The 144,179-nt window shown below is 39.0% G+C and overlaps 2 protein-coding genes and 1 pseudogene across 3 annotated transcripts in view; 2 read left to right on the top strand and 1 right to left on the bottom strand.

Moving 5' to 3' along the window:
* The window catches only part of ATP11C (ATPase phospholipid transporting 11C (ATP11C blood group)), a 186,763-nt gene extending 178,803 nt beyond the window's left edge, over positions 1 to 7,960 (top strand). The window contains exons 29-30 of the mRNA XM_080909665.1: positions 4,693 to 4,797; positions 7,877 to 7,960. Of these exons, the coding sequence (XP_080765791.1) occupies positions 4,693 to 4,794 (102 nt within the window). The 3' untranslated portion in view covers positions 4,795 to 4,797; positions 7,877 to 7,960. The remainder of the gene's footprint in view (positions 1 to 4,692; positions 4,798 to 7,876) is intronic.
* Positions 7,961 to 42,660: 34,700 nt separating this feature from the next.
* Positions 42,661 to 138,721, top strand: MCF2 (MCF.2 cell line derived transforming sequence; the record flags this gene model as incomplete). Its single annotated transcript, XM_080910235.1, has 27 exons — positions 42,661 to 42,880; positions 60,149 to 60,217; positions 63,793 to 63,907; positions 66,044 to 66,134; positions 85,495 to 85,614; positions 86,403 to 86,519; positions 87,944 to 88,093; positions 90,723 to 90,856; positions 91,492 to 91,606; positions 93,470 to 93,589; positions 95,896 to 96,087; positions 97,485 to 97,676; positions 99,387 to 99,558; positions 104,660 to 104,703; positions 106,287 to 106,366; positions 109,077 to 109,143; positions 110,026 to 110,141; positions 110,411 to 110,480; positions 111,486 to 111,578; positions 119,275 to 119,367; positions 120,352 to 120,477; positions 128,302 to 128,523; positions 132,738 to 132,830; positions 134,401 to 134,479; positions 135,316 to 135,379; positions 136,245 to 136,405; positions 138,561 to 138,721. The coding sequence occupies exons 1-27, from the start codon at positions 42,796 to 42,798 to the stop codon at positions 138,719 to 138,721; spliced, it is 3,141 nt and encodes a 1,046-aa protein (XP_080766361.1). The 5' UTR covers positions 42,661 to 42,795.
* On the bottom strand, positions 81,161 to 82,683 carry LOC308415915 (dol-P-Man:Man(7)GlcNAc(2)-PP-Dol alpha-1,6-mannosyltransferase-like; annotated as a pseudogene). The gene is made up of 2 exons: positions 82,019 to 82,683; positions 81,161 to 81,472 (listed from the first exon to the last, which is right to left on the bottom strand). The product of its transcript is annotated as a dol-P-Man:Man(7)GlcNAc(2)-PP-Dol alpha-1,6-mannosyltransferase-like (transcript).
* Positions 138,722 to 144,179: the final 5,458 nt, after the last annotated feature.

Here is a 144,179-nt window from a genome sequence, read left to right as displayed (position 1 = left end):
ACTGGCGAATTTTTAGCAGCAGATGAATTAAGTAAATCATATTCCTGCCAACACTCACATTGTTAGAATAAAGTCTTGCTTCTGTCATACCGATGTCCACTGAATCTCATAACACCTGTAAGGCAGTATTTTAGGGAAATAGTCTAGTCATGACTGCCTGGTGTGTTTAATCAAATTTATCAACCAGTTGAACCACAAAACTGGTATATCATGGAGGTCTTCCTTCATATTGAATTACAGAACCCAGTTGGCTGACATTATGTAGAAATAAAGATGTGTAATTATTACATTAGAAAAGTCTTGAACCAAGTTTTAAGGGACTAGAAATACAGCTTTAGTTGTAGAGCTTTAAAAACATTCATGAGACCCTAGGTTTAATCCTCCCTAATGAGAAAAAAAAAATAAACCAACATATAGCTAGGTAAAAAAAAAAATGCCCCCAGCTACCTGTTTCTATATAGCACTTTATAGCAGAGTAGTTATAGGTAGTATGCACAAAGCTCTGGATCCCATCCTCAGCATTACCTAGGGTGGATATCCTGGCCCATGTCAGTAATATCCAACAAAAGGATCCTAGTTCAGGGTCATCCTTGGCTACACTCAGAGACCCTCTGAGAGAGAGAAATGAAAGGAAAGAAATACTTCTTTTTCAATTCAGAGTGTACAAAGGAGGATTTCTTGCATTACTCTTCTATTTTCTTTATCTAAAGGTATGTTTGGGGTGCTTCTAAATGTTTCTCTGTGATAATGGAGCTCGTTTTGAAAAATAGCTCACACTTAAGCTCCATGTGAAGAGGGCAAGAAATCTCAGAAGTCAAAATCTTAATGTGCATCATCACCATCTTATTTAGGCCCTGTATTAAAACAAGACACCAGCTAAAATGTCCAGTGATGTTTGTATAGGCCATTAAGTAGAGGGATGCTGCTCGGAAGCTATGGATTCATAGATTCGGAGCATTTTTGTTCATGTAGACAAGAGATAACAGATTTCACTTGAAAATGTAGAATGTTGCCAGTGGGTCAGCATGAAATTCGTCATGGTTTCTATCCATGACAGGAGCAATTCTAAGGTCTGTGCTATAGCTTGGCATGATAATATGCTAGAGCAAGCAGGAAATTTTCCATAATCATTTTCATCCATCCAATCACTCACTCATTTATTCTTATGCTTTTTGAACCAGTAAACATTTCTTGAACCACCTGCTGATGAACATCTCTCTTTATATCCAGTGTCTGAAAGGCTAAACTGTTTTTCAGACTCTGTAGGATTTTGAGACTTACAAAGGAGTCAGAACAGTTGTGGACAGTGTGAAGTTTTAAAAATCTTTGAAAGTAAGCTTGTACAAGTTACTTAATTTATGGGTTGTAGTTTGACCATTTACCTCTCAGGTTAATTTTCAGCAAGGTTAGTTTTTGTGCTAAGAGTAGTAAAGTTTCTTTGTAGCCTATGAAATGACAGAGCCACATAACTGTGTTGGGTGGAACTATCATTGAGCACTGAACAGTGAAGCAGCAAGGGAATACCTAAAAACAATTTGAGGCTTAAGATTTGAAGTATTTCAAAAAGTTGTATCTCATATAACCTCAATTATATAAATGATTGAAGTGCCCCTATACCTAAGTACCCCTATACCTTCTAAACAAGTAGTAAATACTACTGTACATTTCCAGCAGGAGATTTTCTACCTTTCCTTAGGTAATGCTTTGTCATGCATTCTACCTTGATCAAAAGGGAGGCTTCACTGCCTCCTAAACATAAAAGAGTCTTTAATTAGTAGGAAAAGACCCAGTAATATTCCTCTGTGAGATGTCTACACAAAAATGAAGGAATATTCCAATGTATAGATATGAAGCTGTTTAAGAGGGAAAGAATATAAGCTCTGACTGAAGTTCCCAGACAAAGCATTTTGGAAAATATAACATTTTAATAATAATTGATAATAGTGAGTAATGTTGTAATACTTACAGTGTCATTCATGAATGGCCATGGATTCAGAGGGCAGTACTCCTAAAAAATATTAAATTCTAATGATACTGTAAGAAAAAAATCCTAGCATTGTGGTTATTGGGACGAGACTTTCTCGGATGCCTCTGGCATACTCTACTTGAGCTGCTCTCAAAGCTCTGTAGACTACGGTAAAGGAATGTGGACATTTCACACTGTTTAAACTCATCATCTTCTGTCCTCACCTACCACTAACAGTTGCTAACTCTGCTTTGTATTATTGTTTTGAACATGCTCTTTCATGTCATGCTTTCAACTGCTTTCTCTATGTTCATGTTTCTTTTCTTTTTTCTTTATAAAGTCTCTAAATCCCTAATCTATTAGCCCCTAAAATTTCTACTTCCTGTACTACTTTTATCTCTGGTGGTTGAATACAAGTTTTTGAACACAACAAAATGTGATGATAGTTGCAGTCTCAAAATAGATAGGCTTGCATATTAAACTTAGGAATGGGGACACGGTACCATGTTAATCTTGTTGACAGGTTTTTTGCCCACAAAACAGAAGATGGAAACATTTTTTTTTCTCTCAGAATCTGAAATATTTCTCTAGTTTATCATTTGGTAACTGCATGCTAACAACACGTCCCCAACTTCTTCGTTTAAAGTAAAATATAAATGGAAAGAAGTGTGGCTGTGTCAAAACACAAACAAATGGAAGTATGTGTAGTTAAAGCTTTGGTTATTAAACCCTGTCACAGGATATGTACATCACTTGAGCTGCTTTCTTTTCCTATACCTATTTTCTTTTGTGAAAAAAAATAGATAGGGGCATTCCTCTGTTTGGGTGAGTGGGTGTATATTTTTGTTTTTGTTTTTGAGACAGTCAACTTCATAGGGATCATCTTGCCTTAGCCTCCTAAGTGCTATAACTACAGTGTGCCCCACCATACCTGGCTATTTAACATGGGTAGTCTTTATTAGTGGAGTTGTTGAGTCCACCCTCATCCATAGTTAGCCTCCCATCTTCTGTCTTGCATGGGCAATGCCAAAGCCAACTCTGCAAATTAGGCAATTATTTTCAGACATGGAAAAAGAGTCTCTTATATTTTGTACTTAATTTTTTACAAATTTGCGTTTTTCGGTTTGAAAACTGTGTGCTTTACCTAGGAAAAATTTAGCCTGCCTTTGTAAAGAGATCTCTTATGTAAGAAAATTAGAGAAACCCTTTAAAAAAAATCAAGTACTGACAAAAATATATTTGTATACTTTTATGCAAAAATGCTTAAAAATCTATACATTTATCTTTGTTTTTTTTAAGTAATAAAAAAAGAAAATTAGAGAAACTGAGCAAATTATGTTAGAAAAATAAAGAAAAAGAAATCAACCTTCTAATTGAGAGGCAAATTGTAAGGTGGTGGCAGGCACCACCAAATGTTTTCTCATTATATTGGTTTTGGCTAGATCTTTGATCTGTAGCTGACCAAGAAGAAGTCAGTCCTTTCAGAATGTGTCTGTATAACTGAATAGGAAATTTACTTACTTCAGGTACATTAGTGATTTGTAATGGACTTGGAACAAAGCTCTCTAATCAATGGATTTTGAACAATCAATGGATAGTGAATTAGTGATTAGAGATTGAATTTTTTAAATAAGAGGCATATTTTAGAATTATTTGATTTAAAATAGTACATTCCCATCAACAGAATAATTTTAAGTTGATATACAGGAAAACGGCAGCTGACACATATAATAGACTTTTCCTAACTAACTCTTTTACTTTAGTGACGTCTTTAAAACTAACATGCCATTTCTGCTTCCAGTTCTCAAGGTTTCTTTTTAAATGTTTTACATCTGAGAGAATATTTACTTTTTCTTTTTTTTCTTTCTTTTTTCTTTTTTTATGGTTTCCGCATTTTTCTCTTTTCTACTGCAATTTTCCACCTTTTGTGCAATTGTGAACAAGGTAACGAACCGCCTCCCTTCCTCAGGAACATCTACTATCTTCATGCTTTCTCAAACTTCCAGCAATCACAGTTTCTCTTGGAGTGAATAAGGTGATTTCCTTTCTTAATGTACCAACTTGCTTGCATTCTCATTGCCTGACACCATTTCTGATTCTTCATGGAAAGTTATTTCTCATGACTCATTTTTATAATCTATTGATACTTAAAATATTTTATCATTTTCTTTTAATCATTTATTCACCTTCTAAATTGTCTTACCGGAGAGGAGGTAATGTTCAGAAACGTAAACTGTAACTTTGTAAAGTGAGGTATGCAACATAGTAGCTGTGATATGAGAATGGGCCTGTTCACCAGGGCAAGAGTACTTTGCACAGATTTCTCCCTTTTCACATACCCAGAGAACCAGCACAGCTCTTAGAGGTGTTCACCAAAAGGATGGTAAGGTTCACTAATCAAGCCATATTGACTCATCTTACCATATAACCTACAGTGCCATTCCAGAAATCCAAGTTTGCCACATACTGCTAATGTCTATTTACTTCTACTACCAAAAAAATCAAAAAACAAACAAAAACAGTTTGAGTTGGAGACTTTCTTGGTCCTTTAAATGTATCTATCCATTTGAATGTTTATGCATTTGCTGTATAGTAAAAGTAATTTGTACTTTGGGGCCAGGAAAATAGTCTGTAGGAAATGATATCTTTTTTTCTCCTACATTTTTATCACCAGGTAGGTTAACCTATCTTCAAATGCTTTAAGTATTTTTGCCTCACTATTACAGAGAAATCTGAGCTGTAGAAGGGCATCTGACTCATTATCCGCCAGACCTTCAGTCAGACCTCTTCTTTTACGAACATTCTCAGACGAATCTAATATATTGTAACAGGTACCTAGTGTTAAACAAGTGGGCTGGCTTTTTAAAGAAACAGATTAACAGCATTATAAAGAAAAAATGAAAATCACTCTTTAAATTTTCTCTGCTGTTGGTGTGGTGAACTTTATACTATTCTTTGTTAAATATATATATATATATATACATATAAAGATGCATTGCTTGGAATATGGAAAAAATTATACTTTAAATTTGCTCAAACCCCTAATAACTTTTTGACATTTTCAGAGCTGAAGTTAATACACCATATTTAATTTGTTGAGGGAAATTGTCATGATGATACCATCATGTGGAAATGCTTGATTCTCATCTAGAAATTAGATAATTTTTACTTACAAGGATCATTTGAAAAACTAGAAATAAATATTCCAAAATTGCATCTGTATAATACCAAGTCAGTTTAGCATTGCATGTTTTTCTGGGAACTATGTGAAAATAATCAAACGTGTTTGTACCTTCATGTGATGTGTCTGTGTGTGTTTGTAGGTATATACTTTTAATGTCCTTGTAAATGTCTAATCCTCAAATATATGTTAATGATCCAGTGTTCTCTAATTATAACATTTTTTAATGTCAAGTTTTATTCAAGCTAAATGTTTCAACTCTCAGAGGTAACAATCTTTCCCAGCCATTCAGGGGGATGCATGCTTAATGACAAAATGTTTCCTAGTTCATGATTCTTGAACAAATTTATTTTATAACATCATTTAATTTACCTCAGAAATATTTTAGAGGAATTAACATATTGTAAGAAGGACCATAGAACTCGGAATGACTCCTTTCATGTGCACTCTGTATTTTCTACTGCAGAGGGCTCTGACACTCCAGGTCCTGAAAGGCATTTTATCCGTTCTAGGAAATTCCGAGTAATTCATGAGTAATTCGCTTATAAGCTTGTCTACTTACAAGCAACTCTGTACAGTTTATACAGTGCTGATTTTTATGTACACATAAAAAGCTGTAATCATACTGTAATCATATGGATAAAATTGTGGAACAATTAACTTCAAATTGTTAACCCACCGTAGCCCTGTTTTACTGTAATGAATCTGTCGGTTCTTTCATTGCCTCTCATTCACCTCCTTGTGTATCTGCAGTGTTATTTTGGAATCAGACTTTGTGTGCTGTAGTCAGCATGTGTCACATGACTTAGCTACTTGTGTTTCTCCTTAGTAATGAGTTGACTTCTTAGGACCCTCAAAGTCTTTGACATTTGCTTCAGAATGCTTTGTCCTAAGTAAGCCATGAGATGCATTTCAGCTGTGTTTGCATAAAATTTTGTATCCCCCTGGATTGCTTTCTTTAAGCTTGGTCTGTCTGGGGGACTCTGCTGAGTAGCAGACACTGCTACTGCTTTTGGCCTCTCCAGGGCCTCAACTCCTACATTATCTAGAACTTTCGAAGTTTAAAAAGAAATGTTTGATTTTTAATGTCGTTATTTGTTCCAGGAATTGATTTTCATGTAGCATTATTCATTCTCCAAGGAAAATACTTATCAACTTACCCACTGAATTTTTTCCTTGGTTAGTAAGGGAACAGCCTAATTTCGTTTACATGTTCTCAGTGTAAGTGGCAACCTTATCTTGGTTAAACTCACTATGACCTAAAAACAGAGAAGCATGAATAGAAATTGAGGGTGTTCTAATGGATTTATAGTCCAAATTATGGTAAGAAATGTGTCCCAGAATGGGAATAAAATAGTACTTTTTTTAAAGACCTTCCATTACTGTAGTTCTTTTTTTTTTTTTTTTTTTTTTTTTTTTTGAGTTTTAGACATCAGGATGGTTTATCAGGTAAAGGTGCTTACTGCCAAGCCTGAAAATCTGAGTTCAATCCCTGGGACTCACATGATGGAAGGAGAGAATGACTCCTAATGGCTGATCTCTGATCTCCATACATGCACTGTCATGTACACACACGTACACTTTAAATAAATATTTTTAAAACCTTAAAAATGTAAAGCTTGATTTTAGCACAGAGAATCAAAGGCATATCCTCTTTCTTGATATATAGCTTCAGCGTTTATATTCAAAGATCAGATTGTTTATTATACCCCATCCTAATCACGGCATGCAGATGCTTAGAGGAGAGGGAAAAATCTACAGATTTACTAGGGGAAATTCTCTAGTGCTTCTTTTAAATACATAATAAATAAGAAAAAGGAGAGTCATTTGAATCATAGTAAATCAGTTACCAAAAAGAAAACAAAAATGCTTTGATGTTAAAGGACTATTTTCACGGAAAATTTCATAAACTCAACATCTCAGATTCACAAAATCCAGGGCCTGGGTCAGTATAGTGTTGGCAATACTGGCATAGGGACTTGAACTCAGTCCCCTGCAGCCACATAAGAAGCCAGGTACACTGGTGCACTTGTAATCCAAGGGCTGGGAAGGCAGTGGATTTCTTAGAAGGCAGAAGCAAGAGTATTTTTGGAGCTAGTCAGTCTAGTTCATTGGCTAGCTTCAGATTCCATTGAGAGACTGTCTGAAATAAACAAGATGAGGGTCTAGTGTAATTCCACACACATTTAATGTCAGCACACAGGAGGCAAAGGTAGGTGGCTCTCAGTAGGCTCGAGGCTAGTAGGGGCTACATAATGAATTCCTGTCTCACAATCATATAAAAGGTGAATGGCACCTAAGTGTGACACCAGAGGTTAACCTTTGTTCTTTGCATTTTGTGCACACACTTGCATGTTTACTTACATATATACCCCCAAGTTCATATACCATTTTACTAGATACTAGAGATATCATGTTTCTATATGCAAGTAGCTCCTAGCTTAATAGGTAATCCCAATGGAAAAACCTTCTAGGAAAACCCTGGAGCAATCCAAAAGCAAAGAGCAAGCCTGAACTATTCAGCTGACAGACGAAGAAAAGATTAGAAATCTGGTATTGTCTCTCTTTTCCCCTCTGCATGTGAATAAAACTTGGCACTTTTGTTAAAACAGTTGTGTTACTCTCATAACAAAATTTACTACTTGGTTTATTCTTGAAAATGTTAAGCAGATGGTAATATACTGTCACCAAAATAAATTTTGTAACTCTCTATATTTTAACCTTTTCAGAATTCGAATCTTGAACTGCCTATGTTATTGTCCTACAAGCATATTGACCGTGGTTGCAGCTAAAGAAAGAAAGCATGAAGGAACAACTACAAAATATACTAACTCAGGATACTCAATATAAAACGAAAACCACTCTCATGTGTAGGGTTCAGAATAAATGTTCATTAAAGTACCAAATAACTCTCTTAACCATTTACAGTTATTGTAAGTAGCCATTATGGCCAAAGTTAAGAATTATATGAAAGGTTAAAGTCAGCATATTTAGAATTCTGGATTTAGATAGACTAACGTAACTATGTAACTACGAAATGGGTGCTCTTTTAACCCGTTGACTTTGTGAATGGATTTAAATAGTAGTATAAAGTAGAAGTCATGCAATGGGAATGAGCAGATTTTGCTATAACAGTGTTACTTTTTGCCTGGCAGAAGACATAGACTGTTTGTATCACATTTCTCATTCCTGCTGAATGATTATCTTTCTTTCCCCACACACAAAAGGAATACTTGAAAATATAGGACTAAATTATATTACTGCATCACGCAAAATAGATCATCTTCTTCTTTTTAATCATAGGCTAATTGTCTTGTTCTAATATCCTTTCCAAAAAGTACCTTACATACTTTTGTGATACTGTTAATTTCTGGGTATTGTTGTAGAAACAGGAGTGGAAAGGTTACTTGATGTGTTTTCTTCTGAATTACACATCACTTATGCATTTAAGACTACTAAACTTGAAAATAAAATATTTCAGTCTCTTGGTGATAGCCCCTCAAAAACAGTTACATAATAGAAAGATTTCCAATGTCAGTTTTGCTGGGTAATGCAATAAAGTGTGTTAAATATTTATATAAAAATTAATGCCATTCTTGACATCAGCATTTTATAATTTTATGTGGCAAAGATGGGAAGAATAGCTTATTTTCAACTACTAACGGTTTTCATTTGAAAGATTGTTTTTGTGTATGTACAGCACTTTTTTTTTAAGTTAACAATTTGAAAAGAGGAGATCTATTCCAAAACCCTATTGAGCCACAACTCTTTGGACATGAATGTTGTTTCCTATAGTTAAGTGGGCCAGGGAAATGGTCTAATTCTAAACTATCTGATGGACCTTGGTAAGAAATAGGTTGTAGCTCCTAATAAGTTCTCTTAAAACATGAAAGAAGTGTGAAATGTCTTTACTCAATAGAAGGACCACATTTGACAGATAGGCTAAAATGTTATTTAGGAAATATTTTTCTATCAGTTCCCTTTTTTGTCTTTCTGATATGCCTGTACTATTTAATGTTGATATTGTACCTTGATTTAGGAACATATTAGAATCATTGTCTTCCAGTCTATTTATAATATAGTCCATATGGCACATTTGATTCTTCCATATGTTTGTGTGGATGTTTAGGTGTAATTTTTCCTAAATTCTAAAAAGGCCATAATTTTAGTTATCTGAAACCATTCCATAATTACTTAATTTAACTTGTTCTCATTTATCAGTATTACTTTTGAGTGTTTTGTTAGGTGTCAATCACAGCTTAAGTATGCTGTGTGTGCTCTTGTAGCCTGTATTTGAGGTAATCTGCTGAAAGCAAAGTCTTTCTATTTGCCTATTCCAAAGAGCTAAAACATCTGACACAGGAAAGCTTTGCTGCTTTGTTATTGTTGTCATTGTTGTTGCTGCTGTGTTACATCAGAACTATGAGGACTGTGAATAAATGTGAGAGCCAAATAGGCTTAGTTAATGCAAAATGATTGGGGGGGTTGATAAAATCAGAATATTTAGGGTAGTAGAAATAACTCAGTAGATGTGACTTATTGCAGCAGAAAGAAATCTAGGTAAGCAAGTGAGGGGGAGTTAGTCATGCCTCAGTTAATCTCTGCATTGAATACTGCACTTCAAATCAGAAGAACCTGGGTTTGCTTTTTGAAAGGTTTTTATTAGTGATCTAAAACATGGCTAGCATGGGATGGATTTGCAGATGAAGTAATTTGAAATGAGCCATCCAGTATTCCTGGCAATGTATTTTAACTACTCTTATGTCAGAAGACAGCCAGAAATCTAACAGTAGGACCATATTGACATAATTTGAATAATCTTTGAGCTATCAAAATGTCTATGTAATTTTTCAAATTGTTGTCTATTGTTTGAGGATGTTGCCTATTAAACAAAAAATATCCATTCCATATCTACTACATATACACCAGCAACAGTATAAATAAATGCAAGCCTAAATTTGCAAAAGTCATAATTTAGTGATGGGGTTTTTTAATAACATGCAGTATATAAATGTGCAGATTTTATGCAAATGTTGATAACAATCATTTTTCAGCTTGTAAAATGGAACTGCAATATTACATTTTTCACTTAAGCAGTTTTTTACATCTACTTTGTTGCTTTCTAAAATGAACATGAATGCCATCTTTTATGAATGCAACTTGCCTTTTTCATTACAAAAATTTTTGTTTGATGTAATCAATAAACTTTGGTATGATATAATGGATATTTGAGCCTCCTTTTTCTTGAAAGTATCAGTTTAATATCAAAATGTTATGGATGTAGTTTAGTGATGCAACATTTCTGATTTCCTGTTTGCATTTATATTCATTTCACAAAAGTTTGCTACAACATTTCCACAAGTTCAACTGTTTTATGGCGATACCTAATTTGGGGTGGGTAAGATAATTGTGAGAGTTCTTAATAAAAACATATCTTAAAATTGTATAAAGATCCAGCCAGGATATAGCTATGATACAGTGTGTATTAAGCACACATAAGGTCTCAGGTTTGATCCCTAGCACAAAACGTATGGAGCCCCAGCTTGATAAATTTATATTAAATGTCTACAGTATGCTGCCTACATTCTGGAGTGTGATGTATGTTCCGTATGACCTGCATTTTTCAACCATTGAAACTAATCAATTCTTTTTTATTTGTTTTGTTTTGTTTCAAAAGAGGGTTTCTCTGCATAGCTTTGGCTGCCCTGGAACTCACTCTGTAAACCAGGCTGGCTTCCAACTCAGATCCACCTGCCTCTGCCTCCTGAGCACAGGGATTAAAGGTGTATGCTACCTTCAGCTTGCTGAAACCATTACATTCTTAAGTACCCAGAAATGAAACTGTACTTGCTTGAAGGTTGGTCCAAAGATGATCATATTTGCATCTCCCATCGTGCCTCCTTAAATTGCTTAGGCTATGTCCAGGCCTTGAGAAAGGTCTCTTTCTGGAAAAGTGTTTAGCTATCAGTAAACCAGTTGCTCCTAAATCTGACTGTGTTGCGTTTTACACTAACCTTTCAGTGTAGAAAGCCTGTGATCTTACTTGAATCTTACTACAACTTGAATGACTACAGAATTATAGGTTCTTACAAAATATATAGGTAGCCTCATATAGCCTAGGCTAGCCCTTATGTAGCCCAGACTGAGCTCAAACTCTTAATTTTTGCACATGATTGTGTAAATATGTATGAACCATGGTGCATGTGTGAAAGTGAGAGGACAGCATGTGGGATTCAGCTCTTGTGAATTCTTGAACTCAGATTGTCAGGCTTGGTAGCAAGTACCTTTAACTGCTGATGACTTTGAACTTCTAATCTTTCTGCATTCAACTTCTCACTGTGGAGATGACGGGCATGCACCACTATGCCCAGCTTTACATGGTACTAAAGATAGAACTTGGACCTTTGTGTATGTTTCACAAATCCTCTGCCATCTGAGCTGCACTCACAACCCCACATCAGTGTTACTTTACCAATATTTGAAGTTATCTTGCTTTATTTTGGGGAATCCAGGTGAATAGCATGTGGGACTCTTTGTATTTTTGCAACAAATTGAGATTAAACATATTAAACAACAAAAGATGAATCATAGAATGCTAATGGAAAAAATAGGCTAACCACATAAGACTACATAGCACTTACAAAGTATATATATCTAATTCATTTCAACTTCATAATATCCCTGTGTAGTTTATTAAACTCCAAATTCCTGTATACCTTGTAGTGAAGGGATACTTACATCCTTCCCTGACTGGCAGAGACCCTATGTATTATATTTGCCAGTCCATTACAGGGTGCCCTGTTATAGAATCCATCTGTCAAGGCCACAATACAGAATGGACCTCATATGACTGGACAGCATGTAGGATATTAGAACACTTTACAGGAATGTCAGGGGTTTCAGCCATTTGCCAACTAGTATTGGCTCCAACTTTACATGAACCCAGTGATCAGCCTCCAGATGGTTCATACTTTGGTAAAGGCATCTGATCCCAGGCCACTACATGGGAAACTGCCAGGGGTTCTGATTCCTGTTAGATGTTTGTCTCCATATCTGTTGCCCCTACCGTGACTGACTCAACACCTTCCAGTTTTTCTTCCAGTGGGTCATTCATAAAGTGGGACCTCTAAATGGAGCCCACAGGTCAGTGCAGATTGTCCCAAGCAACAGTTCATTAGCAATATTGCTCTTTACTAGGCCCATTGGCTACATTTTCCTTCTATTCTTTACCAATAACATGGTGTTCATTTGTATTACTACAGCTACCCATTCCCGTTTGTTGCTCCCACTCATACCACCATATGTACCAGGCATACGTAGATTGCTGTTGTCCCTTTTAACACTTAATCTGGGTTATCTGTTGGTTCAATTATTAAAGGGGTCTTGGTGGCTTGGAAGGACACTGGTCCCATGGCAGCCTGTATGGCACTTGAAAAGGGGCTTGAAGACAGTACACTAGGTTCCTGTAAATATGCATGCCACCTTTAAATTTACCTCTGTGCCACAGTAGTAAGATACTTAGCCAGAAGACCTTCAATCCATCCTTAATTGCACAAGGTATGTTTGTGGCTACCAATGTGGGTCTGGTCATGAGTTGTGCCTGCTGTAATGGTTTGTATGCAGCCATCAATTTCTCTTACAGCACAGTGTACCAAACTTCTGCCACTTTCCATGCCTGAGATTTCCACATTGGAGTCATTTGCTCAGGTTGTTTTTGCCTTAGCCTTCTAGCTGTAAATTTCTGAGCTTCTGGTGACTTCTAACAAAAGGATGTTGGGATGATTAAACACACAGTTGTTGAGCTTGTCCTACAAATATCTTAGCCTCAAAAAACTCTTGAACCTTTCTGTCCCAATTCTATATGAATCCATCTTTATCAAGTTGTGTAGAGGATAGGCAGCTTGGGCAAGGCAATGTGTGAAAACCTGCCAGTATACCAGGGGCCTCAAAACTATCTTTGTAGCTCTTACATTTAGAGGCACTGGCTGTTAAAGGATTTTCTCATCATATTCATCTTACTGGACCAGACTACCGGCAGGAATTTTGCCTTTTGCCTGCCCCTTGGACCTTGTGTGGATTGAAATCTCATTCCAATTCTTTTAGGTCCCTTTATATGTCTTTCTGATGATTTTCTAAATCTAAAATACACAAATGTTACCATTATGTTATCTATGTAATTAAACCCTATTACAAAGGATGGGACATGGTAAAGTAAGATTCCAGGCCACCATCTTATGAAAAATAATAGGACTGTGAAGGTATTCTTGGGGAAGTACTTTTAAAGCCCATTGTTGGACAGGCCAGGTGAATAAAAATTGGTCTTGGGCTCCAGCAGCTAAGAAAAGACTAAGAAACATATCACTTGTATCAATTGTCTGACATCCCCATCCTGAGACCTTGCTGCATTTTCCTACCCACTGTGCTCTTCTGGCTCATGCTGTTTGGTTGTATCCATGAGAGTACCATGAGAGCTTGGTTGTACTACCCATTTGTTAGCCTGGCCCTAGCTGTGGTATGGTAGACACTTGCCAGGCTGCCTCTGCCACCCTACCCTGTTGAACCAGAATGTGATAAAGACCCCTGAATTGTGGCTATAGAAACTCCAGTTGTCTCTCTCTGAGCCACATTGAGCCTCTGTGAGAACCCCAACCTAGGCAAGCATTTTCCATCCTAAGCATACTTGTTTTTCAAGCATACTTTATTTTTGCAGAAGAGAAATGTGCAGTTTACGTTAGGGGGATTATTACTCACCCGTAGGATAAACTTAGCCCTTTTAGCTTGTACTCTTTTATCCTCATATCCATCCACCGCTGTTCATCATCCATGGTGGTTCTGTGTGTTGTAATGAATTAAAGTACACTCAGATTCATTATCCACCAAAGCCCAAGTATTTTGTATATTAGTAGAAGGACCACCAAACCCATAATTTGCCATTAGGCCTCTGCTTGCTGTGTATAGCCCTTACTCCCTGACAACTTTGGCCACCCTTTCAAAGAAGAAGCTGAGGTGGTTGTCACCCTATAACATCTTTCTCCATATCAGGAGGTGCAGTAAGTACTACCAGTACATCTCTTTTATTCCTTTAACCCTTTGGTGAACTTGCTGGTCTTTAAAGCCTCCCAAAACATCAGAAACAGTATTTGGCTTTTTAACCATTTTTCCCTAGGAGCTCCAAATCCACACATGAGTAGTAGCAAATCAAACTTACCCATCGTATAAAGATGCTTATCTGCAATCATGCTTGTTAAAATACCTAACACAAGGACTGGAGTAATGGCTCAGTGAGTGAAATGTTCCCCGAGTCTGACAACCTGAGTTTGGATCAGCAGAACCCACGTTGAAGCTGTACACAGTAATGTGTACATCTGTACTCCTAGTGCATCCCTACCAAGAGATAGGGGCTGAAACAGGACATTCTCTGGAAGCTCTCAGGCTGGTAAACCTAGCAGGCATACACAACAGTAAACAAAGGAGACCTTGCTCAAAACCATGGAAGGTGAGCATCAACACCTGAGGTTGGCCTTTGATCACCACTCCCGAATACAGACTTGTAGACAAATCATCTAACACAGCTTGGCATGGTGGCACATGCATATAATCCCAGGATTTGAGAAACTAAGGCAGGAAAATTGTGAGTTTGAGGCCAACAGAGATGCATAGCAGTTTCTAGGACAGATAGTACTGTACAAAGTGACCTTTCTGGAAAACCAAACAGGCTAAAGATGCCACTCCATTACTACTGTGTTTTTTAGCATGCACAAGCTCCTGGATTTGATCCCCAAAACCACATAAACTGGGTGTGGTGTTGCACACTTATAAACACTTGTAATCCCAGCGAGGTATTGGATAGTGGAGGGAAAAATAATCCTCAGATGCTTAGGGATCAATACACTGTCTCAAGAAGAAAAGGGAAGGCAGACAGGCAAACAAAACACAAGAGACCCAAAACTTAGTACATACCATACCAGATATTCATGAACTGTAAATCAACTTAATGTTCTTATAGTTATTAAACTATAGAATTGTAAGCAACCAACAGGAAAAATATATTTAAAGGATGCTCTCTCAGAACATCCAATTCAACTCCTTAATTTTACATAGAAGAAAAAAAAAAAAACTGACAAAAAATTAAATAAATAAAACGTGGAAAGAAATGTTATGTCCTAAAGTACAAATTGGCTCAGTGGGTAAAGAGACTTGCTGCCAGATCTGACAATCTGAGTTCAATCCCTGAGACGCACATAGTGGCAGGAAGAACTGTCTTAGGATTACTATTGTTGCAATGGAACACCATGACACAAAAGCAAGTTAGGAAGGGAAGGGTTTATTTGTCTTACACCTTCAGGTCATAACCCATCATTGGAGGAAGTCAGGCCATGAAGGACTGCTGCTTGTTGGTTTGCTCCCCATGGCTTGCTTTCTTATAGAACCCAGGACCACCAGCTCAGTGATGGTACCACCCACAATGGGCTGGGCCCCTTGATCACTAGGTGAGAAAATGCCTTACAGCTGGATCTCATGGAGGCATTTCCTCAACTGAGGCTCCCTTCACTCTAATGATTCTAGCTTATGTCAAGTCTATACACAAAACCAGTCAGTACAAGGAGCTACTCCTGTAAGTTGTTCTCTAACCAGTGAGCACACGAGCACACATACTAAATAAATAAATAAATAAATGCAATAAAAACGTGTAATGACATGTCTACATCATAACCCACTAAGTGTAAAGGACTAGATGCTAGATCTTAGAGAGCAAACAGGTTTCCTGTCTTATTTCTAATATTTGATTACTATAATTAGGAACTCAGGCTGAGTAGATGGCTATTAGTAAGTTGTTTTCCTTGTAAGTATGTGGGCCTTACTGTCAATCACAGGACCTACCTATAAAAAGTGGTGGCGAAGGCTGCTAATCCCAGTTCTGAGAAGGCAGAGACAGACCCCTGATGCAGCTAGCTAGCACATGTAGTATACTTGGTGGATTTCAGGCCAATGGGAGACCCTGTCTGAAAAGGAAAAGGTGAACAATACATAAGGGTCATCCTCTGCTCTCCAAATGCGTGCATGCATGCAAACATGCACCTGCATGCACATCATGTGTGCACACAATTTGCAATTGTAAGATATTTTCAGTTAGCTTCCTATCCCTTGTATGCAATTTTGTTTCCTATATATAATAATGGTGACTCTCATTATTAACAAGGTATAGTCATGTATTCAAGGTATATTTATTTGGCTTTTCATTTTTGGTGACAAATACCTGAGAAAAATGATTTGAAAAGAAAGGATTTATTTTGGGTTATCAGTATAGGAGTTTCAGGCCGTGGTCGACTTGTTCCATTGTTTCTGGGTCACGGTGAGCATGTGATGGGGCAGAGTTGCTGACCACATAGTATACAAAAAGCAGAGAGACAAAGAGAATGGTCAGGGGAAAAGATAAGCCCTTGAAAAACATGCCTCCAGAGACCTACTCCCTGCTATCAGGCCCTGCATGTTAGTATTTCCAGTCAAAAAAGAACAGACATAATATGCAGTCACTGATAATGAGATACTAACCCCAGAAAGCTCTGAACACCCTAGAAACAACTCACAGACTGTGTGAAGTTTAAGAAAAGAAAAAAAGAAAAGAAAAGAATAAACCATTATGCTCAATCCTTACACACCAAGAAACCTTTGACTAATTCCGGGTTACATCCTGTTTTACATGTACTTTATGCTCATTGTAACTAGTAAGACCTTAATGCACACTATCAAACATTTGAGAAAAAAAAGCCAAGCACTGACAAAAATATATTTGTATACTTTTATGCAAAACTGCTTAAAATTTGTACATTTATTTTTGTGTTTTAAAATAAAGTTGTTCAAAAAAAAAAGAAAAAAAGAAAAAAAGAAAGAAAGAAAGAAAGCAGGCTGAGCAAGCCAGGGAAAGCAAGCCAGTATGTGAGATCCCTCCATGGCCTCTGCATCAGCTCCTGCTTCCTGACCTGCTTGAGTTCCAGTCCTGACTTCCTCTGGTGATGAACAGCAATGTGGAAGTCTAAGCTGAATAAACCCTTTCCTCCCCAACTTGCTTCTTGGTCATGATGTTTGTGCAGAAATAGAAACCCTGACTAATACAAATTGGTACCAGGAGTGGGGTATTTCTGTGACAACCTGACCATGTTTGGGGGAGGACTGTCAGAAGACTTTGGAACTTTGAGCTAGAAGAGCCATTGGCATATTAAGAGCTCTGTGGGATGTTCAGTATGAGTTTGGAAGATAATGTTGAGAACAGTGCAGAAGATGGAGGCCTGGCTTGTGAAATTTCAGAGAGAAGATTTAAGACTCTTTGACCAGGGCTGTTGCTGTTTTGGTTGTGAAGTTTCTTTGATTTTGGTTAGCTGAGGCTGAAGAATCAGCTGTGACTAACAAGATACCAGAACTACTAAAGCAAAACCTTTGCATTACTGGGACTATTGATGCTGGTCAGCTGGAGCTAAGAAATAAATTAGTGGTGATTAAGAAGAGACCAGCATCATTGAGGTGAAGCCTTCTGCGAATTGTTTTCTGAGAGCACAAAGAGGATGGGTTCCAGAGATAGCCAAGGTTGTACCTTGTGCTGTGGCTGGACTTGGTAATGTGTAAGAGTCACCCAGGTGGCACTGGTTTTGAAGAAATGAAGATGTCATGGAGAACAGCTGACGCTCAGCACTGTGAGAGGCCATGGAAGGCCATTGGTGAAGGTGCAGCCTCAGTGGCAATTAGTGCTCCAGGACTGACAGTAGTGTTTTGGAGATGCCAGTACCATGAGATGACCACCAAGAACAGCAGCGGCAGTGGAGAACAGGCAGCTGGAGCATAGAAGACAAACTGAGTGTGCCACAAAGGGCAGAGCTGGAGAAGGGACCCAAGCCCTTGGAGGAGCCCAGAAGTTTGTCAGTGAATTCCCAGACACTGGATGGCTAGAGATTGATTTTGCTTTGACTGTGACTGTGCCCTGATAGCTTTCCCTCTTGAAAGAAGTGGAGCCCACAGTTTAGAGACTTTAAATTGTAAAAAGACTTTGTTTTTTTAAGAGACTGAATATTTTAAAGATATTGCAATTTTAAAATGTAAGAATTGGTAAAGACTGTGGGACTCTTAAGGTTATCTAGATCTTGGGGTTGAACAAGAAAGTAAGGGTTGAAGCTTAATATTGATTTGTTTGTATGTCAAGTTGACAAGGGGTCACTTGTACTGGCTGGTTTGACACAAGCTGGGGTTAATCACAGAGAAAGAAGCCTCAGTTGGAGAAATGCCTCCATGAGATCCAGCTGTAAGGCATTTTCTCAACTAGTGATCAAGGGGGGAGGGCCTAGCCCATTGTGGGTGGAGCCATCCCTGGGCTGGTAGACCTGGGTTCTATAAGAAAGCAAGCTGAGCAAGCCAGGGGAAGCAAGTCAGTAAGTGACATCCCTCCGTGGCCTCTGCATCAGCTCCTGCTTCCTGACCTGCTTGAACTCCAATCCTGACTTTCTCTGGTGATGAACAGCAATATGGAACTCATAAACTGAATAAATCTTTTTCTCCCCAACTTGCTTCTTGGTCATGATGTTTGTGCAGGAATAGAAACCCTGACTAAGACGCTTTGATACACCTGATTTCCTCAGTGGTCTCCCTCTGTCTTTGAAATAAAGTTTCCTGTAGCCCAGGTTTGCTTCCAACTGATTATATAGAAAAGGAAAACCTTGAACTTCTTGCACTCCTCCCTCTTTGATTACAGTCATGCATGACCACATTCAGTTCATGTGTTGCTGAAGAACATGAAGGCTTCATGCATACTAAGCAAGCACCCTACCATCTAAGCTACATCCCTAGCCCCCTATTTCTACTTCTTTATACCTATTGAAAAATATTACAGCCTTTTCAGACATGGTACCACGCTGAAGAGTCCTGGAGAAAAGCACAGTTTTATGTCTGAGCTAGTTGTGGCTATACTGGTTTTTAACCCAACACTACAGTACTCCAAGAGTTTTTAAATCTTGATTCTATAATCATTAATAATACTACCTCCAAAAACTCTGTGACACTTGTAAATTTTGGATACATTCCCCTTTTAAAGTTTTTATAGTAATTATCCTTTCTTTAATTTTTGGTGTTGTTTGTTAACTACAAGTCATATTATTTTTAAAGAACTTGCAGATAGAAAACATCACACAGATTGATTAACATAGGCACTTGTACAAGCACTTGCCTAAACCCAAGGTCATAATCTCAGTGAATTTCTACATGCTTAAAATAGCTATTATGAAGCTGTGGAACTTTGCTTTCCATTTGATAGCACCAATATCAAACCATCAATACATTTTTATATAAATACATTTATTTTCTTCCTTCCTTTCGTTCCCTTTGTTTTTCTTTCTTTTTACATCCAGACCACAGATTCCCCTACCTCCTCTCTTCCCAGTTCCTCCTTGCCACCTGCTCTCTGCCCACCCCCTCCACTCTCCATCATTTCCATTTGGAAAAGAGGAATCCTCCCATGTATATCAAACAAACATGGCATATCAAGTTTGACTAAGACTAGGCACCTTCCCTCATATTGTGTCTGTATGAAGCAACCTAGTAGAAGGAAGGGGTCTCAAAAGCATACAAATGAGTCAGAGATAACCCCTGCTCTCACTGTTAGGAGTCCCTCCCACAAAATATCAAGCTATACAAGTGTAATATATATGTAGAGGTGCCTAGGTTAGTCTATCCCATGCAGGCTACCTGATTTTTAGTTCAATCTATATGAGCCCCTATAAACCCAGATTTGTTGGTTCTGTGAGTTTTCTTTTTTTTTCTTTTTTAAAGATTTATTTAATGTATACGACTACACTGCCCTTATCTTCAAACACACGAGAAGAGGGCATCAGGTTCCATTACAGATGGTTGTGAGCCACTATATGGTTGCTGGGAATTGAACTCAGGATCTTCTTGAAGAGCAGTCAGTACTCCTAATCACTGAGGCATCTCTCTAGCCCCTCGGTGAGTTTTCTTGTGGTGTCCTTGACCCTCTGACTCCTACAATCAATCTTTCTTCCACAGGATTCCCTGAGTTATGCCTAATGTTTGGCTGTCTGTCTCTGCACCTATTTCAATCAATTGCTCAGTGAAGCCTGGTCGCAGTAACCTCTCCAAAGCAAATAAGTCCATGCAAAGAAAACACAACTTAATTAATATGAATACAAGCTATGCATCTAGATTGGGCAGATCTACCACTACACTCCACTATTTCTCAGATATGAGATCCCTTATAACTTGCAGTTTCTCCAAGCTGAGTGCTTCAGCTCCATCTTCCTTCCATCCCCTCTTCCTCTGTCTTTTCCTTTTTCCCCTCCTCTCTCTCTCCCCCCAAGTCTTCAGCTCCATGTCCCTTTCCCCTTCCCAATCAGCGGCTCTAGCCTTTATTTTACAAGTTAAAATGGAGAGAAGTTGCAATTAAGTCGCCTGAGTATTGATTTGCTCCTCATCCCAAGCAGCCCAATGTAGGTGATTGTTTTTATGTAGGTAAAGGCAGGCACGAGATAACACGAGGCCTGTCATTGGACAAGAAAAAGGTGTAGGTGGGAACAGAGTTTTAGAAAGAGGAAAGGAAGCAGGAGAACAGAGAGGCAAGATGGAGGAAGACAAGTATGCACCAACTCTGCATGGCTCTGAATAGCTATAGGTAGATATGAATATTTTATATAGATTTGTATAGGATGGATTTGTATAGGATAATTTGTCTTGTCTAGGTGGGCAAATTTTATCAATTGGATCGCAGTTAGTTGTGTGGTGGTTTCCTTCATGCAGTGACTCAACTGAGTTCAAGAAAAGGTACAGTGGTAGGATGCACCAAGCCTACCATGGAATTGGAATGTGTGGGGCTGGTGTGGCAGCAACCCACAAGAGGGTAGCCACTGCTGGGACCCAGGTGTGTTTGTAGCTGCAGGGAATGTGAGCAGAGTTTCCGGCTAGTTGAGAGGCAGCTGGGAAAGGAAGAGACTAACCCAGACAGCGGTGACGGCTGGAACCAGCCACCACTGAGATGAATAAACCCCAATAATGCCATATAGCTCTACAATGCCGGCTAATAGCGAGGGTTTATTCATCTTTTTAATATTTTCCACAACAAAACCTCTCTGGTGACAAATGGGCTAGGCACCAATCCATGAATATAGCAGAATATCATTAGGAATCATTTTCTATCCTAAGTATCTGAGCTGTCCAGCCACTGGGTCCTGGCAATCCAGGCAGTATCATAATATGAGTCTCAAGTTGGATTAGTCATTGTTTGGCCACTCCCACAACAGCTGCACCACATTTTACCTCAGCATGTTTTTTAGGCAGGACAAATTGTAAGTCCAAGGTTTTGTGGCTGAGTTGGTGTCCCAATCCCTCCACTAGAAGTCTTGCCTGGTCACAGGAGATGGCCAGTTTATACTCCCTATGCCTCCTAGAAGTCTTAGCTAGGGTTACCCTCATAAATTCCTAGGAATGTTCATTACCCTAGGTTTATAGCTTGTCCCAGAGAAGCATCCTCATCCAGATTCAAGTTCCATACTCTCTCCTTCCATCCTACCCCCACATGATTCCTCCTGCTTCCACTCCCTGATGACCTCCACCTTGACCTCCTGTCTTCCCATGATGTCTATTCTATTTCCTCTTCACTGGGAGATTCACGTGTCCACTATTGAGCTCTCTTTGTTCCTTAGCTTCTCTGGGTTGGTGAATTGTTGCATGGTTATCCTTACTTTACAGCCAATACCCATCCACTTATAAGTGAATACACTCCATGTTTATCTTTCTGGGACTGGGTTACATCACTCAGGATATTTCCAAGTTCCATCCATTAGCTGGCAAATTTCATGATGTCAGTTTTTTAATAGCTGAATAATACTCCATTGTATATATTACCATATTTTTGTCTTTGTTTGTTTTTTTTCACTTTATGTCTCGCCCACTGAGCCCTCCCAGTCACCCTGTCCTACAATTCTCCCCATTTCCCTTCCCCTTTTCTTCTGAGAGGATGGTGGCCCTGCTGGGTATTCCCACACCCTGGTACACCAACTCTCTGTAAGACTAGACACATATTCTCTCACTGAAGCCAGTCAAGGCATCCTAGCTAGAAGAACATATTGCACAGACAGGCAACAGCTTTAGGGATAGTTCCCACTTCAATTGTTTAGGATCCCCGTGAAACTCAAGCTGCACATCTGCTACATATGTGTAGGGAGGCCTAGGCCCTGCACATGTATGTTCTTTGGTTGGTGATTCAGAGTCTGAGAGCCCCAAGGGTCCAGGTTAGTTGACTCTGTTGGTCCTTGTATGGAGTTACTATCTTCTTTGGAGCACTCAACCCTTCTCCCAACTCTTCCATAAGAGTCTTCCAGCTCCATCCAGTGTTTTGCTGACATTCCAGCTTATACTCATCAGAAAGGCTAAGATCAAAATTTAAGTGATAGCACATGCTGAAAAGAATGTGGAACAAGGGGGATATTCCTCCATTGCTGGTGGTTTCTCAGAAAACCGGGAATATTTCTACCTCAAGACCCACCAATACCACTCCTGGACATATACCCAAAAGATACCCACTATACCACAGGAGTCTGGAGAGATTGCTACGTGATTAGGACTTGTAAAGGACACAAAATGAATTATCACCACCACACACCAATTCACACCAGTTTATATGAAACTTCATTTCCAGAGCATCTGAAATTATATTTGGGCTTCCACAGACAGCACTTGCATGTGGTGTGCACACATACAGGCAGGCACATGTTACATAACAGTTTCCTTGAGATTGATACCATCCTTCCTGCAGGGAAGCACCTTGAGCAGGTAAATAAGTCAAAATATTGTCAGGAAGTCCCTGAAATTGACCAGATTCACTAGGACCCTCCTTGAAGCTCAGAGTCCTGCAGAATGAATAAAGATAAGTAAAGCTTCAAGGAAGAGTCTCAAGGGCTGGAGAGATGGCTCAGTGGTTAGGAGCACTGGCTGCTCTTCCAGAGTTCTGAGTTCAATTCCCAGCAACCACGTGGTGGCTCACAACCATCTGTGATGGGATCTGATGCCCTCTTCTGGTCTGTCTGAAGATAGCTACAGTGTACTTACATACATAAAATAATAAATAATTCTTTTTAAAAAGGAAGAGTCTCAGATAAGACATGCTGAAAAGAAGAGTCCCTGACTAAACCAGCTATGCCCATACCCACATTCAGGGTCAGCTTGACTACAAGGCTTGAAAGTAAGATACCTCCCAAGTCCCCTCACCACAACACCTAGCTTACTGGGACCCCCCCCACAGGGCCCAGTGGAGGTGGGACCTATCTGCCCTGCCAGAGACACATCTTCCTTCCAGCCCAAAACTCTGCCTAGGGAAGAGTGGGGGCCCTCTAAACACCCTCTCACACCCAGTGACAGCTTGACTCCCGGGAGGTTCACCATAACGAAGCTCATAGGAGAGATAACTTCTCCCAAATCCCACCCCAATGCCTAGCCTAACTGGGACACATATGTAGCCCAGATGATACAGGACCTCTCTGCTCTGTAGGAGGCACTTCTGGTTCACAATTGTGCCTGAGGACAGACAAATCAGGCACTCCAGCATCGCCTCCTCCCCCATGCCCACACCCAGAGACAGTTTGACTCATAGAAGGTCTGTCATAACCAGGCACACAGGCTCAAAGGAGGGGACAGACTCCATTCAGAGACAACAAGGCTAGTTAACACTAGAGATAACCAGATAATGAGACCCAAGCACAAAAATATAAGCAACAAAAACCAATACCACTTGGAATCATCAGAACCCAGTTCTCCCACCAAACTAAGCCCTGAATACTCTAACACACCATATAAAGAAAGATTTCAACCTAAAATACCATCTCATAAAGATGATGGAAGATCTTAACGAGGATATAAGTAACTCTCTTAAAGAAATAGAGGAGAACACGGGTAAACAGGCAGAAGCCCGTAAAAAGGAAACATATAAATCCCTTGACAAAATACAGGAAAACTTGTCAAGGAACTGAACAAAAGCATCCAGGATCTAAAAATAGAATTAGAAGCAATAAAGAAACCACAAAGAGAGGCAATCCCAGAGATGGAAATCCTAGGAAAGAGATTAGGAGTTACAGATGCAAGCATCACCAACAGAATACAAGAGATAGAAGAGAGAATTTCAGATGGAGAAGATACCAGAAAATTTAGGACACGATGAAAAGGCCAAACCTAAAAGTAAAAGGAATTGAAGAGAGCAAAGATTTTCAATTCAGAGGGCCAGAAACCAATAAAATCATAAAAAAAAAAAAACCTTTCCTAACCTAAAGAAAAAGATGACCATGAATGTATAAGAAGCCTACAGAACACCAAATAAATTGGACCAGAAAAGAAATTTTTCCCATCACATAATATTCAACACACTAAATACACGGAACAAAGAAAGGATACTAAAAGCAGCAAGGGGAAAAGACCAAGAAGAATAGAAAGACAGACCTATCACAATTACACTAGACTTCTCAACAGAAACTCTAAAGGCCAGAAGATCTTGGACAAATGTCATGCAGATCCTAAGATAAGACAAATGCCAACCAAGGCTACTATATGCAGTAAAACTCTCAATTAACATAGATGGAGAAACCAAGATATTCCATGACAAAACTAAATTTAAGTAATATCAATTGGGTTTTACAGAGGATAATAGAAGGAAAACTCCAACATAAAGTAACTACATCCAATAAAGAACAAGAAATTAATCATCTCACAACAAAACCAAAATAAGAGAACCACACAGGCATAATACCACCTCGAACAACAAAAATAACACATAAACAGAAACCAACATTTTGCTGCATGCAGGAAACACATTTCAGTGACAAAGATAGACACTGCCTCAGAGTAAAAGACTGGAAAACAATTTTTCAAGCAAATGGCCACAAGACGCAAGCTGGATTAGCCATTCTAATATCAAATAAAATAAGACTATCAACCAAAAGTTAGTTAAAAAGATGAAGAAGGACACTTCATACTCATTAAAGAAAAAAAATCAACCAAGATGAACTCTCAATCTGAACATCTACATCCCAAAGGCAAGGGTACTCAAATTTGTAAAAGAAACATTACTACAGCACAAAACACACATTGAACCTCATACAATAATAGTGGGAGACTTAAATACTCCATTTTACCAATGGACGGATCATAGAAACAGAAACTGAACAGAGACACAGTGAAACTAACAGAAGTTATGAACAAAATGAATTTAACAGACATCTATAGAACATTTCATCTTAAAATAATATTGTTCTTCTCAGCCCCTCATGGTACCTTCTCTAAAACTGACTATTTAATCGGACACAAGACAAGCCTCAACAGATACAAGAAGATTGAAATAATGCAATGTATCCTATCAGATCACCATGGACTAAGGATAGCCTTTAGTAACAACAAAAACAATAGAAAGTCCATATACGCATGGAAACTGAATAATCTCTAGTCAATGATGACTCAGTCAGGGATGAAATACAAAAATTAAAGAGTTTCTAGAATTTAATGAAAATGAAGGCGCAGCAGACCCAAAATTATGGGACACAATGAAAGCAATGCAAAGGATACTGTCAATAGAACAAATTACCAACCTACAGACTGGGAAAAGATCTTCACCAACCCTACATCTGATAGAAGGCTGACCCACAATATACCAAGAACTCAAGAAGTTAGGTGCCAAAAAATCAACTAACCCTATTAAAATGGGGTACAGAGCTAAGCAAAGAGTTCTCAACTGAGGAATGACCATGAAGCACTTAAAGAAAAGTTTAACATCCCTAGTCATCAGTAAAATGCAAATCAAAACAACACTGAGATTCCACCTCACACCAGTCAGAATGGCTAAGATCAAAATTTCAGATTTTTTGAGGGAGGGAAAGAAAGGGTGGAGAGAGAGAGGGAGAGAGGGAGAGAGAGACAGAGTGAGGGAGAGAGAGAAAGGGAGATAGAGAGAGAGAAGAAGAAAGAGAGAGTGAGAGAGAAAGGGAGGGAGAGAGAGAGGGAGGGGAGGGAGAGAGGAAGGGAGAGAGAGGGAGGGAGAAAGAGAGAGAGAGAGGGAAAGAAGTGTATTTTCTTTGTAATCTGATGGTAGGGCTAAAGAGATGCTTCAGTGGATAAAAGTTCTTGTTGCTTTTGCAAAGAACCAAGCTTAGTTGCCAGCATTTAAATGGTGGATCATAACCCTTTGTAACTCTAGTTCCAGGGAATCCAATGTCCCCTTCTAGCCTTTGTGTGCAGCAAGCTTGTCTGTGGGCAAGCATATATACACATACACACATACATACACATACATATATACATACATATATGTGAAACATTCATTTACATAAAATAACTAATATTTTAAAAATTGATACCTATTGACAACTAGTCTGTCTGAAAAATTTTTAGTAATCTGTTCTACAACAAATGACAGCAACAGTTGTTCCCAAAAGACAAGTCAGCAAGACTATGAGTCAAAGGTCAAATCTAATTAGCACCTTTGTTTTGAAAATAATAATAATTATTATTATTATTATTATCAGAAGCAATAGTATAGGGTAGAAGAGGGCATGTGTGTGCCACACGTATGTATGTATCTGTGGTTCAGGGGACCATTTGGTAGAGCTGGTTCATTCCTTCCAGCTACTGTGCTGCACAACAAGAGCCTTTAACTGCTAAGCCATCCCACATTTTTGGCCTCGGTGTTTGTTTGTAAAGGACTGTCCAGAAGAAAGAGCACTGAAGACTAGATGACGGAAGGTAAATAGCCAGCAAAGCTGGGCATTTGTCCTGGCTGATTACAGGGAAAGCACTTCAGTCAGCGTTACTCTTGTTTCCTATATTAATTACTATTGTGTTACTGTGACAACAATACTTTTGAGAACTTCAAGGATAGAAAACACAGACAGTGGGCAGGAACAATGTATCTATTCCCTGGAACTGAATATATTATGTAGCTCAGTTCCTGGGAATCTAATGCCCTCTTCTGACTTCCACAGGTACCAGGCAGGCATGCATTGCATATGCATACATGTAAACAAGACACCCACACAGAGAAAATAAGTTACTTTGTTAAAGAAATAAAAATATACCTACCCCCAAGAGACCCTCTTCGGTGACCTGTTTATTTAACTTAAACTCCAACCCCTAATTCCAGAAGACTCCACAACCTCTCCTAATAGCACCGTCATTGTGGACTTCTACTTTAACCACAAGGGTTTCTATGGGAAGCATGTCAGAGTCAAACCACAGAAGCACTATCTGCTTTTCTTTTTATCTAAATGTTCATAAGTAAATAATAAACAAATCATTATGTTTCCTTTGCTTATTGTCCTTAGCTAATATGCCTTTTGCTTTACAACATTGTAGGAAAATGTCCATTCTGTCATGTGTCTTGCAGTGTTTTGCAGCTGTTTTTCTCTTTGTGTATTAACCATTAAGTAAGTTTCAAAACATTTTACTGTTCCTACAGTCAATAAGAGTCTTCAAAGAAAGACAGTGGGGTGCTATTTTAAGTTAGGTTGTGAAAGTTCTGTGAGCTGAGTGAATGCAAAAGCGGAGACATCTGTGAGTTTGGAGGCAGCCTGACCTACATAGTGAGACCTTGTCCCAAAAATAAATAAGTAGACGAAGAAATCAATACATTTTTAGAGGGAGGAGGAAAAGAATTAAGGTTATCATGGGCTGAAAGTGAAAGAAAGGTAAGAAAATGTTGGTCAAAGGATAGAAACTTCCAGTTTGTCTGCAGGAACAATGTTAATAGATCAAGTGACCACGGTGATGACATCACACAAGACAAACTGCTGACGGTAGACTTTACCCATTTCCTTCATCCAAAAACTGACATTCAAAAAGGTAAGGAATATATTAACTGTAGGCTGGAGGTGTGTAACTCGGGTGGTAGCGCTTGCTTGCCGAACATGCATGAAGACTTGGGTTCAATCCGTAGCATAGTTTAAGCCAAACATGCTGCTTCAAATTAGTAATTTTAGGAATCAGGAGGTGAAGTCAGAAGGAAGACCAAGGTCATATTCAGCTACCCAGGAAGTTTGAGGTACTTACAAGAGACTGTCAGAGATAAAAAAAGGCATGCCTTTAATACCAGTATTTTGGAGACAGAGGCAGGAGGATGTCTGTAAGTCTCAGGCCAGCTTAGTTTAACAAGTTCCAGGCCATTAAGGACAAAATAGAGAGACGTGTCTAAACATTTTTTTAAGGAAAGGAAAGGAAGGAAGAAAGGAAGAAAAAGGATGCAAGCAAACACAGTGGAGTATAGTGCCAGCATGACAGCCTGAATTTAATTCCTAGCATTGTCAAATTATACACACACAAACATATATATTGAAATATGTGTCTGTATATACATAGGCAGTAGTTTGAATTAGCCGTTCCATTAGGCATACATACACAAAACTATCACATCTCTTGAATTATGAGTATATATAACTTTCTTGAGTTTGTTTGTTTTGATTTACTTTTGTTGTGTTTTGAAACAAGGTCTCTATAACCTTGGCTGGCCTAGAACTCTCATACCAGGTTTGCCTTCAACTCACAAAAATCCACCTACCTCTGCCTCAGTAGTGCTTAGATTAAAGGCGTCCACCGTGACACACCAGAAGAGGGCATCAGATCCCATTACAGATGGTCATGAGCTACTATGTGGTTACTGGGATTTAAACTCTCTGGAAGAGCAGTGCGTGTTCTTAACAGCTGAGCCATCTCTCCAGCCCCCACCCCATTTTGAAAAAAAGATTTACTATGTATGCAGTGTTCTGTTTACTTATACATCTACACACCAGAAGAGGGCACCAGATCTCATTATAGATGGTTGTGAGTCACCCCGTAGTTGCTAGAAATTGAACTCGGGACCTCTGGAAGAACAGCCAGTGTGTTTAACCTCTACACCAACTCTCCAGCCCCTAAACAAAACATACTTAGTAGTCTGCCGAATGAGGTTCTGTTTGGATCACCTTATCTCTTTCTGAGTCCTAACAGTACTATTACTATTCCTTCTCAAAGGTCTCAGGTTTCCTTTTCCTTGTCTCCTGTATCTTTCTTTCAGATGCTGGCCGGCACCTAAGAAGTTGTTTTCTGGTAGTTTGGGCATTTCCATTCTTTCTCTCAAACTCCCCTCTCCTTGCCACCATGGGGTTGCTTATCTGTCAAGTGCCTGGTGGTCAGGCAAACATGGCTTCTTCTCTGTCTTCCCTAGCTTCCAGGCAGGTCCCAAGGTTTCAGTTTGCCTGGCCTAGTGTTGTTCTTTTAAACTCTAAAACTCTTTTATGTATTCAGTGCATACTTTCAGTTTGGCAGGCTAAATCGTTTCAGAGCTAGTTGTTTTCCTCCTGATTTGGCCTTATAAATAAAATGTCTGCCTCCTCTACTGCTATACAGTGTATCAGGTATGTCAAACTTGTTTCTGAGTTGTACCTCAACTCAAGATTTGGATGTGTGGTTTTGAAACTTTTTGCATAATAATTGGAAGGAATTAGCAAGAAATTGTCTCAATTGAAGCTTACTGGGACAGGATGGAGTGGACTGTGGTTTCTTCTAGCTGAGGACACAAAATGAGGCACAGGTGTTTTATAGACAGACATTTGTGGTAAGAATATCTTTACTATAGATTAAGGAAAAGACTAAGGCATGAAAAGAACATTATTATATTGGAATAGTCCTATTTAAAACAGCATCGTCAGGCTGGAGAGACTGCTCAGTGGTTAAGAGCACTGACTGCTCTTCCAGAGGTCCTGAGTTCAAATCCCAGCAACCACATGGTGGCTCACAACCATCTGTATTGGAATCTGATGTCTTCTCCAGGTGTGTCTGAATGTCTGAAGACAGCTACATTGTAATTGTATATAATAAATAATTCTTTAATAATAAATAAATAAATAAATAAATAAATAAATAAATAAATAAATAAAACCAGCATCTTCCATCTTGGTTAGCTCCACCTCCATGAGTGACTCATTTTCCAGACTGGTGACACAGCTCACATGGGTAAAAGCACTTGTTGCTCTTGCACAGAGTTATCTCTGAACCCACATGGTAGAAAGAGACAACCGATTCCTGAAAGTTGTCCATTGACCTCCAACAAGCATCCCATAGCATACACACATTCCCACCTATACACAGGGGGGGGGGGAGGGAGAGAGAGACGGATGCCTGCACCTCTAGGAGACCATCATGGAATCCAAGCGTTTGTTTCTGAGCTTTGCCATGATTGTGGCATGAGAATGTGCTCCGTGTCACCTGGATTTGCATGAGTTGAATTTGTACTTTTAAAGGCCAGAGTATACAATCTTAATGAAGAAATGTCCTTCTACTAATGGTCTGCTCTTTGAGAGAGCATTCCATTCTCTTTGCTTTCCAGAAGGCGACTGGGAAGCAGGTCCAAAGAGCCAATGAAAGGAGGTCTTGGGGACAATCTTCTAAAAGAATATGGCAACACCTCTCACCTTTTGTTTCCATTACCTTTTACATCAGGCTAGTCTCAAATGTGTCATTTCCCAACCTTAGCCTCTCAGGTACTTGGCATAACAGGCCTGAGCCACCACACCCAGCTCATCTTTCATATATTTGGATACGGTATCTCTTGAGGCAAACTTCCATAGTATGAATTTGTGGAGGTAGTTTCTGAGGGAAATAATGTGAACATTTTGTATAGAAAGTTCTAAAGACGAGGAAGGTATACATTCCCACTCTTTCTTCTCTTATTTGCAAAGTTCTAGAAGAGTATATGCAAGGACCTAAATGGCTCATTGTTTTGAAAGTTATAGACAGGAATGGGAGTAGGCCCACTCAAAGACAGCTTCCTGTCTTATTTAGACATGAGCTGGCTTTTCTCCAGGAACATCCCATTCTAGAATTGCTTTTGTCTGTGTTCTCATTGTTCTTTGCCTATCTTCCTCTTAGTTAATTTAAGGCTTCATTTTAGGGGGACTACATTCTTGAGTAACTTCCAAAGCTTTCTGAGTGATCCTTTCTTACTATTCACATCTCTGTGCTGCTTAGTTTTGTCACTGAGCTTTCGAGTGAGGGAAAAAATAAGAAAATGCCTCCATCAGATTGGCAAAGTCTAAAGGACATTTTCTTGATTGAGGACTGACAGGGAGATCCTTGGTCACTGTGGATAGTGGCACTCGGCAGGCGGTCCTGAATTGTATAAGAAAGCAAGCAAGCTGTGGAGAACAATCTATTAATCAACTTTCTTACATGCATGCTCTCTGCTTCTGTACCTGCCTCCAGGTTCCTGTCATGAGCTCCTATTCTAGTGCCTCTTGATGGTAGACTGAGACACAGAAATGTTAGCCAAATAACCCTTTCCTCTCCAAGTTTCTTTTGGTCATAATGTTTATCACAGCAACAAAAGGCCAACTAGGACAATCTCTCACAGAAATTATTTCTGTGTCTTTTTAAACATATCTCCTTTAAAAATATTTATTTATTTATTTATTTATTTATTTATTTATTTATTTATTTATTATAAGTACACTGTAGCTGTCTTCAAACACACCAGAAGAGGGCATCAGATCTCATAACAGATAGTTGTGAACCATTGTGTGGTTGCTGGGATTTGAATTCAGAACCTCTGGAAGAGCAGTCAGTGAGCCATCTCTCCAGCCCCCTTAAACGATCTCTTGACTAGTGTTATTTTTGTGTAACAGTTTGGCTCAATATAAAATTCTAAACTGAGCCAGAAGAAGTTTAGTGAGATAGGTGTGAGGTGAATGCCTTTGATCATAGCACTCAAGAGGCAGAGGCTGTTGAACATCTGAGTCTAGGCCAGCCTGGTCTTCAAAGTAAAGGACAGCCAGGGCTATACAGAGAAACCCAGGTTTTGGTTTTGTTTGTTTGTTTGGTCTTATTTTTTTGTTTGTTTTGCTTTTATTTTTAAGAAAGAAAAGAAAGGAAAAAAAAAAAAAACTATTCCCCATGATTCATAATTTTGAATATACTGTTTTGGTTTCTTTTCTTTGTTTTGCACAGGGGTGGGATATCTTTGTTTGCTTGAGATAGGGTGTTGCCATATAATCCTGACTGGTCTGGAACTCTGTAGACAGTGCTGGCCTTGAACTCACAGAGATCTGCCAACCTCTGCACCTGGAGTGCTGGGATTAAAGGCATGTGCCACTATGTCTGGCAAATGTACTTTTTCATTAGGCTATTTATTAGTTAAGGTTTGTTTTTGAGATAGGACTCACAGAGCCCATGCTGACTGTGAATCCACTATGTAACCAAGGATGACCTTGAACCTCTCTTCTGTATTTGTTCCTCAAGTGGGCAGGATTACAGATGTGTGCTGCCTCCATTAGGAATTAAGTGCAAGGGCTCTTGCTTATGAAAGAAATACTCTGTTCACTGAGCTACATTCCAACCTTCCATTAGTTTCTAAAAGCCAACGTTCCTGACCAGGAGTTCACATTTGTACTCCTTTTCTTTTCTAATGCATTTACCTCTTTCCCTCTATAAATACTTAGATTCTTTTATACCACTGGAATCCTTTAAAAGGGTATGTATCCAAAAAGGGGGGAGGGCATTATCTTATTACTTCTCCGCAGATGCAACCTAGGGCCTTGTCTTGTTGGACAAGTGCTCCACCACTGAGGCACAACTGAGGCCAAGTCTTTTTAACACAAATATTTATCTTTTTCCTTTCTAGAATTCTTTTTCTTTTATTTCTTTGAAATTCCTTCCTTCGTTGTTTTCTTTCTTTTGTGGACTCCTGCTGGATATTGGACCCCTAGATTCAACATGGCTATCATTTCTTTCACAACACAGACAGTCCTACTACGCTTTCCAAAATCATTCCGTTTCTTATTGTGAAGTAATGAATTTACCCCCTTCTTTCCACAAACATCACACAGCTACCCATCCTCTTCCTCCTCACAGCTTCCTCTTCTTCCTCCTCACCACCCTTTAATCACGCCAAGTCACGAAAATAGAAACAGAAAGTTTCCTAGGAGATGAAATCTTTCAGATAGGTGATGAAGAGAGGGAAGAAGGTTGAGTAAAGATCACTTTCTAAGGTGATACTAACAGAAGTCCCATTAACCATCCCAAGAAGTTGTACAGCTTGGATAATAATTTCAGAGTGGTCCTGAGTAGAGATAAGGATTTTGAGCCCTGAAACCTATTATGTAATTTCAAAGAATGGTTGTTGTAGAAATATTTAATTCCTATCTAGGATCTATACCCTGCCTTTGACCATTTAGTTTTTGCATAAAAGACACACACACAACCTTTATATTTACAAGAAGCCTTAAACAGCACAAGAGCTAGGCAGACACCTACCCTCTATGTTATTATAATCTACTTTCCTAGAGTTATTACTTGCTGTGTTTTATCTGGGCTGCTCTTAACTCCAATTGGCCAGCCCTCAGGACCACGTTGGCTTTTTGTTGTTGTTGTTTGTTTGTTTGTTTGTTTCTTTTTTATGGCTCACCTAACCGATGGCAGCTTCTCTCTCTCTCTCCCTCACCCTCTTCCCTTTGTGTTTTTTCTGTGATCCCTGTCCCAGGCCTAGGAACCCTAAAACCCACCTAGGTCTCTTCTGACCATCTATTGGCTGTCAGCATCTTTATTCACCAATCAGAAATAACCTGGGAGCCAGGTCACATAAGTCACTTGGGTCTATGCAGATTCTAGGACAACCGGATCTTGAGGAACCAATTAGCATTAGAATACAAGCTGCAACAGGCCAACCCACAACAGGTGATGACTTTAAACTAGGCGGCTCCTTTCAGCTGACAAAATCTTTGATGGGAACCAAGAACCTCAGGCTCTCAAAGGATGAGGCAGTAAACCTTTGTTTTTTTTTTTTTTTAAGGAGGATCTGACTGAAAGACACTTGCTTAACTTCAACCCCTTTAAGCTCTGTGTCTGTCAATGATGTGCTAGGACTATCTCAGATGAACTGGAAAGCACATTCTTCACCATTCTTCCCAATATAGTATGTGTTGACACTGATTTGCTAGTTTAAACTTGACACTGATGTGGAATTTTATGCATGTATAAATCTATTTATCTATGCATCATGTATGTATGTGTATATATATATGTATATATATATATATGTTATACGTGTGTGTGTGTGTGTGTGTGTGTGTGTGTGTGTGTTTTGAGACAGGTTCTTCTCTAAGTAAGGCTGGTGTCAAACTCTCTACGTTGCTGAATGACCTGCTGGGATTATTATTCAGTTATGAGGATTTAAAGCCCGGCCAACTTGCATTCGAGGCAAGCACTCTTCCAACTGAACTACATTATCACAACCATGGAATTTATTTTAATGTTCCCCTTTATATCTTTAGGTATAGGAACTTTCTTTCTTGTTTTCCAATTAGTTGTTGGTTATAGTAACCCATTATTGTATATAGTGTATGATGAAGTCCTGGAGCTCTTAGTATATAGCCATTCGTTTTTTGTTTTGTTTTTCAAACGCTCCTGTTTCTGAATTACTTTTATTTCTTCCAAGGCTTTTTTATCCTACTACTTACCCATCCATCCATATATCAAACTCTAAAAGACCAGACACTGGTAGACAGTGATTTGCATGATGGTACTCCAACAGTGAACAAGACTCATAATTGAAGAGAAAGAGACCTGCAGAATTCAGTTCAAGGCCAGCCTAGTTTACACAGTGAAACCCTGCCTTGAAAAACCAAAACAATCACTCAAAAAAAATACTCAGAAAAATGAAAACTCTCAGATAATAAATTAGTAAATGTACTAAAACATAATAAAATATAAGAAAATTGTGTTTGATTTTAGTGACTACAATTTCATGTGATGGGAGGGAGGAGGTAGTGGTGCCTTTTCTTTTCTACATTTTTTTATTTATTATTTAGAATTCTTTACAACCGGATAGAAGTTTCTGTTGGGATTCCTTAAATCCCACCCCTCAGTTACCTGGCTACACCCTCAATTACCCAGCAGTAGCCAGGTATGCTCCGCCCCAGTGACCTGACACTATAAAAGGGGCTGCTTGCCCCCTCCTCTCTATCTTGCTCTTGCTCTCTTGTTCTCTCTTGCTCTCCTCCTTGTCCCTCCCCTCACCCTTTTCTTCCTTCCCCCTCTCTCTGCACATGTTCATGGCCAGCCTCTACTCCTCTATTCTTCTCTTCTCTCTCTGCCTCTACCACCCTCTTAACTCTCCCATGACCTGAATAAACTCTATTCTGTACTATACAGTCCTGTTGCTGGTCCCTCAGGGGGAAGGCATTCCCAACATGGGTCCCCCAGAGGCATCTCCCTTGCCCCCAGGCCTCGCTGCACCTGCATGGGCCATATCCCCCCCCCCCCACTCTCTTCATCCTTTTCCTCACATCGGTGCCAAAACCTGGGACATCATCTTTTAACAACAGCTTGCCCTCCCACTTCTCTTATATTTTTGGTTGTGAACCTAGCCTTTAACAACTGAGCCATCTCTCCAGCCCACCCCTCCCTCTTTCCTTCCCCTCCCCCTTTCTTTCAAGGAGGAGAGGTCATCAATGAATACGCCCCCCCCCCACATCAAGTTGCAGTAGGAGTAGGCACATCTTCTGTTGAGGCTAGACAAGACAGCCACATTAGGGGAAGGGAATTCAAAGGCAGCCAACAGAGTCAGAAAGCCCTTGCTCCTGCTGTTAGGACTTCTTTATGAAGACCAAGCCACACAGCTGTTACATATGTGCTAAGGGCCTAGGTCAGTCTCACATAAGTTCTTTGGTTGTTGGTTCAGGCTCTGTGAACCCCAATGGGTCCAGATTAGTGGATTCTATAGGTTTTCTTCTGTTGTCCTTGACCCCTCTGACTCCAATCCCTCTTCTTCTTCTGCAGTATTCCCTCATCTCTGCCTAATGTTTGGTTGTGGGTTGCTGCCTTTGTTTCCATCAGCTGTTCTGTGAAGCCTCTCAAAGGACAGTTATGCTAGGCTCCTGTCTGCAAGTATAGGAGAATATCATTAGTAGTGACAGGGCGGGCTTTCTGCCACGGGTGGGTCTCAAGTTGAGCCAGCCATTGGTTGGCTATTCCCTCAATCTCTGCTCCATCTTTATCCTGCTCAAGTTCTAGGAAGGGTAAATTTTGTGTGGGAGGTTCTATGGCTGGGTCTATGGTGTCCCCCTCCATCCACTGGAAATCTTGCCAGGTACAGGATGTGGCTGTTTTAGGTTCTATGTCCTCTGTTACTAGTAGTCTTGGCGAGGGGTGACCCTCATAGATTCCTGGGAGTGTACATTGTCCTAGGTTTCTAGCTTGTCCAGAAATGCCCCTGACTGATTTCAGTTTTCTCTCCCTCCATCCTTCTCAGACTTGATCCACCCCCCATTCCCTCCCAACCCTGTTTCCCCACCCTAACCCTAACCCTTCCTCCACCCACCCCCTCATGTCTATTTTATTTCCCCTTCTGAGTGAAATTCAAGTATCCTGTCTTAGACCATTATTATTTAGCTTCTTTGGGTCTGTGGAGTGTAGCAGGGTATCCTGTACCTTATGGCTAATATCCACTTATAAGTGAGCACATACCATATATTTCTGGGTGTGGGTTACTCTATTCAGGATGATCTTTTCTAGTTCCATCCACTTCTATCCACTTGCCTGAAAATTTCATGGTGTCTTTGTTTCTAATAGCAGAGTAATATTCCATTGTGTAAATGAACCACATTTTCTTCATTCATGCTTCAGTTAGAGGTTGTTTCCAGATTCTGACTATTACAAATAAAACTTCTATGAACATAGTGGACCCTTGTAGTATGGTGGGACATCTTTTGGGTATATTCTTAGGAACATTATAGCTGGGTTTTGAGGTAGAACTATTCCCAATTCTCTGAAAAACTGCCAGATTGATTTCCCAAAAGGTTGTACAATAGATTTGTTCCTGATTAATAGAATGCCCAGGGAAGGTACCTGACGAAATCACCTTTAAAGGAAAACTTGAGCACAGAGAGAAGCTTGGCAAGTACAATCCAAGTGCTTGTAACCATCACTAAGGGCTATGCTTTCAAGAAGACAGGAGGATAGGCTGTGGGACCATCATGTGGCTGGAGTAAGCTGCACAAAGAGGCTGCAGGGCAGAGAGGTGTGGACTAGTAGGAAGCGAACCCATCAGTTTTGCCTTAGGTCTCTTGTGTCAACTGTAGTTCTATCAGACAAAACAAACCAAAAAAAAAAAAAAAAAAAAAAAAAACTCCCACAAGACTGGTGTATACCTGTTTACTTAAACAGCTACACACCTATAATATATTGATAATAGATGTGGGGGAGAGAAGTACAGAGGGAGAGAGGGAGAAATGGAGGCAGGAAGGAAGGGAGGGAGGAAGGGAGGAGAAGAGTACTCTTCAAATTAGAGTTGGCAGGAGTAAGGAGGCAGGAAGAATTTTCTTGAGGATGTGCCTCAGCGGGCTGGCTGGTGAGCAGCAAATTTAAGCAGAAAGGTTCTTAGAGATGTACCTCAAAACTTCCTCAGAAAGACTTCAGTTTTGCTGGAAGGCCTTACAGCTGGTTGATTGTGGCCACCCAGGCTTTCAAGGATTATCTCCTTTGCTTAAAGTCAACTGATTTGCAGATGTTAACCACAGTTCAGAATACCCCTCCGCTGCAGCCAGATTAAGTGTTTGAATAACTATGGCCTAGCCTAGGGGGAGGCGGGGAGACTGAAAAGCGATTTGCTTGTCTGTTCATATTTAAAAATGAGGCCGAACTGGCGATTAGAGAACCTGCCCGAAGAGAGTTCTTGACTGTAGGCCTTTATTTTCCTGCTAGCAAGCTGATGGGGGTGGGGTGGGGGAATCCCATGATTGTAAGAGATAGCAACAAATAGTAGAATTGCAGTTGCCTCTCTGGGAGCTCTTCAATCACCCCACCCCCACCCCCTGCCAAAGTCTCTGCTCTCTTGCTAGGGGAATGTACTAGTGGCCATCTGTAAAAAGTGTGGGTGCAGAGGCAAAGACATAGGCAGTGATCATCATTGTTGTTAGTGTTGTTAGTGTTGCCTTTCAACACTACCTAGCATCTCCCTGTCTTCTGGGTGTCCAGGGTTGCATAAGGTCACACCAGGTCCCTTCCGCCTTTTCCACCAAAGCTGGATCCTCCCATAAAGACCTTTATTCACTGGTGACTTTCCAACAATTGTCCTTGTGGTTTTGTGAATGTATGTATTTTTGACATTATATGTGTGGGTGACCTGAAGTGCAGGTGTGCATGAAGGCTGGAGCTAGAGTCATCGCTCCAGCCCCGAGGTTCTAAATTTAAAAAGAAGACAATGGAAATGATATGTGTTCCTTTTGCTACGTTGCACCATCTAGGCTAAGTTTGATACAGAAAAACTTAAGACACTGGGGGGAAAAGAGAGGAAGAGGATGTCTTTTCTTGCACTCTAGAGAACCACAATGAGATTATTGTGTTTATTGAGGTAGATAGACATCAAGCTCCAAGCTGCAGAAATCAGGTGAGCTTACAAGACCTCTGGCTCCAGGCTTGCCCTCAATGCTGGTAGCTGTGCTGACATTCTCATTCAGCTACAAGGTTATTTCAAGTCCAGCCAAATCGGCGTTCTATTAAGACTAAGATATGGTTATCATTTGTCCTGATATGACAGTGTACAGCTCCGGCTGGAGGAGGCTTGGGAGAAGCTGTTCTGTCCGGACTGGATAGTCTTTTAGATAGGCAGGATGAATGAAAAACAAACTTCTGGATTGAAGACATTATCTCAGGCTAAGAGTCGGACATTCCCAAGTAAAGAACTCTGAGCCAGGCAGAGTGGCCCACCCTTGTCAACCCAGAATTCAGAGCACCGAGGCAGAAAACTTACTGGGAGTTTGAGGATAGACTGGTCTATAGAGTGTGTTTTAGAATATCTTGGGCTACAGCTACGAGATGGGAATATATCACACTATTCCTGGGTATGTTCAAAGGGCTGTACATTTTATTAGATGCACATCAATGTTTACTGCTGTTATTTTCACCTCACAGTAATAAAGGGAACTCCCTATGTTGGCCAGGATGTCCTTGAACTTACACGCATCCGCTAGCCTCTGCTTCCCTGGTGCTGGAATTAAAAGCATGCACCATGATGCCTAGCTGTGTGTGTGTGTTTGTGTGTGTGTGTGTGTGTGTGTGTGTGCCATGACAAATATCCTTTGTAATATGCACAATGATAGCACTTTCTTTTATTGTCAAGTAACCTATATAGGTAGTATGGGGACAGTTTCTCTTTGATCACACTGTTTAACATATGCTAGTCTTGAGTTCTCATTCATCTTAATAAGTAATTAGTTGAACAGCATAGAAATTATAGAAATTCAGCAATCAACCTCGGATTTTCCCTTCACTGTTTACACTGATATGCTTCATGACGAGTTGTAGTTAAAAATTGAAGGAGTTCGGAGTTATGATTTCAAATGGTAGTCTAGAGCCAACTCTTCCTCATGCAGTAAACACTTCCATTTCAGATACATCCTCACTGTGTGAACAACACTCGAATTCACGAAGGGACTGCTGACATTTATAGAAGACATTTGTTCCCTAAAAGTATGGTCTTAAAGCACGTGACCATCAGAACAGCAAGTTTTCAAGGGGTCATTTTTTTTAAAGGAACATTAAGGAAAAAACCCACTCATTTATGTATGAAACAGTACTTTCTACAGAAATAAAAGTTTTGACTTTTAAAGTGACAAAGATGGAACTAAAAAGGAAAGCAGATGAGAATATCTTTTCTGAGGTACTTTCTGAGAAGGAGAAAACGTGTCTGTTGTGTCTAATCACCTGGCTCATTAATTTCTTTGGGTGTGTTCAGCACTTGGTGTCAAAGTAACTTCCCTGCACTCAACAAGTGCACCACCCCTTCCACCAAACAAGGCTCTACTAATTTGGAATTAAATGAAGTTACATATTGTATTAGTCAGAGTATATTAGTTGGAAATATTTTGGTTGCAAATGATAGAACTCCAAAATGTCAATGGGTTTAAACACAAAAGAAAATGTAGCAGTTTATATAACTGAGAAATCTAGGAAAGGAATGATTAATTTCTTTAGGCTGGACATAAATGATTTCATGAGGAATCAATTTCTCTCTCCATCTCAGCTCAGCTCTGATCTTTAGGTTTTATTTTCAGGTAGGATGTCTTTGCAACCTCAGGCTTGCTTTATAACCATCCAAGGAAGAAAAGGTCTACAGTTGGTTCCAGAAAGTTTTGGGATTATGTCTCTTTGGTTTTAAACTATCCCATTAACAAGGAGACAGACTGCAATGATTTACTAAGCCACGGGCACAGTCTCACCCTGAATCTAGAATTTGCTAGTAGGCATGGCTGTATCACTGGGACCTAAAGAGGGACAAATGGGTTCTCTATAAGAACACTGGAGTATGTAGATCCTACATAGACAATGTCTCCTACATCTATAGCAGAAAAGCTAGCCCCAAAATTTAATATGGCTTTTAAAATTAATCTATCTTAATTACAAAAAAATGAAATTGTTATTATCCATATTCTAAAATGAGTTTTCATTGGGCAACCCTCTCATATGTTATGAGACTTCCTGAATTTTGCAGAACCTCTCCGAAGTTAAGGTAGTACAGCTATTTTTTTTTCTATTATTGCCTGCCCACAAGTTCAGCATGTAAAAGTTCTGATTTTGTAAAACCTGCATCTAATTTGCTATAATATTGTAAAATTATATTATTCTAATTTCATCTGTCCTATCTAAGAGAAGTGTCATTTGTAGACTGAGATGACTGATGTAAACACTTACGTAGAAATGTAGCAATCAATACTGTACTTCCACTTTGCTGTTTAAACCCAAAATCTCCACGGCTACTTCTAGGCTAGCATGAAGAAGAGGTTAGGAATCTAAATTTTATACTTGCCTGCATTGGCTATTAGGTACGAATCAGTGGTTCCACTCATAAAGGGCTTTTACAAGAAAGCCCACTTGCACACATTGATCTATGTGCACTCTCTTGTCAGACATTTTTGCAAAGGACAATGGCTAAAGAGTGATGCTTGCAATTCCTATAAAGGCTTCCAGCATCACAGTAAAATGGGGGCAAATCCTAGGGCGGGGCACTGGATCACACTGGATCACACTGGATCACACTGGATCACACTTCCATAGTCTCTACCTTGACACCCCTGACCTCTCCTCATTTGCTGCAGCTTGTACTTTAGTTTCCAGATTATACTTTATTTACCAGATTTCTCTTTTCCCTTCCCCCCTTCAATCCACCCCCTCCAGGCCTTCAAACCCATGGTGCCTAGCTTTTTGTTAGGAGCAGCTAGCTTCTCCTCACTTTCCTAAGCTTTCTTTTGGGGAACTTGGGGTTCAGGAGAAGGAAAGAGCTGGAACCTTCCATCCTTTCTCACTTGGTTCTTCAAGAGGATACCTTGTTTTGCTGCCTCCCCCCTTTCAGATTTTTTTTAAAATTGTGTATGTGATGTTTTTGAGAGTCTTTTGTATGTAGCCCAGACTGGCCTAGAAAGGACTATACAGCTGGAGATAAACTTGATCCTCCAGAGTCCATCTCCTTACCCAGGAGCCTTGTGCATGCCGGGAAAGCACTCTACCAACTGACCTGTATCTTCAGACCGTACTTTGGTTATTACTTATCTTTGTGCATAAGCACTACAGTGCATGTAGAGGTCAGGAGACAGTTTGTGGAATCAGTCCTCTTCTTTTACCTTAACGTACATGGGTTCCTTTAACCCAAGCTGGCCCAGTACATGCCTTTACCTCAGGGTCATCTTACTAGTCGTCTATTTCTGTTTCCTTGTGTCCTTTCTAAAGCAAGTCAGGAAGTCAGAGTGTGCTTGAGCCCTTGCAGGCCTGTGGGGGCAGGGAGGGAGAAGGCACATTCAGTCTATAGCTCCAGCCCTTTCCGACTAACTATGGTTGCTTTTCTGCCACCAGCAAAGCGCTCCTACAGAGTTATCTGCAGGTGCCCGTACTGTGTATCCTTTTACTCCACTCCCGCCCTGCCCCGGGAAGCAGGATGCGAAGGACGGAACCTCTGGCTCCAGCTCCCACTGCCTAGAGTGCGAGGTCCCGAGGTCTCCTCCCTACACGTGAGCCAGCCTTCCCTACTCCTCCGTGGGCGTCTCTGTGGGGGCTGTCCCCTCTGGTTCCTGGTGTACCGCCCCCGTTCATCCCGTTGGAAACTAGGCGGGGACGTGGGTGTACATCCACTCGGAGAGGAGCTGCTCTCAACTCTAGGTGGCTGAGGTCTGAGCGCTCTGCAGCCAGAGTCCAGAAATCTATGCAAGTTTTTGGGCTCCAGGCCCTGGGACTTGTTGGTCCCAGCTAGGGGGCTCTAGTCTTCTGAGCCACGGAGCTGTGGAGACTGTGAGCCTTCTGGCCGCGTCTGTGCTTGCATAGGCGGGCTGCTAGCGAGCCAGAGTGCGGCAGTGGCCAGTTGAGGTTGGGGTCACCAACCGGCGAATCTGGCTTGAGGATGGCGGAAGCAAGGCCCCCTCCAGCAAGGCCCTCTCCAACAGGGCCCCCTCCAGCTGGGTTCTCTCCCTCTCCTGCCTTCGCCTCCCAGTGGCTGCCGTTCAAGCACTTGCCTAGGGCTGCTGCCCGGACGCCCAAGACTAAGAATCTCCAGCTTAATCCGGACAACTGTACTTTCCTGCCTTTCACGCAGGCGGTCCCGGTGCAGGTGGACATGGCCATGGCCTTACATCGTGTTAGGATCGCGGAGAAGTATGGGAAGAACTACCTCTGCTTGCTGCAGGCAGTCTTCCTCGCAGGTGAGTACCATTTTCCTGCGCACTCCCACCCAGTAGCCTGGGACATCGGGCTCTCTCCCCTCTTCCCAGATCCCTCCTCAACCTGTTGGAGTGGGGGTGTTTGGTGCACTTTCTCTCCCTCTCTCTCTCCCTCCCTCCCTCCCTTTCTCTCTCTCTCTCTCTCTCTCTCTCTCTCTCTCTCTCTCTCTCTCTCTCTCTCTCTCTCTCTCTCTCCCTCCCTCCCTCCCTCCCTCCCTCCGTCTCTCTCTCTCTGTCTCTCTCTCTCTCTCTCTCTCTCTCTCTCTCTCTCTCTCTCTCTCTCTCTCTCTCTCTCTCTCCTCCCCCCCATTTCCCTGCCCCCATTCACTCCTTAATCCACCCCAACCCCCTGCGGTGGCGCTCCTAGTTTAGAGCCACCCAGACTGTGGTCCTCAGCTTCTCAGGCCAGCTGCCACTCTGAGGATGTGTGTGGCTCCTTACTCAGCTCAAGCCCCACAGGCGGACCTCCAGAAGCCTAGCAGGCAAGGTGAGACTATTCCGCGTCTCCTTCTCACTTCCCACCCCCACCCACCTAGGTGCCCCTTGGTGGAGTTGGGAACATAAGGAATATTCCTATGTACTCTAGAGCCGAACCTCCCTGAGGATGAGGATGCAGATGCACTTTCCTATAATACTCCCTGTAGTTTTGAAAGCGATGATTATTTACTTGTATGGGTAGTTGTTATTTGTTTCATTTGCACGTGCTAGGGCCAAGTCAAAAAGGCGCTTGGATTCTGATTCTGAAAGCCGCGGGCCTGCAGTTGGAGGAGGAGTTTATAGGCAAACCGCGGCCAAGGATTCGGGCTTTCTCACTAGAGCCGCCACTTCTTTCCAGCCTGGTCCTGTGAGCTTCCTGTCTCCTTTCGGCTCTTACTACAAAAGCGAAAAGCTCTTTCTTACTTGTCTTAGAGGGACAGAAACAAAGCTAACAAATCTTACTGCTGCTACTGTGTTTTGGTAAAAAGGCTTAAGAATGGTGCGAGGCAGCGTTTGATGTATACATTTGTTGAGCTAGTCCGAGTTGCTAGGCTTTGGGCTCCGTGTATCATCAAGTATGCAGAGGCTCCGAGAATTTAAAGTTTCTCTAGTACCATTGGGAGTCCAGGAATATTTGCCAGGTGCTGCAGCTGGGCGAATCAGGTAGCCACAGTGTGTGTTCCAAATTCCACTTCTCGTTCGAAAGTGTCCACAAATTGGAAGGAGGTCACGTCGATGACTTGGGTTAAACCACAGGAAACACAGGCTCCGTCTGAAGCTGAGTAACAAAGAACCCTTTGGTCTTGAGTATTTTGTTTGGAAGTGGTCGATGGTATTTTCTGTATGTAATAATAAATCATTAAGGGAAGTGTGGGAGTGGGGCACACACTCAGGGTTTAGGGGCAGTTTAAATGGATTTGGGGAGGCTACAAAAAACTTTTAAAAAGAAGAAGAAGAAGAAAGAAACCGGTGCATAAGTCGTGTGCAGTGAGGTCTAAAGATCAGTTTTGTAGGAAAACACACACACACACACACACACACACACACACACACACACACACACACACACACTGACATGGATGTGATAGAATGAGGTTATAATAGTAATTGAACCCCAGGGCCTGTAGATGGATGCTAGGCAAATGCTCTATCTCTAAGCTACAATCTTAATGGGAAAGTGTCATAAAAACGAAATGCAAAGAAGTATTTCTATTCCCAGGCATTTCTCTTAGTTCTAGGTTCATTTTCTCGATCCTTGGAAGTTTCTAACGTGCTGCCACTATGGCATGGCAACACATCCTAGCACTTAAATGATACCAGTCACTGTGCTGTGCTTTAGTGGGGGTGGGGAATAGGGACGCAGTAGGGGGTGGAGGGACTGGCAGCTAAGTTTGTCTTCAGGTATTTTTCAGCAGTTATGAGCACATCCCCACAAAGACACGTCCTCCTGTGGCTGGGACACACCCTACAGGATATTCTAATTTGTTGTTGGTGGTGGTGGTGTTGAGATGGGTATTTTAAAAACTGGGCCCAGGTTGCTTTTGAGCTCCTGGCTTAGATAATCTGCTTCAACCTCTAGAGTAACTAAAACTATTGGTTTGTCACACCACCTGCAGCTTGTGCTTTTAGCTTTGTTCTCTTTTCTGTGTGTATGTGTGTGGGAGCATGTGCCCTAAGCACATAAGTGAAGGTCATAAGGGCAACTTGCAAGCATCTGTTCTTGTGTTCCACCATGTTGCCACTCAGGTTGACCAGTTACCTGCTGAGCCATCTCACCAGGTCTTTTTTTGACTTTTTGACATAGAATCTCAAGACTCATCTCAAATTCTGGATCTTTCTGCCTCAATTTCTCGGGTATTGGGGATGCAGGTGTGTGCTACATGCATAGTTTGTAACTGTAATTGAAAAAAAAAGATTTCATACTTAAAAATATTCATGTATCTACCTATTTCTTCAGAAAGCCTTTTGTTGTTATGAAGAACCCTTTGAAAGATCACTTATTACATAGTTATTTGTGTATATATGGTTTCTCTTAAGAGGCAGCCCATAAATGGCACACACTTTTGCTTCTGGGGTGGGAGGGTCTCAAGATGAGAGGGAAGTACAATGTATGAGGAATTAATTTTTTTCCAGGTGGACAAGGGATGGGAATGGAGTGTGTTAGAGGCAGAGAAGGTATTCCAGACTTAGGAAATAAATGAGCAGAGAAACAGCAGGAAGGAAGAATATAGTTGGTTTATAGAATTACAGATGATGTTACAAATGATTAGAGCAGGTGGGCATGGCGGTGCTCACCTTCAATCTCAGCATTAGGAAGGCAGAAGCAGGTGGATCTCTAAGTTTGAGGCCAGCCTGGTCCATAGAGCCAGTTCCAGGACAGCCATAGTTACATAGAGAAATTCTGTCCAAAAACCCAGGGAACCAGGCAGTGGTGGTGTAAATTCCAGCAGTCAGAGGCAGAGACAGGCAGATCTTTGAGTCTGAGGCCATTTTGATCTACAGAGTGAGTTTCAGGCCAGTCAGGGCTATGCCAAAATACCCCTGTTTCAAACAAACAAACAAACAAACAAACAAAAAGAAGAACTGGGTGGGGTCTGGGGTTTGGGGAGAAAGACTGGAAATGGAGGCCTGGTGTGGTGCTTGGATTTAATCCCAGTACTGGGAAGGGAGAAGCTGGGAGATCTTGGGTTTGAGACCAGTCAGGGCCACATAGTGAGGGCCTGTCTTAAGAAAAAAAATTAAACCAACTAAACAAAAGGCTGGGAATGGAAGAGGAAAGAGGAAGGACAAGTTTGGGTTCAATTTATTTTATCATTTTATTTTAGTGTTCAGAATGGAGCCCAGAGCCTCACACATGCTAAGCAAATGCTCAGCCACTGAGATATTATTCCCAACCCTGGGATTCAATGCTTTTTGTGGACTGAGTATGTGCTTTTTGTGGAATATTCAGGTTGAACTGACCAAGAGGTCCAGATCCAGGAAGTAGGGAGACATAAACCTTATTCTTTCCCATGTTCTTTTAACTGAAGTTTTTTTTTTTTTCCTCTCCTTAAATCCACTTCCCTATGGGCTATCTTAGTAGTTCAGCCTGAATAATGAATAGATGAATAGCCACATGTTCATTAACTTGCTTTTCTATAGTTTTCCCTTCTCGAATGCTACCTTACTTAATAATGAATAGGGAAAAATGTTTTGCACTCCATGAAGAATATGAACTCTATTAATCTACTCGAGCCTCACCCAACTAAGGATTTAAGGAGCTGTTGAAACCTATCCATGTACAAATTTGTTTTCATCTGCAGTGTGGCATCATTACATTTTAGCTCAAATAGAGTATAAATGACAACACTGATTTTCATACATTGCACAATGTTGTAAAATATATTCCAACGATAATGGTTCTTTAATGGGGCTCAACTTTTTCTATTTTGAAACAAAGTATCGTGTAGCCCAGGCTGCCCTGAAAAACTCTATGTAGTTGGAGATGACCCTGAATTCATGATCCTCTTACCTCCACCTCCTCAGTGCTGCGATTACATGCATAAGCCACCTTTCCAGATGTTTTTAATGTAGTTCTATGGACCACATCCAGGGTTTCATTCATGCTAGGCAAGCACCTTACCAACTGAACTACATCCTGACCTACAAACCACATTATATTGATTAATTTCCGTTTCAAACTTCTCTGGGAAACTGAGCATCAACACTTTTAGTGTCTGGTTCATTTTTCTTCTCAAACTTCTAACCATTTTGGACAGAAAGGTTTTCAAAAAGTTACTTACCTTCTGGACTCCTGAACCTGGAAATAATTGCATCCTTTCTCGATGACTCAAGACTGTCCTTAAGACAGCATCAATTATGTTAATCCGATATATACAGTGCTCAGGGGTTCGAGTGGAGGCTCTTTGTCTCTATGGCAAACGGGCACAGATCGCTCTGCCTTTTAATTTGTAATGTCTGCTTTGTCTAATCTCTTCATATATCCCTTCTCTGTTAGCTGTCACTTCTTGCGGCTGTCAGGGTTTTTTTTTCTGCTGTCTTTTACTGCCTCTGGTTCCCAGCTGCACCCTCCGCTGCTTATGTTGATGTGCTGTAAGCTAAGGAACATTGTAGCCCAAATCTTCAGAGCTATCTGAAAAATAGAAATAAATAAATTAGTCTGGGAAGTCTTCCTTTATTAATACTCATGAACTTCGTGTGTTTGCATGTTTGCATATGTACATGTGTATACAGAGGCCAGATGTTGCTTCCGGATAGCTTCTGCAGTAATTCTCCATGTTGTTTTTGAGACAGTGTCTCTTACTGAACCACTGAACCTGGAGCCATAGGCTACCCTGTAAATTCCTGAGATTTGCCTGCCTCTGTCCCTGCTAGGATTAAAGGTGCCACCATGTCTGGCCACTGTTAAGCCACCCCTTCAGCTCCACTCAAAGTAGATAAAAATAGTAGTAATAAAAGGATTATTTTGGCTCTTCTAGGTCTTTGCTACTCTTCAGAATTTTGTATTTTATCACTAGCTTGCCATCTTGAGAATAAAAATCTAGTTCGAATCTACTAGAGATTGCTTAGATTCCCTAGGTCAATTTAGGAAGTTTGTTTGTTTACTTATTTGGAACATGATCTTACGTTACCTATTGTGGAGGTTGGCCTGAAGCTTATTTTGTGGCCCAAACTGTGAATATTTTTCTTTAATTTTCTTTATGGACATCAATTTCTTTTATTTATTGTGTGCTGGGTGGTGGACTCAGAGCCCAGGGCATGTCACACATATGGTCTACCATTAAGCTTATATGTAAGCTAACATGGACTTTATATACTATTTTCCTTCTTTTTGTTGTTTTTGGAGGAAGGGTCTCAAACTCATGATTTGTTGTCGGCCTCTCTGAATGCTGGGACCCTAAGTTTGTGTCGCTTTTCTGACTCAGAGTTCCCTTTTAAGAAGTTGATGGTTTCTTGTAAGTTTCTAGGTGAATGAGAAAGTTGATATCTTTGTGGCTGGGGAGTCTGATAGCCATTGAGCTGCCCCTTCAAAATGCATTTCAGCTGGGTCAGCATCAGTTCCCGTGTTTACCTTCAGGAGTATTGTAAGTTTTCTGCTCTTTAGGGTCTTCATTTGCAGTCTTGCGCCAGTTAGTTAATTAGCTGCCACCTTAGCTATTGAGTATCCAGTGTGTTGACAAGGAAAGTCTTATAGTTATTTAAAACATATTTTCCCTATTAAAAAGGAAGCCGGTGTGATGAGGTATAGTTATTCTTAGCTTCCTTGGTTCCACTTAGAAGGACTGTGCATCTGCTGGGGCATTCTTGAATTTGCATTTGCAAGCCCCATCATTTGATGTGTCATTTTGCACTGTTAGTTTACAAAAGAGGGTCAGTTTTTGCTTCCTTTGCTGTGACCTTGGAAGGACAACTAACAGATATTGTGTGTTCTCCCACACGCATTATAAACTAAAGGAAACCATTTTAATTGGATTTACTGTTGCAGATGCCGTGCATTTCAAAATTAGATTTTCTAAACCCAAGAAGCAATGAATAGCCACGGAGTACAAGAGCTGGCATTTAGTTATGGCTACATGAATACTCTGGGTTCTGACTTTAGTGGGCCACCTTGTATACTTTTATAGCTTGTGTTTTAAATAGCTGTCCTCAAAAGGTCAGATTTTACAATACAAATTTTAAAAGCGGTGACTGCAAATACTTAGTATGTTTAGATCATTCAGCTGGTGGCTGTGACCATTATGTTTGTGATTATCATCATATCTTTAAATTCATGTCCAATCATGGCTGGACTCATTTGCACTGTGAGTACTGATGATGATGATTCAGAGAAGTAAAAACAAAACAAAACAGAAAACAGTGACTGAGCTGATGAGATTGGTCAGTGTGGTGAAGAGCACTTGCTTTTCCAGAGGAACTAGGTTCGATTCCCAGTACCCACATGACTGCTCACAGTGGGCTATAACTTCACTTCCGGGGATCTGATGACCTCTTTTGGCTTCCACTAACACTAGACATACCATGCACATGGTTCACAGGCATACATGCAGGTAAAACATTAATATACATAAATAAAATCATTAGCAAGGTTATTGTGTGTGTGTATGTCTGGTTGTGAGGGCACATGCTGATGGAGATCAGAGGACAGCTTTATGATGTCAGATTTCTCCTCCTAGCACACAATTTCAAAGGTCATGTTGCGGACTATTCTTTAGGAATATAAATCAAGAATGAAAAGAAAAACCATTTAGATCCAGCAAGATGTTCAGCGGGTTGCTTTCAACCCTGCAAACTAGGCACATATGTTTAATCCTAACACCGAAGAGTCAAAAGTGCAGCACACCACCCAGAAGAGCTTTTGGGTTTATTTCTCTCTGTGGAGTCCCAACAAATGCAGCTCAACTACACAGTGTAAGGTGGACAAATACATGTGTGCTGTTAACAAAAAAATCCTTCGTCACGTGTCCTTTCACGTGCTTGCTTTAGCAGAGCATCCTCTCACCTGTGGCTGCTTCAGTGAAACGTTCCTTCGGGAGTCGGCCTTAGCCTTTCACACATGTGTCCACTTTAAAGAACTGTTCGTTCACTTGTTTGCCCCAGCAAAACACCATTCAACTGGTTTTCCAAAGAATCCTAAAGCTTCCATGTCACAAATGTGGGTGGAACTCTATGAATCTGAGGTCAGCACGGTGAGTTCCAGGACAGCCAGGGCTATGTAGAGATAAAAACTAACAATAAGTAAATACATAAAATTGTGTTTTCTTGGTTTAACTTCTTCTCCTTCCTTCCTCCTCTCCTTAGTTCCTTCCTTAGTACTTTTGTTTTGCTTTGCTTCTGGGGAGGGGGGCAGGGCCTCAGTCTAGCCCAGGCTGATCTAGAAATGACTTTATAGTGCAGACTATCCTTGATCTTATGGAAATCCTCCTACCTCAGCCTTCAGGGGTTCTGGAATAGCAGTCACTGTGTCCGACTTGTTTTTTAAGGCATGCCTTCAGAATTATCCAAAGGAAAAAAAATTAAAAAGTAGCTTTCCCTTGACAATCATTTTGAAGATGATGCAGAGACATTTCTGAAAAGAAGATGCTTCTTTGACATAGATTTTTGCATTTAGCTAAGAGTTTTTATTATCTGTAAAATTTCAGCCTTTAATCAAGTTGTGAAGGAGCTTTAGAACTGGAGGGATAGAAAAGGCTGGGTGGCAGCTCAGGTTTTGCCCCCTCTTAGGCTTTAAGGACCTTTCATTTGAATGACAATGCTTCAGTTTTGCATGCGGTTGCACTGGGGCACACACATATACATGAGAATATCAGTGTCTGCCAAGACTACCTTTTCCCGTGCAGCCCATGCAAATGTGTCTGGCCCAGGAGTGCTCTGAAAGCTGGCTGGACCACCTTCAAATCTTTTAGCACTCTGAGCTGCTAGATGGGTCTCTCCCTCCAGGACTAGGCTAGAAAGCCCACTTCTTTTTCATTCTTCTGTGTGATTGTCTTATCCATTTAGCTCTGGATGTCTTCTTACTCCATGCTCATTACATCTACAATCAGTACAACGGTAACATTCATCACTCTGGACAGGAATTGCCTCTTGCTTCTAGATAAAGAAGGGCCCGCAGTCTCCAATCTGGGCTTATGCTTAACTGACTTTTGCAGTTGGATCTGGCTTTCAGCTTTGAACACATGATGTATTAGAGTAGCTGATGGATTTGTGAAATAACAACAAAATGTGTTGAAAGATGGATTAATGCATTGCAGCTCACTCTTCTAAATCGTCTCATTTGCTCCTTCTTCTCCCCAACTTTCTCTAGGATTATAATGTCCTATTACAGGGTCCATGATTCGCTGAAGAATGATCCCCAGACTCAAATAGTTTGTAAACACAGTGTTTTATTCTGCAGAAGTACAGCATGCTGGGGTCTCCCATTACCAAGTTAGAGAGACAACCAAGTGAGCTTGCACATTAGGGGATTCCAGGGTAGGTGACCTTTATCTTGCTCCAACTCTAGGGACTTTCCATTACTGGGGGCTTGGGACTGGAAACTGTTGCTGAGGAAGTCTGTAAACTGCTTGTGATGGTTTGCATATGCTCATCCCAGGGAGTAGCACTATTAGAAGGTGTGGCCTTGTTGGAGGAAGTGTGTCACTGTGGGGGTGGGCTTGGAGATCTTCTTCCTGACTGCCTGAGGATGCCCAGTCTGTTCCTGGCTTCCTTTGGATGAAGATGTAGAACTCTCAGCTTCTCCTGCCTGGATGCTGCCATACTCCCACCTTGATGATAATGGACTGAACCTCTGAACCTGTAAGCCAGCCCCAATTAAAAGTTATCCTTATAACACTTGCCTTGGCCATGGTGTCTGTTCACAGCAGTAAAACCCTAACTAAGACACTGCTGTTGACCCACTGTCCTTGTCTCAGGCCTGGTGGCAGAGCAGCTTCTGAGGTCTGGACTTGCCTGGAGTCACCCAGTTCTTGGAAACAGATTTAGGCCTCACTTCCTAAACTTGCCTGTCAGGAAGTCAGCCTAGCCTTCTTACTGCTTAATCTCTGATTCATTTCTTCAAAGCACAAATAAAGGCCAAGCACCTGAAGGTCTTGTAGTCCTCCTTCCTGAATTTGGAAGTATTTCCTAATTGTATGTTGTATATATCTTGGAGAGCTGGTACAATGATGGCAGTCACATAGAAGGCACATTTGTTTTGATATGATGAGAGAATCTTTCTTTCTTTTTTCTTAAAGACAAGCTCTAAGGATCTCAGGCTGGCCTGGAATAAACTGTAACCCAGAGTGGCCCCAGATGTGTGACAGTCTTCCTTTAGCCTGCTGAAATTAAAGGGATGCACTACTATATCTAGTTAGAAGATGCTTACCTTGAAGGCCATCTCAGAATTTCTTTGATCTTTTAGTTGTCACATTTAATGATTTCCTTCATATTATATTGTTTATATTATGCAACCCATATTGATACTTAATTTGGATTAGTTTAGCTCTATTTCATTCTTTCTTGTAGTGATTCCTGAAATTATTCTGTCTTTCAAAATTCATACTTTGTGATAATTGCAAAGTAATTCTGTGGTAAGAGCCAAATCCAACCCCGATACACATCTGTAATGATAGTATTTTATATATAGACACTGGTTAATGTCAGATTAAAAAAATATATACCGTTTAGTGCTAGAGAGAGATGGCTCAGTAGTTGAGAGTCCTTCCTCCTTTTCTAGAGGACCTGAGTTCAATCCGCTCCCCCACCCCCATGCAGCTCCTAATTACCTGTGACTCTAGCTCCAGAGAATCTAGCAACCTTTTCTGGCTTCTAGGGGCACCCACATATATCCCCCAAACCCATACGTAAATGCACCAATCTGAGTATAGCAGCGTATCTTGAAATTCTTTCATTGACTTTTCTTTTTTTTTTCCTTTCTTTTTTTCTCTTTTAAAAATAATAGTCATATTTGGTCCTATGTGGGCATCAGGGTTGTTCAGCCCCTGGTTCCTGACCATCCATGCAGTGTCAGGTATAGACTCCCTCTCGTGGCCACAAATTAGATCAATTATAGGTTGGCTGATGCCACAAGTTATAGGTTGATGCCACAAGTTCTGCACCATCATTGCATCCAGTCTTACAGGCAGAACAGACTGTAGGTGGAAGGTTTTAGGGTTGGGTTGATATCTCAGTTCCACCTTTCCTGCTTATAGAAGATGGGTGGTTTACGCTCTGTAATCCTTCATTACTAGGAAACTTTGCTCTACATTTTAGGCAGTTTCCATTGCTCTAGGTTCCTACCCCACAGATGCCCACCAATTCCAAAATTTCTCCCAGTATTTTCTCCCTCCTCCCTACCCACCTGGTCCTTCCTGTGCCTATTCCCACCTGCTTTGAGTTCACATGAAAAATCTATCCTATTTCCCCTTCCCAGGGAAATCCATGTGTTCCCCCTTGGGCCTTCCTTGTTACTTAGTCTCTCTGTGTCTATAGATTGTAGCTTGGTTATCCATTAATTTACAGTGCAAGTAAGTGAGTACATACCATGTTTGTCTTTCTGGGGCTAGGTCACCTGACTCAGGATAGTTTCATGCTGTATCTTTATTGAATAATAATATACTAGAAAATATCCATTTGCTTGCAACTTTTATGATATTTTGTTTTTAATATCTGAGTAATGTGTACAAATGTACCAGATTTTCTTTATCCATTCTTCAGTTGAGGGACATCTAGGTTAGTTTCAGTTTCTGGCTATTATGAATCAAGCTGCTAGGTACATGGTTGAGCAAGTGTCCTTGTGGTAGGATGGAGAATCCTTTGAGTATATGCCCAAGAGTGTTATAGCCGGGTCTTGGAATAGATCGAGTCCCAGTTTTCTGAGGAACTGCCATATTGATTTCCATAGTGGCTGTTCTAGTTTACATTCTGACCAACAATGGAGAAGTACATACTTTATTTTTAAAGGCAAAGTCTCTCTTTGTAGCTAAGACTGGCTTTGGACTTAGGATTCTCTGGCCTCAGCCTTCTATTTGCTGTGATTATAAGAACATACTTCTCTGTAACTCTTTTTTTTTTTTTTAAAGATAAGCAAGGACCTATATGTTCACATACAGAGTAGAGTCAAAGAGAAATTCATTAGCTGTTTGGTGAATTGCAATAGGTTAGAAAGTGGCTCCAATATATGTTACCAAAAGAAGGATTTAGCATGAATCTTGGTAGAAAAATATGTGAAGTTTTCATACTGTACCTTTAAGGAAGAACAATACACTACATTTTTCTACTCCAGTCTAATAAGAATTTGTTTTCTGATAATTTCAGAATTGCTCTTTTATTTTTCCCTTTTGAATCATAACATTTGCAAGGGAGCATATCCATCATTTGAGTGTCCTCCATCCTTGCTGTATACAGGTGCTATGGCATACCTCTCTTTCATACTGTCTAGAAACTCTTCCATCTTGAACAAAGACCTGGAATTCACAACATCAACCATAGGAAACTTTCAAAAAGATGATTGGTAAAGGGAAGCTGTGCTGTTTAGGTTCAGACTTCAGTGGCTAGGCAGATTGCTTAGTGTTTAAGAGCCCTGGCTACTCTTAGAAAGGACCACATCACAGGGCTCACAGCCAATTTTAGCTCCAGGTCCAGGAAATCTGATGCCACTTCTGACCTCTTCGGGCTCCTGCATACATGTGGTACACATACGTACACTCAGACACACAGATATGCATGAAATAAAAATAAATATCAAACAAAAAAATTTCAGACTGCAAAAAAATATTTATAAATGTCCTTGCTGTGGTTTGGGAGGAAAGGAGGCTATCAAGTTGTATCTAGTTAATAATTTCATGAGAGCCATTTGAGTGTGTTTTTCTTAGTACAAGGGTAGAAGACCAGATAGATAATATCCTGCAACTTTTTTTCTGAATCCATGATAGATTTTGCTTCAGGTTGAGGCAGTGACTGGCATCTGGTGGCTCTTTAATAGGAGATTTTTGAATGAATTGTGTATGTTTGATCATTTTCTTCAGTCTGTTTCTTTATCTTAAAACCAGGCTTTAGGGACTGGAGAGACACCTTAGTAGTTAAGAGGATTGGCTGCTCTTCCAGAGGACCTGGGTTAAATTCCCAGCCCTCAAATGGCACCTCACATCCCTCTGTAATTGTAGTCTCAGGTGATCTGATGCCTACTTCTGCCCTTCATGTGCACCAGGCACACTTGCAGTATATAGATATACACACAGACAAAATAGAAAACAAATAAATAAAACTATTGAAAAGAGGAGGCTTTTAATAGCAACATTGGAGGTTTGTTTTGAAGACCAGAAAAGTGAATTTAAATACTTTGCATGGTGCCTGGAAAATGGTAAGAGCGTCAAGATGATAGTGTCATTAACCGTTTATCCCATTTATTCCTTTTGGTTCCTAGGTGGCAGTGAGTCGGTTACTGTCTTTATATGTGCTTTGCTTTTGCCTTCAGTTTAATTTTTAGGAAAGCATGAGACTGGAAGTATTTGCTCTATAAAAGTTTATTTCCCATGACCTGTCGGCATGTGCAGTAGATTCAGAACCAGTTTTCTTCCATCACATATAAACAGGAATCCCAGATGGAGCACAAATGGATGCAAAAGAGTGTGAATATAAAGTCAAAGCCCCAGGGCTGCAAACGATTGCTATTAAATCTTGGGATCTGAAATAAAAATGTCTTTTTTATAAAATGAGAAAGCTTGTAAATACCAATTTTTAAAAATGACCATTTTCTCTATAGGAGCCATTACAGAACTCTGCAGAACTGAAATCTCTGGAGTGGTCATCCATACTCTTATTATCGAGACACACATTCAAAAATAAGACCCCTAAGAGTATTGATTCTGATTCAGCTTGAGTGTCCTCTGCAGCAACTCAACACAGGTGTTTTGTCTTTGAAAGCTGCAAATAACAAGATGATGTGACTGGTTTTCTCTACTTTGCAAGGCAGCCATTTTGCCTGCAGATAGTTCTCATATTTTGAACCTCTGCATAATACTCCTTCTGTTGGCCTTTTTCCCCAAGGGGAAAAACTCAACCAGACAACCAAACAACCAAAAGCCTTCTTGATCAGACAGCTATGGGAGCATTGAACACATAGCCAATACCGAAGCACGTATGTGTATTTGTTAGGAAATATGGCAATACATTTAATCTTCAGAGTTTCATAAATTTATTTGATTTCTTTACTTTTTCCTAGAACATCTGTTCAAACCAGGATGGTATTTTGGCCTATAGTAATTCTCAATCAGTGTTTCCTTTAAAAGACAGAAAAAAAGGGGAAGGGGAGGTGATATGCACCTCTAATTCTAGCAGTTGGGAGGCAGAGGAAGGCAGATCATCTGAGTTCAAGGCCAACCTCATCTACAAAGTGAGCCCCAGGATAGCCATGGCTACACAGAGGAACCCTGTCTTGAAAAATAGGAATAAGAACAACAACAATAACACCCCCTACAAAACAAAAACACACACAAAAAAAGAATGCCCATTGTGGGGACACACACATATCATTCCAACATTTGGGATGTAGAGGCAGGGAGATAATGTATTTAAGGCCAGCCTGGGCTACATAATGAGTTGGGAACTAGCTTAGGGTACAGAAAAGCCCATCTTAAATTAGAATGAGTATAAACTGCATCTTTATGAGATGTAACACCTACAGTGTAGTAAGGTGACGTGCAGGCAAGTGACACAATGAAACCGGGCATCTAACTAGGTGGATGAACCCTTCTTTTTCTGTCATTCCACATATATGAATTTGTGTACCTTGTAGCATTTAAAAAAAGTTGAAGTCTGGCCTCATTTCCTCATTTGAGATAAAAGAATTTGTGATTGCTTCTAACTTTATGATCAGGATAATAGCGGCTGGAGAAATGGCCCAGTGGTTAAGACCTCTGTCAGCTCTTGCAGAGGACTGGGTTCAGTTCCTAGTATCTATATGGTGGTTCAAAAGCACCTATAACTCCAGTTATAGGGGATCAGATGCCCTCTCCTCGCTTCTGCAGGTACTGTGTACACATGGTGTATGTACGTGAAGGTAAAACACTCACGCATGTTTTAAAAAAGACTGATACTTATGATGTGAGTGAACAGTAAGAGATTTTCTCATCTTTTGTTTTCAGTTTGTGCCTGATTGTGTGTACAAAGCTTTTCTGCAGAGAAGATTTACTATTTTTATCATGTGTATCTCTGTGCATGTGTGTACGTGCCAGAGCAATGTACATAAGGTCTCAGAGGCTTTGGGTCCCTTGGAGCTGGAGTTATAGCAGTTGGGAGTTGGGAACCATACGTAAAGTCATTTGCCAGAGCACTACACGCTCTTAGCCACCAGCCCTTTTGGGGTTTGCAATATAGTTCATGTGTCTTTTATTTGTCTGTAATGGAGCAGTGTGGCCAGCTTCCTGTCAAAGTTATCTTTGCTCAGCAAGGAAGATGCTGTAATATGACTTTGGTCTACTGTTGTGATCAAGATTTATTTGTTTTCTTCTTTTTGAACCAAGGTCTCATGCAGCCAAGGGTGGTCTCAAACTTGATGTACTCAAATATGACTTCAAATTTTGTCTGCACTCACTCCTTTGTCTTCATCCTAAGTGAGTCCTGGATGAGATTACAAATATATGCCAAGATTCGTGCTTTATGTGTTGCTGGGCATGAATTCCCTGGGCTTCAAGCATGCAACCAACTGAACCGCATCTCCAAGCTTTTTATTTGTTACACTTTGAAATTATAGAGTTTAAGGAGTCTGCAAGAGAACTACGGATCGTCCTCACTTTCACTTTTGTATCACAGGAGGAAATCTGTGTGGAAATACAGGAGTCTCAGAATCAAAACAGGCTGCCACTCACCATGATTGCTTTCTCTGGATCTAAGAAGCTAGTGTTCTCTGCTTCCTTGTTTTCAGCAACAGTCTCACCTTGTTCTATGTGGATGCTCAGTGGCAGCCATCTGTCTTCTGTTGCCTTTCTTTGTTAGTTTCCCCTCTCTTTACTCAATTGTTACTCAGACTATTTCTGAAAGTGGTAGCATCTCTTTTAACCCTCATTTCACCCCTGGTCATTAGTGTGGCAATGCTATTTTAATGAGATGGTTATGGGAGACATTTTACGTCTCAAAAATCAAAAGTATATTTTCTTTCTGTATGTGATTTTCCATGTCTTTCGCTCTCCTGGAATGTAGGTACCTTAGAAAGTATGTGTTGAATTAATGAGGGGAAAGGTGCCTGAGTGATTACAGAGCACCTCAGTGGCAGAGAGGAAATGAAACCTTGTTCTTCCTATTGTAAGTCTAAGGCTGTTTTGTATTATATGGCTGTCTGAAGCGTGAAGTAATAATTTTTATAGTTCTGCAAGATTCCGAATGGCACAAGAATAATCAGTGTGCAATGTATTATTTATGGTTTGCTATCTGACATAAAATTCATCAATTTGTTTTAATAAATATTCTTGCTATTCAAATAAAGAGAGAAATAGTTTTTTCTTTTTAATACAGAAGTCTCTATGTTGCGATGCTGTTTGTTTAAGACAGAGTGTCCCTATGCAGCACTGATCAGGCTGGCTTTGAACTCAGAGACCCACCTACCTCTACCTCCCAAGTGCTGGGATTATGGGCATTTATTGTCACGCCTGCTTCTAGTACACTTTTATTTAAACCTTAGGCCATTACTATTTTTGGAAGCATATGAGGACAGAGAAAAATCTAGTCTTTTGTTTTGTGATCTTTCTACCATATCTCTGCATCTAAAAATGTCAATGTGTGACACATTTTTGAATGTTGTAAACATTATTTTATAGTTGAGGCACCATAGTGTTGAAGAGATTATTTCATACACTAATGTGTTTGCTTTGTTTCAGATATACCAGGAATCTAAATTTACATAAATCTACATATGTACATACATACATATAATAATTACAAGACAATTTTAAAAATTAATTTTTATGTCTGACCACATGTTTCTGTGTTTACTTTGTGCATGGTTTATATGTCAGAAAAAAACTTGCAACTTAGGGGGCCACAGGGACCAAAATCAGGTTGGTAAGGACATCTTGTAAGCTTCCAATTATGTTTTTAATGACCTGTATTTATGAAAATAAATAAACCAGTTAACTACTCTGAGCAGGTCATTCTGTAAGCTATGATATTCTTCAGCTTTGTCTTAATACTTTTGAGAAGGCATGTTCCTGTATAAAGCACATCTATAGTAGATAATTTCAGGAGCCCTAGGAAGGGTGTGTCATCAGCCCGACACCACAAATCAGGGGGACTTTGAAGGTACTTTGTATTAAAGAACAAGTGCAAAATATGTCTTCAATAAGAGATGTAAAACCACAGGCATTAAAACAGCCGTCCTAAATATCCTAGTTCGATGACCTATTTTCTCTTAAAAAGTTATCCTTGTTCATGGACTGGACACAGATAATGGGCTTTTAGTTTTGATCCCTGGCGCGCTTGGTAGATTTGAACATTGCAAGCTATCATCTAAGATCTAGGGCAACTAAAACATGAAATAATGCAGGGACAGTGACTTAAAATACCACTGTTCATTAGGTATTTACTGTATGTGAACTGTTACAATAGCATTAGGTAGATCTTATGATGTCCAGGTTACAGATGAGGAAACTGAACCTCAATGATTCTATGTGACTGGCAGGTCCACGTTTCTACAGCTACTAAGTATAGTAAGCTGGACTTGAATCCAGGTTTTTCTAATTCAGAAACATGTGACAAGCCATTGTACCACAAATCTTAGTAATTTAGGGATAATAATATCTACCACGAGATGTAAGAACCCAAAAGATTTATATATATATATATATATATATATATATATATATATATATATATATATATATATATATATATATATATATATATATATAAAATCCTAAATGCGCTTTGTAATTGCTGATAATGTTCTGTGAAATGAACGTCACCATGAGAAGTGGAAGACTGGGCATTACAGTGTGTGTATGACTACTCTGCAAAGAAACTGGGTTTATTTGTACCTTGTTCTTAGTTTTCTGATGAGTGACAGTAGTTTTTTTGTTCTAGACATATGTTTTGAAAAGTGGGTCATTCGTTCTGTATACCCAGTGACGTCATAGAAAGCATAACTATTCTCCCTCTAGGTGAGGGCTGAAAGAGAAGACTACCTTTGAGGTGTCTACACACGCAGATCTGTTAAGGGACCCAGAATTCTTTCAGGCAGAATGAGGATTTCTGTATGGTTCTAGCTTACCTTACTTAAAATTTATCTTTCTTCTCTGTTTATCATAGAAACTGGGCTGCTCCTCCAGTTAAAGGACATTAATCATTTCCTAATGCAAGACATTGCCTTCCTGTCTGGTAAGCAAACTTTATCATGTACTTACGGGCAGATAAAGGTATAAACTGCTAAGCAGAGTTCATTTGAGACTTATATAAATAGCTCGCTATCCATATCCATATATACACATATATAAACACACATACATTAGATTCTAAAATGTTTTAATAATCATTTATATATTGTGGATCCAGTTATTAAACAAGGGAACATTAAGAATAATTAAGGTCATTTTTATCAGTTTTAATATGGAATTAAGAGCAATCTTAATATTCTTATGCATTTGTCTTTAGACACCCACAGTGGAGCATATTTGCCTTAGAAGGGTGTGGGCTAGATTTATTTATTTGTTTGTTTATTCATAAACAAGGGTTTCATTATGTCATCATGGTGGGTCTGTAACTTTATCTGTAAACAAGGTTGGCCTCAGTCTCATAAAGAACTGTCTGCCTTTGCCTCCAAAGTGCCTGGGATTAACGTTTTATTCCACCACACCCACCCCTTTCTCTGTTTATACGTACTAATTTTATGTGTGTGTGTGTTTTGGTCTACATGTGTCTGTATGCCATATGCCATCAGGTACTGAAACAGAGCCTATTTCTGTGAACAGTGAATAAAATATATGCATAAGAGTTGTTGAGATGGTTTAGTGGTTAAGAGTACTAGCTCAAGATCAAAAACTCAGGTGACAGCAGATGCTGGCGAGGATGTGGTGAAAGAGGAACACTCCTCCACTGTTGGTGGGTTGTAAGCTGGTACAACCACTCTGGAAATCAGTCTGGTGGTTCCTCAGAAAATTGGACATAGTACTACCTGAGGACCCAGCTATACCACTCCGGGGCATATACTCAAAAAAACATTGACCAAGGACACATGCTCCACCATGTTCATAGCAGCCTTATTTATAATAGCCAGAAGCTGGAAAGAACCCAGATGTTCTTCAACATAGGAATGGATACAGAAATTTTGGTACATATATACAATGGAGTACTACTCAGTTATTAAAAACAACGAGTTCATGAAATTCCTATGCAAATGGAGAACTTGAAGCTATCATCCTGAGTGTTGTAACCCAGTCACAAAAGAACATTCATGGTATGTATTCACTTATAATCGGATACTAGCTTCCCTCGCCCCCAAAGAAGCTCAAAATACCCAAGAAATCATCCACAGAACTTATGAAGCTCAAAAAGAATGAAGGCCAGAATATGGATGCCTCAGTCCTTCTTAGAAAGAAGAACAAAACAGGGGAGAAAAATATGAGGTCAAATAGAGGACTAGGGATTGAAGAAAAGATCTACAGAGACTGCCTCACCTGGAGAACCACCCCATATGCAGCCACCAAACCCAAGCACTATTTTTGATGCCAAGAAGTGTTTACTGACAGGAATCAGATATGGATGTCTCCTCAGAGGCTCTCCCAGAGTCTTACAGATACAGAGGAGGATGCTTGCAGCTAAACATCAGACTGAACATGGGGATCCCAGTGAAAGAGCTAGAGAAAGGTCTGAAAGAACTGAAAAGTTTGCACCACAATGGCAATAACAACATCATCAACAGCCAAGGCACTGAGGTGGAGAGGGTGATTGAGAGAGGGAGCACCTTCATGGAAGCAAGTTGAGGGTAAGGAAGAAGGGGAGTGGGGGGGTATAACATTTGCAATGTAAACACAGAGCATATCCAATGAATTTGAAAAAATATGTATAGGGTGATCTTGGAGCTGAGACTGGGTCAGCCCTTATCCAGTACTGGAAAAAAAAAAAAAGAAGAAAAGAAAACAAAAGAAAGAAAGGGAAAGAAAAGGAAAGAGTGATTCAAGTGAGACCCCTAAGGCATAAAGCAGGGGAAGACAGATTAACTCGGAATACTGTGTGGAATCTCAAAATGCCCTGGGACAGACAGACAGATGGAGAGAGAGAGAGAGAGAGAGAGAGAGAGAGAGAGAGAGAGAGAGAGAGAGAGAAAGAGAGAGAAAGAGAGAAAGAGAGAGGCTGTTCTGCTGAAGGCTGGGTGGGGCAAATTCTCTCCACCGTCACTGCCATCATATGTTTGTAGCTCTAGTATTAGGCAACATAAGCATTTAGGGTTATGGGCCTTGATAGGTTGGCAACTTCAACATTATTATCTAATGAACTTGAAAAGCACTTATTTTACTATTAAGAAATTATGTTTGTTTGTGCACATAAATGTAGATACCTGCAGAGGCCAGAAGAGGGTGTGGACACCCTTGGAACCGAAGTTATAGGTGCTTGTGAGCCATGCGAAACTATTGCTGGGAACTGAACTTTGTCAGTCCCTCTGCCAGAGCACTGTCAACTGTGAAACCATCTCCCCAGGCCCTCAAAATGTACTTTGCTAAACACATATATTAGACCTACTTTTCTGTGTGAATGCTTTGTGTGTGTGTATTTTCACCATGTGCATATTCAGTGCCTATGGAGGGAAGAGGATGTCAAATGCCCTGTAATTGGAGGTATAGATGACTGTGAGCCACCATGTGGGTGCTGGGATTTGATTCTGGGTTCTCTGCAAGAACATTTCCTCCTGCCACTCCCCCTCACATCAAGTGCTTCTAACTGCTGAGCCATTTGTCTAGCCCCTAAATTTTTTCATTCTCACCACCCCCACCTCCAATTTTTGGTTGTTTTTGAAATAGGTTCTCACTGTGTATCTCTGTCCTTCCTGGAACTCGCTATGAAGACCAGGCTGGCCTCGAACTCATAAGAGATCCGCCAGCTTCTGCCTCCTGAATATTGGGATTAAAGGTGTGCACCACCACACTCAGCTCTCCTGAAATTTTTATTCAAGTAATTTTAAAGATTTATTTATTTTATTTATATGAGTACACTGTAGCTGACTTTAGACACACCAGGACATCAGATCCCATGACAGATGGCTGTGAGCCACCATGTGGTTGCAGGGAATTGAACTCAGGATCTCTGGAAGAGCAGTCAGTGCTCTTAACCACTGAGCCATCTCTCCAGCCCTGTCCTGAAATTCCTGGTTCTAGAATCTAGTTTATTTAATATTAGGAAGTATATTGGCAGATTTCTTCCTCTCTCCACATTCCTGGCTCTAGCACATGTTACTCAGGTTCTGGATGCTCTATTGCTCTTGATGCTAGGATGGAAAGCACTTTGCTGGCTAAGCCATTGCTCCAGCCCTGACTTTTGAATTTTAATTCTAACATTTAGGTCATTTAGACTACTGTATTTCCTTTCCTGCTTACCTTGATTCCTTATGCTCAGTTTTATGAACTTTGTCACTGTCAATTTCTCATTTGAAGTTTAGGATCATAACCCTAGACATACAGTGGTTCTGAAATCTTCTTTGTCAGCTTAGCAGGTCATCTATTTCTTCAGCCATATTTATTATGTGTATCACATGAAAATTTTTCCCTATGTTCTTTTTCCTCCTTCCTTCCTTCCTTCGGAACCTCTGTGCTAGATTTAACTTGTTGTTTTGGTTTATGTGGAAATTGTGATTCTCATAAAACTTTTGGTAACCCCAGTCTCCAGTCATTCTCTTTAAATATGAAGATACTCACTATGTTTTGTCACACAAATTGATAATTTGGTTGATTGGTTTATTTTAGGTGGCCGGGGAAGGGACAATGCTTGGATCATTACATTCCCAGAAAACTGTAACTTCAGATGCATACCAGAGGAAGTCATTGCAAAAGTGCTTAATTACTTGACATCTATTGCAAGGTATGTGGTATTCCATTACATTTTGCTTCATATCAAATATCCACTTGAAGGCTAAACAGGGAGCTTGTTTGTTAATACAGTTATTGTTATCATGAATAATAAGTTCACCTAAAGTAAATAAATATAAAAGGAATCTGACAGCTACTTATATTATGAATATATTTAAAAATACTGTCAATATACTAAGGAGAAAATAAATGCATATGCTAAGGATCTGTGTAAATTGATATAGCACTTTAGAAGTGTTTCCCCTTTTCTTGTCAAGAGTGAAAAGACCCTTTTGTCCAAGGATTACATATAATGACGATATCAGCAGCAGTGTTGGGAGCTACAAGACAGGATAATTTGATAATCAAATCTGTTGGCATTACTGGGTGTTAAAATGAAACACTTAGACACTTCCTTTCTAGGAGCTGAAAGGATTTCTCAACAGTAAGAATGCAAGCGTGACTAGTAGGACCATTTAGAAGATTCCAGCATCTGTATAGTAAGCCAGGGATCTCACATACACCTGTAAGCACAGCAATAAGGAGTGGGAGGCAGGAGAATCTTTGGCTTTTTGGTTTTCAGCTTAGCCATGAAAATTTGAGCTCCAAGTTTAGGGACAAGACTTCATCTCAAAAGAATAGGAAGAAATGCCAGAGGAGGACACCCAATGCCCTCTTACACACACACACACACACACACACACACACACACACAGATACATACACACACTTTAAATATCATATATATGTTGAATCTAACCTATCTGTTTATTCATTTAAGGCATAGTTACACATTGTGGCCATAGTTGGCTGGCCTAGACTTTCCTATGCAGACCAGACTGACCTCACACAGAGATCTGCCTATTTCTGCTTTCAGAGTACTGGAATTAAAGGGCTGTGCCACCATGCCCAGCCAAGATAAATTTTTAAAGGAAGCAGTTTCCATCTATTAACCCCCAAAATAGAGAACATAATTTATTTGAAGAGTCTTAAGAAGAAAAATCAAGTTCTAGAAGAGTAAATTTATAGTGTACCTATGGAAGTGTATTTTTAGGTCAAATCCAAGCTGTATTATCCATTAAATTGCCTTCTCTCAAACACAAAGAGCAGCCTGCAGTGTAAAACAATATATTTAACTATATATTTTTCAAGTGAATAAAAAATTGTTGATAAATTGCTCTGCAAGGTTGAGTTTGGTGTTGGAAGACACTGGTTGTTGAGTTTTCTCATCATCCTGATGACAAGATTCCAAATCTGTTATCCTCACCCATCTTTATCCCATGATCAGTTATTTCATTTTATGCACTTTTATTTTGTTTATTTGTATCTGTATGTTTTGGTCTGTGTAAATGCTGTGTTGGTGTGTGTATGTGTGGAAGCCACAAAAGGGCAATGAATCCCATGGGATTGAAATTACAGGAGGTGGTGAGCAACTTGAAGGGGCTGGGAACCAAACTTAGGACCTCTGCAAGAGGAATAAGTACTATTAATAACCACTGAGCCATCTGTCCAGACACCTCATTTTCCAATTTAAAAGAATTGACATTATTACTGAAAAACAGTTTAAATAATACATGGGAAATACACACACATATAAATAAATAAATAAATTTCTAAATAAATAAATAAATAAATAAATAAATAAATAAATAAATAAAACAGTTTTTCTGTGTAGCCCTGGCTATCCTAAAACTCACTCTGTAGATGAGGCTGGCCTCAAATTCAGAGATCCACCTGCCTCTGCCTCCCAAGTGCTGGGATTAAAGGCATGCACCACTATGCCCAGCACTTCTGACATTTTTTATATCTAGTAAGCTCATTCTGAAATCTAGTTTTAAAGTCATTTTTAAACATAGCAGGTTTTTTTCTCTTTTGGTTTATTATGATATGGGTCTCACTATATAGCTCTGTCTGTTCTGGCGCTCACACTGTAGACCAGGCTGACCTCAAACTCACAGAGATTAACCTGACTCAGCCACATTGAATTCTGGGATTAAAGTACAACAGTTACTCTTGGCTAAGGTAGCACTTGTAAATGTAAACTTGTTTTCAGTTAAAGATCATCTGTAAAATACATAATCATAAACAAAGACACATGACAGATAAGGGTTGTTACTAGTTAAAATTATTATTTCTTCGTCTCCTATAGACAAAGTGGATCTGACTCCCGATTTACTATTATTGTGGATCGAAGACTGGATACATGGTCTTCCCTCAAAATTTCCCTCCAGAAAATCTCAGTAAGTACTTTATAGTAGCATGTGTGTGTGTGTGTGTGTGTGTGTGTGTGTGTGTGTGTATGAATACTTTTGAAAGTATGGATTATTTTTATATTTTATTGATATAATGTGAAGGGAAAGTAGAAAGAATATTTTGTGATCTTAAGTAAAGACCTCCTCACCCCAATGTAAATCCTAGTGGGAACAAATGAGTAACTGATGGTTCGGTTTCTAAGTAAGCAAAGATTGTGTAATGTTCTGTACAACTTTCAGAGGACGGCATACATTTTATGGGACCTTTTAGAAAATGGTGATAGCTGATTAAGGCCACTCCCACTAGAGCAAAGACACGACAGAAATGCCAAGGTTATTGAAGTTCTGAGTCAGTACTTTTTGGCTATATTATTTGTTGATAATACTTGGAGCCAGATATAACAACAAAATGAATAAGGCTGTCTGTTTCATATTCTTCAGGAATTATTCCCGTATCTGGGGGCCGTTTAGTAGTGGTTTCCTATTATTATTTATAACAGGTATTTAACATAAACAGTACATCTTCATTTTCTTTTCTGTTGCTATGATCAGACTTTTGGGGAAAGCAGCAGAACGGGGAAAGCTGCTGATTCTAGCTGCTATCTAGTCTATCATGGTACCGAAGTCACAGTGGCAGGGACTCGAAGCCACTGATTCACATTATATCCTCAGCCAGAAGAATGAAGAAATGAATGTGTTCACGGTAGCTCATAGCTTATTTCTCTACTGTCATGAATCCAGGATTCCTGCCTTGGGATTGGTCCCCCCAGTGGCTCTTCCCACCTCAATAAACATAATTAAAATGACTTGCCACAGACACATCCAGAGGCCCATCACCCAAGAATTTGAGGTTTTGTCCGCTTGACATTTATCAGTAACCATCAGAGAGTGAAAAGAAGATGCTACAGAAGTCAAAGAAGTTACTAAAGGAAAATACTAGCACTGACTGTAGCTCTGGGAATTGAGTGCTCGCCTATAAAGCCCTGGGTTTCATTCCCAGCACTACGTAAATTAGGCATGGTGCTGCATACTTGCATTTACTTGCTAGCACATCTGTTGGAACCTACTTCTACAGAAGACCAGCTCAAATAACTAGCCTTGTGGGACTGAGCGACTACTAGATTCTTAGACTTCCAATTCACAGCTGACCATTGTTGGATTAGTTGGACTACAGGCTGTAAGTCATCATAATAAATTCCCTCAATATAGAAAGACATTCCATACATTTTTGTGACTCTAGAGAACCCTGACTGGCTAGACAACCCAGCTGACTAGATGTTTCTTTTTAGTATTTTTATCTTGTTTCTTTTAAAAGATTTATTTCATTTTAAAGTGTATATGTATGTATGTTTACATATGGGTATATGCATATATGAGTGTTGCTGTTCAAGGAATTCAGAAGAAGATGTTGGTTCCCTTGGAAATGGAGTAAGTGATTGTGACCTGCCATGGGTGCTGGTATCATACACATTAATTGCATCTCAACCATCAGTGGCTGGTACTGGACATGTTTGAAGTAAAGATCACTACCGATGAGATGAAGATAAATATTGAACTGTGATCAGAACATTCTGTATGAAGAAAAATCTAAATCTATTTGTTTAAAAAACTGTGATATTGAATCTGATCTCATGAAGTAAATTTCTCATTCAGTAAGAACTCCTGGTAAACGTAACCACTGTGTAACATGGACTGTTTGTGGTCTATTATTACCTTAACACTTGACATTTTTTTTCTACTCCTAGAGACAGAACCTAGAGCTACATTTATGCTCCCACTGCCTTACAACCTCAAGTAGTCTGTTGTTTGCAGTGAGATCATGACATAGTTTGATTGAAGACCTTAGCTCACAGCTTCCCAAATAAATGAGCTTAGGCTTCATAATTAATGAGAGAAGACATTTGTAATTACTGCTGACCAACACATAATAATTGTACGGATCTGGCTGAAGAGATGATTCAGCAATTAAGGACATTGGCTGCTCTTTCAGAGAACCCAGCAGGTTCAGTTCCCAGAACTCATGTAGCAGCTGACAAACATCTCTAACTCCAGTTTCAGTGGATTTGACCTCTCTCCTAACTTCTGTGGTACACAGAGTTATACTCAGGCTCACATAGGTGCATAAAATGAAATAAATAATAAAAAAATAATTATGGCCATGTCTGGTGGTTCACACCTTTAGTTCTAGCACATAGGAGGCAGAGGAAGACAGATCTCGGTTTGTGCTCAGCCTCTTATACAGAGAATTCCAATAGCCAGGGATACATTGAGAAATCTATTCTCAAAAAAAAAAGTTCCCCAAAACTAAAAACTAAAAACCAAAAACCAAAACAAAAACAAAAAATTTATACGTACCAATAGGGCAAAATGTGTTGCTTTCACACACATGTACACTGTGTAATGATGTGACTATCACATTTAAACATTTATCATTTCTTTGTGGTAAGAACATTCAAAATGCTCTCCTTATAGCTATTTTGGGGAAGGTTAGTTTGAGGGACAACCTTCTCCATCTTAAAAAGTTTGCATGCCTAGTCTGTTCATCCTGGATTATTAGCAGGATTCAGCGTCACAAACTGTAACATTTTTCAGTGCTTAAATCCAGAAAAGAACATAGTAAAATAATACAGTACCGAAGTTTAAGTCTGCCAGGTCAGGACAAGAAGACGAGGTATCAGTGAGTACTACCTTCACAAAGAATCTTAGCATTCCACCTTAAAAAAATCTAACTACGCAGAGGCAAGCCAGTCCCATCTAGACAGTTCCTAAGGAGGAGAGTGGGTTTTTTCTCTCTCCCTCCACTCTTAGGACATGCCTGATCTTCTTGAATAGTCCAGCCCAAGCGAATCCACGAGGTTCAATCAGGCTAAGTAGTTAGGGGACTGTGTTACCTCTGAATTACAATGAGCAGCAGGGAAGAATCTGTCAGCTGACTAATCAGGGATAGTGGATTTTTTTTGCAGCTCTGCCGCGGTGGTAATGGAAGCAGCCGTAGCTTTGTTTGATAGAGATTTTTGGCTGCTGGTTTTAAATACCACCCAAGAAGCAGCTCATATTTCATCAATGGTGCGTTGACAATCGGAAAAGAAGAGTGTAATTGTGTATAGGCGAGATGGCAGAAGCAAATCCCCCGAGAGGCAAGATGAGGTTCAGAAGGAATGCGGTAAGGGCTCTGCCTGCAGTCCTGGAAAGCCTATTCCCAAGTTCAAGTGCAGGGATACTGCAGCGTGGTGCTACGGCACAGACTGCTGAGCCGGGCTTTTGAGGACGGGGAGAATGGAGTCTTGGATTTTCGTGAATTGCATTGATGTGATTACTGGGATACTGGCCTAGGGTAATTTAAGGAAGTAGAGGAGGTAGACATTGAAAAATCTCAATGTCATCAAGTTTATCAGAGAATATTGTTGGTCATATTATTTGTTTAAAGAGTGTATTAGCAATTTGGAATTGTTTGCCTGCATAGCTTTAAATCGCCAGTTTAAAGAATATCTAACAAAAGGATTTGTGCTTTTTTTGGACAAGGGTTTAGAGGTGATTTCATCAGGACTTAAAAGACAGCTCTGCTTAGCTGTCACTTTTAAAGTGGAGACATTTAAACATCTGTAATGATAGGAAATTTCAAGGGGCAAAACTCTAGCCTATAGACAGCTGTTTTAAGGAACAGAAAAGTGACTTGTTTGCCAACATAAGCTAAAATTTTTAAGTCCCTCCTTCAGTTACTTTCCAGAAACTTTCCTACCTACATTTTCTTCATTCATTCATTCATTCATTCATTCATTCATTCATTCATTCATTCACATATATATTCATATTCAAAATTACTCATAAAATTTCTAACACGATCTTTCAATTTGTCTTAGAGAAGCACTGAAATAACTCTAGCTAATATACTAACAAACTGGTCACTCACAAGTTATTAAATGTCACCTTAAACAAACAAGCAAAAACAATGTTATTGTTGCAATGGCTTAAGATACACACTTGCCTGCTCATCTATTTAGGCAACATATACAAAAATAAAAAGCCAAAATTAATTATAGAAAATGCTCAATTAAATGAAACTCCAAGTCAGGACAAGGGAAGTAAAGAACTGCATCGTTGCTGAGTGGCAGTGAACGCCAGTAATTGAATAATTTTTCTTTCTAATAAGAATTTTAGCCTAGAATGGTCTTTTAAAATTATACTTGTTTTTTTGTATACATCCCTACACATGATTTTATATTATGATAGTAGCTTCAGATATTTGACAATTTATGATGCATGTAAAATGTCTGTGTATGTATTTTTACAATATTGTATGAAAATGACATTACCAGTTTTATTATCAAAGGTGCCTTACTTCTCCTTTTGGAAAGTTTGTAAAATTCTTTTCTGTACGAACAGTTTTCAATTCTCAGCTTAGTATTATGCACACATGCTCTAACATACACACAGACACAGCACACGGGTGTCAATAGAGTAGGTGGAGCTTCACTATGCTACCTATTACAGCAGTGTCAATGGTAAATATGTAGTGACTACTGGCCAAAGGCACTCTTGCTGAAGGAGAGAGGTAGAGAACTTCAAGCTGGAAGTGGGGAAGGTTTTCCATGGAAGATGTGTTTGTTTGCACCTCAGTCACTACATGTGTTTTTGTGACGTTTCTCTGATTTTCCCATGAATTTTATTTCTGTCAAATGAATTACTTTAGGTGGATCCCTAGGAACAGGTTTCTTAAAATGCAATTGATCGGATTGATTGTGAGGCCTAGAGCTACAGCGGTAAGAAAGTTGGCTTTGCTTGACTAGAGTGAAAAATTTGAACCCCCCCAGTTAGTGACAAGATGGCTTAATTGGGAAGGGTGTTTGCATTTGGCCTGGTTCTGGTTATGGTAGAGCAAACAAGATGTCTAGTAGAATGTGAAATCTCAAGAGAGGATTAAACTGATTGTCTGGTGGAAATTGAATGATTGGCTGAGCTTCGAGGAGGGGATTAGAAGTGATACATGTGATTTAAAAAACAAAGCACAAGGAAAGGATATTGCTTGGGACCGTCCTGTTCCCTAGGGCTCTTCGCAAGTTACTTGGCAACACTTGGAGAAGCTCCTATGTTCTGTACTCTTGAAGAGTGGGTATGAGCGTAGGGTGGGGGATGTAACTGAAGTGGCTCTTACCATAGTAAACCCTTCTCTGTAGCTCTAGGGCATGGGGTTTTTCCCATAACGTCACTTTCAGTCTTGATATTAGATTATGTCAGTTTTCATTCTGTGGGCTACATAATGCTAAATTGTTTTTCATAACTTCAAAAATTGTTGCTGGTCCCATTTTGTAGAGTCACATGATTTCATTTCTCAATTGCAAAGAGATTATCTGTATGTGTATGAAAGGTTAAGTGTCCATCAGAAGCTCTTTCTGATCTCTATGGACCTTAGCACCACTGTGTACCCGCCAGGCTTCCCTTTGTCCATCTGGCATCCAGGAGTGGGAAGGCCAAGTGGAACAGTATGCATAACAAGCCTAGGTTGCAGGTAAAGCTTTTCAGGGTCCTAAATATTATTGTCTTTCTTTTCATGAAAGGTTAAAAAACAAATGTTGTAAGGATAGAAACGGCTTTTTAAAAAATAATAATTAAGCAATACTTTGTTATGTAGCACATTTTGAGCATTTCCAAAGAAACAACTAGAGAGGCTGGAGATATGGCTCAATGGTTAAGACCACTGGCTGCTCTTCCAGAATATACCTGGGTTTGGTTTCCAGCACCTACAGGGCACCTTAAAACTGTTTGTAATGCCAGGTCTGCAGAATCCTATGCCCTCTTCTATCCTCTGCCGACAACAGGCATGAACTTGGCACGCAGACATTCGTGCAGGCAAAATGCCCATATGATTAAAGACAAAGAAGAAGAAATAGTTAACAATTTCATAGGATGAGCGAATTGCCTCCCTAAAAGTGCCACACAGAGGCATATTTAATAACTTTACTTTTAGGGATGTAGTAGTAGATAAGCTTATGCCTCACTGAAGGACCATGTTCCTGGGCACTTCTGAGGTTGGTGTGAGTCAAGACAAGAAAATCTGTTCTCTAGGACGGACAGATAGTAGAGAATATGTTTTCTGTCCATTTTTTTTTTTTTTTTGAAGAACAAGGAAATGTTTTGGCAGAGTGCTGTGTTGGGGCTTTTAACAGTGATTAGACACAGTGGCAGTGGGCAACATGTTCCTCTTACAGATATGTGCATTTAATTAATAAAGTCACAAGTTTTTGTGGTTTTGGAACCACAAAAGATAAAAATGTCTGTAAGAAACTCTAACCAGGTGCAAAGTCTTCTCAAACAGCTTTTTCTTTCTTTTTCTTTTTCTTTCTTTCTTTTTTTTTTTTTTTTAAAGAAGAAACAAAGTAAGGCTGACCTAGGACTACTTCTCTTAGTTGTTTTGGCAAGTTTTTCAAAAGAATGTATGGATTTAGAATGTAGACTTTAATTTTGGAGAAAGTAGAAATTGTGCCTTTTCATGTTTATATAACCATACAGATTACATACTCTTAAAGCGTTTGGAAATGTTGTATTCCTAAACTGAACCATCATAACTCAGTAGTCAATTTTCTCCACCTAGATTTCCATATCAAGCACAAAAGAGATATGATATAATCATATAATAAATAGTATGTGTAATATATAATATTATATATTATGCCATATAATATATAGCATGTATCATATATAATATTATATTATATCATATTATAATACTATTTTTGTTTGTTCTTTGAGACAGGGGCATTCTGGTTGTCCTGGAGCTTCCTGTGTAGATCAGACTGACCTCAAATTCAGAGATTCACCTGCCTGTCTCTTTCTCCCAAGTGCTGGTATTGGGAATATATACACACACACACACATACATATACATACATACATACACACATATATATATATATATATATATACACATATATATATAAAGAACTGTATTACAGTAGTATATATACAGTAACAAAATATATATTATATACTATCATTATATATTATATCTATAGTGACATGTATATCAGTATATTAATTGATTATATCAATTAATACATAATTAACACATCTATATTATATATAGATATAATAATATTACATATGATACATATTATTTATGTTGCTCCATGTTCAGATATATAAAAATTTTCATTCAATAGTCATAACCAACAGATTTACTTTGTGAAAACTATCATTTGTTTCACTTCTTTAAAAATATGGATTTTCCTGGACATGGTATTGTACACCTTTAATCCCAGTACTCAATTGGCAGAGATAAGCAATGACCTCTGTGAATTTGAGGTCTCCTTGGTTTATACTGCAAGTTCTAGGTTAGGTAGGAGTGACACAGGAAAGCCTTGTATAAAAAGAAACCAACCAATCAATTAACCATCAAGGAGAAACCACAGCAAAATCTAGACTCTTAGAGCAACTGGTTGTTTTTTTTTTAACAACTTTATTTAAAAAAAACAGAGATAAATGTGCAGATTTTTAAAGCATTTTTGCATAAAACTATATGAATATATTTTTGTCAGTACTTGATTTTTTTTAAAGGTTTGATAGTATGCATTGAAAACTTACTAGTTACAATGAGCATAAAGTACATGTAAAACAAAACGTAACATGGAAATAGTCAAAGTTTTCTTGGTGTGTAAAGATTAAACATAATGATTTTTAAATACCAAGAATTGTCACAAGACTATATATTCTTAGCTCTTGAATTATTAATGATTTAAGGTCTAGGTGTATTCCACTCTGAGAGGGTGCTGTACATTTATTTATTTTTTCTAAGAACTGAGGCTTCCACTTTTTGGCCTTTCTTCTTTTTTGAGCTTCATATGGTCTATGAGTTGTTTCTTGAGTATTTAGAGCTTTCTGGGTCTAGTATCCAATTACCAGTGAGTGTATACCATGTGTGTGCTTTTGTGACTGGGTTACCTCACTCAGGATGATATTCTCTAGATGCATCCATTTTCTTAAGAATTTCATAAAGCCATTGTCTCTAATAGCTGAGTAGTACTCCATTGTTTTTGATAGAGTATTAGTAAGTAGCTCTAGCTGGCCTAGAATGGTAGCATTACGTGCTGAGCCACTATACCCAGCACGACCTGAGTTCACTTCCCAGCATTCATATGGAGGCTCACAACCATCTGTAACTCCAGTTCCAGGGGTTTCTCTTTCAGTCCCTTTGGTCTCTTACACATAGATTAGCATGCACATGGGTGCACATGTGTGTGTGTGTGCACACACATACACTAAAGTATTAAATATTAAACAAAACATTAAATAAATAAATAAACCTAATTTTAGATGGCTGACTCAATTCCTCTGAGGGGCCATTTTTTTTCAATTACTCCTCCCTTCATTTGAGAAGCATTGTCTCTACTTACTATTCTAAACACTGATTCCAAATGCCTTTCCAGTACAAAATAATTCCTGGGGATTAAGAAAGTGAAGTTCTTCTTAGGATTTTTTTCAATATAGTGTGGAAGGAGAGAAATGTCAAAGACATATATTTAAAAGAAACTGCACCATGAAAACATGAGACATTCCTTTTTTGCCTATAGATTTACACTTGCTGTACTTTTCACTATTGAATGATTCTGAAGTTATCTTTGAAGATATTATGTTAACTCAGTAGTCCCAAACTTAGTAGATGCTTGAGAGCAATATCTATGTAGCTCCTTAACAGCTCATTTTTCAGTTATTTATATTTACTTCATAAAATTGAAGCATGAAGTTCAGGGCAGGCATATTAGTTGTATCTTCTGTGTTTACGCACAAATCAAGTACACTGAATTTTTAATCTTAGTCCTATAGTCTTGATCAGCTCTGAGCAGGTGCTTTTCAAATTGTCTTGTTAAACATGAATCTACAACCTTACACAAATACTTTTCACAGCCCCTTTTGTTCAGACTATGTTTTTGTTGTTTTATGATCCTGGGGAATTAACTCAGGACCTCATGCATGCAAGGAAAGCGCCATAAATTCTTAGCACATAACAAATGAGCAACTAAACAAAATGTACATATAAAGAAGATATATTTTAAGGAATTTTTTTTCAGGACTCAAAGCCTTAAGTGTGCAAGGGTAGGAGTCTTGGTGTTTATCAAATGCTTATTCTGAGATTTGCATTCACAGTGAACATTATTTTTAAAAAGATTGATTTATTTTTATTTATATGAGTATACTGTCATTGTTTTCAAATACACAATGAGAGGGCATCAGATCTCATTATAGATGTTGTGAGCCACCATGTGGTTGCTGGGAATTGAACTCAGGACTTCTGGAAGAGCAGTCAGAGTGTTCTTAACCACTGAGCCATCTCTTTAGGCCTGACAGTGAACATTACTAAAATACTATGCTAACTTCTTAGCATGAGGCTCTATTGCGGTCTCCATTTAGCAACTGGAGAACCTGAGTGTAATCAATCTCTGTGTGTCTATGCATTGACCCCCAAACCTATGAATAGGCTACCCGACATGGTAAAAGGAAGTTTATAATGTGGTGAAGAATCTTGAGGAGGCCAGGGTTGCATTTCAGGTGGTAGACTGCCTGTGTAGCATGCATAACAACCTAGTTACATCCAGGAGTGACTCGAACTTGATGTGGTAGCACATCCCTGTATTATGGAGTTAAAGGCAGAAGGATTAGAAATTTGAGGCACAAAATTCAAAGGGAACCTGGGATACATGAGACCCTAACTTTGATAATAAAAGATTCTTGAGATTGGGACATTATCCAAAATTTCCAAGGCAGGATTTGTATCACAACAAGGATTTTCATGATCAAAGAGACGAATTGGGGTGTAACTCTGTAGTAGAGATCTTATCTGACATGTGAAATGCCTTGGTTTCCATCCTGAGTATCTTCTTTTTTATAGTTGTAAAAGTCTAGAGTGTCTTAAAAACAAAACGAAACCAAAACCAAAGGGAAGTAGAGAAGGCATCGGAAAAGATGCAATGACAAAAGAAGAGGTCAAAGCACTGCAAGGTCATAAACCACAGAGGTGGTGGACTGTCTCTAGACACTGAATGTTCTGGCAATAGGTTCTTAGCCAGAACCCCTAGAAGGAACACAGCCTCGTGATGCCTTTATTTTAGTCCAGTGATGCTCATCTTGAACTTCTGACCTCCAGAAGCACAGTAGGAATTTGTGTTACTTTAAGTCAGTAAACTTTAGTAATTGTTTACAGTAGCAATTAGGAGTCTGTACACAGATTTTATTGAGTACAAAACCAAAAAAATAATCATAAGCTTAGTTCACCTGACTGCAAAACCAGACTCTATCAACAGGGGAAAATTGGACAAGCATAATGGGGATGGTACGAGAACTGGTTTATTTATTGATTTGTTTTAAAGCCAGAAAATTAGTCTTTATTCCACCTCCTCTTCTGTTACATTAAAATGTCACATTTGCTATAATTAGTGAGGTGACATTGCCTTACTGTGGTTAGGGTCCATATTTTAGTCAGTGAAGATTCCTAAGTCTCTGGTCCAACCTAATGTGGATTTCTTTTGTGTATATGCGTGCATATGTGTATTTATGTGCATGTACACATACATATGTATGCATACACATGTAAGTCAAGCTTAGGTGTTGTTCCTCCTTTGTTCTCTTTCTTTCATTTTTTTAAATGGATTTTTTTTTACTTACATTTCAAGTGTTATCTTCTTTCCTGGTTTCCCCTCTGGAATCCCCCTATAAATTTCCCCCTTCCCCTGCCTCTATGAGAGTGCTCCCACCACCCACTCCCTCACATCTCCCTACCCTGGCATTCCCCTACACTGAGCCTTCACAGGGCCAAGGGCCTCTCCTCTCATTGATGTCTGTCTGATAAGGCCATCCTCTGCTATATATGTTGCTGAAACCAAGGGTCCCTCCATGTGAATTTTTTGGTAGGTGGTTTAGTCTCTGGGAGCTCTGGGGGGGGGGGGTCTGGTTGATTGATATTGTTCTTCCTGTGGAGTTGAAAACCCCTTCAGCTCCTTCAGTCCTTTTTCTAACTCCTCCGTTGGGGACCCCATTCTCAGTCCAGTGGTTGTTTGAGAGCATCCGACTCTATTTCTCAGGCTCTGGCAGAGCCTCTCAGAGGACAGCTATATCAGGGACCTGTGAGCATGCACTTCTTGGCATCCATATTATTGTCTGGGTTTGGTGACATTATATAGGATGGATCCCCGCAGTCTCTGGATGGACCTTCCTTCAGTCTCTGCTCCAAATTTTGTCTCTGTATTTCCTCCTGTAGATATTTTGTTCCCCCTTTTAAGAAGGACTGAAACATCCCCTCTTTGGTCTTCCAGCTGAGAATTGGTTTATAGTACACCCCACAAACCTGAGATGTGATGTGAGGGTGACAAATCAAATTGCCCACGCTGCGTGTGAGGGAGACAGTGGAGCTGGGACATAGTCAGGGTTTAGTTAAAGTTCAGCTAAGCAGTAGCAAACACCGCCCAGCACACTTCACTTATGTTGAGGAACAGCAGGAATTGGAAGTGGTGAGCACTGTGGTGGACTAGAAAGCATCCAAAAAACAAAACAAAACAAAAACAACAAACAAACAAAAACGGGACACTGATCAGTGTTGTCACATTGGGAAAATGAACCCAAGCACTATATAGTCTTTGATTTCTCATGAGAAACAAGCCCAGCTCTTGCACAATACCCAGGTTTTCAGTTTATTTCATTTTTAATATTTTTATATACTCTTAATTTGTGTATGTTTGTGGTGTGTGTGTGTGTGTGTGTGTGTGTGTGTGTGTGTGTGTGTGCGTGTGTGCATGAACAAGTGTACTCAGAGGCCATTAGAGGGCTTTGAATTTCTTGGAATTTGGAATTACAGATAGTTGTAAGGTGTGTGATACAGATTGTGAGAACTGAATTTGGGTCCTGTGGGAGAGCAGCCAGTGCTCTTAATCACTGAGCAATTTCTCTAGAATGTGTACCTGCCTGCTGGCATGCTTGCGGGCCCACCTCCCTCCCTCCCTTCTTCCCTCCATCCTCCCTCCCTCTCTCCCTCTTTCCCTCCCTCCCTCCCTCCCTCCCTTCCTTCCTTCCTTCCTCACTATGTAGCCGTGGCTGGCCTGGAACTTGCTATGTAGATCAGCCTCTCCTTAATATCACAAACATCTGGGTATTTAAATTTTTTGAGATTTTTGTTTGCATTTTATGTGTATGGATATTTATCAGAATGTACTTCTGTACACAACTTGCATGTAGTACATGCAGTACTTAAGGTGGCCAAAAGAAGTTAACAGCTCCTCTGGGACTGGGCTTTCTGAGGGTTGTGAGCTGTCTGACTTATGTGCTGGAAAGATGAGCCAGTGCTCCTCACTGCCGAGACATTTCTTCAGCCCTGAGATCTAGGTCTTATATCTCGGTAATGTTACTTTTTAAAAAAGATCTATCTATCTATCTATCTATCTATCTATCTATCTATCTATCTATCTATCTATTAGTGATAAGTACACTGTAGCTATCTTCAGACACACCAGAGGAGGACATCAGATACCATTACAGATGGTTGTGAGCCACCATGTGGTTGCTGGGATTCGAACTCAGGACCTCTGCAAGAGCAGCCAGGGCTCCTAACCACTGAGCCATCTCTCCAGCCCTGTTGTTATTTTTTAAATAGACTTTTTAGAGTACTTTTAACTGCTGAATTAAACTGACCAGGGGGTACAGGGAGTTTTCATGAACTCATGGCTAATTTTGTTTTGTAGCATTATTCGATTGCTTGTGGTTCACATTAAGTATACTTGAGCCGTATTTTTACATTTTGCTTTGCTTTGCTTTAATCTTCCCTTTTGAGGTTGATGGATGCACTCCTAGACTAGACCTTTCCCTCCAGGCAGCTATCGATGTCATGAGAAAATCCTTTGGTCTCTTCCAACATGCAGTATCTACAGAAAGGAACCAGAATCTTGCCTTCCATCATATAACATGCTTCTGATTTGTTCCCATCTGCCTTACTCAAATCTCAAATCTTGGGATAGAGTGCACTGATAAATGTATTTTCTTATCAAGTACATTAAATCCTGTTTTAATGATGTTACTCAGTGGAGTTTTCCCTGACTTCTACTTTTGCTCGGCTTCAGGCTTTGACTTGAATTCCTGTACCGTTCTTCTCAGTCATCTCAGGTCTGCTCCTACTCCTTTCTGAATTCAGTTCTTTTTCAAGGCTCATGATGCCTTTCCAAGAAGCCATGACTCGGGATGTAGTTCCATAATGGAGCACTCAGATAGAGCTCTAAGTTCAATTTCTAGCACAAGAAAAAAGATTAAAATAAAATGCATATCTGACCATGGTGCTCTGATACTCAAATGTCCTAGAGATTTTTTTTTACTTCTAAGGGGAAAGACAAAAACCAAACTCACTCCTGCTGTGGTTCTTGCCTACCTCTCCAACATCTTTTTCCTCCAAAATCCGTTTCCTCTCCAGTTCTTGACAAGGCATTCTCAAAAGGTGGGGTAGTTTAATGACTAAGGCCTCGGAGTTAGCACAAGTCAAGGCTTTATAAGTTATACTTAAACACTATTTGTAAAAAAGGCAACTTAACTCCTTCACTGAACTATGGTAAAGTAGAACCATAGGCCCGAAACATTTTTAGCATAGAGTAGGCATTTAATATATTAATATTGGGGATGCTTTTCCCTTCATTGCAAATCTTGCATAGTATATTTTATTCCTTTACTTTGGAATTCCTTTGTGTAGCAATTATTTTTGTTACTGCTGTGGATGATTGGCTTTAACTGTCAACATGATACAGTCTATAATCCTTCCAGAAGAGTCTCAGTGAGGCCTAGGGAAGATTGCTAATGTAGGGAGAGCATGCTCACTGTAGAAGCCATGATTCCTTAGGCGGCTGGTCCTGTATAAGGGAAGAAATGAGCTGAGAAAACCTGCGTGTTCATTTTTATCTGCTCTTGACTGTGGATGTGACAAGTTCCCTCAAGTTCTTTTGGCTATGAGTCTCTCCCGAACCCCATGGTACACTGTGAACTAAAGTAAACCCTAAACCCCAAGTCAGTTTTGGACAGAATATTTTATCACAGAAATAAAAGCTAGAACAACTGCCTATGTACACCAGCTTTTCCCCTCATAGAAGCTGGGAAAATACTGAAGTTAGGATGACATTTGGATTCAATTAATGCCTCTTTTTCCTTCAAACCAATTTGGCCCTTCCATGTTTCATAGGCTTTGTGATGTCGCTTCCTCATGTATGTTACTCAGTTGTTTTGTTTCAGTTCCTGACTTACTGATTGCTAATAAGCTCAGGTGTGAAAGTGACTGACAATCTTTCATTTCAATGTACAGAGTAAACACATAGTGACAAAAATGACATTTCACTGGATGGAAATTAAAATGTGCTTCTGTGACGTAGTTTTCACCCCTTGTTTCGGGTAGATGGACAGTATTTTAGCTCCAGTTGGCTTTTTGGGCTAGCCCAGACTTGTCTCTGATTTTGTCTTTAAAAATTCTTCCTTGTAAGATAAGAATGCATAATTTTCGTTTTGGTTTTTTTTATGCACATGTGCATGTATTAATCTGAAGTGGAGATAGCATGCCTCAGACTACAACAGCCATAATTGGTGGTTTGTGTGTGTGTGTGTGTCTATCCTGTGAAACCTGGGTTTATATCGTGGTCTCCCGAGGCCTTGGGCAACAAGTGTGGTTCAGGGGCAAGAAACATACACTGAGGGTTACCGAGGATTTAGGGTAGCAGTGTGTTTTAGCCTGACTCATTGTCCTCACTGTTAGGAATATAAACAATCCTGTGGGCTACCTCACCATGGAAGACGGGTTTGAGCAGGCCACTGTCACACTTGGTGGTGGGTCCTTAGCTCCACATTCTCAGTCCTGTGCTTTAGGTGTGGCTATTGTAGGGATTCGCCCAGCCTGTTGCAGGCCAACCCCGGGGGCGTACTGGTGGTCCCTGGTCTTTGCTGGTTTTTGAATTGTCTTTACTGAGTTAGAAGATGACCACACTTGATGCTCTTGGAGATCTCCTGTCCTCTCAGGCTGGCCTAAGCAGCCACTCTAGAAGTACCAGCTTTGTTTGCAGGTTGACATCAATGGGTGGCAGTTTCATTAGATTCAGGCTCACACCTGTAGTGCCCTCGATCCTGGCCAGGACCTGATGCATGTCCTTGTAGAGAGCCAGGTGCCCAGGCACTGCCTCCATGAGGATGTGGGTGTAGTCCAGCATGCCCACAGTTCCCAGCTGTACATCTTCGCTCTTGTCATACCTCAAGTCATTGTTGACCTGTAGCAACCGTGACACACCTGTCTGGGCAGAAGCCATGTCAACGTGTAGAAGGACTTCTGTCTGAGGTGGCACCAGCTCATGTAGCCATTTCATTGCAACCCCACCGGAATGGTTGAAACAGGACACATAGAGGGATATGGCTTTTTATGCCACGTTGATCGTGATATGTCCCATCACCAGCAGAGCTCTCACTTTGTATAGCAAAGACTTTTTATTCAGGACACAGGTCCAGCTTCTGGCAGCCATGATGTTGGGGACAGGGAAGGTATAGATGATGAGAACTATAGTTCCTTTTGTGGGAGTAGTGAGTATAAAGCCAAAAATCCCAAGCTTGGCAGGGTCAATGCATAGGTCTTCCTGTGCACTTTACCCAGGGGTATGAAGAAAAGGCTGCAGCCCAGGCCTCCAGGCAAGGCTGAGTAGAAACACCACAGGACTAGGAAGGTCTTCCTTCAGGTTGGGGTTAAGGAGGCACAGATTTGTCAGAGATTGAGTCACTGTACCCCAGTTGGAACTTTTGTTCAGAACAGTGTTGTGTCAAAGCACCAAGCCTGGCCATACAAGGTATCGCTAGAAATAGGAGTCCACAGCAACCGTTAGCCCTAGACAGAGAATCCCTACTGGGATGGCATGCCGGAGCAATCTGGCCAGAGACATTCTTCTTCGGAACAAGGTCAGCAGCAGCAGAATGCCCAGTGGCATGGCCAGCTCAGCCCTGAAGCCAATAATGACAAAGGCTGAGAGCCAGACAAAGCAGGTCCATGTACGCTGCAGCTAGGCTGTGAGGGCTGGGAGAACCGCAGCCTGGGCCAGCATGTTGGGGCCGTGTCCTCGTACAGTAGAACACAAGATGAAACTGTGTGGCTGATATCCAGCAGAACATGACAGCCACCGTGGCCCCGAACTGCTATCTTACTTCCTTCTATACTATCAAGAGTCTAAAAAACTCACACCAAGCCCAAGGACTCCTGACTATCAGCTGAGAATAAAATCTGGATACTTCCAACAGTGAGAACACATAAACCACAAGGGCTGGAGAACACCGCCATCAACAGTGCCCCAAGGAACGTCCTGGGGACAACTCCAGGAAACTCATGGTGGTCACACTTGTCAATATGCAGCCGGTGGTACAGAAGGTCATGTGTAGCCTGTAGGTTGAAGCTCTCTTCTACCTTGGTGTAGGGACACGCAATAAGGTGAAAGGCAGCTACAGTGACCAACAGCCCCAGAAACAGCAGTGACTGCCTGCGTGATGACTTCTTGCCAGCCATGTAGAACTCTAAACTTCATGTACCTTTTCTGCTCTCAGCCTGACCCCTCAGAACTAGGCATACCTAAAAATTCTTTTAGAATTTACTGTTATTATGGTTTGTGTGTGTGTGTGTGTGTGTGTGTGTGTGTGTGTGTGTGTGTGAATATTATGTGTGGAGGGGACTGCTGACAACATTGTGGAGTCAGTTTTTGTGGGTTTTGGGGATTGACCTTAGGTCACCAGCCTTGCGTAGTAAGTTTCTTTACCTGCTGAGCCATTTGGCTGGCCCACTATCTGTTTTCATTTATACAAGAAATAAAAGCAACTTGGCTTTAAATTCAGCAAATCCACAATATAAAAGCAAATACATAAACCAATGGAATGGAACAGAACTCAGAAATTTATTGTCAACTGATCTTCAACAAAAAAGATACAAGAGAACATAATAAATGGTATTGGAATGTAATATACTAATGAAGCTAATTTCCTATCGTTCACTGTAAAAATTTAACTCATATTGTATCATGAACACAAATACAAAAACCCGAAACTATAAAACTATTAATGTTAGCAGACATTATAGGATAGTTTGTTTTTGATTTATTTATTTTATAAGTTCACTGTAGCTGTCTTCAGACACACCAGAAGAGATCATCAGATCCCATTACAGATGGTTGTGAGCCACTATGTGGTTGCTGGGAATTGAACTCAGGACTCCTGGAAGAGCAGTCAGTGCTCTTAACTGCTGAGCCACCTCTCTAGCCCAGCAAGAGATCTTGAATGAATTAGTATCATTGAAAAATATATACCTAAAAGTACAGACCTAAAAGTATAAATAGGCAGCCAGTATTAAATCAATGAAAAGAACTTTTGTACATTACAGGAAACAATGAACATAATGAATGGATAACCTACAGTGTAGAGGAATTGTAATCCAGCAACATAGCTGCTCTGATCATATCCAAGGTCTGAGTGATCCAGCTGGAATACTAACATGCCCTTAGTATACACCTTTAATCTTTGTGGCTGGAATTCTTTAATATACACCTTAATTGGAAACAATTACCTCTAATGGAGGGGCAGACAAAGTGATGGATCAGAGAAAAAAATGACAAAATGAATCAGAGAAACAATACACCCATCCCTCAGGAGAAAAGGTTATTTAAGAGCAGTTCCAGGGGAATGAAGGTGGTTCAGTCAGTTTGGTTAGTCAGTAGGGAGTCAGTGAAGTAAGTTCAGTGCAGTGGAATTGAGTTCATGCGAGAGTTCATGCAGTTCAACTCATACAGAAGAGGCAGTCCAAGCCAGAGAATAAGAAGGAACCAGAAGATTAGAACACATTGCCAGAGTTTGAGGTCAAGCAAAGCAATTCAGTGAAAGGCAGATAGAGGTCAAATTGAAAAATCAGCTTGAAGAGGAGTTTCAGCAAGAACAACCGAGTTGAAACAGCCAGCCAGAGTTCAGAAAGAACTAGAAAGGGTGAGCCTATTCAAAAGTAAATTTCTTCTATGATACAAATGAGAATAATATTTGTAAACTGTCCACTGAGGGGTTAATCTAGATTATTAAAAAAAAAAAAAAAAACTCAATAGCAAAAGAAAATAAAATTCTCCTCAAAAGCCAAATCTAATTAAAGATGGGCAAATGATCTGAATGGCACTTCTTAAAAGAAGTTATACAAATCTCCAACAGGCCATATAAACATGCTCAGCATCACTAATCAGAGCCATTCACATCAACATCACTAGGCTAGAATGGCTAATATGCAAAAGACCAAAACCAGCATGCTGAGAAAGATAAAGACAGGACGAACCCCCTTTACATAGTAGGAGTGTGAATCAATACAGTCATTATTGGAAAAGTTTCTTCACAAAATTTTGACCATATAATTAGAGTTCAAGCCAACAATCCCTCTTATGGTATATCCAAAGAAATTTACATACATATATCAAAGGAATACCTATATATCCATGTTGATTGCAATGCTATCAACAACAGGCAGTGTGTGAAACCATGCAAGATAATGATTCATTGATGAAAAGATAAAATGTTTAAACACAGTAAAACAGTGACACACCATCCATTGTTTTTTGGTAACATGGATGGAATTGGAGATGGAAACCTTATTGAGTAGAATCAGCCAGACATAGAAAGAGAGACAATTTTATTTTGCAGTCATTTGATAGAAGCTACAAAACTTAATCTTATTGAAGTAGAATGTAGACTAGGAGTCTTTTTGTATAGGAAAGGGAAGGCAGAGGGAGAGGGGAAAGGGACATACAGTGAGGTTGGATAACAGGTACCAAGCAGTGTATAGTTAAAGGAGGAAGTAGTTTTGGGTCCTAAAAGGCAGTGTTAATTTACACTTTGTAATTACAAGATAACTAGAAGAGTTTTAAAGTTCTAAACACAGTAATTCTGATATTTAAGGTAAAGGCAATGCTAATTAACTTGATTTGATTATTACACACTTATATATATGTGTGTGTGTGTGTGTGTGTGTGTAATATATATATTATTAAAAATAAAGAAAACATTAAAAACAAAACTAGCTTGAAGATAAGGCTTTAGAGTTTAATTCCTTGCAGCTTAGGACCTGCTGTGTCCTGTGAGAAAATTCCATACTGGGAACATTATAAGGATCTGGCCTGATAACCCTGTTATTTTTATTTCCGTTTTCATGTTTTTAGACATTATCAGCATCATTTAAACATGTCGACCTCTTCCTGACTTTTATGACTTGAAAGTTTGCCTCCTGCAATGACATGTTTTCTGATTTGTGCTCAGTTGGGAGTTTGTGTACCGCTCACTCTCTTATTTCTTGCTCCAGGCCTCTTTCCCTGGGAACTTGCACTTAGTCCTGGTTTTACGTCCTACCGGTTTTCTTCAGCGGACTTTCACCGACATTGGATTTCGGTTTAGCCAGGAGGATTTTATGCTGAAATTACCAGTAAGATTATTGCTTGAATCTTTTGTCCTTCTAATGCTTATGTTTTCTGTATCTTATACTGTTTTATATGTGTCTATGTAACATTTAAAATTTGTCTCTCAAAAATTTAATTCTGAAATGTCCTTATAGCAATCTGTTTCTACTGTTATACAGAGTTAGTTCAGGTGACTTATGACAAAGTAATTCCTCTTAAAAATATTTGCTATGTGGTATATGTGTGTGCATATATGTATGATTAGGAATTTTTATTTTCAGTTAAATATTTGTGTGGCTTGTGTGTCTGAAATGCCATGATCTGTGTATCTGAAAAGCTAGCTCAGAGCACTGTGGTCTTTATTTTGAAAAGATATCTTTATATGTTTTTATTGTTTAAAATAGAGTGCTCATAACATTTAACTTACTTCATGAATCATAACTTACGGCACAAAGTTCTTTTCACTTTGTTCTGAGCACCGAAATTATGTGTGTTTGTGTGCATGCATATGTGTGTGCGCACGTATATGTGAGTGCAAGATTGTTCATTAGTAATGAAACTTTTGACAAAGAAGAATTAGGCGTTTTGGTTTCTGTAGAAGTTAATTTTGGTTGGCAGAGATGTTTTGTAAATAAAACCTTGTTTTCTGAAGAAGGTTAATGTCTCCAGGTGTGGGGGCGTGCATAGGACAGAACGTTTGAAGTGTTTATACCAGATAATGTTCTGCTAAGTGTTTACTGAAATTCATTTTGCAGTTTGATGGAGGGCTGTCATGAAGGACAGTTAACAGTGTCTTTCTTGCTTATTCACATAGGTTGTTATGCTGAGCTCAGTTAGTGATTTGCTGACATACATTGATGACAAGCAGTTAACCCCTGAGTTAGGCGGCACCTTGCAGTACTGCCACAGTGAATGGATCATCTTCAGAAATGTATGTGCTTCTGCCCTTACTGTAGAGCCTATCCTTCATTCTATCTAGAATTTTTTTCCTACTTGGGAAAAGAGGATTTTGGGTGTCCAACTTTTCAAATGCATATATCATTCAACATTTATTTTCTGCTATAAGAAATATCTAGAAGTGATAAAGACTCACTAAGGATAAGAATTGAAGGAGAAGCCAAGTGAAAAAGAAGGGATTTTCTGCCCATCCCTTCCTTTCATCATGCAGTAACACAGATACAAAGGGTTTGGGTTCAAATTCTGGCACTGCTGAGTTATGTCTTGGATCTTAGACAATATAGACCATCTCGCCAAGTCTGTTTTTAACTACAAAATGTACTGTAGTATATTATATCGTAAAGATCTCATGAAGCTTCAATGAGAAAATGAGTAGAAAAGTTTGCCTGGTACATGGGAGATGCTTAGAAAATATAAGTATATTCATTTCAGCCTAGATGTGTGATGCTCCCACAGCTATTAAATTAGACAGTATCCTGTTTTAGAGATTTCCAAAGAGTTAAGGGCTGTGGCCTCTCAGGTAGAATAAAGCCTATGATGTGTCTTGACTTTCAATTACATGATCTGAGAACTCCTCTGAAGAAGATAATGATGATCACTAAATCAGGGTCACATTTCCTAATCTTTATGTAAACTTTGTATTTGGCAGGCTCATTCAGCAATTTAGGTGTTTGCATGAAGGTTAACTGTTAGATCGAGCAGTGTCTTGACCTAAATAGTCTACAAAGTCTAAACGAATGAGCAAATATTTTTGAGACACACGCCTAACAGATGGTTTATATTGTGTCTGGGTTTCCCCTCCATCTTCCTGTGGTGGATTTATTTTGGAAACAAAATAGTGCAGCCATCCTTGCCATTTTAGGGCAATCGCACCTTTGGGATAACAGTTTCAGATCTTTGGCAGTACCTGCAATGAATTGTTGTGACAACTTGCTCTCCAGTTCCTTAGATCATATGCTTTGTGGAGTGCTGATCACAAACGCTAATAAATATCGAGTTACTTCACTGTTCTCATGTCTCTTTAGAAGTGAGCTTCTTATGAAGCAGTCTGGCTAAGTGCTGAGTTTGAGAAAGTAAGAAAGACACTGATGTTTATGGCCCTTTAGAAAATTACTCAGCACATGGCACCATTTAGATATAGTTTGCATGAGTGTTCAAAGAACAGGCCCAGAAATGTGGAAATGTACATTCCAAGGATTTTTGAAGCTGATTTTTAGTCTCTTAGGAGCTTAGATGTAGAGTTATTATTAATTGTCAGAGGTAGTGCCAACTTTTCTTAGAGGAGTTCATAGTGTACACGTTTGTTATTTATACATATGTAGAGAACAATCCAAATTACTGATCCAAATTTTGATATGTTGTCAGAGTTTCCATCAAAGATCCTCTGGCTTTTTACAGGCAATAGAGAAGTTTGCTGTCACAGTGAAAGAAATGGCTCAGATGTTACAGTCCTTTGGAACAGAACTAGCTGAAACAGAGCTACCAGATGATATCCCTTCAATACAAAAGATTCTGGCAGGTCGTGCTGAAAGGTATCATCTGTTGAAGGTATGTATGCCTTTTCCTTTCTTTTTCTTTTCTTTCCTTTCCTTTTCTTTTTCTTTTCTGTTTTTTTTTTTTTTAGGAAGGGAACCCAGGACCTCCTTCCTGAATATTAGGCAAATACTCTGTCACTAAGCTGTGGTTCTTTGTGAACTAGGTTCTCACCGTGTAGCGTAGGATGACCTGAAAGATACTAGGTAGCCCAGGATGATATCAAACTTTGAATCCTTTACCCTCAACCTCTCACGTTCTTGACTTTCAGGTATATAACATCACACCCTGCCACATGGTCTTGGTTGTTCCAAAAAGACGTTTGAAGTGTACATTTCATGTTGATTTTTTACATAGGAAAAAATGGAAGATACATTGAAAATATTTTTCTTTTATTTTTACCTTATAAATATGGATGTTTTGCCCATATGTATGTCTGTACCACATATGTGTGCCTTGTGCCTGAAGAAACCACAGGGGCATCAGATCCCCTGGAACTGAGGTATAGGTGATCATTAATTGCCGTGTGGGTGCTAAGAACCAAACTTGGGTTTTCTGCAAGAGAAGCAAGTGTGCTTCTGTACAGGCATCTACCTAGTACCCTGTGGAACTGCTTTTGTTCTGTCTGAGTTCTGTATAGGGTGCTATGTTTTAATTAAAATGTAAGAAGCCAAATGTTTGCATCATAATCTATGACGATGGTGGTGGTGGTTGTGGTGGTAGATTATGACTATTGTTGTGGTAGTTGTGTGTGACAGGGTTTCTTGTAACCTAGGCTGATTGTTAACTCACAACTGTAGCTGTCATTGAACTCTTGATTTTCATGACCAGTTGCAAACATGTTCTACCATCAATGATTTAGTTTGCATGACCCATTTGTGTGCAGCTGTAGGAATGATGTAGTGATATATACATATATACATATATATTACATGTAATAGGTTTTTAGCACATATTTGGTGCTTCATTAATATTAGTTTTATTTTAAAAGTATTCTAGTTTTCTTGGTGCTGGGAATTAAACTTAGAGCCTCACACATGCTAATTACATGCCATTGCCACACTGCCTATTTTTGATTACAAATATCTACTCCTAACTTTGTAAGCACTTTGGACCTTCTGACTGAAATCTTGGGTTGTGTAGCTATCTGAAGAAGTGTATGTTTATAGACTACTTCCAAAGCATATGCTTCATGGTGTTAGTTAAACACTGTGCGAGATAAAATGAGACTTAAGGCAGGATGTAATTGGTAATAATTAATGATTACTAAGAAAGGTACATGAGCTGGGTGGTGGTGACACACACCTTTAATCCCAGTACTTGTGAGACAGAGACATTAGGATCCTTTGAGTATATTTCTCACTACATCATCCCTATAGCTACAAACAAACTAGCCATGTAAGCCAAGTTATTGGTGGTGGAACATGCTTGTAAGTGTTAAAAAACATGAAAGTCAAAGGTTCAAGGGCAGCTACAGTTGTGAGTTAACAATCAGCCTAGGCCACAAAAAACTAGAATGAATTCCAGAATAGCCAGGGCTACATAGAAAAACCCTGTCTTAAAATACCAGAAAAAAAAGCAAAAGAAAAGTATGTGATTCTTTCTGACTATGCATTAAGTCTACCTTGTAACTTCATGCTTTCTGATATTGTAGTTATTACTGTGTTAATATGGTTTCATCTGAGTACATAATAATATCAAAATAGAGCAAGATTGGTTAGAACAGTGTCTCTAACATCTATTTCACCATTACATTGCTGTAGGAAACTAAGTTGTAGTATCTGCTTGCAGGTCATGTGTAGAAGTGAGACTGTAAATAGTTTTGGAGATGTTAGAAAAAATGTCTATCAAGAATGATATATAATGGGTGCTCAGATACACAGTGAGTTTTAGGCTAGCCTATTCTACACCGATCCTTGTTTATAAGACAGGAGCTTCTTTGAGCCTCCCATTTATGTCTGTGTTTACATTCTGTGCTTGAGGGGAAGCCAGAAGGTGCTTTTCTTCCCCATCCATCCGCCTTGTTTTTAATTTGTTTATTTTATTTTATTATTTTTAACATATATGAATGTTTTCCTTGCCTATCTAGGCACTATATTCATTCACTGACCGTAGAGACTATAAGAGTGTGTCAGATCCCCTGCGACTGGAATTATAGACAGCTGTGAGCCACCATGTATGTGGTTGTTCGGTGATCTGGAAGAGTAGCCAGTGCTCTTAACCACTGAGCCATCTTTCCAGCTTCCCACCTTGTTTTTTGAGACAGAGTTGTCCTGGAACCAAGCAGGCTCTGCTGGCTGACTAGTGAGCCCCAGGGATCTGCATAGATCTACTTCCGTGGCACAGATATTATAAATGTCCACCATTATACCTGGCTTTTAAAAAATGTGCATTTTGGATGTCAAGCTCAGGTTTCCATGCTTCAAAGGTAAGCACTTTTACCATCACAGCCACCTCCCTGGCTTCAGAGTGTCACACTTGCAGATTCTGTGATCCTGAAATACTGTGAAAGCAAACGCTGGGCTAGAAATTGCTTCTGTCTCCTGGGCCATACATCTTCCATATCTGTATATCTCTTCTCTTCAAGTCGTTCATGTTCAATTACGAACAACTGACTGACACATCCTGTTGTACTTTTGTATAGAATGACTTAACTTCTGTAACCAAAGAAGGAAAAGTTCTGCTTATGAACCTGCAAGTGCCTAACACAGAAGAAACTCTCAGTTCAAGTCTTGAATGTCCCCAGCACATAAATGGTGACTGGCAAACTATTAAAAAGTAAGCACCCCCTTCTTCTCCCTTCCTTTCAAAGTTACTTATATTTTCAAACTGGGAGTTTTACATCGTTTGTTGCTGTTATGTATGAAAGTATTTCTGGACCTCTGGAAGTCTGGGAACTTCTTTTCTGGGTTAGTCTGCAGACAGTAGTTCACTTGCAGAATTAAGTTCCCCAGGCATTGATTTTTCTTTGCCCGAGCCAAGTGTCATAGTGTCATAGACTATTTTTGCTTATGATTCCTTTTTTTTCCTGTTTCTGAGAAAGGATCTTACTATGTAGCTCTAGCTGGCCTGGGACTCGATATAAATTGGGCTAGACTTAAACCTACAGAGATCTGCATTCCTTTGCATCATTACTACTAGATTAAAGGCGTGTGCTACCTTGTCTGTTCTTTGCCTATAATTTATAATTTTTTTTCCTTTCTCGTTCCTATGGAGGGCATGTTTATTTTGGCTTGCCCTTTCAGAGATCTCAGTCTTTGCTCACTTGACCATGTCACTTTGGGCCCATGACAGGACAGTACATCATGTTGGTTGGGCATGTCTTAATTCTTAATTAGCAGCCTAGGCTTAGCTCTATACTTGCATCCATAAGTTGTTATTTCTAAGGAATTCTTTGGCTTCTCTTTATCAAGGTTGCTGGCTCAGGTGCATGATATGGAAACTGCTTTTGATGGATTTTGGGAAAAGCATCAGCTGAAAATGGAGCAATATCTGCAACTGTGGAGGTTTGAGCAAGACTTTCAAGAGGTCAGTTAAAGCAGCCTTTCTTTGTGATGGAGGCCCATCCTCATGAGTGTTAGAAAGGCAGTCTTACAAGACGCCAGTTGTCAGCTCAAGGAGAGTATAGGAGACAAGTTCCTTGAAGTGGAACAAAGAAAATCTCTGCCAGCTTCTAAGCCTTCACTTCTTCCACTGTCAAAACACTGACCTGTCATTTTGTATGACAAGAACAGAGTCTTTATCTTCATGTTCATTCTTTGAACTTATTTTTAATATGAAGTGCTTTCAGGCTATGACATAGTTTTCCAAGTAAGCAATATCCATTGATTTTTTTTCCATACCACACACCATAGGTATGGCTATTTTCTTCTAAACATTTTACTTTCTTCTTATAGTAACAACATTGTTTTACAGAATCATTGTTAAGTTATCAAAATCAGTGCACTCAATGACAGTACACGACCTTTATATTACCTGCCATCATTATTCTATCAATTAACCCAGTAATGTCCTTAAAAAACAACACACACACAAACACACAAACACACACAGATCATAAAAAAACGCTCATCTGTTTTTTTGAGACAGGGTTTCTCATTGGCTGGCTGGGCAGAGTTCCACCTCTTTTTCTACATTGGGATTATACGCACACAGCACCATGCCAGACTTTTAAAAATATCGGTTCAGAGTATTGAATTTAGGTCATCATGCCTGTGTGAGAAGCACATTTAGTGGCTGAGCTATTGCCCCATATTTCATTGCTCTTCTTTTTTTTTTTTTTTAAATTTGTTTTAAAAGGTTATTTACTTATTCATTCATTCATTCATTCATTCATGTATGTGTGTGTATGTATGTGTGTGCCTACAGAAACTTATCTACAGCACATTTGTGTATGTGCCTGTGGAGACCAGAAATTGTTGTATCCCCTGAAGTAGCAGTTGTAGGTGGCATGAGTAGTGACCCGAATGGGTGCTGTGGATCAAAGCCAGGTCCCCTGCGTGAGCAGTGAGCATTCTTACTGTTTAGCCATCTCTATATCTCTATTTGTTCTTTGTTTTGAGACAAGCTCTTACTCAGAGCCTTGGCTGGCCTGGAACTTACAATATAGACCAGGCTACATTAAAACTCATAGAGATCTCCCCACTTTTGCCTCTTGAGTTACTGGCATTAAAGGTATGAGATACCACCCCAGACTAAAAATATTTGTTCTGTTTGTTTTAAAACTGTGCAATTGTATATGTGGGGGCATGTAAGCCGGTGCACGTGCCTGTGTCAATCTCCGAGCCAGCTCTGCAGCCTTTGTCTTCTGATGCTTTTCTGAACTTTTTTGATATTTCAAACTGGCTATTCTATTCTGGTGATATTTGTCAAGATTAAAAAAAATTACCTCCTCCCTTTTTCATGTGAAGAGGTAATTCAAGCTCATCTTGTATGTGTTCTGTCTTAGTCTTGGAAGCAGACATTTTCCTGAGGAACCTTGATTACTTTTTATGGGAAATGGTATCAAAGATGAAGCTATGGGTGTAAGGTGCACTTGTTACTGCTGGAGTTTCTTATTTCTAGTTACTACATACATAGATGGGGGAAACATGCACACCTATACAAATATGTATATGTGCACCGATATACATTTTTGCAAGTATGTGCATATATATGACTACACATGTACACAGTGACCTTATGTAAATCATGTGTGCATGGATATGTGCAAGGCTACATTTTAACAGATTATATTTATTTATGTGAATAGAATAGCTGAACATATTTTATGTGTGTAATTTTCTCATATTGGCATTCTCATTAAATATTATTTCTTATTTCATGCCACCATTACAAAAAGTGAATGGTTAATAATTCAGTGCTCTTTAAACCTTTATTTCTTGCTTCTAGGTTGTGACTCAAGTTGAATTTTTATTAAGTCAACAAAGAGAACTGGGTGATGTAACTGGGAATTTAGCTCAAGTAAAACAAAGACTTAAAAAAATAGAGATCTTGGATGACAAATCTCAGGTAAGAGAACATTTTAGTGTTTGTTTGTGTTTCGCTAGAACCTGGTATAAATGTTTATTATACTTAACCTCCCATAACTATATAATTGACACAAGCATATTAGCCTAAAATCCATTTTAAGTGGGGTCCTATGGAGACACTGCAGATGCATCATGGAGCTGTAGGAAACTATTTAAGTCATAGGATCTGTTTGAAAGGCGTCTGTAAGAAGGAGACTATAAATCATCTTGGAGATGTTAGGAAAAATATGTGTATCAAGACTGATATATACATAGTAAATAGCCTATTTTACATGAGACCTGTCTCAAAAAACGGTATATGGCTTCTAGAAATTATGGAATAATATAAGACTATGTACTGTTTAATGTCTATCATGATACATGAAGTTGAATCAATTATAGGCCCACATAAACAGGTCTACTTAGGCTGACCTGCAGGAAAAATGGCCTACTTTGTACAGTAGTAACTTTGACTATTTCCAGGTTACGTCTTGTTTTACATGTACTTTATGCTCATTGTAACTAGTAAGATTTCAATGCATACTATCAAACCTTTAAAAAAATCAAGTACTGACAAAAATGTATTCATATACTTTTATGCAAAAATGCTTTTAAAATCTGTACATTTATCTTTGTTTTTGAAAATAAAGTTGTTCAATTAAAAAAATGTCTAGGAACTGTTTAACATAGCTCCTGAATATATAGCATATGCTCAAAAGAAAAGCAGTTGTCAGCATTCTTGCTAATTGTAAAGCTTAGATTCATGACCTTCGTACTTAGTAAACTGCCTTTGCTCTTTTGTCTTGTATACCACAGCAAAGCACTGCTTTTATAGATATGTTCTTAGAGAATACACTCATGAGTGAACTACAAATGTGTGCAAATTAAACCTGCAGGCCAGGCGCTGCAGTAACCAGTAAAAGCATTAGACTTGCAGACTTTGATCGCAGTCCACATCTCCCTATGACAGCGTAGAAAAAAAAAGTGCTGATTTGGAAGCCTTGCGCTTTGTTTGTTTTTAATACTGTTTTTCCAATGTGATTTAAGACGTATGGCACACAACTTGTCATTTGAAGCATTCAGTTCGGTAATTGTCCTAGTTTCTTTCCCATTATTGTGACAAAACACTCTGAGCAAAAGTGGGACACTTTGGGGAAGAAAGGTTTATTTGGCTTCAGGTTTCAGATCACAGCCCATCTTTAAGGGAGGGCAGGGCAGGAACCTGAAGAAAACATCATGGATAATGTTGCTTGCTAGCTTCCTTGCTGGCTCGTGCTCAGCTAGAGTTTTATACAGCTCAGGACCAGCTGCCTAGGGATGGTGCTGAGTAGTGGGGTCAAGACATCCTTCACAACCATGCCCAGAGGTCAATCTGATTTAGAAAATCCTCAGTTGAGGCTGTGTCAAGTTGGCAATTCAAGCTAAGTAAAACAATAGTGGTCTTCACCCTGTGGGTCATGACCATTCTGAGAGTCATATGACTGTTTTACAGAGGTCACGTATCAGATATTCTGTATATCAAATATTTACATTATGAGTCATAACAGTAGCAAAATTACAGTTCTAAAGTAGTAATGAAACTAATTTTGTGGTCAGGGTTTGCCATAACATGAGGTACTGTATTAAAGGGACACACACAGCATTAGGAAAGTTGAGAAACGCTGCTCTTGCCCATTTAAAAAACAACTCTATTTTAACTGTGGGTTTTCCAATAGGGAGACAGGCTAGTCACAGGCTCAGATGGGCCTCAATCTGCTTTATTTTGCTTTGGGAAACATCATGCATGTCCCTGCTGTGTTTCACTGTTCTCTGGGAGTCAGTAGTTGAGAGAATGAAGGCAAGGCCTTGGGAGTTTCTTCCGATACTCACTGTAGGTATGTCAGGAGCACTCAGGTAAGGGGGGCTGGGATTGACATAGAAACACATTAGCTTTCATTGGCCTGGTGTTTCCTTTACACTGGGTTCTGTATGTGTTTTTGTTTTATGTCTGTGCACACTAGAAGGCAGTCTTTATATCCTTAGTGGAATGAGGTAGTTTGACTTTCATTTTATACTCAGAAATTTGTGAGCTTCTGATAGTCACCGCTGTAACTCATCAATATCGGTGAAGATTTGTGTGTGTGTTTTCTTTTGTTGACTGCAGAAAAGTGACAATGAAATCTATCATGTTTTGTGAGCATATCCCCTGCCAAATGGGTTCCTTAATGATTCTTAGCCCTTGCTTCTCCCGTTCCCCTTCTTCCTCTCTCATCTGTTATATGAGCAGAGATCATACAGTCATGATTTTTCTCTCCTCTTTCAAATCAGGAACTGCTAGCCAAGGCCCGGATTGTGATACTACATGGCCACAAGCTGGCATCGAACCACCACTATGCACTTGATTTAATCTGCCAGAGGTGCAATGAGCTGCGCTACCTTTCTGATATATTAGTGAATGAGATCAGAACAAAGCGGATCCAGCTGAGTAGAACTTTCAAAATGCACAGACTCCTACAGCAGGTAATATGATTGGAAATGATCCATTTCTGAGAAAGGCCATAATTGGTTTTTTCTCTTCAGTTCTCCAATCTTCACATTCTTGGGTATATGTCTTATACACGTTTTGTCTTTTACCATAGTTGTCCATTCACCTCTTCTTAGAGGTTAAGGGTTTAGGGCTACAGTGTTGAATTTAAATTTGTAAGAGGTCTTAAAGATTGAGCCTGATTATGGATTTTTCAGTCTGTATCCCTATGCACTCTCCATGGTAGATTCAGTTGAGTACCAGTTTTCCCCCATTTTCAATGTGGGAACAGTGGCGGTGATAGCCTCCTGTCTACTTTAAGTCTGTTTTTGAAACTCGCTGATATTCTGCAGTCAGAGCACTTAAAAGCCCAGGGGACATTTCGCAGAAGCCTGAAATTCCTTCCCGATTTCATAGTACAGCACTAAAAATTAACTGGTAAATGAAAAATATTCTGCTATGCCTGTGGGTCAGTGAATGGAAATGCCACCCTACAGGTCTAATCATGGCACGGGAATGTAAACAATAGTGCCACTTGAAAACATCATATTGGAATGTAAGGATGCTAATCTTCTTTCTCTGGTTCAAAAAAAAAAAAAAAAGCCTTTTTCTTGTCCTTGGCATTCATTAAGCATTGATATCACACTTTATATTTTGTTAGGAGTTTCATATTTCAGTTATAGATGTGCAGAAAATAGCACGCAACTAAACTGTTAGTGTTGAGAACATGGCCAAACTCCTGGTGCAGGAGAAATTACTTGTTAGGAAATAAATGCAGTGCTTCCCAACCTTGGCTCTGCATCAGCAATACCTGTGGAGCGCTTTAACAGTATAAATGTCTGGCTGGCAGCCCAGAGCTACTGAATCAGAATTTCTGGGGGCAACACCAGATATCATTTATTAACAGCTCTGAAAGCATTTTTCTTTTTCTTTTCTTTTTTCTAAATATGGACTCAGAATCTCCCTATGTAGCTCTAGCTGGCTAGGAACTTGCAGTGTAGACCCAGGCTGGCTTTAAACTCACAGAGATTCACCTGTACCTGCTTCCTGGGTACTGGGATTAGAATTGTGTGTCACCACATCTGGGCTCTGCAAACAATTCTGATCCACAGAAGTGAGACCGCTCCAGCCCACAAGGTGGTTCAGTGGATGAGGCTGATGAGCTTCATACCAGAGGCTAACCTGAAAGGCCCATGCGTAGAAGGAAAGAAGTGACTCCTGCCAAGTTGTCCTCTGTCCTCCACACGGATGCCATGGCATGTGAATGAGCCCCTTCCCTTCCACTAAGAAGTAATAATCAAAAACCAGGGGACAGTTCTTTTACTTGCAAGCCTATGGTCCCTTTATCCATCCTTATGTTTGCTGCTTTGAGTCTTGTGATCTTCCTTATCAGGCACGTCAGTGCTGTGACCAAGGGGAATGCCTGCTGGCTAGCCAGGGAATGGATAAGTTTCAGACTAAAGAAGATGCTCAGAAAGCCCTTCAGGATGTGGAAAATTTCCTTCAAATGGCCATGCCTTTCATCAATTATGATATCGAAAACCTTCAATATGAATTTGATGTGCTCCTATCTCCTGAACTCAAGGTGAGAGACATTTTACTCAAAGACATACAAGCAAATTAATCACCACGGCGTTAGAGTTTACTATCTCCCAGGCAGCTTTACATTAGTGTGTGCGTACACAGTCCTCTTTGGGACTGTGGGGCAATAGTGCCACTGTCATGTATCAGAGAATACACAGGCATTTGTTTGCTACATAATAAAACTTTCATTATGATCTTTGAGTCTGTTATTAGTATTATTATATTTTATTATTGTTAGGATGTTTGAGATAGGTTTCACTGCATAGCCCTGGTTGGCTTAGAACTCCTTGTGCAAACCAGGTTGGCTTTCTGTTACTAACTCCATTCTAACTATTATTTTTAAGTAATTTAAATATGTTCTGAGCTTTCACATATATTTTGTTCTGCATCCTCAGAGCAGGGCCCCTAATTGGAGTAGACTGGTAGGATTAGTTTTATCTTTGATATGTTTCACCCCTTCAGTCTGTTTACACTGGAGCTTTAGTTTCATATTTACATAAAGAGAATACACTACGATTTTCTGTTTCTTTACCAAATTTGCTCTAGTTATGTTTTGTGTTTAAAAGAAGTTGCTTCTGTGTTTCTGTTACATGTTTGTATTTGTTCTTGTGTGTGTGAGCACAAGATTTACAGAACCAGAGGTTCATATCTGGTATCTTCTTCTATTTCTTTCTACTTTATTTTGAGACAAGATCTCTCATTGGACCTAGTATTTGCTGGGTCAGCTACACTAGCAAGGCAGCAAGACCCAGGGATTATGCAAGCACACTACTATGTCCTACTGTGTATATGGGTTCTTGGGATTCAAAGTGAGGTCCTCATGCTTGTGTAGAAAACACTACCTAATAAATCATCTCCCTAGTTCACAGATATTCTACCAAAATATAATGTAAAGATATTTAACTTTGATAGTTATATATTCATTTATTGGGTATATAATAGCTATACCACATATATTATATTTATACCATCTTTCGGTGGATGTGTATATGTGTGCATGCAGGTGGGAGCCAAAGGTTGATTTTCAATATCTTTCTTAGTTACCTTCCTTACGTTGAGACAGAATCTCCAGTGAACTTGGAATTGACATTGATTCAGTTAGACTTGGCTGGCCGATGAGCTCCAGGGATCCTCCTGTCTTTGTTGCCCCAGCACTGAGGTTTTGGGTATTCCTGCCATGTCTGGATTTTCTATGGATACTGGGGTCTGAACTCAGGTCTTCAAGATTATGCAGCAAGCAAGCACTATACTGACTGAGTCATCTACCAGTCTAAAATTAATTTTAACTGTGTCTGATGAATGTAATAGTAGTTGTTATGACTTATTTTAGAACATAACTCATAAGTTTTTTTTCAAACAAATTTAGCTGTGTAGCACTGGCTGACTTGGTACTAGCTATGTAGAACAGGCTGGCCTTGAACTCAAGAGACCTGTTTGTCTCTGCCTCCTCAGTTCTGGGATTGAAGATGCACAGCAACTCATGATTTTCTATTGCATTTTATTTGCATAAGTGTTTTAATCGAATGTGTGTATATGTGTGCTATGTGCACTATCTGGTGTCTATGGAGGCCAGAAGAAGGTGTAGAATAACCCAAATATTATAATTAAAGATGGTTCTGAGTGGACATGTGGTTGCTGGGAATTGAACCCATGTCCTGCAAGAGCAGCCAGTGTCCAGCCTAATCTCACAGAATTCTTATGCAATTCCTAGGCTCAGATGCAGAATATACAACTAAAGCTTGAAAATATTCGGAGTGTATTTGAGAATCAACAGGCTGGTTTTAAGATCCCAAAAGATGGACATGAGGGGGCAGTCCAGTGTCTGATTCCTGCACCTGAAAATGTGATGAGATCCAAAACAGTATTCTTTTCACCTAAGCACAGTAAGGCACCTTGTGTTTACATTTGTGATGTCTCTTTTGTCTTGCTATTGTTTCCTTTGATGAACATGGTAGTGATAGATCTACTAAATTCCTTTAAAATCCTGATAAATTTTAAACCCTTTTAGCTTCTTGTTTATGCTTAACCACTATTGTACAAGGCAGAAGTCAGTTCATAAGGCACAGTAGCACTGAATTCTATCAGATGATGGACACCTCAATGTGGAGCATTCTAGCATGAGAAATGAATGTGATGACTTTTCTAGTGTTAGACCTTCAGATTTTCTTCAAAACGACGTGGATCTTATATGTATGTACATGTACATGCATTCTAAACCTGCATACTCAACTGTTATTCTAGTAAGCAATTATTTGATTCATAGGCAATGCTAGTTTTTGAATGTCTTCTATAATAATATGGGTCTAAATAGATGCTGGTAAATGGGGTTAGTAAGTTTTTTTTGTTATAGATTCATTTTTTTGTTTGAATCTTTTAAGTCTATTTAATTGTGTACTATCCCATTTCTTTCTAAATTCTATAGGAAAATAGCTACTCTTGTAATGGCATTGTACCAAAACGTTTGAAAACATCATTCCTACAGGTGTTTCCTAGAGCTATTTCTGCAGTTTCTGGAGATAGAGCAGTTTTGTCTTCTGTACAAATTAAATTAGTAGAAGAGTTGAACACATGACTAAGTTCAGTCTCTTTGAGTTAAATTGCATCAGTCAATTTACTAGGGCAGGAAACTACTTTGAAATGCAGAGAAGGCTTGAGCAAGAGTTAATGAATAAATACATCTCCATCAAGTTACAAATGCATTGGAAGTTAAATGGTTAGTAATTCCAAAATGTATACATATATGTAAAATATGATTGTATGAGCAATGGCTTAAATGAATAATGTTGACTATTCTAAAATATCCTAGAGATACTGGAAATATGAAAGATACTGAAAAAGTAAAAAGAATAAAGTAACAAATTGAACCTATTACACCCAACAATTGATATTATGTTTCTAAGCACAAAGTAGACACCAGTTACATATAAGGATACTTTAGCTGTGTGTTCTTAGGCACATTGATGGTCTCATTTTCCTTTTGTATTTGTAAAATAGAAACAAATACCCTCTTACTTAAAAGGTGATCATAAAGAGAAAGTAAAATCAAATTGTAGACAAGACTTACTCAATAAATTGGACTATTCCTTCCCTGTGATTAAATCTCTTTTCTTAATAGACCCTCCAAAAGCTCCCGTCTTTCTGAAGCAGAGCACTTTGGATTGTGACCAGGCTATCTGTCATTCATTCATTCATTCATTCATTCATTCATTCATTCATGTCATTAGTCATTCAAAAATTTTGTTTTGTATTATTTCATTTTTCTTTCTTTCTTGGATTCTTATTTAATGGCATTACACTTTCTTTCTGCAGTGGGAATTGGATATTCTTTCTTTCAAGCATGTAAAATTTTTTCAAAAGGTACCCATCTTTATTATATTACTTATCATCAGTACATTTTGTGAGTCTGTACACATGAAAAACCAGTTTGGCATCTAAAACCAGCAGCAGTTCTTTAATTCTATCTGCAACTAGCTTTACCTACGTTTTCATACCAACCACCATGACTGTAGAAAGTAGAGTGTGCTTCTAAAGTCAGTCTTCTTTCATAAAATAACCACTTCACAAAAAGGAAGACATGGAGGCAGGAGAGGTGGCTAAGTGGCTAAGAGTACTTCCTGCTCTTCCAGAGTACCCCAGTTCCCTTCCAAGCATACACATGGCAGCTCAACATCACCTGGAACTGTAGCACCAGGGAATCTAATGCCCTCTTCTGGCCTCTGTGTATACTCACCTGCCTACCCACACTCACATAGACATTCAAAATAAAATTCAAAATAAATCATAAGATAGATATTTAAAAAAGAGTTCATGAAATTAATGTGAATCAGGGCTTTCTTTAATTTTAAAGACTCTTAAATCACTCATAATCAAAATATTTGTTTGGAGTAGTTTGAATTTGCTTCAGTTTAAGACTAATACCTTGCGTATTTATGCAAATGAAGGTACCTTAATGGATAAATAAATGGCTGGGATTGATGCATGATTTTCTCCATCATTCTTTATGCTTTGTAAATAAAACAAGATCATTATTTAAACCTTCTGTATGCTACCCTATTGGTCTATGGGTAGATAATAACATTTATTATTATCAGATAATGCATATAATAACATTTCAGACAGGATTTCAAAACTTGTAAATCAAGTATTTGACCAAATCAAAATGCGAGCTAATTTTCATCAAAATGAGTCAAACTGGTTTTTTATTCTGTTTTTGCTTGTTTAGTTTTTTTTTCTTCATTAAATTGAATTTTCCATCTAGTATAGTGCCCGGCAACTAGCATGTTATGATAAGATGTTTGATGAATTCACATTGAATGTGAAGGAAAGCTATGGAAGGGCAATGCCAGTGAAAAATAGTATTAGATATTGTTGGGCTCTGAAAGCTCTATTTCTAGTCTAGGTCTGTCTCCAAATTTCAGACTGGTATTTACAATGTCAAATTTCTCATAGGAAATGGTCTCATCATACTCTACATGAACATATCTCTTCTGCAAACCATGTACAACTTTTCTTTCTCATCTTGTTGACTAGTAGTGTAATGTCCCTATTTGTCCAAGCTTAGATGTTCCTGCTAATTCCTGTACCATTAATTGTTTTTATTCATAGATAAGCCTTCTGCGCATCTAGGTATTCCTCTCATCTTCTTTACTGCCGCTTTCTGAGTCCGTGATAACATCTTTGATGGACTTGACCATAGTCTCTTTGGTTCCCATTGCCATACGCACGTTGCCTCCTTTCCTCTTCTGTGTTACCTTGTGGAGTTTGCATAGATTGCTATTTCTCTGGGCTACGTTTCCCTCTTGTTCCATCACCTTCTTGCTAGCTCTGCTTCCGCCATGCAGCCTACTTACCTGTCTGCTGTTGCACTTGCTAGACAGGATGCTTTGCAGGGACAGGATCTGTGTGCAAGCCATCTTTGCATACCCACATACACAGAGCTAGCTTGACATATCACACGTTTGCTCAGTTATTTTGTATGTATGCCTTTACATTGTTGAAGGAATGAATATATTTACCTTGCTTTTCAGAAAAAGATGTGTTACAAAGATACACACATGCCTGTTTGCATCTCTCAATGTATTTGTAACCAATCTATAATTTACTTTAAATAATAAGTTTGGATCTTTATGTTAGGTATCTTTAGGATAAGGCACACTGATACTTATTAAGAGGCTGATTTATATGATAATTCGCACCAAGTCTAATATATAGTTACATATAACTTTCATGTATCAATACTTGGTAATTAATGATGGTGAAGTATCCATATTTTATAATGTGAGAGACCACCCACTGGCTGAGTGTGCCTGACACTAGTTCTTGCCAAAAAAAAGAGGATAGAAGGTGTGTTTCTTCTATGCAGATAGCAGTGCTCCTATACCCAGAAGGGTAGCAGTCTTCATGATTCAGAAAATCTATTCTTCGGTTTGTCTGTGACTTTTACTTTTTTATTTTTTAAAAAACTTTAATAAAAACTATTTTTAATACATCATACCCTGACCATGATTGCTCCTCCCAGATCTCCCCCATCTCCTCACCCACTCTTTCAACTCTCTACATCCCTTCTCTTTAGAAAGCAGACAAAAATTGCAAACAAATTATCACAAGAACATAACCGATAGCATAGGAAACACATACATACGAACACACGCATAGACCACGAAAGCACAAACTCAGAAATCATAATATACATGCGAAGACCAGGGAGATAAGAAAATGGCCAAACAAAGCAATGTGAGACAAAAAGTCTACAAAAATATCATTGAGTTTGTTCTGTGTTAGACATCTACTTCTGGGCAGGGGGACATGCCCTTAAGTGTGGTTAAGTGACTCTTACTTTTTTAAAGGACATCTGACTCTGCTTGCCTCTGTGAAAACCGTTTCTTCCCCGGTGCTGGACACTGAACATATGGAGGACAAGTGTCCTACCATTGAGCTATGTTTTCAGTTCACCCTCCGCCCTGTTTTATTTTTCTCCAGTGCTGGAAGTGGATTGTTTCAGAATAAAGATTAAGGCTTTAAATTTTTGATGAGGGTTTTTTTAAAATGAGCATTTTACCTTGCTTTGGAGATGTTTCCTGTCGTGTCTGGAAACATGTACGGGTTCCAATCCACTTCTCCTTCCTGAACATGTTAACCTCAGTGATATCTGTAAAAGGAGATAGATGTTGTTCTCCATCTCTTTGAGTGGATATGAAAATTAAAAAAGAAAACAAATCTTTGGGCTTAGATCAGGATCTGGTTGGGGGTAAGCGCCAAATAAATTGTGGATGCTATTTTTACTAGAAAGTACTTGTTTTTTTTTGTCAATAATTTTCAAATTAATAAAGTAATGATTTTCATTATGGCAAATTCATATGTAATTTGTTCTTATTTGCATTTGCGCATGCGTGTGAGCATGCACGTTGTACAGTACTGGTGTAAAACCATACATACGTGTAGATCAGAGAACATTTTGTGAGGGGTTCTCTCCTCCCACCATATGGGTCCTGGGAACAAGATCAGCTCATCACAGTTATCAGCAAACAAGTTTACTCGATGAACCCTCTTGCGAGCCCCATAATGTGTTAGTTTTCATCCCTCATCCCCTACTACCCTCTCCTGTCTTCCCTGGTCTCATACATGTAGGGGTAGATTCAGAGAACTCTTTGATCCAGTGAGTATGTGAATTACAATCTGATTGAATGTTTATGTGGCAGAATGCATACTGAATTTGAACGTGATTGTGAACACTTAACTCCCCTTTCTTTTGGCAAGTAAGTGCATGTGTGCCGAAGGTGAGGATGGGTAGTACCTAGCATAAATGCTCCATAAATTCAGTCCGATTTCTATAACCATCTAACCAATTGCTATCTTCTGTAGAGTGCTTTGAAATACTAACAAACATATTGAAACAATTACTTTCTTTCTAATAAACATGCTGTGTTTTCATTAAAAGTGTTGACTTTAATTCCGGTTTAACATTATGTCACATTTCTCTACCAGTGAAGAAGTCTTGGAGACAGATTCAAGCTCAGAGCAGTGTGAAAGTAAGTATAATTGATGGATGAATTCAATGTTGGTTTTCGGGTGTGTTTTTCATTTATTATACTGACCTTGTGAATTTGAAAACCTTACACACAAAAGAAAAATCTGCTGCCTGTGTCTAATTACAGTACTGGCGTAGTCCCAGTGCGTGAGCAGTTTGCTTTTGGTTGTTGTTTTTGTTATTTCTATTTTGTTTGTTTTTAAGTCCTGGCTTCCATTCAGAATAATTTCTGTAGAGCGCCGCATATAAGTTCCAGTCCCTTTTCCTACTGTCCACCTCCACACACCTAAGTGATGCTTCACCTTCCTACAGGCGATGCTTTCTTTCAGGGATGAGTGCGCTACTGCCAAACAAAGCTTTGAGTTCAGTTTATCGTGGACCATGAGCACAGGAAATGCATGTTTCTTTTCTATTTGCCCTCCCTCCATCCCTCCCTTCCTCTCTCCCTCCTTCCCCCCTCCCACTCATCCCTTTTTTGAGTGTCCTGGGGTTCACTGTTTACACTAGACTGGCTTCAAACTCCTAGATAGCTACCTGCTTCTACTTCCAGAGTGCTGGGATTGAAGACACACGCCAGCACACCCAGCTCTTATTTGCTTTTTGATGAGTAAAGTCCCCCATTTCAGTTTTTGTACTATAGCCAATCAATGGTGGTTCAAAACAGTAAATAAAAACTGCTAGAGAAAAAGAAAGAGAATATATATATATATATATATATATATATATATATATATATATATTCATATATATATATTCAATGTTTTATTGTGAGCCAGAAGATTTTATTATGAGTTATTGCTATTCTCTTATGGTGCCTAATTTATGCATGACTTTTTTTTTTTAAAAAGGAATACACACATATGGGACAAAGCATAGTACATGGAAGAGTCAGTACTGTCCACAGTTTCAGACATCCACTATGGGTCTTGAGGTGTATCCTTGGGGAGGAAGCAGGTAGTGCATGTGCTTAAGATGTTGTTCTTTTCAGTTATTGGTGATAGGCTGATATCGGCAGTGTAGCCTCCTCACACCTGCAGGACCATATGTATTACTTGTTTGACTTGGTAGTAAGCAGAACCTAGAGCAAAGCTGTAGAAGGCATCGCAGTATAGCATGGTAGTGCAAACTGTAACTGGACTGCCTGGCTTTGATGGTGGACTTTGGCTTATTGATGCTATAGTCTTTGGTAAGCCCTCTTTACCTCTATCTAATAATGGGATAAGAGGGCATTCGAAGTTAGCATAAAAAAGAAATAAGTTTGTGAAGCTCCTTAGTTTCCTATGTGTGGCATGCAGTGATGCTTGAGGTTGTTTCTATTATCATAACTGTAGACTGCAAAGTGGTTTTGGTTAATGTAAACAGAAGTATACAAAATAAATTCCATTTAGTACCTTAAATCTATGCCCGTAGAGAACTCAAAACATTTATTTTACTAGTATATATACAAGTCATTTTTTGGAAAAATGCAGTGCTGTATATTAATTTATCTTCAAAATTAGGATTGACATTAATCTAATATGCGTGTATTTGAGAAAGTACTGTACCTACAAAGACATGATTGGACTTTTATTTTTATTATTTCAGATTGAAGCCATTCAGGAGAACCAAGAGAAGAATTCTGATCAGTCTCCCAAATTGGACAATAGCTTGGATAGTTTAAAGAAGTATTCTTTCTTTTTTTTAACTTACATTTATATATTTTTCTCACCACAAAATGCTCTGGTTCAGTGTCCAAGGCTCACATGCTTAGAATTTTCAGTTTGTAAAATAGGGTCTTAGTGAGTGTCACAAGTCCTGGATTTAGATCTGAGCACCTGTGATCTGTGTATTGTAAGGCAAGTGCTCTGTCGCTCAGCTACATTCCTGTCCCATTTTAGGATTTCTGTATTTTTCATTTCCAGATCAAAAAGGAAAAGGAGAGTTTTATTTTTTTTGTTTTTGATTTCCCAGTTTAAATCATATCTATCTATCTACATGATTAATATATATGAATATATATGTATATAAATACACATATAGATAGATAGTTATAGGTGTATGTGTAGGTATAGGTAGATTATATATATGAGTGTTTTGCTTTCATGTCTGTGCATCTTGTCCATACTTAGTGCCCTAGGGAAGCAGAAGTAGAGGTCAGAGTTCCAGGACCTGTAGTTCCAATGATTATAAACCTCCATCTGGATCCTGGTAACCACACATGAGTCCTATGTAAGAGAAGCATGTGCTCTTAACTACTTAGCCATCTTTCTAACTCTTTTGTTTCCTAGTTTTACTGAAAAATAATTGGGAAACAAAGATGGACAGTATGAGATATGATAAAGTGATTTCCATAGAAAGTTAGTTAACACTAGCAGTTACCTTTTTGTGGTAAGAACACAGGTGTGTAAATTCTATTTCCTATGTATGAGACATTTCATTAACGATAGTAATGATAGTAATTGGCTTCCCAGAATGATTCAACTAGTAAATGAAAGTCTGTACCCTTGGGCCATACCATCTAATCTAGTTTGGTTTCTATTGCTGTGATAAAGACCATGACCAAAAGCAGTTTGGGGAAAGAACTTGTTTATTTGCTAATAGTTCTAGATCATTATCCAGCATGAGAGGAAGTCCGGGCAGGAACCTGGAGGTAGGAACTAAAGCAGGGGCCATGGAGGAGTGCTGCTTACTGGCTTGCTCCCCGTTGATTATTCAGTCTGCTTTCTTATAGAACCCAGGACCTACTGTGGTGAGAGAATGCCCCACAGACTTGTCTAAACACCAAACAGATTGGACAATTATTCAGTTGACATTCGTTTTTCCCCAGCTATTGTAATTTTATGTCAAATAGACATCTAAAGCCAACTAGGACACCATTTCATTCATTTTAAAAGAAAGGAAAATCAGTGAAGGGGCTTGTCAAAAGCTATACAGCATTATAATACTATTTAACAGATATCAACAATGACCCTTTTATATGACTTTATAATAGTATGTTAATATTCTAAACTTGAAAATACAGACCTATATATAAGTTTCATATCATGAGCTGGGCCCGGAGGCACATTTCTTTAATCCCTGAACTTGGGGAAGCAGAGGCAGGCGAACCTCTGAGTTTGAAGGAAGCCTCATTTCCATAATTACAGAGCAAGAGCACTACATAGTGAGGTCTGTCTCAAAAAACTAACAACAATCAAGTTTCACATTCCGTTGCTAGAAATGGCCAGTAGTTTGCAACATATTGCATGGAGAGATATGTGTCCCAAGTTAGGTAAGATAACTTAAAGAAACTCATATTGGAAAAAGCCAGGGTCTAAATTCTGTAAAGTATGAAAACCAAAAGAAATGTACGAAGGCAGAGGACACATAGGTTGCTTATATTAGAGAGGGGAGTAGAATTTAAATATGGCGTCTGAAAATCAAATGGGCAGGACATGTATTTTATTTTAATGGCACAGATGGCATGCAGTGTTGCCATAGAATCTTAAGTTTTCCTTCTATTCCATGTGGAGGTGTGTGTGTGTGTGTGTGTGTGTGTGTGTGTGTGTGTGTGTGTGTGTGTGTGCTCGCGCGTGCATGCATTTACAACATTTCTGGAAAAAAATTGCCAGAAAGTTACTGGGAACTGGTGAAAATGGCCTTTATAGGTTAGTATATTTTTAAGAAGATGATTCTAGAGCTCAGGAAATTTAGTTGGCCAGAAAGATTAAAACCTGGAATTAATTCAGACTCGGACTTTGTGATATTTTAATAAATTGGTTCTTAACCTAAGTGAATTAGAAATCGTTTTTGTGTTAACGTGCAGCCTTTTAGCATGTATAACCCATCACGCCCCTCCAAGACAAACAGACCCTTGCTTTGTTTTCCTAACTGGCTCAGAATGCAGGTTAGTTTTAAACTCATAGATTCTCCTACCTCTGCCTCTCGAGTGCTGGATTAAATATGTGTGCCCCCACATCTGTCCTTCTTCTTTTTTAAATATATTTAACAGCCTTGTGGGTGGTACGTTTTCCAACAACTATAAAATATAATTCATATTTTGATGTTGGAACAAAACTCCTAGGTAGTTCCAATATACTTGCTTCTTTTACTTTAGCTCAGTGGTTCCCAAACCTTCCTAATAATGCTGTGACCCTTTAATACAAGTATTTATGCTGTGGTGACCCCCCAGTCATACAATTATTTTGTTGCTAACTTGTAACTAATTTTTCTACTGTTAGGAACCATAATGTAGATATCTCATAGGCAGGATATCTGATATGTGACCCACAATGGGGTTGCAACCCATAGGTTGAGAACTACTGCTTTAGATTATTTTTAATGGTAATAATTGATCCATTGGAATGTGATATGAGAGCGGGACATTAACTGATAACTATGGTCTGTCTGTTGTAGCCATGTTCTGAATGAGCTGATACAGACAGAGAGGGCGTATGTTCGAGAGCTGTTTACTGTTTTGTTGGTGAGTGTAGCAAATTGTTTTCTCCCCCATTTCCCTGAACAGGCCCTGGCTAGTTTTTTTTTTTAAACTTTGTATTGATTCTTTTTTTAAATTCTTAAATATATTTTTTAATTAGACCACCTTATTTTTAAAAACAGAGATAAATGTACAGATTTTAAAAGCATTTTGCATAAAACTATATGAATATATTTTTGTCAGTACTTAATTTTTTTTAAAGGTTTGATAGTATGCATTGAAATCTTACTAGTTACAATAAGGATAAAGGACATTTCTTTTGAAAGTGTTCTGAGCAGTTTTCTGTTTCTGTCTCTGTCCTTGGTTGTCGGTGGCTATTCACTGTTACTTGAGACTGCATGTTGTTAAGTGATTGCAGTTACATTCCTCTCAGGAGTGTGGCTACGTGATTCAGAACTACTTACAGAAAAAGAGAAGCTGTTCTCTTAGGGACACGGCACATTGTTGTAATTATTCCCAGGCTGCTACTTAAAGGTTGAAACGGAAAGAGCTGGGGGTTGGATAAAAATACTCATTTGACACAAATGCCATGGTCCTAATTTGGTCTGAACAGAAATCTGAGCACTTACTTTTAATTTAAGGACAACTTTATATTCTTTACTATAATTTTTCATAGTTGGCTTTGGTTTGAAGGCTATAGTACTATGTTTTATTCAGACCATGGAGTAGAAGCCTTGACTTCCTTATCCTGCATTCTACAAGAATGCTACAGATAACGCTGAGAACTAAGGCATCTATCTAAGTGTTAGATTTCAATCAGCTGCACCCACAAGTCTTCTCTATGTTTTGCTGGATGTTTACTGTCAGTAGTCCAACCAAACATTAATATAAACGTGCCAAATACAAAAATTGACTTTTTTTTAATAGGGCTATAGATCCGAGATGGACAATCCACAGATGTTTGATCTGATGCCACCTCTCCTGAGAAATAAAAAGGATGTCCTCTTTGGAAATATGGCAGAAATATATGAATTCCATAACAAGTATGTACTTGCCAAATTTAATGTTTTGGTGACTTTATTTTTACAAAAAGTTATTGCTGGGTGGTGGTGGCGCACACCTTTAATCCCAGCACTTGGGAGGCAGAAAGAAATGGATTTCTTTGTGTTTCAGGCCAGTCTGGTCCATATAGTGAGTTCTAGGACAGCCAGGGCTATATAGAGAGACCCTGTCTCAAAAGGTGTGGGGAGAAGAACTTCTCACTTCTTTACTATTATATGTCATAAATAACTTCTGTCTAAAAATTCTACAGCATTTTCATGAGCAGACTGGAAGATTGCTGTGATGCTCCAGAAAGAGTGGGACCTTGCTTCCTGGAAAGGGTTAGTCTGATTCCTTGCTTTTAAATGATCTAGATGTTGGCGACTCACAAAGTGTCTTTCATATAAAGTAACCTTGGAGACAAGAGAACCCTCTCCCCTCCCCTTTAATATCTATGTTTTTGGAGAAGCCTCATCAATTCAAGCAAGTACTTAATGTAAAACTGTTGGAAAAAGTGATGAAAGGGATATTCAGGGCATATTTATATTCTGTGGTGTTAAGTGCTTCAGTTACTCGGGTTGTAGCAACAGGACTCAGATACCACCCTACCTAGAAGGATGTGAGAGATGGGAACATAGTAATAAAATCACACTGAGCCTGGTTAAAGTAAGAATAAAAGATGCCTTAAAAAAAACTGAAAAGACAGAGTCTTATCATGTAGCCATAGTTTATTTTTTTTAAATTAAATTACAACAAGTTATCGAGTTTCTCCTCCTTTTGAAAGATCAACCTTCTGATTGGAAATCAAGTTGAATCATCCGTAGTAGCTCAAGGGTATAGACAGTGGCTATATGGAAGACACTCGCAATGAAAACTCAAGTGTGAGTAGGACATAGACCAATAGAAGAAGGTTAGGGAAAAATGATTCAAGGGAGAGCAAACTGAGCCCTGTGCTTAGATATGATGATGTTTCAGTGATGAACCAAGGCATACGTCTAACTTGGGAATTAGCTACAAGCTCCTTTATTTAGACAGCCAGCAGATTAATAGCACAGAAAACACACATTGGTACCTATTTGATCATGATACTAAATAGCTTAAAAAGATAAGGGTTTTCTTACTCAACTGTCAAGTTTGGTAAGCAAGAGTTCTAAAATTGCATGTAAAATTGTATCCTGCTGTCTGGCCCAATGGGCATGCTGTCATTGGAACACAAAGCAGGGTATTTTTTATATCACTTTCACTCTCATGATTAGTCACACTCTGTCTGTCTTGATCAGCCTTTTTAAAAACAAAAATTAATATTTACAAATTGGTAATATGTATGCATTTGTGCTTTATTACAGAAGGAGGATTTTCAGATGTATGCCAAATACTGTCAGAATAAACCCAGGTCAGAGTTAATTTGGAGGAAGTACTCTGAATGTGCCTTTTTTCAGGTATTAATTATTTAAGTATTAAACACATTCCGTTTGGAAGCTATTGAAATATTTCTCACTAACAAATTCATTTTCTCAACCAAAGTAAGCACGCACGCACACTTACATATAGGAACACATATTTGTTGTTCCCTGGAGGAAACCACTTTTAGCTACTTCTGGTATTTGCCTGCTTATCTCTAAATACCACACTTGTCCTTCTCCTTCCTGCTTTAGAAAAATGAAGATTTAGGTCTCTTTCACTGTTCCCTGTCCCATGACCATAGCCACATGAAATTCTTTTTCCAAAGCATCCAGTATATTTTTGTTAGATCGATCGGCTATATTTAACTCAATTATTAAGAATGGAATTTCTCTGGACAGATGACTCATATAGTAAAATATGGTTGCTTTTCCTTCTCTTGTGTTTTGATTACAACTTTCTTCCTACTCAGTTTTCTATATGCTTTGCTTTCTTCCTCCCTTAATTTTTTCTAATTTTAAGGATCATAAAAAATAGTTTTTTCATGTTTATATGCATCGATTATCTTTAAATCTCATCCTAAAGAAATAACTTGTATTATTTCTGACCTGTTTACAGCTTTCATCTCAGTATTGAGGTGCATATCATTTGGGGGCATGTCTTACTGCTCTCTTCAGTAGCCTGTCTTCCTACCTACATGCCAACCTTTTAAAAATATTGATTTAATTGTATGTATGTGCCTATTTTGCCTGTATGTATGCATGCACACTATCTGTGTACCTGGTGCTTATGGGGATTGAAATAAGGTGATGGATTCCATGGAACTGGAGTTTGGATGGTTGTGACTCACTATGTGGATTCTCAGAATGGAGTCCGTGTCCTGTGCCAAAGCAACAGATGCTGGAACCTGCTGAGCCATCTTTCTAACCTCATGGCCTTTTTATTTTATCCTCTATTGGGTAGAAGGAATTTAGAAAATGTACATGTTAGGTCATATTTGCAGAAGTTTTTGAGAACTTGTATCAGTAAGAGTCTTTAATGCACCGTAATGCTTTGATTGTAAAGATGGCTAAGTATAGAATTCTAAGGAATAGTTATTCTCAGAAAATTGAGGATACTACGTCACCATTTTCTGATTTCTAGAAGAAATATGATGCCAGTTTGACTCTTGTCTTCAGAAAGACATGAGAACTAATACTTAAAGATGGTTGATTGGCATTATATTCATTCAGTATCTTGGTGTTTTGGGTATTACTTTTTGAGACTTTTGTGGTAAAGGTGTAGAACCTGAGGCCTTTTCTATACTAGGTAAGTATTCTGACATTGAGCTGTACTCTGGCCTTGCTGATCATCCTGAAACTGGAACCTCTAGTCCAAATTTCCTTCTTTTCCTTCTACCTTAGTTTCCTCAGTTTTTTTTTCCTGCTGGAATTTCTGGTGTACAGATGCTGGAGTCGTGGACCATTCCTGTAATTACCTTTCTCTGTCTGCCAAGCCTTTTCTTTGTCTATTCTGCTCTCAGCAACTATCTGTTACTCTTGCTAATTGAGAGTTTTATTAATGTCACCATTTTTTAAATGTAAAATTTTATTGGCATATATTTATTATATAAAGTGATGAATTTTATAACACTGATTTAAGTATATCATGTGTATCAAACACAGTTACCTCTTATTATCCTTTCTTATTCCAAAATCCATCCATCTTCCTAGTCCTCTTTCTCTCCTCAAATAGTCACTCTTTATATATAAATGATATCTCTCTATATGTCACTCTATATGAATATATTCTTGATTTTATATTTCCTTTTGGCTCTGGCATATTTTACTTTCAATATGATGATTCTAGGACTACTATTTTTCCTAAAAATAACACAATTTCCTGCTTTATTATGGCTCAATAAGATACCACTGTATACCATAGTGCCCATTCATCTGTTGAAGAGAATCACATACTGTGAATGCCTGTGCTTCAGACCTAGATATGCATGTATCTCTCTGATTTAAAGTCCTAATGGTGGTATAGTTGGGGCATATGGCATTTCTATTTAAATTTTTAAAAATATGTGTATGCATTTATGTTCAGGTGTTCTCAGATACATGCATGTAGTGTGTGGACATGCATGCACAAGTATAAATGCAACATGTGTAGCTGGGGTGTTGAGGCCAGGGATCAACCTTTAGTGTTATTTCTTGGATGCCTATTGCCTTGTTTTTTGAGATAGGGTCTCTCCTTAGCTTGGAACAAGATAAGTTGAGTAGGCTAATTGGCCACCAGGTGTCAGAGATCTGCCTATCTCCTCTTTCCCAGTGCTGGGATTATAAGTGGATAAGTACCGTAAGCCACCATGCATATCTTTGTTGTTTTGTTTGTTTGCTTTGACTTTTCTAGACAGGGTGTCTTATGGTTTTTACTGCTGTGAAGAGACACCATGACCAAGGCAACTCTTATAAGGACACCATTTAGTGGGGGCTGGGTTACAGGCTCAGAGGTTCAGTCTATTATCATTAAGGTGGGAACATGGCAGCATCCAGGCATGGCTCAAGAGGAACTGAGAGTTCTGGATCTTGATCTGACTACAGCCAGGAGAAAATTGACTCTTCCGCACTGGGTGGAGCTTCTAAGCTCACTCTCACAGTGACACATTTCCTCTCACCAGTACCACTCCCCATGGGACAAGCGTTTAAACCACCACACAGGGTATCTCTATGTAGCCCTGGCTGACCTGGGTTCGATTTGTAGATCAAGCTGGCTTTGAACTCAGACCCACCTTCCTCTACCTCCATAGTGCTGAGATTAAAAAAGGCATGTACCACTATTACCTGATACATCTTTGTTTTTAAATTTCTAAAATGCAGGTTTTGGGATATCTGAGTCAGGTCTTCATGCTTGCAATTATGTTATCAACATGAAGATAATGATACATTTTTATTTTAAAGTAGTTTTCTCTCTGCATAGTACCGACTGGATTCAAACTGATTTTCTATTTTTTCTACTTTAGCACCTGACTCTCACCTTGGACGCTGTTCTGAAATGCCTATCATTTGTCTGTTTGCATGCATTAAGAACAAGCATATGAAATCTGATTGAAAGTCTCTTGTGCATTTCTGGGTTTAGTGAGTACAGTCCTCAGTCTTGGATTGTTTGCAACTTGGAACATCTTACAGTTCTCTATGCAGGTTTCCTCTGCAAACTAGTTCAGCTTCCAGTGCTGTACATATCTTTATTGTCTTGATGAGATTGCCCATGATTCATGAGAATAAACTGTGCAGTACCTGAGGTGGATTATGATTTAATCAATGCTGCAGACACAAGTTCTTTTGGGAAAGACATTGAATGTTTGAGTCATCTCTAGCCCTATTGAAAACAATTGAGCAAATTTTATTTCCTTTTGGCTGTATACCTAGGAATAACTCTATGGCAGCTAAGGAGTTATGTATGGCGACTCTGCCCAATGATGAACAGGATCTTACCATGTAGTCCTGGCTAGTCTGGGATGCAGTGTATAGACCAGCTCAGCCTTGAACTCACAGAGACACATCTGCTCCTGCTCCCTGCTTATTGAGATTAAATGTGTGAGCCACGATGCTCAGTTAAGTTTAATGACTAGTGTTGGACTATTTTCCATAGAGATTCCAGTTTTCCATCACTATCAGTAGTATATGAGTTCTGATTGCTCAACATCTTCACCAACATTTGTTTGTATCTATTTCATAAACACTTTGAATTTTTCTCCTTTAGAAGTATGGGGTATCTCTTTGAGAAGGGGAAAGGAGGTATTCTCTAACATAAAACCTGAGCTGTTTTTGCCTTTTTTCCCCTTTCAACTTGTAATTAGACATCATGTATACATTTGACTTTCAGTTTTTACATCTTGCAAATATTTCCCCCGTCTCAAATATTTTTGTCTTGAGACAAATATATTTCATCATTCTAGTTGGGTTTCATGATGGAGATTAAATGCATATATCAGTCTATCACCTTTAAGTGTTGACTATTCTTATTTGAATTAGATTATATGTTGTATTTTATTTATATTCAGTAGAAGGCTCTATATATTATTCAGGTATAACCTCCTCCTGGCACTCTTGTGTTGTATACACTCCATATGCACATTCATCCTCACCACCCCCATCTTTTCCTAACTATGATCCCTCCACTGTTCCCAGGACCCAATGTCATGACCCCTATATTTATAGTGGCAGCAAGCCAACTGCTGAATGAAATACAGCACCAGTTGATGAAGTCTGTATTTTTCTTGTGATCTTAAAAAATACTCTGTTCTCATACCCAGTCAGATTTATATTTAGCACAACCTTTTTTTCTTGTCTAGGCTTTTGCCTATAGAGCTGATCTTTTATGAATGTTCTTGGACAGACTGAAAATCACTTTAATCATTCTAACCTATTGTAATTTCCTGCATTCCCAAATTTTATCCACTTTATACCAATGTGAATTTATATGTGGACAACTTTTAGACTTTGAAATACTGTAATTTCTACCTTCAAAATCTTTTCTTCTTTCCTTCCTGCCTTCTTTTCCTCTCTCCCTACCTCCTTCCCTTCCTCCCTCCTTTGTTTCCCCCTCTTTTCTTTTCTTTTTGAGATAGATTTTTCTATTAAATAGCTCTAGCTGGCCTGAAATTCACTATGTAGACTAAACTGGCTTTGAACTTATAGAAATCTACCTTCATCTTTCCCCTTGAGTGCTGAGATGGAAGGCATGTGTGCTCAAATTTTTAAAATGGTATTCAGTTTTTAGGTATATTATTTCTCATGATTTTTGTACAATATTCAATAGTGATTTTTCTGATACATATTTCTTAAGATTTATAAAAGATTCATGTCTGGGGTCTAATCAAAGAACTCTTGGCACTTTGCATTCTACAAGTACATACATGTCCACTTATTTTTTAATTAAAATTGTTTAAAATTTTTTGCATGAGTAATATATATATATATATGCATTGTATTCCTTGCAGCTAGAGATATGAATGGTTGGTTGTAAGTCACTATGTGGATGTTGGGAACTTATCCTTGGTCATTTGGAAGACCTCTGACCCATCTCTTCAGCCTTGACATATGTCTTTTTAAAATAAATTACTTCTAAAATTAGAAAGGCATTCAATATGAAATTTTCATTAAGATTTTATTTGATTCTTAGGCCCTCTACATTTCTTAATTTAATATTCATTGATCATTATCTCAGAAAGATCTGCTTGCTTCTGCCTCCAGCGTGCTAGGATTAAAGGCATGTGCCACTGGACCCAGCTGGTTATTATTTTAATTCATTAATTAATTAATACCCTAACTGCTACTCCCACTCCTGGGCCCTCCCTCACTGAGTCCCTTCCACCATCCCCTTCTCCTCTGAGCGGGTAGAACCTTCCCTGAGTATCCCCCAACCCTGGCATATCAAGTCTCTGCAAGATTAGGTGCATCCTCTCCCAGTGAGATCAGACAGGGCAGCCATGAAGACTGAGCTGCCTGTCTGCTGCATATGTGCCAGGGTCCTTGTTCCAGCCCACGTATGTTCTTTGGTTGGTGGTGGTGGTTCAGACTCTGAGGATTCCTAGGAGTCCAGGTTTGTTGACTCTATTGGTCTTCCTGTGGAGTTCTCTTCCCCTTCAGGATCCTCCCTCCTCCCCCCAACTCTACTATAAGTGTCCCAACCTCCCTGTAATGTTTGGCTATAGGTATCTGCTATTGTTTCAGTCAGCTGTTGGGTGGAGCTTCTCAGAGGACAGCAATGCTAGGCTTCTGTCTGCAAGCATAACAGAGTATCATTAATAATGTAAGGAATTGGTACTCACTCATGGGATGGCTTTCAAGTTGGTCTGGTTATTAGTTGCCCTTCCTTCAGTCTCTGCTCCATCCCTGCATTTCTTTTAGACAGGACAAATTTGGGGTCAAGAGTGTTATGGGTGGATTGGTGTTTCTATCCTTTTACTGTGATTCCTACCTGGATACAGAGGTTGTTTCTCTAGGTTCCATGTCTCCACTGTTAGGTGTCTTGGCCAAGGTCTACTACATTGCCTTCTGGGAGCCTTTCCTAACCTAGGTTGCTGGGACTTTCTAGAAATTCTCCCTTAGACCCAACCCTGGCAGCTGCAGATTTCCATTAGTTCTTCTAGCTCTCTGAACCTTTCTCTTCTCCCTCCCCATACCTGATCCTGCCTCCCCATTCACCTCTCCCTACCCCTTTTAACTATTTCTCTTCTTCCCTCTGCTTCCTATGCCTATTTTGTTTACCCTTCTAAGTGTGAGTCAAGCATCGTTGCTTATATCTTCCTTCATATTTAACTTCTTTGGGTCTTTGGGGTGTATCATGTGTATTTTGTACTTTATGGCTAATATCTACCCATCAGTGAGTACATACCACACCTCTACTTGTGGGTATATGTTACCTCACTCAGGATGACATTTTCTAGTTCTACCCATTTGCCTGAAAAATTCATCATGTCTTTGTTTTTAATATATGTATAGTATTCCATTGTACAAATGAACCACATTTTCTGTATCTATTCTTCAACTGAGGTACATCTGGGTTGTTTCCAGTTTCTGGTTACTGGAATGTAGCTGCTATGAACATAGTGGAATGCATGTCCTTGGAGTATGGTGGAACAGATTTTGAGTATATGCCTAGAAATGGTATTACTCTGTCTTCAGGTAGAACTATTTCCAATTTTCTGAGAAACCACTAAACTGATTTCCAGAGTGGTTGTACAAGTCTGCCATCCAATCACCAATGGAGGAGTGTTTCTTTTTCTCCACATCCTTGCCAGCATCTGCTGTCACCTGAGATTTTGATCTTAGCCATTCTTATGGGTATGAGGTGGAATCTCAGGGTCATTTTGATTTGCATTTTCCAAAGACTAAGGATGTTGATTGAGCATTTCTCTTTAAGTGCTTTTCACCCATTTAAAATTCTCCGTTTGAGAATTCCCTATTTAGTTCTGTGCCCCATTTTTTAATTTGGTTATCTTGCTTGTTAGAATTTAACTTCTTGAGTTCTTTATATATTTTGGATATTAGCCCTCTGTCAGATAAAGGGTTAGTGAAGATCTTTCCCCATCTGTAGGCTGCTAATTTGTCCTATTAACAATGCCCTTTGCCTTATAGAATTCTTTCAATAACGTGCGGTTTCATTTATCAGTTGCTGATCTTAGAGCCTGAGCCATTGGTGTTCTGTTTAGGAAATTATCTCCTGTACCAGTGTATTCAAGGCTATTTCCCACTTTCTCTTCTATTAAGTTTGAGCTTTGTGCCGGGTGATAAATATCAATCTATTTGCATTTTTCTACTTGCAGAGATCCAGTTAGACCAGCACCATATGTTGAAGATGCTCTCTTTTTCTCTATTATATAGTTTTGACTTCTTTATAAAAAATCAAGTGTCCATAGGTATGTGGGTTTCCTTCTGGGTCTTCAATTCTATACCATTGGTGACCTGTCTGGTTCTGTACCATGCAGTTATTTTTATTATCATTATTGCTCTGTACTACATTCAATACCATGCAGTTATTTTTATTATCATTATTGCTCTGTACTACAGCTTGAGGTAAGACATGGTGATAGGTTCTTTTGTGTTCAGGATAGTTTGGGCTATCCTTTTTTTTTTTTTAATATGAAGTTGAGAATTGCTCTCTTTCTTTGAAGGTCTGTAAAAATTGTGTTGGAATTTTGATGGGGATTGCATTCAATCTGTATATTTGATCATTATCTTTTAATGACAGGTATGCCAACAGAAATTGAAACATCGCCTTGGTCTGGATTCCTATTTGCTCAAACCAGTTCAACGAATCACCAAGTATCAGTTGCTTTTAAAGGTAATTACATGAAGCATTTTTGTGGTTCTTTACTTTAAAAATATTTTATGTATATGAGTATTTTACGTGCATGTATGTGTGGCTTGTGTGTGCCTCATACCCATGGAGGCCAGAACAGAACATCAGCATTATAGCCTGTTCTGATTTACTATGTGGGTACAGAGAGAGAGAGCCCAGGTCCTCTGCAAAAGCAGCCAGTGCTCTTAATGAACCATCTCTCCAGCCCCTACTTGTTTATTATTTTTTTTTATTTTATATTTTGAATCAGACCTGGTCGTCATTTAAAAGGAAGTGGTTGACTAGGAAGCACTTGCAATACACTGAAGGAGAGCAATGGTCAGATGTAACTGTATGATTTTGCAATGTGCTGTTTCATGTTGTACAAATGACATATACAAGGTGATTAAGCTGTGAGTATATGGAGTATTAGCTCTTGATCCTCCAGATCTTAAGCATAATGTTTTGGGAAAGATTTTCATATTAGGAAGATCTAAATATATACTTACTCATTTTCATATTATATTTCCTATTGGTATTTTCAATGAAAATGTGAATGATACTTCCCCAGTTCAATGGAAAAAAAGATTAGTAGAATCTATATCTTGTATATATACAATATCACTTCTTTTAAAATGTGTTTCGTGATGCTATATACATCATGATTGACAAATCATTGTATTTAGAGGAGGAAAACTTGTGTAATTGCTTTGAGCACTAAGCTCTGATGTCTCTTTGTAGCTCTTGGATTTTAGCTCTAAACACATTGAATGCCCTTTGTTTTATACTCTTTCCTTATTCTACTTCTTCCTCAATTTTGACATTGTTATTAAACATAATGTTAATGTGACAGACAATATGAAAGAAATTACTCTAAAAATGACAGTATGTTTGGATTACTGTTCAAAAGCATATTAGCTTTAACGTATTCATTTTCCAGCAGTTAAAAAGTATGCGACTAACATTAATTCTTGACTGCTAATTAAGGAGCTTTTAAAGTACAGTGAAGAAGGGGAAGGAACTACTAAATTGAAGGAGGCACTTGACTCCATGCTGGAGCTGCTGAAGTCAGTGAATGACTCCATGCATCAGACTGCTATCAATGGCTATATTGTAAGTAAATTTTAGAGATTGTTGGAATTTGGGAGGATAAGCTTTCCAAAATCCCTTCTTTTATCTACTAGATTTAATTAGGAAATACCACATAAAAGGCAAACAAATGGGGATAAAATATATGCATCATTATTATTATTGATAATGCTAAGTGGAGAATTGGCTGCAAATCAGCAGCCAAATGGAATTTTATGACATTTTCCTGGTCTGTAGCAGCCTGCCATCTAATCTGGAACATGGGTAATTTGGCTTGAATAAATGCTTACATCAGCTAAGCAGATACACTGTCCCTGAATTACTGCTTGCCCTAGTCTAGAATAGATATGAATAAAAGAGTCGAGTCTTTAGGGCTTGCCACCTTTCCCCAAATCGGTTTCATCCAATGGGAAACTCATGTACTAATCAGGAATGAGGAAAAGATATGAGCATTGCTCCAGCGGAAATAGCTCCACATAAGAAATGCCATGAACCCAGACAAAGAAGGCTCTTTCATGCCACCACCTCGTAGCAAGTTAAAATATATGTGAGACACAGCATGTTTTAAAGTGAAAAGTTATAGTATACAGGACAAAGATTAAAATCCACTCTTAAGGGCAGACCCACGCCCAGATGTAGATTGTCAACACAAAAAAGAACTCAAATGACATTTGTTGGAAGTTCTTTGTTTCATAATGTCTTGGTAGAAAATTAAAAAGATTTACTGTACAGGCTCTTTGTGTATACATTATGGATTCCAATTTTGTGTTTGTATGGGATTTTTCTGTGTACAAACATGTGTGTTTGTGCATGTGCACATGTGTGCGAGTCTATATGTGATTCTTGTGCTTTTACTTTGATCCCTTTTCTTCTGTTTGTTTTTATCTTATTTCAGTTTGTTTTTGTTTCATATAATTTTTTTTATTATTATTCCTTAGATACTCATTTTTCTTTCTTTTTAAAATTTTAATGTATTCACTTTACATCCTGCGTACTGCCTCTCCTCCTGGTTACGCCATTTAACAGTCCTTACCTCCTCCCCCTGTCCCCTTGTCCTCTGAGAGGTTGTGGACCTCCTAGGTATCCTTTCACCCTTGCCCATCAAGTCTCTGAGGCTAGATGCATCCTCTCTCACTGAGGCCAGACAAGGCAGCCCAGCTAGAACTTAACCCGCAGACAGGCAACAGCTTTGGGATAACCCATCCTCCAGTTGTTTTGTACCCTGCACATTTGCTACATCTCTTCATGGAGTTGGGCTGGGTGGCTAGTTCCAGCCTGTGTATGCTCTTTGGTTGGTGGTTCAGACTCTGAAAGCCTCAAAAGTCCAGGTTAGTTGACCCTGTTGATTTTCCTTTGGAGTTCCTATCCCCTTTGGGCACACAATACTTTCTCCTATTCATTCATAAGAGTCCCCAAACTCCATCCAATGATTGGTTGTGGGTGTCTGAGTCAGCTTGTACGTGAAGCCTCTCAGAGGACTACATGTTCCTGTCTACATGGATAACAGACTATCACTAATAGTGTCAGGGATTGGTGCTTGCCCATGGGATGGGTCTCAAGTTGGGCCAGTTATTGTTTGGCCATTCCCTCACTCTATGCTCCATTCCCCATCCCCTTATTTCTTATGGACAGGATAAATTTAGGGTTGAAAATCTTGTGGGTTGATTGGTGTCTCTATTGTTCCACTGAAATTCCTGCCTGGCCACAGGAGGTAGCTTCTGGTTCCATATCTCCAATATTGTGAGTCACAGTAATGTCACCCCCATTGATTCCTGAATGCCTCCCTTATCCCAGATGTCATCCTAGAGATGCCTCACAGCTCCTCACTTCTGTCAGTTGCAGATTTCCATTCATTTTCATGGCTATCTAGCCATTTTTTCCTGTCCTTCCCCACACCTGATCCTGAATTCCCAATTCACCTTCCGATTCCCTTTCTTTCCCAGTTTCCTCCCTCCGGCTGCCTTTTATAATTATTTTGTTCCCCTGTTTAAGTGAGATTCAGGCACCCTCACCTGGGTCTTTCTTCTTGTTTAGTTTCTTTGTGACTGTGGAGTGTAGCATGGCTATCCTGTATTTTATGGCTAATACCGACTTATAAGTGCATACATACCATACATGTCCCTTTGGGACTGGGTTACCTCCCTCAGGATGATATTCTCAAGTTGTATTCATTTGCCTGCAAAATTCATGATGTCTTTGTTTTTAATAGCTGAATAGTATTCCACCATGTAGATGTACCACATTTTCTTTATCCATTCTTAAGTTGAGGTATATCTGGATAGTTTCCAGTTCCTGACTATTAGAAAAAAAATGCTGCTATTAACATATTTGAGCAAGTATCTTTGTTGGGGCATCCTTGGGAAATATGCCCAGGAGTCCTATAGTTGGTTCTTGAGGTAGAACTAGTTCCAGTTTTTTGAAAACCACCAAATTGATTTTCACAGTGGTTGTACCAGTTTGCACGCCCATCAGCACTGGAGGAGTGTTCATCCTTGCTAACATATGCTGTCACCTGAGTGTATGACCTTAGTCGTTCTGAAGGGTGTAATGTAGAATCTCAGGGTCATTTTGATTTACATTTCACTGTGTCCTTTGCCTTTCAGAAGCTTTATAGTTTTATTAGGTCTCATTTATCAATTGTTGATATTAGAGCTTGAGCCATTGGTATTCTGTTTGGGAAATTATCTCCTGTACCAGTGCGTTGAAGGGTATTTCCCATTTTCTCTTCTATGAGATTTAGTGTGTCTAGTTTTATGTTGAGGTCCTTGATTCACTGGGACTTGACTTTTATGCAGGGTGATAGGTATAGATGTATTTTCATTTTTCTACAAGCAGACATCCAGTTAGATCAGCACTATGTGTTAAAGATGCTTTCTTTTTTCCATTGTATGGTTTTGCCTTTGTCAAAAAACAAGTATCCATAGATGTGTGGGTTTATTTCAGGGTCTTCAACTAGATTACATTGATCAACCTGTCTATTCCTATACAAATAATTCTTTCTCTTTGTAGTGCAGTTTGAGGTCTGGGACAGTGATTCCTTTTGAAGTTATTTTATTGTTCAGTATTGTTTTTGCTATGCTGGGTTTTTCTTTTTCTATATAAAGTTGAGAATTGCTCTGTCCAGGTCTGTAAAGAATTGTGTTGGAATTTTGATATGGATTGCATTGAATCTGTATTTTGCTTTTGCTAAGATGCTATTTTCACTATGTTAACCATACCAATTCATGAGCATGGGAGATCTTTACATTTTCTGATATTTTTCTCAATTTCATTCTTTGACCAATTGAAGTTCTTGTTATATAGGTCTTTCACTTGTTAATTACAGTTACTTTCACTTCTTCTTTTCCAATTTGTATCCCCTTGTTCTCCTCTAGTTGTCTTATTGTTATAGCTAGAACTTCAAGTACTATATTGAATAAATAGGGAGAGAGTGAACAGCTTTATCTTGTCCCTAATTTTAGTGGAAATGATCTCTACCTTGATATTGGCTATTGGCTTGTTGTATATTGATTTGATTATGATTAGGTGTGTGTCCTGTATCTCTGATTTCTCTAATACCTATAACATGAAGGGTTGTTAGATTTTATCAAAGGCTTTTTCAGCTTCTAATGAGAAGATTGTGTGTTTTTTTTTCCTTTCAGATTATGTATATGGTGAATTATGATGATGAACTTTCACATATTGAACCATCTCTGCATCCTTGGGCTGGATCCTCCTTGATCTTGTTTCTGATATGTTCCTGGATTTAACCTGCGAGTTTTTTATTGAGTATTTTTTGACTCAGTGTTCATAAAAGAAATCTGTCTGAAATTCTCTTTTTTGAGTCTTTGTGTGGTTTAGGTATCACAGTGACCAGTACCTTATAGAATGAATTTGTCAGTGTTCCTTCTCTTTCTATTTTGTAAACTAGTTGAAGAGTATTAGTATTAGTAGTTTTTTGAACATCTGGTAGAATTCTGAACCAAAATTATCTTGCCCTGGGATATATTTTGGCTGCGAGATTTTTGATGACTACTTCTATTTTCTTAGACATTATAGGGCTGTTTAAATAGTTTACCTGATCTTGATTTATGTTTGAGAAGTGGTATCTGTGTAGAAAAATCATTCATTTCATTAAGATTTTCCAATTTTGTTGAGTACAGGCTTTTGAAGTAAGATGATTCTTTGAATTTCCTCAATGTCTGTTGTTAGCTTTCCCTTTTTATTTCTTCCTTTGTTTATTTGGATTCTGTGTCTGTCTTTTGGTTAGTTTGGCTAAGGTTTTGTCTATTTTGTTGATTTTCTTAAAGAATCAGCTTTTGTTGATTCTTTGTATTGTTTTCATTGTCTCTAACTGATTCGTTTTAGCCCTGATTTTGATTTATTTCCTGCTTTCTACTCTTTTTTAAAAAGATTTATTTATTTTATTATATATTATATATGAGTACACTGTTGCTGTCTTCTGACATAACAGACAGAAGAGGGCATCAGATCTCATTACAGATGGTTGTGAGCCACCATGTGGTTGCTGGGAATTGAACTCAGGACCTCTGGAAGAGCAGCCAGTGCTCTTAACCGCTGAGCCATCTCTCCAGCCCCCTGCTTTCTACTCTTGTTCAGTGTGTTTGCTTCTTCGCTTCTTCTTCTCTTCTTCTTCTTCTTCTTCTTCTTCTTCTTCTTCTTCTTCTTCTTCTTCTTCTTCTTCTTCTTCTTCTTCTTCTTCTTCTTCTTCTTCTTCTTCTTCTTCTTCTTCTTCTTCCTCCTCCTCCTCCTCCTCCTCCTCCTCCTCCTCCTTCTTCTTCTTCCTCTTCCTCCTCCTCCTCCCTCCTCCTCCTCCTCCTCCTCCTCCTCCTCCTCCTCCTCCTCCTCCTCCTCCTCCTCCTCCCTCTTCTTCCTTTGCTTTTGCTAGAGCTTCCAGGTATACTTCTAAATTGTTGGCATGAGAACTTTCCAACTTCTTTATGGAGCCACTTAGTGCTATGAATTTTTTCTCTTAGTAATGCTGTCATTGTGTCCAATAAATTTTAGTATGTTGTGCCTTCATTTACATTGAATTCTAGGAAGTATTTAATTTCTTTCTTTGTTTCTTACCTGATTGAGAGATAATTTATTAAAGAGTTGTTCAATTTCCACAAGTGTGTAGGCTTTCTGGTGTTTCTTATGTTGTTGAAGTCCAGCTTCAATTCCTGATCTTCCAATAAAATACAAGACATTATTTCAATTCTTTTCTATCTGTTGAGACTTGCTTTGTGACCAATATATAGTCATTTTGAAGAAGGATCTACAAGGTGCTAAGAAGAAGGTATATTCTTTTATGTTTGGGTGAAATATTCTATAGATGTCTGTTAGGTCCATTTGATTCATAATGTCTATTAATTTCATTATTTCTCTGTTTAGTTTCTGTGTGAATGACCTGTCAATTGGTGAGAGTAGAGTGTTGAAGTCTCCCACTATTAATGTGTACGGTTCAATGTGCGATTATATGCTCTATCATTGTTTCTTGTACAAATGTGGGATGCCCTTGTCTTTGGAAAATAGATGTTCAGAATTGAGATATCACATTGGTAGATTTTTTTCTTTGATGAGTATGAAGTGTCCTTTCCTGTCTATTTTTATTAATCTTGGTTGGAAATCTATTTTATTAGATTTTATTCTGGCTACTCCAGCTTGCTTCTTGGGAGCATTTGCTTGGAAAACTTTTTTTTTCCAGCCCTTTACTCTGAGGTAATGATCTATCTTTATGGCTGAGGTGTGTTTCTTGTATGCAGCAGAATGATGGATTCTATTTTCCCATCCATTCTGTTAGCCTCTGTCTTTTTTATTAAGAATTGAGATCATTAATGTTGAGAGATATTAATGACCAGTGATTGTTAATTCCTTTTTAAAAATGTTAGTGTGTGTGTATTTGTGTTTCTGTGTTTGTGATTCCCTTGTTTTAGCTAGTATTGAGTTACTTATTTCTTGTGTTTACTTGGATGTAGTTGTCTTCCTTGGGTTGAGTTTTCCTTCTAGTTCTTTTGGTGGGACTGGATTTGTAGATAGATATTATTTGAATTTGGATATGTCTTGATATATCTTGTTTTTTTCCATCTATGGTGACTGAGAGTTTTGCTGGGTATTGTAGTTTAGGTTGCCATCTCCTGGTTTTTAGAGGTTAGGTGTCTTTCTAGGTCCTTCTAGGTTTTAGTCTCTGCTGAAAAGTCAGGTATAGTTCTGATAGGTCTGACTTTGTATGTTACCTACCCCTTTTCCCTTGCTATTTTACTTTTAATATTCTTTATTTGTTTTGTACAATTTATATTTTAATTATTATCTGGTGGGAGGATTTTCTTTTCTTATCTATTCGAATTGGTATACTTGTATGTTCATGGACGTCTTTCTTCAGTTTGGGAATGTTTTCTTCTATGATTTTTGTTGGAAATATTTGCTGGGTCTTAGAGTTGTGACTCTTGACCTTCTTTTATCCTATTATTCTTAGGTTAGGTCTTTTCATGGTATCCCAGATTTCCTGGATGTGTTGTATCAGGAATTCTTTTAGATTTAACATTTTCTTTGATGTATCAATTTTTTTATTGTATCTTCTATGTCTGAGCCTCTCTCTTCTATCTCCTGCATTTTGTTGGTGTTACTCACATCTGTAATTCCTCTTTTCTTCTAAGTTTTCCATCTCCAGGATGTCCTCTGTGTTTTCTTTATTGCTTCTATTTCCACTTTCAGGTCTTGCAGTTTTATTTTCATCACCTGCTTAATTTTATTTTCCTGTGTTTCTTTAAATGTTTATTTGTTTCTTCTTTAAAGACAGCTCTAATTTTTATAAGATTGGATTTAAGGCCGTTTTCTTGTGCGTTGTTTGTGTCAGGATATCCAGGGCTTGCTGTAGCACAGTAGCTGTGCTAAGAAGGTATCATATTGCCCTGGTTTTTGTTGACTGTGTTCCTTTGATGTCTTTTAACCATCTGAATGGCTTTGTTCCCTGGTTATTCCAATTTTATATTATGTATTGGAATTGGGATAACCTTGATGATCCTGGAGTGGCAGGCCTTTGATGGGTATCCTTTGGCTGTTTGGTTCCAGATCACCAGGTCTGTATGATTCGGGGTCTGGAGGTCATTATGATTACAGAGCTGTGTGTCTGTATGGTTCAGAATCCACAAGTGTAATGAGGTGTGCGGAGAGAGTGAAGGGAGACTGGAGGTTCTCAGGGATTGCAGACTTGGGGTACAAGGGCAGCTAGTGATGCCCCAGAGACTTCAGCAAGTGGGGAATGTGGGTTTGGGAAGGGAAGCTAGCCTGTATGCTTCAGGATATCCAGGTCTGATGAAGATAGATGAAGAGGTGAGAGGGGAATGGAGGTCTCTGGGCATAGCAGAATGCTCAAGGTACCTGGGCATGCCACAGAGGACTCAATGAGTAGGGCACCTGTTTGTTTTTTTAAGGAGAGACAGAAAGGTTGTGGATCCAAATGGAGGGAATGTGGAGAGGATCTAAGAGGAGTTTGGAGAGTGGTACCTATAACCAGAATGTATTATATGAAAAAAAAAGCTTTTAATTAAAAAGGGGGAGGGAGGGTTTATACCCCTAACATTCATGCTACTATTATATCAATTCCCATATCCTGCCATTTTGATAGGTCATATGGTTCACAGCTGGTTAATACCAATTGACTGTCTTCATAGCAGCCTGCATAGTACCTTCTAGTAAGTACTATGGATGTTAGCTTGTAAGGGGTAATATAGTCTTATACAATGATTTAAAAAATAAAGCATACATAATGTGCTTCAGAATATTAATATGCCAAAGTGCTGATGTTTGACAAATGAATATAGCTCTGCCTTCTACAAATTGGCTTTGATTTTTTTTTTTTTTTAGGGAAATATGAACGATCTGGGCAAGATGATTCTTCAAGGTGCCTTCAGTGTTTGGCTAGGACACCGGAAAGGTGCTACCAAAATGAAGGATTTTGCACGGTTTAAACCCATGCAGAGACACCTTTTCTTGTATGAAAAAGCTGTTATGTTTTGTAAGAGGCGTACGGAATCTGGAGAAGGCGCTGACAGATACCCGTCGTACAGTTTTAAGCACTGCCTAAAAGTAAGAAAGCTCATGCTATATAATACAATGTTGTACGTAGTCCATCTTGAACACTTTGAGTAGGTTCTATACTTTACATGCACATCCTTTGTTGCAAAGAATTTAAAAAAAAAAAAAACAGTACTTGTGTCTTTGTGTGTTGGTACAGGCAAATGTGCACTAGCTACAGCGCCACAGTGGAGTTCACAGTACACCTCAGGTCTTGGTTTTCACCTTCCATTTTGTTTGGAGTAAGGCGTTCACTGCTTTGCACACCAGTCTCTCTTGGTCCAAGAGCTTCTAGGGATTCTCCTGTCTCTACCTCCTGTCTTGCCGTGGGAACACTAGAATTATGAGCATGTACTAGCATATCTAGTTTCACAAGGGTTTTGGAAGTCTGATCTCAGGAGAAGGGATTGGACCCAGGTGCTGAGCATTAATTCAAGTCCCCCATCAGTGTGGTCTCAGACCTTCTCCAAGGTACTCTCCAGTGAACTGGCTCACTTCAGAGCTCATCCAATACCAACTGGACAAAATTCTTGGTCTTGTTACCATGAAGCCGTTGTCATAGAGAAACAAAGACTAAACGGTTTCCTCCTTCTCACTGCAGTATACAAATGAAGAATTCTTGTGCTTAGCATGTCCTACCTTCCTTTCTTTGTCCCTCCTGCATTCTTTAGCCCCATGCTTTCTGGGTATCCAAAGCGACCTACAACTGGATCTCTTCCATATATATTCTGGGTTATTCATTGAAATTGTTTTTTTCTCTCTAGAACCCATTGTGTCCTGACATTAATTAGTCTTGTGTTAAAATCAGGAGAGTAGTGTTGTTTGTAAAAGTCATTAGCAGCCCGGTAATACTTCTAATTCAAATAAGGCTGTGTGTTCGTCCATTTGTTTCTAGAATAGTTGAAAGATAGAAAAATTTTATCTTCAATTATTTTATTTTGAGGTTTCTTTTTTATTTTATATCTTTTACTGGATTTTTAAAGTGTACATTTCAAATGTTATCCTCTTTCTCAGTTTCCCCTTTAGAAATCTTCTATTCCATTCCTCTTGCCCTGCTTCTATGAGGGTGCTCCCCCACCTTCCCACCCACTCACTCCCACCTCCCCGCCCTGGCATTCTCCCACACTGGGGCATTGAGCCTTCACAGGACCAAGGAACTCTCCCTAAATTGATGCCAGACAAGGCAATCCTCTGCTACCTATGCTTCTGGAGACATGGGTCCCTCCATGTGTGCTCTTTGGTTGGTGGTTTAGTCCCTGGGAGCTCTGGGTGTTCTGGTTGGTTGATATTGTTGTTCTCCCTATGGGGTTGCAACCCCATTCAGCTCCTTCAGTTCTTTTTCTAACTCCTCCTTTTCGGACCCCATGCTCAGTCCAATGGTTGACTGCAAGTATCAGTCACTACCATTTCATTCTCTTTTCCTTGGAGTCATTTTCTGTGAGTGGTTCCTTTCATAGTTGGCTTTCCCAGTATACTTGCGAGCTGATGACAATTTAGCTGTGCTTTTATTGATGGACCTGTAATGAGCTTAAGGACTTAGTGTAGGGAGGCCACCTTATAAGCAGGCCCTGCTTTCAATTTTCCTTCTATGGGTCAGATGCCTCTAGCAATATCTAGCAAAATTCCTACTCAGGGTTATTCCACTGTCCATGTTCTAAATCTATAGTAGCTTCATGTATTCTTTAAAACTCCAACTATTCCCATCACAAGTACACATTTACTCTTTTAATATAGTCCTAAGTCTACACATCTGTGTTATTTATGACTGTAATAAACATCAACTGAGAACCAAAACAGTCAAATCTGAGAGGTTTTAGATCTTGCCATCTATATATGGCCTTCTTGAAAAGGCATTTTCATCCTTTTAGGCATGTTTGACATAAACCAATTTGATGCATATTTTTTTTGTGGGGTGACCCAGTGACTACCTAATGCAGAATTTCCCGTTTGTATTGATTTTCTGTTTTTCTGTGAGATTTGATACAATGATAGGCATGCCAATGGAGTGTTTCTGAAGTTCATTAAAGTAAAGAAGGAGTAACGAAGCCAGAAGGATTACAATAGTTGCCATGGAAACAGAAGGAGAAATTGATGCAGGAAACATTTTAATGGAAGGCAGACATAAGGGCTTAGTGACTTACCAGATACAGAAAATAAATACTACTTGACATTTGAGAGAAGAAAATCTGTCTGGTTTTCTTGGTTCTGAGATATAATTGTATCTTTAAAAGCAAAGAATTAGTCATTGATGCTTGGACAATTTTAGATGAAGATTCCTGGGGAAATGGTAATGTTGTAGACTAGGAATGATGGAAGTTAGACTGTTTCTTAGGTCTCATGATGCTTACTTCCTCTTGCTTACTTGCCATGAAAATCTATCATTAGTGGTCAGTGTGCTACTAAACAAAGCTGAACAACTCCTCTCCCCTGAAATGTTTTTTTCCCTCACTTTATCACACCAAGCTGAAATTATCCAGCCTTATTGTGTCTTTCTAATGACGATGTACTGTAATATAAGCATTTAACATTCATAGGAAAACCATATGTCACATCACAGTAATCAGATAAAAAGATGTGGCTTCTTCAGATCCATCAGATTGGATGCTTGCTTATCATCCAATGATGTTTTAATTTAACACATATGCATGTAAGTGCTAACTTTGTGTCAGATAAACATGATTTGATTTCTAGGGAATTCTCCAAATGTATTCAACCAATAATCATGTGCTGTATATAATATCAGTGTAAAATAATAAGACAGTTGCAATTCAAACATAGGAAAAAATGGAAAACAAAGCCATAATAAGTTCAAAGCTCATTTTGGACTGGGTAAAAGAGTTTGTCATTCATGTGTAAGGCTTGGAGTTCAGATCACTCGCACCCATGTAAAATGCTATGTGGGTGTGGTTGCCCTTTGTAATCTCAGCTTTGGGGATTCCCAACAGTGTGTTGTCTAGACTAGCTGGATCAAGTGAGCTCTGGATTCAGTAAGAGACCCTGCATCAAGAAATAATGTGGAGAGGTATTGTGAAAGATATCTGACATCATCAACCTCTGACCTCCACACAGATACATATATACATGTACCCATATACATGTGAACACACATACACGAGTGCATATGACTCCCAAAAATGTATATGATCTAAGCATGTTGTTTAATAATTCATATCTCTATATCAACTCTTATGAAATACATGATTTCCCAATTTTATAGCTGAAGAAATGGAATTTGAGAAAAATTCAGGTCTTTACACTGAGACACATGGCTTATGAATGCTAGTGATGGATGGAGGGCCAATCTGGCCTTCTCTGAGTCTGGATATCCGCTACATATTATTTATGATTATATGATTAATTCACTTTTAAAAGATTGAATATAAGTCTTCTCATATCTTCGTATTAAGCAGAGATGGGTAGAGTGGTATAGAAGGGTATACTTGGGAACATTTGAAAGTAACTTTAGACGGCATTCAACGTATTGTCAGAGGCTCTTTAATTAGTGGAGTTGAGGTGCATTCCTCCATATAACTGCTTTCCTTTACCTTAAGGAAGGACTTGCGTAAGGACTACCCTCAAGAAAGGCAGAGAAGAACTTAGAGATGTTACACAAGGGAGTGAGGTTGTCCTGCATAAAGTTAGACACTGTTGTGTAATACAGAAGTTCTGCCAGCAGTGAGAAGGCCATCAGTCTTTAGACTTTGTGCCATTTTGTTCGCTGTAGAGGTTGAGGGATTGTTGGGAATAGAAAAACCTTCGTGAACTTGGCTGCTTCTTCTCTGACCCACAAATTTGCTATTCATACCTCCCAGAGAATCAATTTGTAAGATCAAATTGTTGTGCCAATAATTACTTGAGAAATCAACAAAAATTAATCAATTTCAGGTAGCCTTCCCCATTGACATTTAATTACTTTTACTTCTGACAAAATTTTGTTTTAAAAAATTCATTTCCAGCAGAATTCACCCTTAGCTAGGGTGGCTGAGTGTTCGGGCGAACGGCACTTTTGCCAGTCACCTAGCTTAGCATCTGAGCCCTGAGTGCACATTCCCCAAATCACTGAAGTCCCCATGCATAGGACTCTACTTTTCATCTCCATTGCCTTATTGAAAATAAAATGCATATCTTGCTTCAGTGAGACTGTTTCCTCTACCTTTTGCTAGAATACAGTGATTGGAATCCTGTTTGTGTAATGAAATGCTCAGGAAAAGTATGATTTGTTATAGATGGAAGAAACCGGCATCACAGAACATGTGAAAGGCGATAACCGCAAATTCGAAATATGGTGCGGTGAGAAGGAAGAAATTTACATTGTTCAGGTTGGTTATTCTTCCGGAAATTATAGTTGGCATAAAATTTATTTAGTTATTTAAATTTTATAACCCATCAATTTCAATTTGTAGTGTTCATGTCTTCCTTGGGTGTGGGGGCATCCACTGGAGAACCTACCAGGAGCCCCATTCTCAAAGAAAGCTGGCTCTCTTTACTCCAGAAGTGAATTAAGTAAACATCTATTGGTCCCCAGTTAAGATTTCATAGCCCTTCCCTCTCCATATTAGAGCATTAGCTAGCTTTGGATTGGTCTTGTGAGGTCTTGTTTAGGCAGTCATAGCTGCTAAGAGTTCTTGAGTTCAGGAATCCTGTAATGTCCAGAAGACAGCTTTGCTTTGGTCTTCCCTAACTTCTGGATCTTATGGGTTCTTTTTTTGCTTCCTCTTCTGTGATGGTTTCTGAGTGTGATATAGATGACCACTTATGTCTGATCACTCCACAGTCACAGACCCTTTAAGCCATTGCAAGCGTCTTTGTTAATCTTTAAACACTGAACAAATAAATATCCCTGATGAGATCTGAGAGTTGCACTGGTGTAGCGAGATGTCACTTTAGATGGCAGATTGATATTCTGTCACTTAACAAAATAAAAAAACCTGTAGGTTCACCTCTGGAGCCTATGAGCTCCCCAACCTTGGGTTCTTGACCAGCGTTGCAATACCAGGTCTGTCATTTTTCTAGGGGAGCGGGCCTTAAATCTAATCAGAAAGCATCTGGTCAGTCCCACAGCATTTATGCTAAGGATTTTAGTTGTGTGTATGTGCATGTATGTATGGGTTGTGCATTTGTACAGTGCTTTTGAAGCCAGGAGAGGGCAACGAATGCCCTGGAGCTGGAATTACAGGTCATTTTGAGCTATCAAAGTTTGGTCCTCTGCACAAGCAGTGCATGCTATTAAACCCTGAGCCATCTTTCCAGGTTCAAGATCAAGATTAAAAACTCTGGTTCAATCTATAACAGGTAGATTACAACTACTGATAACTCCAGCTCTAGGGGAATTAATTTGGCTGCTTCTGGCTTTCTTTGAAAGAATGTAGTTATGATCCTGGGCAGTTATATTCCAAGGACATCCTGTTTTAGGGAAGAAAAGACACTGAAAATATTTAATTAAGTCTCTGTGTCATGACGAGTGGCTGATCCACACATTATCTGTTACAAATGTTCAGGTTTTTGTTTTGTTAACTTTGTACTGATAGTGCATAACTTCTTCTTGGTTTGCTTTAAGATATATAGTAAGTACTATATAACAGTCTTACTTTATAAGTAATCAGAAAGTATTTAAGGCATACATACATACATACATACATACATACATACATACATACATATATATATATATATATTTCTGTCCCTCAAGGCAATTTTAGAATATTTTTGACTATAATGTCTCATCTAATCTGATGGCTAATGATCAGCCTCCAAAATGATTTAAGAAGCAAAGGGGTAAAACTTGAATCTGCTGTTTTACAAAATGACTCATGTTTAATTTCATTTCTTTTATTATAAAAGCATTCTTTTAAAAAGAAACATACTTCTCTGTTCTGTTTTAATTTTTAGGCTCCAAGCATTGATGTGAAGATGTTATGGTTAAAAGAAATAAGAAAAATTTTGTTGAAGCAGCAAGAACATTTGACTGGTAGTTTCATTTTTTTATTTTATATATAATAGGTTTGTTTTTCATGTAATACATCCTGATTACAGTTTCCTTTCCCTCTACTCCTCCCAGTTTCTCTCCACCTCCCCTCCCTTCTATACCTACCCTCTTTCTTGTACTGGTAATTTCAAGCATGCATGCTTTATGGAGAAGCACGTTAATGACTTATTAGCTTGGATTTTATGAAAAGTCTTCCTGGGAATGGGACAGATAATTTAATAGTGATGCAAGCATCTGTTAAACTTAAAAAGTAACATTGGGATTCAGAGAGCTTAAAGAAACCAACGAGTTTGAATCTAAGATGAAGCTTGTTTGAGGGAGGACCCCTTTTCATCACTCTGCTGCTGCCTGAAACAGGATCGCTAGTCCTGGGGCTTCCAGGGCTTCTGTCTCTGCCTCTATGTTACTGCTGGCATCACGTATAGGTTTTTATTAGCCCATTTTGGCGGGGATGTGCATGTCAATTTTAGAGATTCAAACACAGGTCCTTGTGCTTGTGCAGATACTACTCTGCCCACTGAGCTGATACCTCAGCTCTCAGATTGTACTTTTTCACTGAAATAGTACATGGTTTGGACTTTCCAGACTATAGCTTCAGACTGGCCTTCCTGTTTGTTGGTTTGTTGGTTAGTTCAAATCCCTGAAAGGTGTGTGTGTGTGTGTGTGTGTGTGTCCATGTTCATCTGGTTCTGGCTCTGTCTTCCCCCAGCCCCCTTTCTCTTTCCCTCTTAACCCTGTGGTGTGTGTAAGTCATTGGCCTTCAGAGGAGTAAGAAGCATGACTTCTGTATGACATATGGGCTTTGTTTGATTCTACAGCTAAAATTCAGCAGGACCACTTCGGTGTGCAGGACCAAGTTTCTCCCCAGCAGCAGAATGCTGAGTAAGTGATCATTTTGTTCCGAAATAAAATTTGTTAAATTGCATCTAGATTTATTTATTTTTTCTATGTGTATGCATATTTTGCCTACATGTACATATGTGTGCCACATGCATGCCTGGTGTTCAGGGAGGCCAGCAGAAGGTGCTGGCCTCCCTGAAGCTTGAGCTACAGACAGGTCATAGCCATCGAGATTGTGCTGGGAAGTAAACCTTGGTCCTCTGCAAGAGCAACAATCACTCCTAACCACTGAGAAATCTCTTTAGTCCGCCCCCCAAGCTTCTGTGTGTTTGTTGTGCACTACACAATGAAATTACAGTATCTTAGACAAACATTAGCATTCTGTAATAGCAGTCGCTTATCAGATAACATAGCACATTATTTTCTTATGTCTAAGCCATATGTTAGACGTAAAATCTGAGACAGGATGCGATTGTTATTGGGATCTTAAGGAGAACCAAAGCACTTAAAGGTCTTTTCCTGCTAAGGATCATGTTGTTCAAACAAAAGTGAAGACTTTATGTTTGTGTATGCAATAGTTGCTAATGCAGAAGCTGGTAGAAACTTAGCAGTGTGGTTAGGTTTAAAATCTTACCTACTTATTTATACACACCTTACCTGACGTATTAAAATGAGAAGTCTTCAGAATAACACAGATTGTACACATTCATGCCGTGTGTGTAGAACAGAGCAGGTGTATCTTTGCATAAAAGGAGCCTGCTGGCTTAAATCCTAAGACTTCTGCTCTTCATATTATCAACTACTAAAGAAACTTAAATAAGAGCGCATCAGCTGTTGGAATAGTTTCTCAGCTTATTCTTAACACATAGTATTAAGAGAGGCTATTTTAATTTCTCACTTTTCTTAGACCACGCAAAAGCTCACCTATTTTTGTATGTGACTTTTTCAGAAAGCAAGAGGAAAGTCTTTCAAATGCTGTGGAGGCAGAAGCAGAGGTGGTACAAGCTGGTGCCCTGATGGAGGTCAGAGAGGCGGCTGTGCTGGTTCAGACAGAAGCCAATTACACAAGTGTGTATCTGTCTTGCTTATCTGAAGACACGGTTCATAATTATGTCAGTTTTAAACTCCCTAAATTGGAAAATAAAAATCTAGCCATGTGTTTTTTTTTGTTTTTGTTTGTTTTTTTTGTTTTTGTTTTTGTTTTTGTTTTTTTTTTTTTTTTGTATAAAGAAAAAAAAGGGCTTGTTCTACAAGGCTTTTATTTCTTGCACATGCAAAACAATCTGATGGACACTACAGAGCTCTGTTTTTCAAAATGTGGGTTCTGGACCTGTATCCTGAGAACTGGAAGACAAATTTGTTGGCTTTCTCTGACTCAGATCTTCGGGTATGGGGCCCAGCTGGGTGATTTGACCAATTCTGTATGTAGTGCTGATCCATGCTTACGCTTGAGAGGACACAAGAATGAATGCAACATGTGCTCCAGCTTCAACACACTGGTCACTTTCTGCTGTTTCTGAGACTAGGATACACTGTTCATTTCCTGATGGTTTTGAGACCAGAGCTGGGATATTTGTTTTCATGTGAGAATTGTACCATTTGAAATGATTTGACACAATTCATTTGATCACCAGATGTTAATATGATTGGGAATTTTTAACAGTTGCATCTACAGTCTAACTAAAATGCATACACTTGCCATCTGTACAGTGCTAGGAAGGTAGATAATTCAGAAAGCAGTTACAGTGGAACGTGCTGAAGTAGCGTATTATGGAGGTACAAAGTGCTATACAAGCATACACGGTCTTCTACATTACTTTGGAAACAATAGCATAGACTCCCAGAGAAATGCAACATAATCAGTACTTCATATAATAGTCCTTCACCCCTCTAGTTGAGGAGAAACAAGTAACGATGACCTTATTCCGTGTTAATTCATTTTTAGGTTAGTTCCCTCAGATCATTATGTTGTGACTCCCAAGCCCAGCAACATTAGAGCCTAGCATTAATGCGTTCATTTGACAGGTAGGGAAACCATATCATAAAAGGCTGATATAGTTATTTCCAAGGTGACACTAATAGTTTATATGGCCAAGATGGAATTCTGAAAGTTTGTGACTTAGATTTTGACCTAGTTTCTTTTCTGTTACTGTGATGAAATACCGGGCAAAAACAATTTAAGGAGGAAAGTTTTTTTTTTCTTTTTATTACAGTTTATAATTCCAGGTTACAGTTTATCACAGCAGGGAAGTCATAGTTGCAGAAGCCAGAAGCAGCTAGTCACATCACATCCACAGTCAGGAAGCAGAGAGAAAGAAGTGCATTCATGCTACTGCACTTTCATGAAGAGCTTGCTTGGATAGCTTTCTTTATGTATAGAAATGCAGGGTTCCAATCCAAGCAATAATGCTGCCCACCTTCAGGCTAGGTCTTACCACATCAATTAAGGTAATCATATAATTCCCCACAGACTTGCTCAAAGACCAACATGACCTCATCAAACCCTCACTGAGACTATCTTCCCAGACTATCTTCCCATCTGATTCTAGGTTGTGTCAAGTTGACTATATATATATATAAAATAAAAGAAAGAAAGAAAAAAGAAATTTTATACCTCCTACCTACAAGCTCATTTTTTGTGGGGGAATACAAAGTCTTACTATGTAGCACTAGCTGGCCTAGAACCTGCTATGTAGACAAGTCTAGACTTGGATTTGTAGAGCCCTACCTGCCTCTATCTTCTGCATGCTGGGACCAAAGGTATGCAGTCCCATGCCTGGCTATATGCAGATTCTTAAAATTCATGAAATGTGTAATTCATGATTTCTGCCTACTAAAAAAAAGAAGATCTAAGCCCAATAATAACAACACCAGGTGGGATCTAGCAAGTAATATTTGAATGGAATGAATAAAATTATTTTAGAAGATTCAGAACCATTGCATTGTTTGTGAGGGTGGATAAGACAGATTATTCTGGAAATGTTTAACATTGTTTCTAATAATGCCCACAAATCCTAACTTCCAACCACTCTGAAATTTAAAGAAGTATACTGCGGTCTAAGTCCTTTTTGAAATGTCAAATTCAAAAATAGGGAAACCTAAGTGCAATTTTATTATATACAGCGAAGCAAAAATGAAGGTCACAGCTTTGACTGTAGCAGGGAATTTGTTTTTCCAGTGGTAGAGAACCAGATCTTTAATTAACTGCCTGCTTTTCTTCTAGCTTGGAGTGGGATGCTACCATCTGCAGAAGGTGATGCTGCAATTGCTGACCATTCATACAACTCTTTCTCCCCTAAAAATGATGATGGAGAAGACAGGCCACAAATGGTTAGTATGACATACTACATCAATATTCCAGAGGCACTTTTACTGATGACATAGATTGGGTACATAATGAATACTATTTTTGTCAGGAGCCATGAGGTTTATTGAGTATATTGCATAGTGAAAAGAATCTAAGTGAATCTTGGAAGCATTCACAAATCACTTCTCAGTTATACACAGAACACTACTGAAGTTATTTAAATGACCAATTTCCAAATGTCTATAAATATATTGTTATGATTGTTAGTTATTATCTTTCCAGCCTGACTTCTGTCTATGGTAACCCAGGGTGGTCCCTTTCCTGCCTTAGGCTGTCAAGTGCTAGGATTATCAATGTGTGATTTCATGATTTTAATTTTATTTTTTTAAGTGTTCATTTCATAGCACCTCCTTGTTTATTTGTAATTTTTCTTTAAGCTTAATTTTTGTAATTATAAGGTTAGGAAGTTAACAAAAATACCACTGAAATGTCCTGTGTTCCTTTCATCTAGTTATCCCAGTGGTAACATCTTCTATGATTGTAGGACATTTAGAATCTTAGAAATTACATCAGTGCTGACCACAGGCTTTTCTCAGATGTCACCCATTTTTAATGTGCTTTTCCTATATGTGTATATGTAGTTCTTATCATTTTGTCCTGAGGTGTGTTTTCTACTCAGCTATAAGTGATAGACCCAGATGCAAAGCTACAAATGTGCTTTAGAAATAACACAATTATTTCTTTAATTTTTTTTTACACAACTAGTTTTTAATTAGTGTGAAAAGGTTACATTTTGGTAGGTATAAATTACAGAGGAAAAAATGAAGGGCTTGCAGCAGATTTGTCTTAATTGTCTGTATTAGTGTTTCTCAGATTTTGAATGAAACTGCTAAGCCACTTACATATATAAATATATATGAGAGTACTTTCTTGTAACCATCTGTGACTCCAGGTTTAGGGGATCCTATACCCTCTTCTGGCCTCCAAGGCCAAAGGTATAGATAATATGCAATAGTTCTTAAAAAGAACTTTTAAGATGTAAGTTACAACTACTGAAAATGCACTTTATTTTTTATTGAAAATTAGAAATAACAAAGGTTTATATTAGGAAATCTACAATAATTTGAAGTAAATATGATCTTTATTAAAAAGTAAGCTTTTATAAAGTTAAAAAAAAAACTAGTGAGAAACAAAGCACCCTTGCAAAAGTTTTTAATCTCTGGCTTATCGTGAACCAGGGCTCAGGGCACATACATTTAATTCCAGAACTTGGGAGCCAGAGGGGCAGGTCGATCTCTGAGTTGTAGCCAGCCTGGTCTACAAAACGATTCTAGAACAGCAAGGACTATATAGAGAAACCCTGTCTTAAAACAACAACAGATATTCTGATTCTCATGTGGTTTTGAATGTAATCTGTTCTACTATTATACCCCATATAGACTCTCTAAAACTGCCGGCATATGTGTGAGAATGAGAGTAAAACTGGCAAATACTATTGTAAAGTAAGCCTGACCCTCCAGAGTGATGGAATGGTTCTCAGAAAGAAATGCTGTACTTCCTATAACTGGCAACCCACTGGTTTAGACAAATTATATTAAGGGATATTTCTTTAATTTAAGTTTTTGGTAGGTGAATTAAATTGGAGTAGTCAGTCAGATGTGAGCAAGAAAGTCTAAGGAAAGCAGTTACTATTTGAACCCTGTCTGTTGGTGGCCTAGAAGAGTGTCAGAACTGGGTTGTTGAGCATTTATCCAACTATGGAGTCAGAAAAGGAAGTGGCTAATGCTTTAATTGCAGGCTTTGGGAATGTAGGAAAACCTATTCCTGGGTCCTGTGACCAAGGAAAACATACAAAAGAGCAATGTTGTATAATCCCCAACCCTCTTACCTAAAGCTTAAAAGAAGTTATGAGAGATCATGTCTCAAGTGTATTGAAAATGTTCCTCATGATGATACCTGATGATCTCTGGCCTGTGCACACAAACACACACACACACACACACACACACATTCACGTACATACACATACGTGCAACCATACATATGGATATATGATCAATATGAACACAAACACAGTCATGTTCACCTACGTACCTGCAACGCATATGTCTTATTTAGACTTTTTCTGCTGCGAGCAGACACCGTGACCAAGGCAACTCTTATTAGGACAACATTTAATTGGTCTGGCTTATAGGTTCAGAAGTTCAGTCCATTATTATCAAGGTGGGAACATGGCAGCATGGTGCAGGAGGAGCTGAGAGTTCTACATCTTCATCTAAAGGCTGCTAGCAGAATACTGGCTCTCAGCAGCTAGGTCGACGGTCTTAAAGCCCACACCCACAGTGACACATGTAGTCCAACAGGGCCATACCTGCTAATAGTGCTACTCTCTGGGCCGAGAATATACAAGCCATCTCACAATACATATGGCTATATAAGCAATATTATCATATATACATGCATTAAAGGAGGAAGTTGCAATGAGCTATTCATTTGACTTTATAAAGACAAGAACTGGAAAGCAAACCAGTTGTGGTGGTGTGTGCTGTGAACCCAGCACTGGGAAGGCTGAAGCAAGAGAATTGAGAGTTTGAGGCAACTGGGCTATAGAGCTAGTTCCAGGCCAGCCTGAGCTACAAAGTAAAGCCCCATTTTAGAAACACACACACACACACAACACCTCAAACTGACCATAGAAATAATTGGGTTACACTTCCATTGCAGAGATCCATATCGGAGGTGGTGTCAGTCCAGTTGTAAAGAAGCCACAGTGTCAACTGGCAAGACCCTCAGCCTGCCTGCTTCTCAGCCCATGTGGAGAAAACATCACTGAAAAGTGTTTTAGTCCAAAGGATGGAAGATTTTCCAGATTAATATATTTAAACATGCACAGAACCAACAGCATATATACTTCTTTCTTTTCTCTCACTTAAAAGCATTTTACTTCTAGGACTTTTTATTCAATTCAATCAATTGCATAAGTGTGTAAGACTTTGTGCAGGATAAAAATCTCATCTCAGAATATTTTTGACTTGAAAATTGTTTCTTCTCTGTCTACTTTGCAACCAAATGCAATCAGCGTGCCTTGGATTGTTTAGCTTATTATTACTGAAGTTAAACTTAGGGCTGTAGAGTAGTTAAGGCCAAGTGAAGCACAACATCATGAGTTAAAGAGCTTTTTAGACCCAGTGCTCCTGTAACCCATGCAAGACAAACGGCAGAGTTCCGAAGTCCGGGGGGGGGGGCGGGGGCCATTAGCAAATTCTATTCAGGGCCATTGGCTTTTCTATGTGCCAAGATGAACTTTTCCTGAGAGTAGTTTACAAATTGCATTCAAAGTGTAATATTTTCATGCTTGTTTCTTTTTCTGAATCTGTGCAAATTACGTGTGCTCTGTTATTTTCTGTACATTTCATGCTGTAATCCTTTTTTTTTCCAAATAAAAATGAAACCTTCAGGTTGTGCAAATTCATACTCTGTGTATGAATTTTTTGTGTGTCTGTTTCCCTTCACAAACCAATGCAGTTTATTTGCTCCTGCAGAGGAACGGGGCTAAAGCTCTCACATTTGCTATGGAAACTAGAGAGCGAATTCCTTCTGTTCTAGTCAGCAGGCATTTAGCTAAGGTGTTTCCCAATCAAGTTTGTAACATGGTTTTCCATTCATTAGAACGTTATAGTCTGAGTGAAAGACGTTCCTAACAGATTAAAAGCCTCAAAAACACCTCTAAGGACAAAGATTCTCCATGAAGATTCTTAGGGTCAATGGTAGCCATTTTGTTCCCCAATGCCTGTGGTGACTTCCAGCTGGTGCACACGGGTAGTGAGTCAACATTTCTGCAGACTCTGTGCCATACCATCTCCAGCAGCAGTGGTCACAGGGATACCTTCCATTCTCATTGCTACCATGCTGCTTCCAGAGCCCAGTGAAAAGCTGGCTAATGAGCTGAGTGAAACAGTCTGTGAGAGAATCCTATGCTGTACAGACTTGTTCTCGACTTAGAGTTCAGATGATCCAGCTGGGGATGCTAAAGACCACATTCCATCTGGTTGTTTAAGTCACTCATTAATCACATAGCTAATGCACACTAGAGTGTCAGGGTCTTTGCTGTGACACTTTACAAGGGAGACCTAATTCTCTTTATCAGTTTCAATATTGACATTTAGTTTTATCATCCGGTCCTTCTCCTTTTGACCTTATGGAGCAGGAAGGACAACAGTGCTTCAGCCAGCTTGCTGTTTAATTGCAAGAACATCCAAAGGAAGGTGACATATTGCTTGGGAGAAGACTGAACAAAGCCCCACCGCTATTAAAAATAAAAAACATTAAAAATAAAACAACTATGGCTCATCATTTGAACTAAAAATTTGAAATAAAACCACATTGATTGTATTCTCTAACCCGTAAGGGGAGTGGGGACATATATAAATCTTGGAGCTCGAGATATGGTTCAGCAGTTAAGAATATTTATTGCTCTTGCAGAGAACTCAGGTTCACTCTTAGGACCAACATGGTGGCTCATAATTATCCAAAATTCCAGTTCCAGGGGATATAATATTCTTTTCTGACCTCTCTATACTAGGCACACATGTAATGCATGAATATTTTATATATATATATATATATATATATACATATGCACATATATTCAAGAAAAACACTTAAAACAAAATGCATAAGTTTAAAAATAACTAATAATGAATCTTTAAAGTAATAACTTGTTTTTCCCCTAAAATCTAGTACAGTGTCATACAAGGCTTTGAACACATGCAACAACAGTTCTGTGAACACTCTTTGTAGTATAACCCATGTGTACTCGATAATACTCTAATTATTATTTACATTGGTGAAAATATAAACAGAAGAAAAAAAAGGTCTCATTCTAGAAGGCAGTTTACAGATTTTAATTGGGTTGCCATAGGTTTCAGAATACCCAATTTTACATATATAATATGACTAAACTGTACAGTATTTGAAGGCTAAAATTTCCAAATATTTGCCTAGTATTACACTGGCATAGTGTGAAAAAAAAAAATCATTCGGTAATTAGAAACAAAGCTGTAAATAAAGTATGGTTGTTAGCATTTAATGTGTTCTTCAATAGATTTGTGTTTTTGAACAAAATGTTTAAACATGTTAATCTTCTTACAAGGTTGCTAGGATTGAGAGATTTTACATATTGTGATATCTTGTGAGCAAGTCCTTACAAATGTAATACTTTATGATATTAGTCTTACTGTCTAAGAATGCTTTAACAATGTGTGTTTTTTATTTTATTCTAGGAACATGTTATTTCTATGGATACATACACCTGCATCCACACATACATTCCCATATGCCTGTGCCTTCATCCTAGACTGCAATGTGAATGTACTAGGGAGCAACAAGAAGTGGTGCTATTAATTCTGACTTAGAAAGGAAACTGGAGGTTGCCATTTTGTCCTATTGGCAGTGTCCTTTGCCTTACAGAAGCTTTGCAATTTCATGAGGTACCATTTGTTCATTGTTGATCTTAGAGCATATGCCATTGGCATT

The sequence above is a fragment of the Micromys minutus genome, assembly GCF_963924665.1.
Source record: "Micromys minutus genome assembly, chromosome: X".
Lineage (NCBI taxonomy): Eukaryota > Metazoa > Chordata > Mammalia > Rodentia > Muridae > Micromys > Micromys minutus.
This window is presented reverse-complemented; position numbering and strand designations above follow the sequence as displayed.